The sequence below is a fragment of the Cottoperca gobio genome, chromosome 17 (assembly GCF_900634415.1).
Source record: "Cottoperca gobio chromosome 17, fCotGob3.1, whole genome shotgun sequence".
Classification (NCBI taxonomy): domain Eukaryota; kingdom Metazoa; phylum Chordata; class Actinopteri; order Perciformes; family Bovichtidae; genus Cottoperca; species Cottoperca gobio.
In genome coordinates, this window is record NC_041371.1 from 10,742,903 (window position 1) to 10,844,425 (window position 101,523).

Genomic DNA, 101,523 nt, shown 5'->3' on the forward strand with positions numbered 1-101,523 from the left:
TACATGTTGAATGTGTTTTCACGTGTTCACTTGCCGAGTGTCAGGTCAACAGTACGAAAAATGCAATCCAATTAAGGATGGCGTCATTATGGGGTGTGGTTATGGTATGGTAATATTGTATGCCTACCTCGGTAGAGTAAAAAAAAAAAGCACCACCAGGCGCGCACGCTAATCCAACACGCTCACGCGTCTGCGCCATCAACAGGTGTTGAGTCTGGCTAACATGCTAAATGCTATCATCGGGTGAGTTACACGTCCACTGAGGATCTTGTACCTGGCATCGCAGAAAACAGAGAGGCCGAGTGGACTGATTATATTATGCTTTGATACTGAACGAGCAGAGAAGTTGAATCTGGAGCAGACAGTGGAGGACTTCACTCGCACACTGACGTACAGACAGGTGAGTACGTCGAGCCCGTTTAGACTCGAGCTCGCCAGATGAGAACTTCCATAACCATTGCGTTGCCTAGCAACGTGGCGTTGAGCACGTTGTTTATACGCCCATCTCTGTGTTGACTGCCTTTGTGATGTCTTATTCTGCTGTAGCTTCTATATGAAGTTTCAAGTTATTAGTATGTGTAATTTATGTGGCTTAATAATGCTTCTTACATCCGCCGTGGTGTCCTTAGACTTTTTATTTAGAGTCGGTGATTCGTGTTTAATTGTAATTCAGTGTGGTCCTCTTCAGAGGAAGTGAGGAATAATCATATGTATGCACAGGCTGCACAATGTAAAGGAATTTACTGTTGGTTTGGGCATAGGGGCTCTCTCTGTGGTGTGATGTCGTTCCACTAGTGTTTACGTTGACATTTAATGCAATTTATTTTTGAAGCCTAGCCTAGAAAGATGTTCTTAATTTAACAGTAGTATTATATATCATCATCATTTAACCCCCCCCCCCCCCCTCCCTCCCCATCCCCATCTAAAATGTAATGCAGTAACGTAAGTACTTTTACTTTTACTTCAATAACATTTATTTAAAGTAAGAATACTTTTAGTTGAGTGCAATATTCTAGTACTTGGGACAAAGCTAGAAACAACTTTGTTGTTATTGTGTAAAGGACATTAATTCTATTTTCAAGATTACTTTTATATAGTATTGCCTGTGAAAGGTGAAAGCAAGTTAGAAAGCCAGACAGGGCGAAGTGAAGGGAATGAGAGGTGTTGGAGGAGGAGGGCAGTTCATTGAGGTCAGGTTGACAGTAAAGAACAGATTAGATTGGGTGGCTGAGGAGTGTTTTGTAGGTGGGATGTTATAGGAGGGGGGGGGGTGGTTGTGGAGGGGAGTAGAGGGGGGGAATCTAGGCCAGTGTCCAGACTCAGAGCACCATAGGCCCCGTGTCCCTGGATGCCCCGTGTCAGCCCTCTGACAGGAGAGATGGGACTTTAACACAGAGTTTTTCAGCTCCAGACGCTCCCCGTCTCCTCTGAAGAATACCCCTCCTCCTCGACTCGCTCACCAGTCAGAGTTTGAGGAGAGCAATGCACTCGTTACAATAAGGAGGGCACATGGCATGGGACCTGGGCTTTGAGCGCCGCCTCCTCCACACTCTCAGTAGAATAAGGATCTTTCTTGCAAGTACTGTGCATTTCCAAAGTTGACACGCAGTAAATATAATATTTGAAACAAGTTCACACTGCTGAGGTGTATGACCATACAATATGTCTGTGCTTGTTAGCTATATAAACATAACAACCTTATTGAGCATGAATACTTGAGTTGCTGATAGCTGAATTTCAATATTCCTCCTCCTCCCAGCAGTCTTTTCTGCTCGCTTCTACCCCACAGATAAAGCAGACTTATTGTCAGGCTTAATCAGGTGGTCTGTTACCTTGGCAATTAAAGCCTTGTTAGAGATATAAAACCTTGAGACTCAAATGGAGAGTCCCTGGCGAGTCAAACCACTGAGCAAATCCTTAAACCAAACAACCTTCCAGTGGGAACACTTCTTCTCTAAGGATAGACGTTTAATTATCTCTGCTTGTTTGGGGGGGAAAAGGAAGGAAAAACAGTTTCACTCCCTCTTGTTTGTATTAAAAGCTCATGAGTATTTATTGGAATTAATTTAAGTGGCAATCAGTGTGCTATGTTTGATTGTCACAATGTATTGACCTAAGATAGAGAATATTGTGAACCATTTGTGGGAACATTTACAAAGAGAGGGTAATTGTGCATTGTTGTGTTCACAAGGAAAACAAAATACAAATGGTAAACCATGGCTTTATTGTCTTATTTTAGGAATATTAAACTGATTTAGTGTTCTTAATTTACTTAAATGAATTAATCTTTATGATATTGCTGCTAAGTGTGATCATTTATCATTTATTCCCAATTGATGCAAAACACCTATCTCAATGTTAGCTTTCATAAACTAGGCCAACTATTTTCCCGAATGAATATTCCTTTTTTCGAAAATAATGCAGCATATTTGAGCAATATGAAGTGATAATTTATCATTATTTAATGATCTCCCACAGACAGTACATCACACATGGTGCAGTCAGCGACAACAGCTGTGCAGGAGCTTGATGGGCTAATTCTCCGAGACTCAACTTCTCTGCCTGTTCCGTCCCGCATAGCACTTTGACCCCTTCTTCGGTGTCCAACCTGAATTTTTCCTCTCTGAAACGCCATTTTGGTACCTATCCTCTTCATCCCACACTTCGTCTGTTTCTCCTTACCTCTGTGACATACTCTTCTAAATGGGCTGGCATGCATCCCACTGTCTAACGAAGGTATGTGTGTGTGTGGGTGGTGTTTAGAGAGGTGAGACCTTCTCTGGGACACACTAATCAGCTCCAAACCAAGGCCCGGGCAGGGAGGCACTGGACAGGTGAGTGGAACCACTCGCTACACCCCCTGGCTGCTCCTTAGCGTGAGGGTCAAATCAGCTCCATCCTTTATGGCCCAGTCACTCCTTCATCCTGGTGTCCCCAAACACCTGGCTTCCATCCCTGGTCGCTATTCCCTTCCTTGGGGCCTATGAGGGAGGAAACGGTGAGCAGCTGCTCTACCAAGGGAGCCTCCTGAACGCGCCTTCTGCCAGCCCCGTGTGTGTTAACCTTTTCTTTTAATTAACACCGTCCCGACTCCCAACTCCCCCCACCGTGGTCCGGAGAGAGGTTCTTGGGGCTTATGCAACTGTCAGGGAAGTGGGAGAGTCACCGGGGAGCAGGAGAGGGGGTGGGCGGGTGGTAGTGATGAAGGTGAGAGGGGTGAGAGGGGTGAGGAGGAGGAGGAGGAGGAGGAGGAGGTGGGATGAATAATGCGTGCATGGCCTGGGAGTGAGGGTTCTTCTAATCCTTCGGAGCCTTTTTTTATCCGCATGCCTTCACACAACTACAACACACCAGTCATTCTACACAGCTGCCTATTTTCCAGGGACAATCCCAAAGTAAATTGGACATGCTGATGAAAAGATGGCTGCTCTTATTTTGCACTACAGCTCATTACTCTGCAAGAGAGTCAAAAAGGTTTAACTCGAGCTCCAGTCATTGACTACGCACTTGTTCATGTTTGTTAAAACTCACCAAGGCCTAACTCACTGAGTTAAGTTATGAGTTTGTTCTCCATTGTCCATTTAGTTTAATCATCAATATAACCCAAAGCAGTTTCTACTTAGCTTAAGCCATGATGTTTAACCATGATGTATGTATACATTTGGAAGAAATATGCTTGACTGAATTTTTCAATTCAGTGTGACAGCTTTTGAACCGAGTAATCAGACACTGCTCTCAGTCCGAGGTGAGTCTGGCTGATTGTGTAAAATGTTCTGTATGATAAGGGGCACTGCAGCACACTTGCATGCCGCAGCTTAGTTAACTACCAGAATATGGAGGGGTGAGTAGTTTTGATCTCATCTTACAGTGAAGATCTCCTAATGAGAGAGTGGTAATGAGCAAGAAAAAAATCATTCTCATTTCAGTAAAAAAAAAAAAAAGGTTGAAAGGTTTGCTATCTTTTCCTTTCATCTTCTGTGGCGGTGCCAAGTGGAAAATGTCCATCTTTCACTGGGAGATTTTTTATGTTCATCTTGGCTCAATGTAATGCACCCAGGGGATCCTCTTTCTTGGCATGGCCATAGTGGTCACCATTTGCTAGAGATGGGCTGTGGAGGTCAAAGCCATTTGAGAAGGACATAAAACCCCTAGAATGATTTTTGATCACACTATGAAACCGTCCCATTGTGGTTAAATGGTATTCTTCATGCCAATAACACATCTTTGTGGAGGTTATTGTCATGACAAGCCATTTAAAGTTGGTTTAAGAGAATGCATCCACACTCCATAGGTGTGTATTCTGAACATTATAGTTATGCAGCCAACTGGTGAATTAGTGAGTGATGTATTGGTTTGCTTTTTATAACTCAACCAATCAGCTAGCCGAGGATGTGAAATTTCTCAGCGCTGGACACAGGTGATAGCATAGTCGCTAAAGTCATGATAACGCCCTACAGCTCGGGTCGTGATGTTGCAAGTCATGGCTACGTCTAACATCTTGTGACCTGAGTTTTATGATGGAGTAAGTAAGGGGAAAACTGCCAGGACCTTCTCCTCATGAAGACCCAGAGCAAGGGCACTGTCTCCCCAGCCCCATAGATCAGCCAGCCCTGAATGTCAAACCGCACAGCAGCCGCTGCAGTGCCAGGAGTCCCCCTCTTGCTCCCTCTCTGGCCCGTGATCTGCTGTCTGGTGACACCACTGCGCTAATGATCCGGTTTGGGAGTTGCTTCACGGGGCTCCTTGGCTTGGGAAGATGGAAGTTTTGGATATATCCAGCTGGAAGGTCACTGTTGACGAGCACCATTCACTCAACAATCCCTCTACTTTGTTGACATCCATCAATTTGCAAGGATGTTGAGAAATGAAGGCCGTCACTGACCTTTTAGTTGATACTGGCGTAGCTATTCACAGAGTGGCAAATCAGGAATATTCTTCTGTGATTTCCACACTCTTTTTGTAATTATATGCACTAGTTCTTGGTAGAGAAAGACACTTTTTTTTGTTTTATGTGAACTGCATACATACATGTTTTTGCTCCAGTGTTTAATTGCCCAGCAATTTGGATAACAGTGAAGTTGGAAAGCAGCACTCACCCTGGCTTGCCAAATCCGAAGCCATCTGATTGTTAGCTCTCCGTGTTGTTTTTGTTCTTTTTTTAATCAGTTTACTGCAGAAGTATGTCTCAGTGCTCAGAGAGGGCAATGTTTTCAGTCACTTGCTATCTTGACTTTTTTTTGCCAGCCTTAGGAGTTTGGCTTGTTGGAGCAGAGTTAAAGTCCCCGGGGAGCACTCCTCTGGTGATGGGGGCACTGTCTCGACCTCACTCATGCCTGGTGTGGGTGGCATCTAACTAGGGAGACGCACAATGGAGAGCAAGACTGAAGATGGTGATGCTTCTGGTGGACTCTCCCAGGACTCAGCCTTATTCTCAGGGTCATGCATTCCAGCAATCTCTGTAATTATAAGCAAGTAAGAAAAAAGTTGAATCTTCTGCCTTTCTCAAAATGAACGTGCCCCTCTACTCAAGGGAAACATTCACATCTCTGAGTTCTAGTAGCTGGATGGGTTTTAATGAGGCAAGTCAAGAGTGTGTGTGTGTGTGTGTGTGTGTGTGTGTGTGTGTGTGTGTGTCTGTGTGTGCGTGTGTGTGGTTGGTGTACATGCATGTCTGTGTATCTGCCCTGTTCTAACGAGCGTAATTGACCGACTGTGCTTTTAAGCCGCCGTTTTTCACCATTTGCGAGAGTATTCTACTAAATAGCCTTCAGTGATTATTATTTCTACGGGAGACATTTCATTGGGATTAAAACTTTCTCCGAGTTTTAAAGTTCAGTTACAACTTGTTTTTCTTTTTGGACAATGTGCAGTCAGAGCCAAATGGACAGAGGGTGAGCAGGCCACAGGTCAGGAAGAACTGCTGAAGGGTCCCACCACACAGATTCCACAGGGAACATTTCACCCCGCTGAGAGGCAGAGTGAAATCTCTAATGCTGGGGCACACACACTCACTGTGGCGTCTCGATGTCTAACTAAAAGCTATGGGTGGTGAAAAAAATCTCCACATAACTGCTCAGTTTTACTACAAATACTGTGGTAAGAAGCTTAGGTGATCTGAAAACAGACTGTGCCTTTGTGCGTTTGATAGAATTTCAAAGGCTTGGAGTCTCTATGTAGCATTTTTAGAGGACAAAACAATTAGAGTCGATTTTTAAATTGTTTATATGAACGACTGAATATGAAGATGCAACATATAGTCCCACACAAATTTATCAATTGCTTAATTTGGCAGTATCCTATAGGTACATGCCGAATAGAAGTTTCCTCGCTGGCATCGTTTTTTATGACAAACATGTCATGTTTTATTTTTTATTTATCTGCGTTTGATTCTCTTTCCCTCACGCTCAGAGGTGAGACTTGAAACAAAAACATTTTTGTTGATTTTCATTGTGCCTATTTGCTCCCAAAAATGTATATTTGATTCTCCTTTCCATATTTATAAAGTTATCCCTAAGGGAGAAGCTGTGTCAGACAGTTTTTGGAGCATCATGAGCAGCATTCCTCACATGAGGTTTCTTCTACTCGAAGAAAAAAAAAACAACAACTTCTGAGTGTACTGTAACTTAAGAGACTGAACTGTGCAAGCACCGAGTCAAGTCAAGCCTTTTCCCAGTTACTTTGTCACTAATGAAAGTAGCAAAGAGCCCTGGAGGACTGAAGAGCACTGTTTGTTTGTGTTTGAGAGAGCATTCGAGAGGTACGAAGGGGAGGCAAGGTGGTAAAACTTTGGGAGAGCCGCCTGACAGAGTGCTGAGACAGAGAGGGAGAACTTTAGAGCATTGTTAAGATTGAAGTTTTAAGGCAGCTGGGACCTGCTGACAGATTCCAAGCACCTACAAATAGATGTTTCATATGTGTGTGTTTACCAACTTTACTGTAGTTTGTGAGGGCATTGAATTTACCAAAGCACATCACGTCAATCTGTGTCATACTTGGTTTTATTGATCTTTTCCACACATTTTATGGCAGCGTGTGGGTGGGGAAATTATTTGAAAAGCAAAGGGTGCAGATAAAATTACAGCATCCAAATTGAGAAAACAGAACGGAAGCCTTGACATCATATGTAGGTCATATGTCCCCATTTATTTTGTTTAAGTCTCACATCTGCCACTGATCAGGGAACAAATGAGGCAAAAATCACAAAGCCCCTTTTAAAAGAAGAGGCTAATAATGGCTGTCAGTTAATGGATGTTTCTTCTGTAGCTCTGAATTTTCTATTACATTTATTACTTCGTGCTACTGTAGGTGATTACCTTAGATGTCTATAACACTATATGGCCTCATTATGAACTACAAAGTAAAAGGTGGGAATACCCTATAGAATAAGAGCAGCCTTATTATGTACTCGCATCATTAACTTTTATAGTTTTGGTTAACTTCTGTGGAGAATTTTCTCTAAGAAAGTTAAATTCAGCCAGAGTAAAGGCTATCAAAGGTTGTTGTTAATTTTCTTCTTCCACACCAGCCCGTGTTTGGGAGTTGCCCTATCGACTGGTTCTCTCCTTCCCTATAGGTGCGCAGCGAAAACCTCAGCCTCCTCTTACATTTGTCTCTGTGAATCAGTCAGAATAGAAATGCATTGAAAGTGGGAAAAGCTGTTGCGTGACTGTGATTTTTAGATGGGGCCCCTGGCAGAGGCTACCTCCAGGCTGCGGAGGGGCAGAGTGAGAAGTCCACTGCAGGACTCCTCTCTGGATCTCATTTTCACATAGCAGGGGTAGTATGGGGCCTGGATAGCATGTAGGTGAGGGTGTATTCCAATGCACCTGTTGTGTGAAAGAAAGAGAGAGAGAGAGAGAGAGAGAGAGAGAGAGGAAAAAAAAAAAAAGGTATTTATTTTAACACAATAATACACCTTCTAATTAAATAACTTCAAAGTTTGAAGGCAAAAATGTGTTAAAATGCTTTTTTCCCCCAAAACTATATTTGGAATCATTAGTATTGAAATGATAAACCAAGAAAATAAAAATTGAGACCTACATTAAATCAAACTGAATAAGAAGAATACAATGTTTGAACCACACATAATCAATATATTAAAATCGGAGAAAAGAGATATTTCTTTAAAAACAGTATTGCTATAATTAAGGAGATACAATATCATCTAATTCATAGTGAACAATAATAATAATAATGACAACAACAAAAAAGCCTGCATCTGTAAATAAACCGATCATCCCAAAATTGTATGCGTGCCGTTACATGTCATATATGTCAACAGTCAAACGGAAAATGTATTTCTGCTTAACCATTTCTACCAGAAGGGGGACCAGTCCGTCTGCCGTAGACGGAGAGTGGCCGACGGCGAGCTGAAGCAGAGGAGACGCCAGGGTGAGCAAGCCGACTTTGGGTTTAGAGTTCGACTCCGGATCCGGGGACCAGCAGATCCAGCATTCCGCATCTTGCCATGATCCCTAGGATTTTAATCATGCCTCTCTGTCTGTGTGTGAGTGCAGGCAGGCTGACAATGATTTCCTCAGTGATTACGTACAGAGCGAGTCCCTGCGGGGTAGGGGCCCCCTCTGGAGCCATCCTGATGGCTTTGGGGGCCTTGCTTCCATTTTCCATTATTATGTGGACTACCGGAGCGACAGCGCAGTCCAAGACCTTGCAGGTTTGTGATGAGGAGGGAGCTTCCATCTTCTCTCTGCTTCTTCATCCTCTTTTAAGAGCAATTTAGACGTAGACTTAGATCAGATTCCGAACCTAATTCATGATTAGCTGACTGGAGTGAGAAAAGGAAGAGTCTATAATAGTTTTGATGCTGTTAGGTGGATATGAAGTGAAAAGTGTAATTATCATTTTTCCTCCTTTTTTTTGGTTTTGTTGCAATTTTTTTTTTTGCACTCTCACAGGAGGCGTTTTGCTGATGTCTTTCTCACGCGGACGCATTTGAGATGAGATGCGAAAAGCAAATATTCCGCTTTTATTTCTAAACGAACATCATTCCTACACGCGTGTGTGTTTTCCCGGAGAATGGAAGCGCATGACGGGGATTACTATATTCGCACACTTTTCCCGATACCCAGCTCAACTAAATAGAGTCGTCTATACCGATCGGGGTAATTGGATTTTATAACATCCACCTACTCATCGCAAAATAACAGCAAACTCGTGTTTAGAGCGTACGGCAAGGGCTAAGTTGCATCTTTCTGTAATGGTAAAAAGGCAGCCGCGATTTTGGTCAGTGGAATTTAGAGAGACTACGTCTTTAGACTATCCCGTTTTACACAAATTATCAGACAGAAACTGAGCAACTTCAGCGTTTTCTATAGGATGTCGCGCCGCAAGCAAGCTAAACCAAGATCACTGAAAGGTAAGTGATAAGCCTATGTTTGGTGGCTCTCAGAACATTTAATTTTAAGGTTGATGACAAGTCTAGACGAGCATGAACTGAACTTCATCGCTCACTGAAATGTAACTGTCTTTTTTTTTTTTACGCATTTCGAAGTGTTCTTCCTGTTATGTTGCGCATGGGATCGACAGCATTTACGTACATGGCATCGGGGAAATGCTGGTCGGTTACAGTTCAGGCTGTATTGTAATGATATTTAAAGTGCAAGGGCAGGGCATGGATAATTTAGAGAGCAACAGTGCAGCGCAACGCTGGCAAACATCTGGATGTGTTAAAGACGCTCCTGGTCGGAACTTAAGCCGTCTGATGGAATGGGGTGCAGAGTCACGTGACCCCCCCTGTTGAGAAACTAAGGAGGAAACATTTTATATGTTGGGGTAAGGGAGGGTTGTGATATGTGTGTGCACAATAGTTAAAAGATAAATTAGTGATAGTGTTGAGTGCTAATTGGACACGTTCATTAAAAAGTTGTAAACATCTGGATTTGTCAGTGAAAGCTTGAAAACAAGTGAACTTTATGATGTTTCCCCCCCCCCCCCCAACATCAAATCTCAGTCACAACATGTCAGGACATAAACAGCAGACAATGTGTATGATTGTTGTTGCTTTTTTCCTTTTTTCTTTTGTTACTTTTTCTGTCTTTTTTGAAACAGTTAGACTGGTGGTAATTCGACTGTACATTTGTGTCTGAGTGTACATGTGCGTGAGAGGGGGGAGAGAGGGGGAGGGAGAGATAATTGAGTCAGAGCAACATGCATGAACACACGCGCGCGCACACGTATTCACACACTACTTTTCTCCGTAGCATTTGGTGGGGGAGCTGCTGGGGTTTGGAGGTTGAGCTCCAGTTCATCTGGCAGGCATTGTATTTTGCTCAGCAAATAATTGTCCACAATTTCACATTCCCAGCTTGTGGTCTGTGGACCCCTTTCTCTCTCCGCTTTCGTTCTCGGAAGTCTTCATCTCAAAGGAAGATTACATGGTCTGCGGTAGTACATTCATGCAGCCACCATTTTAAATCAATACCCAGGAGAGGGGGAAATGTGAGTGCATGCACATCTTAAAATTGTCACATTCTGTTTTCAGACAGGCACTGATCTTTTCACAATAAACAGCTCTATACATAGATCCCCTATTGTCTCAGACCAGATTGGCATTGCCTGCTTTTTTTGTTAGTTAGTGTGACAATTGCTATTCTCAAAAGACGCATCACTTAGATATAATCGTCACCTGCAAGCATGCCTACATGCTACAAGTGTGTGTGTGTGTGTACGTGTATGTGTGTGTGTGTGTGTGTGTGTGTGTGTGTGTGTGAATTCAGAAGAACATCTGTCAAGATTTGTGTACGTCTATGTGTGCGAGCGAGAGGGAAAGACGGTGAGCAAATCAGTATGCAAATGAAGTCAGAGTGATGACATTGTTTGTTTTGTTATTGTCAGTAAAATTTAAATTGGAAAAATGTGGTGCACAAAACACCCCGACTTTTATGTCCTCATACCAATTGCTGAAGCGGAGCAAAAATGCAGATACGTCATAGATATTTCCCTGTTTTGGATCAGACCCAAGGAAGGCCAAGCAGATGTTATTTATTGTTCTTTGTCTATCTCTTTCCTCAGGGACAGAGATACACTTATACAGATGTCCACAATAACTTTCCTTGTCGTTTAAAAAAAAAAAAAAATAGTTACTTGACACTGTATTCTCAACTATTGTTTGCAGAAGACAGGAATTGCTATTTTATTTGTAACTTAAAAAAAAATATATATTTTGTTGACACAAAAGTGGCGTCTCTAAATTTGTATGTGTCCTCATGTGCGTGCACGTGTGTGAGCCTGTGTCTGCATGTACTGGATGTTTTCACGAACACTTTTAGACGTTGTCGTCGGCTCACTTCAAGGCAGTGGTCAATGTGGACGGTGCTTTTTTTGCGGAGAAAGAACACTTTGTTCTGCGGGAGGGGAGAATAAAGAAAAGGTGCCAATGGAACATGGGAGGGAAGGTAGAAAACGAGCATCTTGTGCAACGTTTTAGGGTCTGGTGTGGATAGTAGAGACATGGAGTGTATGCAGAGGAGATGAGAAAATAATGCTGTGACAGTTGGCACTCTTTTTTTCCCTTGTGTACCCCAACACACCCACTTCCTCCGTATTGGCTGCTTGTGGGAGTCAGAGGTTATGTTTTTGGTCCCATCGAGGAAAAGGGCAACATTACAAGTCCCGTTTCAATTAAGTCTGAGAGACAGATCCGGCTACGTTATTGCTTGGGGGAATAAATGGCACAGGACAAGACCATACATCATTCGCTTATATGCAAACACTTCACCCTAGCCACTGACATTTACTCAATCCTGAGCCTTCTACATTTCTCAACTGTAGGCACATTGTAATTTTGTTTTGATGTGCAGAGGCTTTGGGTCAGCACATTGCCTCAGTCAGTGGTGAGCAGCAAGGAAGGAGGATCTCACTCCAAATCCTGCATGTAGTGTGTGATGACTGCCACGTTGCCTGTCCTACAGCACTTCCTGGATAATGTGAGGCTGGGTTGATATTTTCATTTGGAGCACAAATGACAGTCTCAAGCCTGATGTGTTTATTGGCTGAGGAGGAAGTTTCCAGGTCTGTCATCCGCATGTATAAATATATTTTCTGCGCCATTTACTTTAAGTATAGAGGTTGTCAAGAAATCAGCACTGTGTCATGTACACCTTAAATATTTGATGTTTTTGAGGAGCTGCAATTTGTCGCCACATGAGTGGTTGGCTATACATGAAAGGAAATATTATTTTACACTTTAAATATAAACCCTCCATGTTGATTTATGAAATCTGTGAAGGGCCTATTAAAAAATAAAGTTTACGCAAGTCTGTTTTACGTTACAATTCCTCTGCTCAGACATAAATAGATCAGACTAAAACTTTGAAATTAAAATATGACCCATCAAGAAAAATAAAAAATAAAAATGAAACCCATCCCTTTTCATAATTTCTGATTTTCTTTTTGGAGAAAAGAAACTTGACCGTGTCCGTTTTGCCAAGCGATACATAACCACTCCCCCTTTCACTCTTTATAAGCACAGGCCTGTGTAACTAAAAAGTATTTTTGTCAGAAGAACTACCCAAAAAAACCTAATTTAACTCTTAATTTTAAATACACACTATATTCAGTATGTTGATTAATAAATGTAATAAAGGCATCTTAATAATTTAGACAAATTAAAACCCAGAAACGTATTGCATCTATTTTTTCTCCCCTGTTAAAATGTCTATTAATGGTTGCGTCATTCTTAGTTTATTGGAAGCTGCAGTATTCCAGTCTGTTCACAATTAATGATCTGTGGCATAACACCCATTAACACTTTTCTAATGTGACACAAAAATATGGTTAGTATTATCATTAAGGAAATTATGATGGAGCCGTGGAAAAATCCCATTAGCACGGCTGTCAGTGCTCTTGACATGCCGCTCAGTGTGTTGGACCGGGTGTCGCGGGAGCTGGCCGATATCTCTTCTTACTCCATGGCATGTGTCTCTCTTGTTGTCATAGATTGTCTGCCACATGGAGAAACAGTTCTGATTCAGAGACGATGATTGATTTCCACCACTGCTGCAAATGAAATGATATGTTACCCGGCTTATTTGCATCCGTCTCATCTTCCTGTATGAATAGCATTCATATTTTTTGGAAGCATAATAATTGTATGATGAGATTATTGATTTGTTACTTTTTTTATATTGCCATTAGTGTAGTTAATTTATTTTTCTCTTATTTGCTTACAGTATATTGCAATATATGCAGGATTAAAAAATGTATGCAGCGTGATTAACATGCTCCTCTATTGCAAATTATTTATGACACTAATCACCAGTTCAAATAATGCTCATTAAGAAAGTTATTCATGTGCAGTGTGTGTCCTCCTCCCTCCCTTCCCAGCCCTAATTGAGGAGGGTTGACCTCTTGACCCGAGCTAAATTGAGTTGTAGTCCCTGTGGCGAGCGTCTCCTTCCCGGTCAGTCAGGGCGGATTACACAGCCATTGTGTTCGGCACTGTATCGTCCAAGCTGGCTGTAACCAAGCAGATGAGTCAAGCATATCCAGGAACACACTCAGGGCTTTTTTTTAATGTCTGAGAAGTGCTGCGAGATAGGCACACGCAAATACGTGGCGATCCACAAACAAAAGCACAAGAATGTACAGTAATTATACACACATTTGTGTGCATGTACGCACTCTTCGCTCTGTTCTCTTACACAGCAGGAATTCATTTGATGGATTACGAAAGGTCCAAGCTGCTGAGAGTTTGTCATGTTTTGCCTATTCATGTCTATTAAATCATTAGTTGTATGCAGTTGTGATGTATCATTGGCTGTGCATGTTGTGATCGATCTGTTTGTTTTTATTAGATTTGTATTATTTAGTTTTTTTACTTTGCGATTTGTTTTTTTGCTTCCCTAGCTGTAGAAAATTAATTCATCCCTAAAAAGGAAATGTTCGTCTAGGGGATTGTCACTCTCGATATAATGACAGTAACTCTGCGTTCATTTTTTTGTGTGTGGCCAGTGTGTTAATTAGTGGCCTTTAATGCTGTGCCACTTGTTGTGGGATTACGTCTTTCCTGCTCCGCGTTTTGAAAATCAAAGGAGCAGTGCTGAAATGGTCCCATGTGTGTTTGGTATTGTATCAACAAAACCTAGCAGCATGATTACAGTTTGTCACTGACTGAGTGATACACCGTACCTTGTCAAACATTAATTAACTGATAGCAGTGTTGCATTAACGACAATATGGACTGAGTTTTATTCACTTGAAGTCATTGTCATTAAGAAGTGATCATGGGCTTTAGAGCCTTTTAATTAAAACTGTCCAGCTATTTGTAATTGCGCTGTACTGTTATGATTGTTGATCAAATGTCCAGCCAGTATGAAACATCACAGGAGTCTGCCCTTACTTGGCAGCTCACCCTCCATGATCGCTCCTAGGTAGCTATTAATTATCTAGAAAACGGGTGCAAATGAGAGAAGTCTCTGCACTGTGATGGAAGTTGTTTACTTTAAATGACAAAACTTTTAATAAGTTCACAGTGGTGACAAATCATCGCAAACTGCCGTAATGTTTAAGTTCTTATGGCATTGTTAAATAGAATTTTCTGCCTGAACTCCCTCATCTCACCAACGGGGACGGTAATCAAAACAAAAACTCCAGCTCCCTCCACCAATCTCTGATAGAACCATGGGGGATTTATTAGGACCCCCGTCCCTAGCCCATTTAAATGATCCTAGATGCAAGGCGCTCAACAGTGCTGGAGAAACTCATTAAACTCTCAGGGCGTCAGTCACTAAGGCCTCCTTTAACAGGACAAGGTTTCTGTGTTGGCTGATACAGTCCTTTTTGGTGGCTCCGAGGGATGTAACTCCACGGTGTCCAACAATGTCTATTCCATCACTTTTAATTGTTTTAGCTAATTAATTGCCATAGCCATGAACGTTTGTTTAGCATATTTTCTGTGTACATCAATTCTTATAGTTACTACGGTAAATATATCCGATCGGAGACATTCTTAAATGTACGTATTGAGTGAATGGTGGCATTTCTTTATAAAGGTTTTTTTTAATATATAAAAGCTTCTCACAGGAATACCTTTTTTGGAATTCAGTTTTGGCTGGACAAGGCCTGACAGCGAAACATAGTTGCTCCGTCGTTTGCAATCTTCATAAGAAACAGCTCGACACTTTCCTTTTCACTGAGGTTTGACACCCTGCTTGACACTGACTCTTGCTCCCCTGAGGGGGCTTCTGCCACCATAGGATCCTGCCTTAATTATGCAAAGTACAGGATATTTTGTGCGATTTTAAAAGTGCGCCAGTTTCTGCTTTGGCAGTCACTGCCACACTCCCCTACTGGGAGGTCCTGTCAGACTCCCCCTTCCTCTTTGCCCAGGAAAATGAAAGGCTAGAAAGAAAAGACATAATGGAGAATGCATTTCAACTGCAGGGGTGGAACGCAGAGGCGTAAGAAGTCCTCAGTGAGACCCTCATTTTACATGGAACAGGTGGGAGACTCTTTTGTTCTCTTCCCGCTGTTAAAATCCATTTCATTTCTTGTACTTGACATGCCACAAGGAACTCTCACCAGTTCCAAAAAGGCTCCAATGTAAAAGGTTCTTACCTTTTACTAAACAGAAGCAGTGTTTTTCAAGGCCATGCTGTTTTGAAAAAAGTCCAAAAGGGTTTAGTTGCCATGCGCCTAATGAGCGGATTTCAGTTTCGATCAAGCTGTCACTATTTTGTCAGCCATCCTGTTTAAAAGAAAAAGCACTTTGCAGCCTGTTGTTATGACACGTAATGTGAATATGTATTCATTATTTGTTTTCTTTGCATTTACGTTTGAATTACAGTCAGCTTTTTTAGAAGGTCCATATTTATAAGGGAATCTACAAATTTTTCTTTTTTATACCCACCTAATTAGCCTAGCCGAGGCGGCACTATACAACCTTCTTACTAATGCAGTCATCAAGGTGTTTTTTTTACTTGGTCACTGTTGATGTTGGGAGGACGTTTCATGGGAGACGTTCATAATTCATCACGTCATTACCCAGTCCAATATGTTATTTACGTGGGTGGCTGTTTGCCTTGTTGCCAAACCTCATACATATGAAAGGCTTGTGTGGATTCCCAAACCACAGGTTGAGCTGTCGAAAGCTGTTGAAATCTCTTGGAGTTTCCATACAGAAAATCTCAATAGTAAATAATAAAAAAGAAGGAAATCTCAATGTGTCTAACTTGTTTTTCACAGTTAACTGTTTCTTTCCCTCTTTTTCTCCCCCTTCTCTTTTTCTGGCAGTAGAAGACAATGTGACAGAGGACCAGCACAGTCCTGGGCAGACTGCCATTCCAAGCGGTAATGCTCCATTTCATATTTCATCATTTTGGGTTGGAAAATGGATCATGTGTCTGTGTGCGTGTCTGTCTGTAAAATCTTTGCTGGGTTCAGAATGATACAAACTATGTATTTCCTGTTTTTTGAGGTTTTTCCCACTGTAAACGGCATGGTTGCATGTGTCTGTATACAAGAAAGGGCAGAGCGGTGCAGCTCTTCTTTTGTTTTTGTGTTTGCGTGCATGCATGCATACATGCAGGTGTGCTTATAGCTGTCCTTGTGTTTCTGTGTGTTCCTGCTGTTTTTTTAGACTCTTTGTTTCCCAACCGTCTGTATGATGTAGAATAGAGCTACCCAGATGAATGTGTCCTGTCTCCACGCGTGCCATTCACAGTGGCCCTCCAGGAATGGAGCGGTAATTCAGGTCAGGCTAGCAGAAAGCCCCCTATGAATGAAGCCTGCTCCTGATGCACCACACTGTATATTTTCATTTCATTTGTCTCTGGTAAAGGTTAAGTCTCAGGCGTGGTTATTTTAAACCTGATATGGATGGTTTTGCCCAGCAGGCTGGGGACCCTGGATACTCTTAGGCTGCCACATTAGTCCAGCATTTACCCATAGCTTTCTGAGTGCTCCTGTGCAAAATACAGGAGCATGTACCACTAAAATAAGTCTGGGCTTTTCATAGAAGCTCATGACCTCGGTAATATTGTTTCAGTTTTTTGTTTGGGATCTCTCTGCAAACCTACACTTTAGCAAGCTTTTAGAGATGGAGATTCTTCAGTTGCAGCACATTTAAATGGAAACGGGCCTCCGACATCTTGCAGTTTGGCAACTTTGGTTGCCATCCTTCCCTCTTGTGTGTTTCAGATACACCTTTTTAGTGTGCAATTGATCAGATATGCCAGTAAACATCTTCGCAACATTTTTGTTCATCTCTGGGAAAATGCCGATATCTACCTGCCGCCGAGTTAATGTGTATTGATAGGTATTGGTGGGTGGCTCTGTGGCTTCCTTTGCCCCTCTAACCCCAGCTCAAGGGATGAAGGACTGGGCATAAAAGGCAGACTTGCCTCGGAGACCTCCTGTCATCCAGAGTCAAAGTAGAGCTAATGAGTGTGCCTGATTACAACGACCCCCTCAGACACACGAATCTCCCCTCTCCCCGTCCTTCCACCGCCTCCATCTCCAGAGTGAGGGGAGACAGCCGCCACATGATCGATGTCTGCCTGTGGAGAAATCAGGAGGGCGCACAAATTAATTTCTCACTTTCCTCATTTGACTTCGTCTGAGTGATTTATTTTTTAACCCCCGCTCAGGATGCAGCTTGACAAATGGTCAATGAGAAAAGTGTTGTTTGTGGCGGTAAACTTTTAAGATACTGGGAGATTTCTTTTGCTTTTTCGCCAATTATTATTCTCCTCCAACTTTTGTCTTTATCGTAACAGCAGTAGTTCAATCTCCCGGTGAAACCACCTTTTTAAAGTCAAATTGAGAAGCGGTAGAAAAGCTTACCTGCCTTTCATGCATTTGCCACTTTGACGGACACGGCCACAATAGCCATTAGACTCCTGACAAGCCAAGGGCTTAATCAGACATGGTGTCAAGATCTGCCTCATAAGTAGACCCCCAGTTGTGCTCTTCTGTGACTCTGCAAGTGTTCTGCAGGCCCTGCATCCTATTTCTCATTCATGTTTGATATGTAGCAAAGGCAAAGGAGAAATGCTAACAAAAGAGGCCCTCTAAAAGATAGACAGTATTATGCATAGTATAGAGGGGCAGGAACAGTGTGATATCTGAGATTTAATGAGGCAGTGCGCTTTTTTTACCCAGAGAGTGTCGAGCAGGCTTAAGATCTGCAGCTTGGCTTTACCACTGCGCTGCCTGTGTGTAATTATAACCACATGCTCCGTGCTTTTTCTTCTCTCTTATATATACACATCCCTTTCTTTCTTTTTTGCTCTCGGCTATGTCAGATTGAGGCTGTTTTTTTTTTTTTTGGAAGAGGGTGTCAGCTCTGTCAAAGTGGAGTGGACTGAGGCAAATGGAAGTGTTCTAGAGATCTGAAGGGGTGTCTGGGTGGCAAGGTGCCGTAGTGTAGTGTAGAGTAGTGGTGCGGTGCCTGGCTCCGGCTGAGTCTGCCCACAGATCAATGTACTGCAGGGCTCACTACAGCAGGAAGAGGAAAGGACTCTTTCACTCCACCACTTCAGAAAATCATATTCTCTATTATTCATTTCCTTTGATGTTTTACTGCACTAATGGCATAGCAAGGCACTCCGTTCAATAGTATCACTCCCAGAGAGAGAGAGAGAGAGAGAGAGAGAGAGAGAGAGAGAGAGAGAGAGAGAGAGAGAGAGAGAGAGAGAGAGAGAGAGAGAGAGAGAGAGAGAGAGAGAGAGAGAGAGAGAGAGAGAGAGAGAGAGAGAGAGAGAGAGAGAGATTCAAATGTTGTTTCTCGATCAACGGCTTTGATTTATTTTGTTGTAGATGTTTTAATGGTGGATGATGCCGTCTGCATACCTGTGATTGCAGGTGCTGCTTCCTTCATGTGGTGCTCTCCGTGTTGTCGTCATTGTTTGTTCTCACTCACTCCTACAATAAAACCTTTTCTCTCTCTCTCTGTGCTACTCTTAATCTTTATCTCAGCATGCATCATAAAATGTTCAGAAATATACTGGGGGTTTTTTTCTCCTTCTTCTGTAACATATAACAAGGTAGGAAACATTTGTCATTGCTTTGAGCTTGTAATGGGTTTAGCTTTGTGAGAGAAAAAGCTTTCGACAAACAGCATCTAGTTTTGAATGCAACCTAATATTAAATAGCAATTAGTCCTTAATATGAATCGGAGGTACTTGAAGGAGATAACTCAACTCAAATTGCACCGCACCGACCATATGAACACAGAACCCCCCCCCCCCCCCCCCCCCCCCCCCCATGCAAATTCTTGAGGATCGTTAACAATCTGGCAAGTGTCAAGCGCACAGACACACGTTGTCGGATCATGACTATCTTTAATGATGGGGGATCAGTGGATGTGACGGTCTAAGTGGAGAGCCCCAAATCCCATCCACACAGAGGAGGATACACTCGGAGGCACATGTGGCATTAGAATGTAGTGTGACCTATATATGGCGGGTGCTCTGCAAAAGTTTTAGATTTTTAAATAATGAGGTGCCGGCAACCGTGTGAAGGTTATTCAATCTTAATGTCCTCCTATTTCTGACAGCCTCCCTCACTCTGATAAAGGAGCGCACTCACCTTTGATCAGGCCCGCCAACATGTGTCGACAGAAGCTGCTTGCTGGTTAAAATAAATTCTTAATTCGAACTTGGGGGTGGGTGGTTGTATGGCGGGTTGCTGGGGAGGGGGCATCATAGAGCCAGGATCTCTGGGAAATGACGGGGAAATGAGGAGTTGGGTGAGCTGGTAATGATGTTTTCGAAAACCGAGGTCTTTCATTGCACAACGAAAGAGTCGGGCTAAACCCTAATGGAGCTAGACATACTGTATCCACAGGCAAGTAAGAACGTAGCCCTCAGTGATTTCACGCTTTCCGTGCTCAGTGTTATGGGGCTGGATTTAAATGAATTTCAGTTCAAACATTAACATCTATCACATGTTGCATTTCAAAAATGGCTTAGTACCCAACAACAACTTTTCGATGTTTCATTTCCTTGTCCTAAGCGCTCAATATTTAATTTTTAACCTTAGTGTCGGACATAAAATCTCCAGCGAGGTCGAAATCAGAGTTCAGCTTTTAGATAATAAGTCCATTCAGTTCAGGCTCTGCAGCTCGGCCATGCTCTTCGTTTTTTTCCCCCCTTTCTTGCTTTGGGTATGCTGTTGTTCATGCCCTTCCTCCTCTCCCTGTGGTGTCTCCACCTATCTCAGTGTGTGGGCCAGACAGTGGGGTGACGAGTTGCTTCCCTGCTAGGGACCACGGGTCCCTGGTGGGGCTGAGGGAGCAGAGAAGAGAATATCAATTAAAAGGTTATAAATATTTAAGAGCAGAAATATTCAATAATATAAGGGTGGGGGGTCCAGGGGACTCTTCAACTCACAAGATGAAAGTTGTGGCATGATAAATGTCACTAGGCACCATAAGAGACAGTGTGTGTCTGATGGATGGACTCGGACTCAGACAGATATTACATGGCTATAAAGATGTCAATCACCATCATCAGATATCCACATTTTACTAATACAAAACTAATGCGGTTTTAGTTCTATAAAGATTAAAGATGTGTCCTTTCAGTCGGATCTTCATCATATTCCCCAAAGGAATAATTCCTCAGTCTGAGCTACGATCATCTTACTTCGAGCTGACCTTATCAGAATATGGATCAGCGGTCCCTCATGTCTTTACCTGCCATACCAACATTGTCAAGCTGATTAACTAAATTAACAAGGACGTCAGGCATAATGAAAAATTCTCAATATGCCACGCATCTTTCCCTCATATTCCATATGTGATTGTCAGCCATTCCAAGCATGCTGGTATTGATCTGCTGTCCAGCCTGTAGAGACTGGTAGAAGAGGATGTCCTGATCTGATGGATTACTGTATGAGGCCCAGAGGCACAGGAACCTCAGTATTGACGTGGCTCTTTAATCCCAGGGTTGGACGTGACCTTGTCGTGTCAAGCCCCCTCCCCGCTCATACTTCCCCCAAACCCCCCCCCCCCAAACGTGTAGTAGTTTACACTTCCAGCACCGCATCACAGTGGTGCACCGGAGGTCACTCGGCTCGAGCGAGAGCACTGACCCAGCTTGGATTCACTGGAAGTTGCAGCTGAAACTTGTCAGTCGGAACAAGAGAAAACAAGCAAGGGAAAAACTCAGAAATGCAATAAGGTCTTTTGGGTTTTAATCTGATAAATGTCCCTGAAAGAATGTGTGAAGAAAACCTAATATGAACAATAGCATAAAAGGCATCTGCATTCTGCGCTGGATAAATGCATTTTCTTTTATTGCAGATAAAACTTAAAATGCTTAAATGTAGCCATCAATTGTTTTTTTCTGACAGGACTGAGCTGTAATATTAGAGAAATTAATGATTCATAAAGGTCGCTGGAAAAGGAAATATCAAAGTGTTAACCTCCTTCACAGGCACCTTGTAAAAAGAAAAGTGCATATTGTGAATTCTGTGTCTGTGGATGAATCATCATTAGTCTATATTGTGTGGCTTTTGGCCTCAGTCAGAAGTGTTTCCCCCCCGGAGCAAGAAAGGCCTGCATCTGTGAGGATTGGGTTGGGATTTTCATTTTCTTGAAACACCTTCTGTTCTGTTCTGCATGGTCCCACTGGGGACCACAGTGCAGATATTTTTAGAGGGCATGTTCCGAGAGCCTCAGTCGCCAAGAGGGAAGGACAATGGAGGGTGTGATGTTACATCAATACTTGGCGCAAGTGGGGGAAAGAAAAAATCCTGGGTGGCCTTGATGAGTTCTGGAACGTCTTTCCTCAAGGAATTTCACCGTTTTAAGAGCACCCTACTAAAGGAGGACTTAAAATGGCCGCCTTCTGCGTATAGACACCCGGTTAATATACCCACACCTGCGCGCATCGTTACAACACGCGCCTTTTCCTCAAGCACTGTTATCTGTCTGTTAGGCGAAAACAAAACAAGCTTCTTCCTACCATTCCCCTCCGGAGTTTCAGGACAAGCTGAGGAACACTTGCATGAGTAGGGCTTAAAATGGCTGCCAGTGGAGTGCAAGGGCTTTTCTCCCCCCACAAAGCTTAAACCAGGGTGACATGATTGTTTGATTGTAAGTATGGCTTTTTAATCAGTCTTATTGTGAAGTGTAATGGTCACAGCAGGGGAGAAAGAGGGCTGCAGGCCATGTTGCCTATTTATAAGATGCTGTAGCAAGCCTGATTTACTATCCTTCTGAGTGAAGATGTTTATGGTGCGCTGTGAGTGAACAATGCAAGGTTTGATTTGTTTTCCGAATATTCAAGCATCATGTGAAGAACTTCAGATTATCTTGAAATATGATTCCTAGTCCTGGTTCAGTCAGTCGCCCACCCCTGGCACTGCTGCAGCACAAAGCCAACAAGAGACAAAACTGCAGATGGATTGAAGAATATTGATGTGTGCGACCCGCGGCTGCCTGCGAGCAAGGCTGAATAATTTAGGGAAGTGTGTCGTGACGACAGCCTAACACACACCAATCTCATTTTTTGTGTGTCTTACTGTGCTACGCTCCATACATCCACTGTTCTGGCCTAGATGTCTGGGTAATGTGGCAAGGTCCGTCTCCTTTGATAGACGCTGACTGATGCAATTTAGCTCTTACTGGCAGGATTTCATATTTCTTTGGTCGAGCCAAAACTGCAATCCAGGATTTATTAACTACACATATTCCCATCAGTCTAGTTTCATATACTGAAGTTTTGCTTGGGTGAAGCAGGGCAAACACAACGTAAAACCATTTCTAATAACAGAGGTGTGTGTGCATGTGTGTATTAGATTAGTGTGTGTGGAAGCATCGTGCCAGTGTGTGCCTGTATATCTCTCACCCTCACCTGCCCAACACTTCTGTTATGGCATGAGTGGTTGAGTTACAGCGGCCCAAATTGAACCTGCATTTTTATTACAGCTTTTATTATTGTTTTTATTAAATCCAGAGTCTAGAAATCCATTTTATTGTCACCCAGAGGAAGCTGTAGTACCTCACTGTGTGGGTCACCCCTCTGACTATGTGGTGCTGTCATTTCCTGTGGCTCGGCAGATCCAGAGTGCGCCCTCGAGAGGGCGGCGGAGGATGGTGAGACCGGGCGTCTGAGGAAGAGGCTGCTCTCTCCAGAGGAAGGAGAAGAGGGAGAAGAGGACGACGAGGAGCCTGCGCTGCACAGCTGCGACAGCTGCCGGCAGGTGTTCGAGTCGCTGAGCGATCTCACCGAACACAAGATTAATCAATGCCAGCTGACAGGTAAACAACGTTCAGCCCACCGAGCCTCCCCTCCACTCTGCCACTCAGCTCTTCTCCCACTCCCACTCTCGCTCTATGCCTTCACCAGAGAATATGCCACACTATGTGTGTTAGTACACTGCACCAAGGGGAGCATAACACCAGACTACCAGTTTCCTTGGTAGATATCCAGCAACACAGATAGGCCTCACACACATAGCATATTATTTATACGTGCTGTACATCAATATCTAGAGGCGTGACATACAAATAGGCCTCCATGTGTCCTTACAATACATCACTGTAGGCTACATTATGTGTATTTATAGTATGTGCATTGTGTCCTTGCCTGTTTCAGTGTAACATTGTATACAGCTCTATACTAATTCTAACATTTCACTCGAGTGTAACATGTGGCTATGAGATCCCACAGTAACCAGACCACCAACTGGAAACAGATCTTCACTCCAGGAAAGTCCCTCAGCTGGTCCCAATGCTAGCTAGCTGCAGTAGTAATACCTAGTGGGACTGAAAGAGAAGGATGCCATTGGCAGACTGTGTCATTGACCTGTTGATGGATGTAGAGGGCTATAAATACCCTGACAAGGTGGCAGACAGAACTAATGATGTGAACTGATGGTTTCCATGTGCTTCTCCTGGACTTGCTGTCCTCCTTTACACGTCCTGATGGACCCCCATTCAGAAACACCACCTGACACACATTTTCCAATGTTGCATATGGGCATAGACCTTTTGCCTATCCATGTTGTTTAGAAACAGAATACGAACAGGCTAACATGTAACAATCCTACCATTTATCATTTCAAAGCAAAGTCAAAACCCTGTTCATGAGAAAGCTAGCAAAGTCTCTTTTCTGTTTACATTCAAGTACAGTTTGGTTTCATATTTTACAACCCACAATCAGCAAGCCACAAATTATAGGGTAGATATCCCACGAGTTTTACAAAGATTTTCCATTAACTGTAAGATGGTCAAACAAACCAAGTCCAGTGTTTGTTTGTCTTTGTGTGTCTGTATATAAATGTGCATTCGTCCTATCTTGATGTTAATCTAAGCAGAGATTCACGCATGTTCTTAGTTAGAGGGACTTTGTATGTGCAGGGATGCTTGTTTACATGCATGTGTTCCTCGAGTGTGCTCATGTGTGTGCAAATTCAAAGTGACTCTCAGGCGACTCAAGGTGTGAAAATCAATGCACTGTTCACTTTCACATTACTGTCATCCAACAAAAGCATTCATTGGTTTGAACGAAACTAAGTGCAGAACCTCCTGTCACCCTTTTGTCAATGTAACACCTAATTCCATTAAGTCAGCTCAGAATTGTGGACAGTTTGTGGAAGCTACAAAATAAAAAACACACATTCTCTTTTAAATTATACTCTTTTTGTTTTTGTAATTCTGGAGATAATCTGTAATATTCTAAAAGTATTTGATTCGGGGGCAGGCCTTTTATGTTCAGCTCCGCTGTAATGTGGTCATAACTGACTCAGCCATATTTTTTCAATAATTAAGCCTGGCTTTTATAAATGTCAATCTTACGGACAAATAACTCTTAATTGCTCAATGATGAAAAAAACACAGTTTGGATAAGAGCCCCCGTGGAAACCAAACAAAAGAATCTAATTGTCATTAGGGTATTGTGATTGCGCAGAAACACTCTATTAGTATTCAAACACAGTGGGAGAAAAGAAACTTCTAGATGGCATACTAAGTACTTTGAATGTGTGTGTGTGTGTGTGTGTGTGTGTGTGTGTGTGTGTGTGTGTGTGTGTGAGTGTGTTTGTGTATTCTCTGGAATATGGGAGGAGATTTCCTATGTGGCATTATGTAGACATCCATGACCAATTAATCTGCCTTACATCAAGTCTCTACTCACAGATGGATCCTTTATTAGAACCATTTTCTAATCAACAACCAGCACCTGCTAAACTCTCCATTTTTTATAATTTCAAATGTTTTACTTTTGGTAAACAAATTGCAGAGCTTGACTGGAAGCAATCCACATATGGAGATTTGCTTGCTGTTCCCTGACAGAACTTACTTCTCTCCCCCCCCCCCCCCCCCCCCCCAGCTGATATCCCATAAGCCTATACAGTGTATTACCAGACCCTAACATACAAACGCATAAATGCACTACCTTACGTGTTTATTCTGGTTCTAACTATACTTTGCGTCCATGTTCTAATGTAAAACGCAAGTTTCGCCACCGGAGTGACACAACACAGACTGAATAAAGTCTTAACAGATACTAGCTGCATGTCGACCACGCCCGATGGACAGAGAGAAAAGAGAAAGATGTTGCATGTCACTGCGATCAATGGCGGCCATTGTCTCCCCCCCCCCCCCCTGGCAGAGGTATAACACCTTTCCATGCACTTAAGCCGTGACCACTGCAGTGCGCTAAGGGAGCGCATGGGTATGGATTGCCTCGTGTCCCTGATGCGATCGGTGCTATTGATCGCGCTAATGCTGGACTGCGGAGGAAGGCGAGAGTCTGAGAAGGGGAGCGAGGGAGAAAGAGGGAGATGGGGAGAGAGAAGGGAGAGAGAGAGAGAGAGAGTGCTGCAGGAATGCGTCCCCAGGGAGCCCGTCTTGGGCTGGGGCAGGGCTTCAGGAATGTTCCCCAGGAGATCCCAGTGAAGGCTAGGGCAGGGCTGGAAGAATGCTCCTCTAGAGAGTTGAGAGTGGAGGCTGGCTGGGGCAGGGCTAGAGGAATGTTCCCCCAGAGCACCCCTTTAACTCTGGAGCAGAAGTGGAGGGGCTCCACGGGGGGAGAGCGCTCCCCCGTCCACCCTCCGGCTCCAGGATGGCTGCGGATCAGGTTTCCGTGTGGGGATCAGCATCCTGCCGACAGGGCTTTAGGCTGCCCTGGGGAGGAGACAGGAGGCTGGAGGCACTGCTATTCCATAGGCCTTTCCAAACACACTTCACAAATGCTTTGTCTCACTGTCTCACTGTATTGTCTGTGCACCCTTGTATTGTTACTGATCCTTCATGGAGAAAGAGAAACAGTGTCTACAGTTTGACTTTTGTTCTAAGTTGGCACAAGACACGTTCATCTGCTAGATATGAGATTGCAATTGTAAGAAAGGAAACATGCCCTCAGACCTACTTGCCAACGTTGCTCCTCAGCTCATTTCAAGTTGTGTTTACTAGCTAGCCCACACTGTAAATAAAAATAACACATCTAGCTCCGAGTTTAATTCAAAAGATTGCATTTTCACAAAGCCTTCCTCTATCCGTTCTCCAATACCTTGTCTCTGAAGGTATTTGAATAGGCCAGTGCACACATGAGCTGTCAGCCTGGTGGCCATTCTTTCATTACGAGTCCAGCTCCCTTGAGCAACACCTTTTCTTGTGTCCTTCACTAGAGGAGGGGCATGGCTGCTCCCCCCAGAGAGATCCGTGCCCTGCTATTTTAACCCTCTGTGAGATGACCTTTTTAATAAGTGTCTTTCTCTGTTTTCCTGCCGGCCACTGTGCGAGCAAACAGAGCATGTCTTCTGCTTCCCTCAGATAAAGGAATCAATCAGAGAGGGTGCAACAGAGAAAGAGGGAGCGATAACTGGGCCATATATGGATTTATATTATGTAGATTTCCCCTTTCTTCTTCCCTGTAGACATAGCAAAATGCACTCAGCTTCAATAAAATACATTTCAGATTTATGAGAAAAATACAAATGAAATATTAATACTCTGAAAAACAATAAGATCCCCCCCCCCACAATGAAGAGGATGATAATATGATAGAAATACTTTAGACACATTTCTAATATGAAGTCTCCGTTTGCGACGTTGAACCAGACACTTTTTAAAACCCACTGATATATGTTTCCCCTTTCCCATGCTCAACCAAAACATGTTTGTTTGAAGTTGTTTGAATTCATTTACATCAAGTCATTGGGTCAGCAGCATGGAAACATTCAGTAATACCCTCAACTATGAACAGGCTCCTGGCAGTGCATGTTTTCTACTAACTGTTTCCAACAGTCTCCTATTGGTTGTACTGGGGTTTTTTTTCGACTAACTTTGTGTATTGATCCAACAGCTGCTTTGTGGCTGCCAAGAAGAATGTGCTAGACTGCAAAGACTTTATTTGCTTCAAAAGGGCTCACATAAGAGGAAAGCGACATGAGCAAGACCTGATTAGCTGAACTCTGAGCCACTGCCGTTCATCAGAAATTCTGCTGTGTTTTTGCCGGGGAGTCTTGCGACATCCTGGTACAAAGAGCAGCACACTGATTACAAGGCTTTGAAAGGAGGAGAGGCGGTCAGGGGAGAATAGCTACTTCTGGCACAACGCAGCCACTGAAAAGAGACCTCATGCTAGAGTGAGCTCTCAGAATTGGGCTTGAGTCTTTCCTGTGTGTATGTGTTTGTGTGGGGGGCATGTTTTACGTGAGTGTCTATGGGAGAAAGAGAACTAGGTAGAGACAGGAAGAGAGGCAGAGAAAGAAAGGGAGTATTAAAGTAGATGTTTGACTCCACGGCGTAGCTTCCCTGTGCGTTTTCTCTCTGTGCGACAGTGCCAGTAACGTTAACAGGAGTGTCATTAGGAATTCAAAGCATATGCCCTCGTGAGGACGCCCTCTTTCTCTCTCCCCAGTGCTTCACACCGCACACATTATGCACTGTATAAAGTATTTATTGGTCTTTGTCAGACGAGGACTGCATTTTATGCAGAAAAACAATCAAAATATGAATAGAGGAGCCTGCGTTATACGCTTGTGTTTGTGTGTTCATGGCAGAGATGACGATGGCCAGCACTGCAACTCCCTCATATTCATATCCCCCTCAATCGAAAACACTCCGTCTCTCATGTACTTGCTTGCTCAATCCGTCATCCGCTTAGGCATGCAAACACACACACACACACACACACACACACACACACACACACACAGACACATGCTCCCTCACAGCACCTGCGTGCTTGTACTTTGCATTTTAGACGACACATAATTCTTTGCCCAAAACGCATGCTGTGACTTCATTCAGTTGACCTCTTTCTTAAGTAGGTAGCCACAATAGCAGGGGTGACGTGGACAAAACAGAGATAATCTCATGTACTCACCTGAAACTACAAGAACTGACTATAAACACTATATCAACGACACTCTTGTTATTTCCCACTCTACTGGCATCCCTTTGAAACTACTGACTTCAAAGACCAAAGACCTGGCCAAGGAGCGGTTGTCTCGGTATCTCTTGCTCTCTTCATCTCTCCCTGGCCCTGGCTCTGCCTGCTCTTTGTTCACTCTCTTCCTCAGCCTGCAAGTCTTTTTCAGCGGCACAAGCAGAAGAATGGCACATTAAATCTTAATAGGACTGCGTCTGGCCGTGTTGAATTGCAGAGCGTGTTAAGCCGGCGCTTTCCTCCCCCTTGGCACACGCTTGTGGAAGTGGAAAACAATTGAATAAAAGAAACCGCTCCCTCCCTCTGTAACACAAGTGACTTCGGCTGCCCTGCTGAAGCTGTGAGACTGAACTGACTGCAGCTCACAAATGGCATAAGTCCTTGCTGAGAAACTGTAACATAAATGGCATTAGTCCATTTCAAAAGGCACATAGATACTCTGGAAGGTAGACATAGGATTTACCTGACCACCCACAATGTAGCGGTTTCATATTTCATTCTCTGTGACAGTTGGAAAATACCATGCCATAAAACTCAGCACTTACACTCTAATAGCCTGTTGGCTGAGACAAATGCATTAGAGTATATGAGGACAGAACTGGCCAGGAGAGACGAGTGAAATATATTGAGACATGGAAAAGGAAGAGATAGAAAGGGGGATGGGTAAAAGACAAAGAAGTGGAGAGAGACACAGTCAAGGTAGGAGAGAGCCAATCTTAGCAGCAGCAGTGAGTCCAGGCCTGCTTTGTAAGGCAGTCAGAGGTGGTAATTAGCCAGTGATGAGTTGACTGGCTGTGTGTCCAGTGCACGGCACTGCTGGGTGGGGCTGTGGGAGGTAGATAAGGCCAGCAATGGGCTTATCTCTGAGAAGGACAGGCACCAGGCCTGCCAGGCAAATCCACCCACAGACCAGCCGCATTTTATTAACAACATCATTAATGCCAGACAGGTTATGTGCGGTGGTTCGGAAGAGAGACAAGAAAAAGTAAAAAAGTAAATCTCAATTCCTGCTTGGCCGGCCAGTCTAAAGTACATAGGCACCGGTTGACGTGTTTTGAAAGCAAGGAGCTTGTGGAGATGTTTACCAGGTAGGCAGCCAACAGAAGGGCACGGAGAGCGAGCTTGGATCTTACCTCTGGGTTTTGCTCACTCTCCTCTGGGTCCCCAGAATTCAAATGATTTTCTTTTTTCTCTTTCAAACGTGGGACTGCTCACCAGAATAATGATGAAGCAAATACAGAGAAACATAACTAGGCACAAAGAAAAGGCAAAAATGTATTTTAAAAACGTTCTAGACATTCTGGGCTCAATCAGGTGTGTAGGGTTTGGTTCATTTGTACCTTTTTTAAGTTATAAAATACACTATTACGTTAAAAATGCAAATCCTTTAAGAAGGTGTTTTTCTTTTTTATACTTTGTTAGCAGTAATCCGATTTCCTTTGATCACATGGCACCTTAACAGGTGTCTGAGGTGTTATGTGGCAAATGAGCATTCAGTCACTCTGGATTGATTTGATAAACAATCGCGTGAAATGCCTAACGTGAACAAACACTTGGTTTGTAATTAATAGTCTGTATTAGCATATGAAATGCCAAAGAGCTTTTCAATGGCATGTTTTCCAACGATAATTTACACCAGGAGTTGACAGGATCTAACATGGTTATGAGACAAAGAAGAGTTCACCAATCAAGATGTACCTCATTCACAGACACCTTAAAGACTCTATGGGCCTTTGAATCATGTCAATACTCCCTAATGAAAAGGTCATAGGATTTAGCTTATGTCTGCGTGGAAATGTTCTGCACATTGATCCCCAAAGGGCTTTTTCCTTAGATGGCTTTTGCCCAACTTGCCAGTAATGGGAGGAAAGGAAGGAGGGAGATGGAGGGCGGTGGAAAGAGTGACCAGTCCGACAGGTTTATGTCTCCCAGCAGGCTGAGCTCCATGGAGCGGGCCCACAGGAAGGAGCGGAGCCAGCTGTGACGGCATCCTGCTAGCCGATGTGGTTAAGGAACTTTGGGGCTACACTGTCACCGACTCAACATTTTCCCCTCTCCTCTACCCCTCCCAAGGGTTGTTTTTGTTGGCCAGGGGGTAGTGTTTGGGTGGGGGCTGCTATAGGGCTCTGTGGAACAGCCACTCCTATACTTCAGGATATGGGGAGTTGAGCCACCCACAAGCACAGGGATTCTCAAATATCATGTGAAGTAACACATTTGTTCCTTAGTGCTAATTGCCATTTTCGGACTGGAAGGTGGGTTCATAAATTTAGTTTTATGGGCAGGATGGGTGTCGTTTAAGGTCTCCAAGGCCACCAGCTGGACTATGCTTTGGCAGAGGGAACATTATTGTGTGTCGGTACAGAATGTAATGGTTTGACAGTAAAGCCATGCTGTCAGGTAATACAGAGATGTCCTCTTAATGTTAAGAGCAGTGGACAGTGGGGGGTCCAAACACCACTGAGAATGTAAAGGTCATCTAATCTATTCCACCTCCAACCTGCCTGGCTGATCGATCATCCTGGAGGAGCCAATCGATTTGATCAGAGAGCCTCTCCTAAGAGATGGCCTCCCAACGAGTGCCTGGGATTCTGCACAATGCTGCGAGCCAGCTTGGTACGTGTCTCCGCGATAAACGAGACATTAAAATCCCTGATTAAATAGTAACTCGCCACCTGTGGTAACCATTCTCTAAATAAGCCACTGATTTAAGACTGCAAAGTACATGCAACTGTTACTATCACTTCATCATGTTCTCAGGCTCATTCTATATGCAATGCATGTACACTAAAATCAGATCAACAAAATCCTGCAGGACTGACAGACAGCCAAGAGATATTGGGCCGTAGTAAACAGAGTGGTAATCTGTATATTAGGACATTATGTGCCCCCAGTCAAAGCATGATGCATCTTTCTCATCATGAACTTGGTTTGTAGAACATACCCCACAAACAAAGTCAACAGACAAAACCATCGTGTGATTGGATTTTAATCCAATTGCATTATTATTCAGGCCTCCCATTGGCCATTCATTACTCTCACATGGAGCCTGTGTGGGTTGTTATCACCCAATCAGGCTCAGGACTGTATTCTGGAGAGCATGCTTTCGTTTGCATCCTTTAAACCCTGTGAGCCTTCCCTCTCTCCGGGCCCGCCAACGGAATACCTAATTCCAAAGTAAACTGATTGCTCTCTCCAACAAGATTACGCTGTGATGATGTTAGCCAAATGAGACCGCTATTCAGATGCAACCAGGGCAGGCAAGGATGCTTACCGCAAGATGACTGATCAGCATGTTAAGAGAAACGAGGTTGGGAAAAAAAAGGAGGCAAAAACGAGGGATAGAAATCGAAAGAGTGTGCGAGAGTTGTGAGCGTGGGGGTAAGCAGAAATGTAATTTGCTTCTCACCTCAGGCGACTGGGCTCTGAGGCCAGTAAATATGCAAACAAGCTGAGCCTGGCCATCAATATGAAGACCCTAGATGATTACTAATCTCCACCACAGAAGTAGATTGAGGTCTGTTCAGCAGCACCATGCAACATGAGGGAAAAAAAGCGAGAGGTTAGAGTCCAAACTACATCTCCATATTGGCCCCCAACATTATGCGTAACTCAGAGTTATGGGTATATTTGACCTTCAGTTTGAGATATAGTACCGGTATTTATGATGCATACAAATCAGCAACGCCGCACCATTCAAAATATAGGTGTCTGAAACCTAAGGATATATTAATCTTACATCAGATTGTAAATGTAATTCAGAAACTAATGCTATAACTTCTCAGTAACTTTGAACCTTGTTCTCACTCACCCCAGTCTTTTCATCATGAAGAACTTCTTGTCTGATATGAGCTCCTAGACGTGAGGCACAGTAGTTTACCAGCCCATTGTCATTCCCCATCCGTAATCCGGGATAAAAAAACCTATGGGACATGGTCCAGGCTGGAGTCATTAGGTGTGTGCGTGGCTTACCCAGACAGCTAGATAAACCAGATGCCTCGGGATGGCCAGGGGTCATCTCTCTGTGAGAACAAGTTGTTGATGTCCTTGTTTCTCTCTACCTCTTCTTCGCCTGCAATTCTTCTCTCGCCCCTCTTCATCATTCCTTCTCTCGCTTTTTTTCTTTCTGTCTCTCCCTTGATTGTTCTGCACAGTCATCTCAAACACAGGTCCGTGTTGGAGCTTAGCAGTCGAAGAACCTGTCAGCTAAAGGGAAGGAGGAAAGACAGACAGGGGAGCTGTCTTTGGCCCTAGGTTGAATGCCTGAGGGTGTACTACGTGTGGAGGATAGTTAGTGCAGTAGGACGCACCACAGTCTGCAGGTGAATCCTCTCATTTTGGGAGACTTAATGCATTTGAATCATCACCTCTAGGGGGGAGTGTTATGACTTTCTTTTTACACAGTGAACCTGGATGTAGAATGCAGCAAAAGTTGTCTTTTTTTATTTTTTATTTCTAAATACAGCAGGAGGGCCATGTAAGAGGAATATATATTCTAAGAATGTCTTCCCAGTCCTAAACATAATTGACTATTCCTTGTATTTTAGAGTGTGTTTCCAGCATTGAGCTTTACCCTCTGCAGTGAGTGCACAAGGCTTGAGGATGTTTACCTGGCATGGTGCCTGTTGTAGCTGGCCTCCTGTTGAGGAAAAGCAGGTCAGGCTATAGCTTTGTGTTTGTTTGTTTATTTGTGCATGTGAGCGTTTCTGTGGGTGTGTATGAGTTTGAGAATAAGTATGTGTGTGAGGGGGAGATCATTAGGACAGAAAGGGTCAGAGAGCGCATTACATTCAGCTAGGAGAAAAGCAAGATGAATCTCCAAAGTAAGCATTTATTTTTCGGGAGCGGATAGAATGGGTGGGTATTGGGTAACTGGACTCTCAATCCAACTAATCATCCATCTGCTCAGCCATCAATCTTCCCCCTTCTATCCCTCTGTTCATTTTCTCATCCAGCCATTTATCCATCCTTGCCCGTGGCCAAAGGGCCATGTCTCTTTGTGGCCCTGATAATCTGGACCAATTTCCTCTGCAATTTATTTCCCAGCCAACCACCCACCTGGTCAAGCAGCATCAGGCTTCTCAAGGTAGAGCCACTCATCCCAGCAAGCCCCTTCCCACCAATCACATCGTTTTTTTTCTCCTCCTCAAGCCTCAGATCTTTTGTATTTTTGTAGTTTCAGTTCAGTTCTGGAGTAATGCAACCTTTCCTCCTTTCTTTACTGTAAACTCTGACAAACTCAACAGCCATTGTTTACCTCTAATGTCCTTACCCTTCGCCGTCTTTGTTTTCTATTATCATCTCCCATTTCTATCAGTAGCTGTCTCTGCTGCCTCTCCTCTTTCTCTTTCTTTCTCCCTCCATCCCTCCCTCCTTCCTGTCATGGCTTCTCAGTATTCTGCTGCTGTCTTGTGTGGAGTGATTTTGCCCAGACACGTCTGGCTCTGGGTAAAGTGCGGTCCCCAGAGAGTGTGCTCCGCAGCCCCCAGGTCGCCGGCACCATGAATACATTATGATCCCCATTTCCATCCTGTTGCCACGGCAGCACTTTTGGAGCCGCAGGGCGATTAAGACGTGTGCTGTCGATACCCTGATAGGAGCAAAAGTTGGATCTGGAAGCTGGCCTTTGATCAGATTCCACAGTCCTGCCTGCTATTGGTGGCTTCATACAGGAAGACACAGAGCAGGTATTTTGGGCTTCTTATTGGTTTGACAGGCTCACCTGCTCTACATAAGCATACCATGCATCCTCAAGCTCTTTTTCCCACCTCTCTGCTTTATCTCCTTTCCTGCCTGAAACCATTTCCCTCCCTTATTCTCACTTCCGTTGCTCCTCCCCATCGCCGCAGTTCAGCTAAGGCAGCATTATACGCAGTCTCTCTCTGCTCTCTGATATTCTGCTTTCCTCACAAAGGAAGCAACTCCCTTACCTTTTATTGTTTCCTTTTTTTCTTTGGGGGATGATGTATAAAACATGGTGCCTCAGGTAGAGGATGTTGGGTAGGAAGCCATGTCCCCCTAAATGGCCAGCCGTGTGCATGCGCCTAACACTTCACTGAGCAATCTGTCAACATGTCAGCAACACATGTTTTGTAAAAAGCCTCTGGTGGGAGCCAGGGGAAAAAAGGCACTCCTGCCAGACCAGAGAGGAAATGCTTTTTTCTCCTCTATGCAGTGGATTTTCTATTGCTGGTGCTCAGTCCCACGGGCCCCCCCCCCCCCACCACCACCACACACCCCTCCCCCACACATACACCCGTTGTCTGCACTTCAGAAATTTGAACTGGGGACCCTCGAGGGGGTTTACTGGGAGGGTGGGGGTGGGCTGGGAGGGAGGGGCTGCCTCTTTTTCAGAGCGTATGAAATTGTGAAGGTATATTGTGGCAGGTCCCCAAGCGGTCTTTTCTAATACCTGAGTTTCTGGCGAAGCTGGAAATTACCAGTGGCTCCCCCGAGGGACGGCTTTATCCACACCAGGAAGGGGAGCAGAACTCAGTGGGGAGGTTACTTAATGCATGGCTGAAATAAAAGAATTTCTGAGACAGAGGCTGAAAAGCAAGCTTTTTTCTTTTCAACCCCCCTTCGCTCCCATTCCCTCTCCCTCTCTCTTTTCCTCCCCAGTAGTATAGTTTACTACTCTCTGCCTTCTCTTGAAGGGTTCTAGTTTAATAAACTTTCAGAGGATCCTGCTGGTGCAGACAGCTAGACAAATACCCTTGTGTGTTCTCTTTTGTCGGAGATACAGCTTTTTGTTATGTTCTTGCAAATTTGATTTCTCCCTCTGTCTTTCGTTTTCTGTGCCGCCCTCTGTCTCTCTCCCTTTCTACATTTGTCTTCATCTCCCTCATCCTCCTCTCCCTTTCTGTCTCCCTCCTTGATACACACACACATACACGCACACAGACGCACACACACAAAGTCAAACTCTGTCTCTTGTGGTTGAGTTTATTGTTTGGTCTGTCTCTTCGTTCTCCCCCTCTGTGCTCCCTTTTGTTTTCTGTATGTTTTGTTGTATTGTGCAGAGAGGCTGAGATGCAGATAGAATGCAGACAGTTTGCCCTGGGTGAAGAGTGCGTACGAGCACCCTTGGTTGCTATTTAACAAAACACATTCATCTATTTACACATGACCAAATGTATAAAACTCTGCCTACTTGCAGGGAATACAGTGTTTTTATCAAAGAGATTTAATGCATAATGTTTTGCGGGTAGTTTACCCATCCCTGTATGGCCTTCTTTTCTACTTATTGTATGCCAGGATACCCCTTTCCTTAGTAATCAGCACCTGTATCTATCTGTGTCCATAGATCATTAATCTTGCCTTGTTCGTAGCATAAAAAAAAACAACATAAAAATCTCATCCCATGTATGAAACGCCTCTCCCTCTGTTTCTTTCTCCCTCTCGCTTCCTCCCCCTCTACTGTTGGTAAATAATTCAACCTTTTCCCTGTAACAAGTGCTGGCCTTAATAGGGAGCAGTACCTGTAGTTGGGATAAACAAGGCAGCCGGCCTCACCAGTGAAACAGAGGGATTTGAGCTTCATGAGGGCAGAGAAATAAGTCGTTTCCTTCTGAAAGGCAGAGTAGACTGGCTGACATTAATTAAACCCTATAGGATAAAGGTTATCTGAGGCCTAGCAACGCAGAGACCGTGCATGCGGGATGTTATGTCTGCCGAATCCTAATCAAGACTTCTTATTAAAGCGACATGTGTGGGCTCAGGCATGTATAATATGTGCGTGGTGTTTGTGCTATTCTGTTACTAAATCTGTGCATCTCAGGGATCTATTGAACAACATTTCAGTTACAGAAGCAAACTGATCATACAGCTGAATAAAAATAATAATAATACAAAGAACAATCTAGCTACCACCTCCGCTACATTTTCAGTGTTCTACACATTCCTAAAAATAAAGACCGAGGCAACTTCCCAGAGAGTTCCATGTTTAGAAAACATTGTGTTGCCCACCATGCACTGTTGTGGGAGGCGTGCCTCCTCACCAGAGATTCTCCCATGGTGCACCTGTGACTGAGTCACCTGACCCGAGCATCAGCATGGCGCTCGAGTGCCATGGCTCATGTTTTACAAATTACCCAGGGGGTTGTGCACCACCTCAGTGCCCATATTTCCTCCCTGCTGTATGCATAGTGCGTGGGATTATATTCCCCAACTCCAACTCCTCCCTCAGACAATGAACAGCCGCAGAGATGACAGTCACCTCACTAACCCAAGAACGCTAAGGAAAATACAAATTAAGGAAGGGAGAAAGCACTGCTCCAACCTATTGGCTTCCTCTGTTTGTGCTGGATGTATGCTGGTTAAAGAGGGAAAAAAAGCAGCATGGATCCTGTTACCAGGCGAGTTGGGCTCTATGTGTGTGTGTGTGTGTCATTGGGACTTCAATGGTAATCTTAGAACATCTATTTCTCTCACTCCCATTCTGACTCGTCAATTTATTTGCATGCCAAATGTAATTAAAGGTCACCTTATTGGTAATATTCTCTTGATATTTAAAGTAGCCAAGTAAGATAGTCACTGGAGGAGTGACGCAGGTTTTATTACCACCTCATTGTACTCCGTTTTTATATTAGTGGCACAGCAACACCAGTTCTTTCACAGTAATAACATAATAGTAATGTCTTCTCCTTTCATATACAGATAAAGGCTGATGTCCTTTCGTCTACAAGCCCAATGAAAAGTAATTAGCTGATATGGACGTTGCTGTCAGTGATAACTGATATTGGGGGACTATTACATTCACTCTCTGGAATGATGATCCTTGAAATGGGTTCATCACAGTGAGCTGCACATTCAGATAGACTTGAGAGATTACCACATATAAGAAGCAAAACTCCTTTTTACTGCAGGGGAGTTGCATAAACCTTTTTTAAATGGTCACATTATCCACAAAAAAAGCTAAAATATTTAATATACTGCAGGCTTTTCTTTTTATTAACACCTGACTCGCTTCTAATTTAGTGAGTAATTCAGCAAAGTCCAAATGTGAAGTCATATTGAGCATCTGAAGTCTTTTCTCAAGTTTACTTTTCATACATTACAATTCATATAGGGGTGTTGGTTGGCAGTCAGACCGAGTTCCTCTCCAGAGAGAGACATAAATAGCCTCCCAGGTGGTGGTGTGTAACTAAGTAAATGGTTACTAAGCCAAGGAGTGCTGGGCATATGCAAATAGGGAGAGGAGAAGTATCCATTGAGGTTTTGGAGTGAGAGGAGGGTATTCAAGGGTAAGATGAACCTCAAAAATCTCTTTTAGGGATTTTTCTACGCTGACCCTGAAAGTTTTCCACTAAGTATGTGAGCATGCAAACTTTAAGCAAAACAATCCAGTGTAAAGCTTTTTTCAGATGATAAATATATAAACAGGAATGAATCAATGTGAAGTGATGAATGAATAAGTAAAATGCCCTGTAGTCATTTGTCTGGTTGTATTCAGGCCTCATATTCCAGCCTTGTTCTGCAAATGAAGATGAGGGTTAGGGCAACGAAGGAGCTGCTTTCTTTTTTAAAGCGAGTGCACGCTTATGTGTTTGTCAGTTTGTGAGCGCGTGTGTTTTCATAATGCTTAGTAGTATTAAGATGTGATGATGAGCTGCCTGGATACCGGCAGAAAACAATAGAAGGGGAAACAAAGCAAACCCCTAAATCTGTCTGCCATTTGCGCTCACATACTGTACACACATGTCATGAGTATTCTGGCACAGTTACTGGGCCAGGGAAATGCTGGTCTGGGGCCTGGCCCATTCTCCAGAGACAACCCCCCGCCTCCTGCCTCTCCACCCCCTTCCCCCTTCCTGTGCAGTCTGTGGACACAGTCTGAGGCGACAAGGTTGCACAACAGCTCGCAAAAACTCCACTTTACAAACATGATCATAAAAAACACAGCCTGCCATTAGAAATCTGTTAAGGAAGAAAAAATAATTAGGAGGACTGTGATAATTGTGTCAAGGGGGATATAGATCAGACGAATTATGGGAAGAACCAGAAAATCTTGCAGTGGCTTTGTTACTTTGCTGTTGGTTCATTTCGACATTGATCCACCCTTCCATCTGTCATCCTTTTCCTGCACTCCTTCTTCAACTCTCCATTTCTTTCTTTCTTGGATTCGAGACTTGAGGAGCCTTCTGGCTTTAACAGAGAGGGGATGAAGATGTTTATTCATCTGGAGGGTATTAGAGCCATGATTAAGGAGAGGAGGGAGTAGCGAGGCTGATGCGACGTCTGCATCACTCGTTCACGGGCTGCCTGCGGGATTCTGGCCAACACACCAGGAAAACAAGAAATGAAGAAGAATGAGAAAACTTGTAGTGAAATTCAATTCTCTCGGGAAAGGACAGAAGTTTAAATTTTAGCCGTCTCGCTGCCTCTTTCATTCTCAGTCTCGCTCCCTGTTCTTGCAGCTAAGCTAATTATTAATGAATGCGGTTTCTGTTGAACCTTGGAGAGGTGTCAGTGCTGCAGTCACTGAGGGTTAAGAAATCTTGACATTTAAGACAGGGATGCATGAAAATACATCGTCTTGCTTGAGTTGATGCTTGTTTTTCTTCCCCTCCCGCTCTCCTCTCCAAGATGCATGTTTTCTTCTCCCTCCCGGGCTGTCTCCAGTTGTTTTACCACTGACAAGCTGGGATGGCGTTGAGGAGATATCAAATAGAGCCACAGTGTATTAATCAGGGGAACCAAAGGGCATGGGTCAAGAGGCAGGGTCAGGCCTTTCTGATAAATGCTAATGCTAAAGCTCACACAAGCATCTCGGGTTGTTTGTTCATATGCATGTGATTTTCGTCGTCCTCTGTAGAAAGAGGAAAGAAAGGTGTTGATATATAAGAGCTTTTTTATGGGCATTTGGCAGACTAACTGCCCTTTTTTAAATATTCCCAGTGTACTAAAACATAGATCCAAGTTTCTGAAGTTATCCTTAAGAAGTGAAATAATTGTTAGTTGAAGTGTAGCCCAAGTTTTATGGGTCACTATGAAGTAGTTTGATTAAAAAGAATTAGACCCTATTTTCCGAATTCGGTGTGTGCTGTGCGTGGTTTTAAGTAATGGATAGCGCCTCTTGAAACTTGCAGAGCAAACCCTATTTTAATGAAGCAAACATACAGTAACTCAGCATATTTCTGTACGCACAACAATTTTTTCTTCTCCAAGCTGATCACATAAATCAAATTTCCGGGAGTAACTAAGAGTGGGGAAAAATGAAAGAGCATCCAAGTAAACTCTTGCGCAGTGTGGAAATATTAATAGAGCTGTAGCATATTACAGCACGGTGCTGCAGCATCACTCACTGACTGACTGACTGACTGACTGACTGACTGACTGACTGACTGACTGACTGGCTAACTGAATGTCCACTGGGTCCTGCGCCTGGTCTGACGCAGTGTTGAGGGAAGAACACACACACACACACACACACACACACACACACACACACACACACACACACACACACACACATGGAGGCTCCCCTGTCGATTGAAGCCCATCCCAGCCCAGTCCCTCCTGGCCCAGCACTCCCTTAGAGCCAGTGCAGTGAGGCAGGCGGTGAAGGGGCATGCTGGGGGACAGATTGTCATCCTCCTTTCTCCCCCTGGGAGGCTCACTGTGGCTGCTGGTCCAGCCAAGACCTGGGGAACAGCCTTCTTCCTGTTTGTGCTGTAGCCTACCTGAAGTGGTCAACTGTCCTTCCTCTCCACACCACCTGCAGGCTCAGTTCTACAGGAGATGACACCATAACCACCACCGCTCTCCCACACACAAACTGCTCCACCTACATCCTAAACACATCCTCTGACCATCTTGCAGCGCAGCACCTCAAGGTCTTATCACTCATCGCCAAAGCTCAATACGGCTGCCTGTTTTAAACCTATGAATAAATACTGTGTAACATTCTGACCATTTAATATGCCACTTTACTAAAATGTAGTTTTGCCACAGTGATAGTCAGCATGCAATTAGTATACTTTTATTTGTAATGTAGAAACACTATATCCAGCATCAGAGGTAATGACGTGCATGCTGTGAAGTGTATGCTGGTGTGGTTCACTTTTAATATTTCAAACACTTCAAATCAAGTCAAATTCAACTGAAACAATAAGACATCAGTGTTAGCCCTCGAGCCCACCCACTGCTCTCTGAATAGTAACCTATTATGAAGCGCAAATTCACCTTTCTTGAATAATGGTGTAATTTAATCTCTCCCTTTTTCTAGTCTTTCTTTTTTTGTCTTAGATTTAATTTGGAAAGTAGCGGAAATGTAGCCCTTTGACAATTTCATTTCTTGTTAACCCCGTCTCTGTGACTTTTCCCTGCCTTGATTTGACATGTTTCACTTACAAAACAATACACAGCTAACAACAAGCAGGGTCGAACTTGATGATACAACACGACCTCCATACAAGTTGTATAAATTATCATTTTTATGTTAAGCCTTTGTCCAAATTAAATGTTGATAACACTTCTAAAACAGTAAAATACTGTATATTATTAACAGCATCTTTAAAGGCCCAGTCATCCTTATTCTGTCAGTGTTTAAGTGTGTTGCTGACCTCAGTGACCTCCATGTAATAGTATGTAGTTGTTATGGAAGATAAAAAATGTGTAGCCTGGCTGTAAGTCATCTCTGGCATTCTTTCAAGTTCAAACACTGCGGTTATGGATTGTTACATGATGCAGATTTTCACAGGAAAAACTGAGGCAGATCCTGCCCAAAGCACAAACATCCTCCGTCATTTTAGAGGCCAGGCATTATCTCAAGAAACATTACTATTGATTGTCATCACAAGTATTGATTTCAGTTTGTCCATGTTGGTGGAAAGACATCAGTGTAGCAGGGACACATCTCGGGGATAAGAAATGAAATTCCACTTTTCATTGTGTCTCTCACGATCATGGAAAGAAAAAGCCTAGTAAAGGATGACTGGCCGCCCTACTTTTCCTCCTCTGGCCTTCCATTTGTCTAACTTTCCTGGGACGCCACTGGGGCACTGTGATTTCTGGGACAGTGACCAAGTGCTCCTGTCTGAGCTGGGGGACATGGGTAATGTGGACAAAGTAGTTGACAGTTTGCCGCTTCCCCATGGTTGAGAGACAGAGCCATGAGGGACCAGAATAATGGACACCCAGACCACAGAGTCAGAACAAGCGCTTGATGTTCCAGCTCTTTGTGTCAAGCCCTGTGTGAAAAAAATCCCCATTGACTGCAGTTTTTGGGGGTGTGTGCATCTCTCCTCCACGTGTGTGTGGAAATGCGTTGTGTACATGATGTTAGGCCAGAGGAACTCGCTGCTAGGGCACTGATGAAACCCCGGGATGTGAATCCTTATTTCATCTGCTGTTTTTCTTGTTCGGTAAAAGATAGCATCCTTGTTCACTGCTCCTCACAGTCGTCTCACACAACCCCTCCTTCTCATCCTGTAGCATAGTGGATTTGATTGATCTGTAGCAAAGGGGGGTGGGTGGGGGGGGGAAACCTGACATTTCTCAGTGATGTGTAAAAAACATATTGTGTTTGCTGAGAAGAAAAAAAAAAAAGGGGAAAAGAGGGAGACAGGCTGAGTACACACAACGCACACACAATACTATGACTGAGGTTGAGTAGCTAATGGTAAATAGAAGCTCCTTTAAATACCTCTACTTGTGCATATTTGTGTGTGTTAATCATGGTGCAAAAAGCCCATCTAGCCACCTGGCACTTTTGTTGACAGCTTCTGGGAATTATCAGTGTTTCATTTTGACGAGATTTGATGTCTTAAAACATGGCTATAGCAGGACTACTGTGAGTAAAGCCTAGCCCTGGGCCTCTTCCAACAGCTCTGTGTCCTCTGAGCTCTCGGTCCTGAATCAACTGAGTGATTCGTTCGTCTGACTGGAATTAGTCCCAAAAAAATCGACCACCCCTCTCTCTCTCAGTCGGGGAGATTGGAAGCTTAGCTAATGTAAAAATTTCTCTCACCACCTCCTCTATTAGATCTTAAGTGGTTGTGTCACAAACAGGGCCGTACATGATAGTGTGTTGTTCAGACACACATTGCTATTTGGGCATCAGAACAGGAAAAGCGTTGAGATGACACATGCATTGTCTCATGGGATAAGCTCACTACTTTTCCCAGTAACTGTAAAAAGATCCCCTCTCTGAATATGAAGTGGGGTCATGGTGTTACATCAGACAAGTTGTCAGCTTTTTGTTTATTCATTGAATCCCCATTCCCCAATGTGCCACAAATACACTCACACAAACACATCTCTTATGACAACCACTACGTACAGATCTCTGGTACAACACACAGGAAGATAAGGTTTGGCGGCTGAAAACATGGCCATGCTTTGCTTCACTAGAATGGCTTTTGAACAAAGTCTAGCTTGCTATAGAAGTGGCAGATGAGTGATAGCAAAAACACTTTTCTGATAAGATAAGGTCCTGGATCTGGATAAGAGTTTGGCTTCCTAAATAGAAGAGGTGTACTCTGTTGCTGTTAGGCAGTGATAAGCCATCTTGAACTGCTTCCAGGACCTCAGACACGAAGGTCCTGGCGTCAGCAGTGAGTTATTCCCAAACCGTGGTCCTTAAAAGGTTTGAGGAGGATGTATTACTGGATGAAAACAATAGAATCACAAATAGCAGTTTATTTAGCACTACTATATCTTTAAGAGTGAACCTTTGGCAAAAACCTGCAAACAAATGTCAAATCCTCTGATAAAAAAAGTAGGTAAGTAATTGGTAATAGTAAATGGCAAGACAGAGCTGTGACTGGGTTTAAGAGTAACAGCATACCTTTGCTGAGCACTGTGCACATGGATTATATGCTGTTTTGGCAAAAGGCTATTTATCTTTAAGGGATTTTATTTCTTCCACCAAATGTATAGCCAAACATCTGAGCTTTAGCCCCAATACATTTAACACGAGAATTAATTATACCTTTTTTTGTCTGTCTATGTCTCATTTCTGGCGCGTACGCATACCATTAAGGTTTTCTCTAATTACATTATCAAAGAAATTGCTCTACCCACATATGTAGCCTTGCTTCTGATTTTGCACGCAGCTCACATGACATAGTTGTATCTGTCTATAAAGATTAAATTTGTAATCATTCTTTTCAAATTGTGTGTATTATGTAGCATTTATAATTTAGAGACAATATTTTACACCAAATGTATTATAGTCCAAAGGGAAACGATGTCATCAGGAAAATGAATGACTTACTCTCTTAAACATATATTCATATATCCTGCTAATTTTCAAATACATTCTTCAGGGGGTTTGAAAGCTGTGCCGCTGTGCACAGAAATGGCCAACTTACCTGTTCCCAGCATTAAGGATCTTATTTGAACAGGAGTATTTACTCTGGAAAAGGGTGCTATAAATGAACATAGAGGAAGTGGTGCACAAAGAGCAGTTCAGACTGGCTTAGAGGAAACTGAAACCTGCGTGCAGGGGGAATTTTCTGTGGTTACTTTTGCAGTAAAAGGAAAAAAAGAAACACCGATTTGTATAGAGCTGTTTCAAATTAACCTTACATTTCCTTGATTTCTTGAATTTGACAGGCTACGCTTTTTAAAAAATTGTTAAAAAACCTTTCATGTATTGCAGCTTAAGGCTGAAAAAATATGGCCATTGCACATGTTATGCCATCCCTCTATAGGAGCTCTCCAAATGAGGTTGTTTTGTTCCATATAGGAGACATTTAAAAGAGCAAGGGGAGGGGGTAGGGACAGAACTCCCAGAGAGGGACAGGCCTTAAGATGGAGGTCTTCCTCCCAGGACGTGACAGGCTGTTGGCTGGAGGATGCTCAGGAAGGCCTTGGCAGACCAACAAAGACAGCCCTTCAGCTGCAGGGTGTAGTTTTTCAGGCCCCAGCATCCCCTTTGGCAGCAGCACAGAGAGTGCTGGCGTGCACAGGCCCCCGGCCCGAGAGACAGGGAAGTAAGGCCCGCTCTTTTATTTACTCAGGCTGCTGCTGAGGCCTGGGCATTTCTTGTCTGGGTGAAGAAGGAAAAAAACAAGTCTCACTCTCTGTTTCCTCTTGAGGTCTCCTGAGGAAGATTGCTCTTTCATCTACAGTTGTTCACACACTTGTTTCGGCCATTGCGCTTGTATCTGTGTATTCTATGTGTACATGTATGTCTACACATCTATATGTTTGTTACTGTGAGTGAGAGTGCAGTGTGTGCACTTTTGTTCTCTTGTGTCTATATCACTGAGTGTGTGTCTATGTGTGTGAGAGAGAAAAAGAGAGTGAGAGTAAAACTGTAGTAAGTCTCACTATGAGGGTCAATTGTACCTGAAATGTACAGTTTCAGCTCTAAAACAGATATGATCTTCTTTTTTTAGCAGGCATTATCATTGCCATCACAGTAAGACAAAGTAGAAACCCTGGATTTTTGATCCAGCACACAACATATTTAAGTCAGATTGGTATGATGATATCTTGAGTATTGCATTAAGTGGCAAATTAATTACATTATGACTCAATACATTATGATGTAATATATAATGGTGTTACTTAGTATACAGCAGTTTCTGTAATATTTCATTAACTGATTAGTAACAAAACTATTGTCCATCTAAACATGTTAGCTACTAGATGAACTCAAACAATGCCTTTGACTCCCACATGTCCCCCACAGATACGGCTTTATGTATGTATGTGTGTTATTGGAGCCAAGGCACTAAATAAATAATATACATCAAGTAAACAAACCAAAAAAATGCAATGGGGTTGTACTGACAGCTTAGTAATGTCTCAAGGCAAAGGCATCCTCATTTAAGACAGTAGAATTTAATTTAGCCTTGTATACAGGCCCATTTATTTGTTTGTTTTATGCTATTGTCTCCAAGCCAATATGTTTGACTGTAAGGCATTGGCTGGGGTCATTCTTCTTGCACTGTCTTCTTCTCCTATACCCTGGGAGGCAGTATGAGTGAGGGCAGATCCGCCCCCTCTGTGGAGGAGGGCATTGCACTGAGTCACCCATCCTCCCTCAAACCAGAGAAAGAGAGAAAACATTGAGACGTGTATGAGCGATAAAGCAAGTAAATCAGGCAAGGTTTGCTCCTTGAGTGAGATATGTGTGTGTGTGTGTGTGCAGAGTGGGCGCCTTGCCAGGGGTGGGAGGTTTCCGGGAGGGCCACGGTGAGGAGGTGGGCTCTCAATGTGCCGCTTTCAGCAGTTTGGAGGGGCAAGGGAATGGCCTCCGACCCCATCTGTTTCCTGAAGATAGGCCCTGATGGGGGTAAGTGCTCGGAGAGGGCATGATATCCTGACAAAGGGCAGATCTCCCTGCAAAAACAACAGAAAAGGGGAGAGAGAGAGAGACTTAGATTTGTCAGCTGAAGGAGAAGTACAGAGGTTGGATCCTGGAAAGAGCTTGTGCTTTTCCTTCGTCCCACTCGTAAATCTTTGCAGTTTCCTCTTGTTTTTCCCATTTCAAGTATTGGCCTTTTGACACAGTTTTTTTTTCTGAAGGGGTTGAGATTACGTTGTTTTATTTAGGTAAGGAAGTTCACAGCACTTAGAAATTGGCTGCAGGAAGAAGTGGTCCGTAACCTTTTGAACTTGTGGAAAATGGTGTTCTGTGTTTTCCATTCATATCACTGTACAGTTAACCAGGGAAATGGAATGTCGGCAAAGAAGCGTTTTGAAAAGGGACACTTTAAAGTAATTGTAAAAACAAATCAGGGCTGCATTGTCAGTTGACTGGTGTTCCCTGGTCATTCTCTGCACCTGCTTGTCCTTGAGTGAGATAGTTAGCCGCTCTGTTGTATTCCCCTATCCGTTTCCCTGTCCCCTCCTTGCCCCCCTTCTGTATCAGCTCATGGCACATTCATCCATTCTGTATCAGTTGCCTTACGGCTTAGCGCAGACCACACAGACAAATATGATAATAATGCATATTCCATAATCTATTGACTGATGTTCTGAAATGCCCATGTTTCATGAAAATCATCTTTTTGCAGAGGAGACTTCCTAAAGGCTTTGCATAGCTGTGGTCTAAATTGCACATTTAATCTTCTCTTTCACTCTTGAGAAATACTTTTCCCTGGTTTTTTTTCCCGTTTGTCTAAAGGTCATTTCAAGGGCTCTTGTTTTTCAAAAATATTCTAGTAATTTTTCTAGAAAAATAGAAATGTTCTAATTTACCTCATGCCGGGCTTACATCCTAAAGTACACCCATTGTCTTGTGTTGGCTTTAAATGTCAAAGAGATTGTGTTTTGACTCACAGTGGGCTAAGCCATTACATGGCCACATACAAGGTTAATTGTGGTAAAGTATTTCCACTTATTCTCTTCTCTAATTATACTTTAAATTGCATATTTAAGTGAAACTTTTTAGATAACAGCTAAGGAGAGGTATTGTTTGCACTCAAGAAAAAAAAAGTCTTAGTTGTAAAGAATTCAAAATGTATACAACACAGCCTTATAATTACTATGACAAATAACACCAAGGTGGCCCAACCTTTCTACTCAAAAAAGGCAAATGGGTTGCTAATACAGTCTTACAAAACACCTCTCTTACTCACTCTCTCCTTCTCTCTCCATCTTTTCCTTCTGACTCTACCCTCTTTTCTCTCGTGTTCCCTCTTTCTGTCTTCTTCTCCAGACGTTGCTGATGAGGATGACCCATCTTGTTCTTGGCCACCATCATCTCCCTCCAGTAAGGATCAGACTTCTCCAGGACACTGCGAGGACTATGATTTTGGCGAGGATGAAGGGGGCCCTGGCCTGCCATACCCATGCCAGTTCTGTGACAAGTCCTTCAGCCGCTTAAGCTTTCTCAAGCGTCACGAACAGAGCCACGGGGATAAACTCCCTTTCAGCTGTACCTTTTGCAGCCGCTTGTTTAAGCACAAGCGCAGTCGAGATCGACACGTGAAGCTACACACCGGTGATAAGAAGTACCACTGTGGAGAGTGTGACTCTGCCTTTTCTCGCAGTGATCACCTCAAAATCCACATGAAAACTCACGCCTCTAACAAACCCCACAAGTGCCCTGTGTGCCGCCGAGGCTTCCTTTCCTCCAGCTCTCTCCACGGCCACATGCAAGTACACGAAAGGGGCAAAGATGGAAGCAACACAAGCCTTTCTAGAGCTGATGAATGGAAGCTGAAAGAAACTCGCAAATGCAGCCGTTGTGAGGAGGGCTTTGATGTCCCAGAGGAGCTCCAGAGGCACATCGCTGAGTCCCACCCTGAATGCTCTCCATCAGAGGATGGAGGCCTGGGTGCCACCCTGCAGTGCATTTACTGCCATGAGCCTTTCAGTGATGAGGGCACCCTGCTGACCCACATTGACCAGGCCCACAGCCGAGACAGAAAGGGACACACCTGTGCTATCTGCCCTGAGCACTTTCTCTCAGTTGAGGACCTCTATTCTCACATGGACATTCACCAGCTCCCCGAATCTAGTAACCATAGCAACAGCCCTTCTTTGCTGACTGTGGGTTACACCTCTGTCTCTAGCACCACTCCTGACTCTAACCTCTCTGTCGACAGCTCCACAATGGTGGAGACAGCACCACCTGTGCCCAAGACAAGGGGGAGGAGAAAGAGGGCTGCTCAGAACACATCAGACATTGGAGGACGTTCCTCCAAGCAGCCTAAAGTCTCCTACAGTTGCATCTACTGCAACAAGCAAGTATTCTCCAGTTTGGCTGTGCTTCAGATTCACCTGCGAACCATGCATCTGGACAAGCCAGAGCAGGCTCATACTTGCCAGTTTTGTTTGGAGGTTCTGCCCTCTTTACTAAATCTAAATGAACATCTTAGGCAGGTCCACAATGCAGAAGACCATGCTGCCCTGTTAGTCAGCTTGCCCGATGCCATCCTTCACTGTAACTTCTGCCCTGAGGTATTGAATGACCTCAACGGCCTTCAGGAACACATTCGTTGCTGCCATGGCTTTCCCAGTCCTGTGGCAAAGGAGAGCAATGCCTTCTTCTGCCCTCAATGCTTCATGGGGTTCTTGACAGAGGCTACTCTGGAAGAGCATGTTCGTCAGACTCACTGTGATGGGGGAAGCCTGCGCTTTGACTCCCCCTTGGCTGTAACTCCCAAGGAGTCTATAGTAGAAGTGTACTCCTGTTCGTACTGCACGAATTCCCCCATATTCAACAGTGTTCTGAAGCTCAACAAGCACATCAAGGAGAATCACAAGAACATTCCACTGGCACTGAACTATATCAATAATGGAAAGAAATTGCGGACTCTCAGCCCTTCTTCTCCAATATCTGTGGAACAAACCATGCTGAAACAAGGCAGCTCAGTCTCGCGCACTACCAGTGAGTTCATATGTAACCAGTGTGGAGCCAAGTATACCAGTCTAGACCTTTTCCAGACTCACCTAAAAACTCATCTGGATGGCATGCAGCCCCAACTTACATGTCCACAGTGCAATAAAGAGTTCCCCAACCAAGAGTCCCTGTTGAAGCATGTGACAATTCACTTCACTATTACTTCCACTTATTACATCTGTGAGAGCTGTGACAAGCAGTTCACTTCAGTGGATGATCTGCAGAAGCACCTACTCGACATGCATACCTTTGTGTTCTTTCGTTGCACTCTGTGTCAGGAGGTGTTTGACTCAAAGGTGTCAACCCAGCTCCACCTGGCTGTAAAGCACAGCAATGAGAAAAAGGTGTATCGCTGTACCTCCTGCAACTGGGACTTTAGGCATGAGACTGACCTACAGCTACATGTCAAACACAGCCATCTGGAAAACCAGGGCCGTGCCCACCGCTGCATCTTTTGTGGGGAGTCCTTTGGCACAGAGGTGGAGCTGCAGTGCCACATCACTACCCACAGCAAGAAGTATAACTGTCGCTTCTGCAGTAAGGCCTTTCATGCCATCGTCCTTTTGGAGAAACATTTGAGGGAGAAACACTGTGTGTTTGAGGGAAAGGCACAGAACTGTGGTGCTAATGGCTCTACTGTAAGTGGTGGAGATGCCCAGCCTAAAGAAGATGCTGAGCTTCATGGTCTCCTAACTAACAGTCATGGTCCAGGGGCAGCTGTAGTGTCTGTGTTGGACACCCATAACAGCCGCGAAGTAAGTGAGGAAGAGGTGGACACTGCTGATCCCTTGTTTGGGTGTGACATCTGTGGGGCATCTTACACCATGGATTCACTCCTTACTAACCACCAGTTTAGGGACCACAATATACGTCCTGGTGAGAGTGCCATGATGAAAAGGAAAGCTGATATGATCAAGGGCAACCACAAGTGCAATGTCTGCGCCCGCACCTTCTTCTCTGAGCCTGGGCTGAGGGAGCATATGCAGACCCACCTTGGGCCTGTCAAACACTATATGTGCCCCATCTGTGGGGAGCGGTTCCCTTCCTTGCTCACCCTGACTGAGCACAAGGTCACCCATAGCAAGAGTCTGGACACAGGCAGCTGCCGCATTTGTAAGATGCCGCTGCATAGTGAGGAGGACTTCCTGGAGCATTGCCAGATGCACCCTGACCTGAGGAACTCCCTGACAGGTTTCCGCTGTGTGGTGTGCATGCAGACTGTCACCTCTACATTGGAGCTCAAAATCCATGGTACCTTCCACATGCAAAAGACGGGCACTATGTCCGGCAACCACCCACCCATGGTTCGCAACAATTTCATCTCTCATAACCAGCAGTTACACCATACCCAAAAACCTTTCAAGTGTGCTTCTTGCCTGAAAGATTTCCGGTCCAAACAAGACCTGGTAAAGCTGGACATCAACGGACTGCCTTACGGACTCTGTGCATCCTGCGTGACAGCAGCTGGTTCCAAGAGCTCCAGCCCAACAGTGAATGGAGGTAGGCAACTGCAGCAGCATGGTGGAGCCACCACTCCAGCAACAACTACAGCCGCCTGGATCCAGGGGGAGAGCCTCAGCCCTGGAGATGGAAAAGGCAAAGCTGTCTCTTCATCATCTTCAGCCTCTTCTACATCCTCATTATCCGCTGCCAAGACAAGATGCTCCAGCTGTAATGTGAAGTTTGAGTCTGAAGCAGAGTTGCAAAACCATGTCCAGACAGTGCATCGGGACCAGGCTGGGGACAGCAATGGTGGGCAGCTCAAGACCCCCCAGGTGTCACCCATGCCCAGAGCCAGTCCCTCACAAACTGAAGAGGTATTGTTAATTTGTGTTGTATTGAGTCAGGTTGCTCATGAAAACATGCCTAGGTTCACAAATGATTTTGTATTGCTATGTTACATTGGTAAAACAAAAGTGATTTCTATGATGTAATATAATTCTTTTTTTAAAGTTGATTATTAATCACTTTCCTCTTGGTCTTATTTTCAGAAGAAAACTTACCAATGCATCAAATGTCAGATGGTGTTCTACAGCGAATGGGACATCCAAGTCCATGTGGCCAACCACATGCTGGGTAGGAAATAACTCTTTTTGTTTCATTCATTATGGTCTCTGTTGCACTCCTGCAACAAAGTCATAAAAACAGTGTTTGTGTAATAGCTATGTAAATATGTTTTTCTACATTGTAACATAAATTAATCAATTTGGCTTTTAGGTGTGCTATTTTAATGTTAGAAGGAATGATTTTTGTGTGATCGATACATCATCGGTCATCAATACAATATACAAATCATTAGAGAAAATTCACCGAATTTGATCATTTTAAATACATTTCAGACAGTGTTTTCATACTTTTTTTTAAAGGTGAATCACATACTAAAGACTGATGTGATATATGTAATAAAATATTTGACCCTGTCTCATTCAGGCTCACAAGTATCTGGATCACATCACCAAATAGGTGGAATTATTTTAATATTTTGACCATCAACTGCATCCCCAGTGTTGTGCATTTATAAACCCATCATCTTCATTTCCCCATGCATGTGAATGGTATAATATAGTACGTGTGCATGCTTGTGGAGCAGAATCTTTCCACTTCAAACCACTCTGTATGGATGTAGTTTGAAGTAGTGGAAAAATACAGATTATTGAAATATTAAAATACCAAAACAGATTTTATTCAGATTGTTTAAAATTCCAAATATTATTCCACAGTTTTTGCAAAATCTCCACATTGCTACTGTACATTATTTTGTTTGTTTGTTTATTGTGCCTCCTCACTTAAGTAGTATTGTCATATGACTGAGATCTGAAAACAACATTTGGTAAAATACTTTCATGCTCTCTGCATTTAATGACGTCAAATCAACTGAAAAAATGGATATTTGATTTTATTACATTGTGTATCACAAAATTATTCCAAATTTCTCATTTTCTTTCACAAGATTCGTAAACAAAGAGTGCTGGTGTAAGACTAACCTCCTCATTTTCAAAACGTCTTTACTTTTGGTTTTCATTTGTATGCAGCCAGAATAATTTGTAGAGAACAGACAATTGGAAAACAGGTTTTCTTGCCTGCAGTAAGTAGGCGTCTGAATTCCAGTCTCACGTTCCTTTATTCATTCATTTATTCAGCTCGTTTGGCGGCTCTTTCATTACACTGCATTATCTGTTGTCTTCAGTGGGAGAGAGACTCATTGATCTGGAACCAAACCGCCTCTCTGTTTGGGACACGCTTCTAGGCGCAGGTGAATTTAAACACGGTGGGCAATTCTATCAGGACTGGTAGGCAATTCTATCAGGGACCCACTGTTTGTGCATAAACAATCAGAAGCATGTGATTTGTGATTTTGATGCTTCGGTGTATTTGCAAAAGAGAGAGACGAGCTGAGAGTGTGTAGGTGTGTATTTTGTATTCATCTTTGCGATCTGCTCACCCACTATTCTACTGGGGGTGCCTAATACAGTACCATGCCAGCATTAGTCCTTTCTCTCGCAAAGGCAGGCACGGAGCACACTGGGAGGGTAGAAAACAAACCCCCCTACTGGTTATTTTATGTCTGTCAGCCGCACAAGCACACAGTTCCCCCATAATAGTGGAATTCAGACAGCTTAAGATAACAGGAGGATAGGTGATTGGGTTATTGTCTGATGTCTTACTTCTCTGATATGCCGTTGCTTTGTATTCAACATGATCACGGGTTTCATCAGTCTCCTTAAAAGGGTTTCTGTCACTTGCATTTGTTTTGTGATCTCTAAAATATGGACAAAACAAAACTCATTGTAATGAAAATTTGTTAGAAAGAAGAAGTTGTCGAGAAGTGACTGAATTATGTGAAACCAGCGACCAAAAAGGAAACTGAATCGAATAAAGAAAATATATTTGAGTGAAGAGGTATAAGGAAAAAACTTATGCATCCGGTCATGACTATAATGTTGATCTCTTGGTTTTATATAGCTTCTGAAGAATTGGTCCCTTGTAATCACTGCAAAGCCAATTTGGGCCAAAAACACAAGAAAAAAATACTCATTTGGAAAACCTCTAAATACCTTCTCTACTGAAAAGGGGACACTTTCTCCTTTTAATGGCCATCTGCACAGGAGAGGGGAAACAGGGGGCTGGGGTCATCTCCGCTCAGCTGTCAGCGTTATTAGCGTAGGTAATGGAGCAGACGCTGGATTCATAGGGGTGTTGTTTTCATCCATGCCCCGCTCCATGGTGTCAATTCACACTGATAACTCTATATATAGTGATGTGCCGTGACATAACCATAGTGCTAAGTGTATGGAACAACAAAACCTGAGCTTGTCTCACCCAGACAAGTCCATATTAGCTGCCTTTGTAATACAATAGTCTCCCTAAACCAAGTGCACTCATTCTCCACCCTCATGTCCTCCCATCGGTTCGAAGTGCTCGTTGCTGTCACTTCTGTACGACTGCCAGCACATTTTGATGCACGGATATTACACTCAGACGATGACGGTCCTTCTTCAGACATAAAGCGCATCTCTGGTGCCCAGCTACTCAACATTTACTATGATAATAGAGGTAAATGAAAGGGAAGGAGGTGGCCATGGGTGCAGAGGGGTGTGTTGAAGACCAACCCCAGCCAAGACTGTGAACGGCCCCACGTGTTTTAAGATGGAGGCCGCAGCCTGCTAGGGCCCAGATGGATCAGTACACATTTGCTGTACAGCTGGTCGCTCTGTTTGGGGACCTGGTGTGATACTCCTATGGAGAAAAAAATGATATCGCCACCATCCAAGGAGCAATTTAATAGCAGGCCAGAAGACAGCTGGCCACTCTTTAGTTTAGAGTTTTTTTGGCATGGCTCACTTACAGAATTGAGGGTGTCCGATTTTTCTCCAGAGACACACAGATTTATACAGCTTTCAGCTGCTGCAGTCACTATCAAACATTTTATTTCTATTTTTCTTTGAGATTAGAAAACAAATCTGCCATGCAGTTCAATGTGCCACCTTGATCTGTAATAATTGCATTGGAAAAAATATTTAAAAACAGTGTGCTTTTACAAAGTCGTCTGTTTTTTGTCAGAGGATATTTGAAGGTCTTTCATTGACACAAAAGCCTGTTTGGTTTTATCAGCATGCCATCATGCCACCCCATTGCTTCACTTTGACCCCACTGTAAACTATGACATTTGGAGCCTCATGGGGGGCACGTTTGGCCCATTTATCGCACTGTTTCAAATGTCCCTGTGTGGATTTTCAGAGCCCTGACATGTTTTGAAGCACAGGCTCTGTCTTAAAGGGTTTTAAAGGTGAAAAGGGTTTTTGCTTTCAATCCAATTCTCATCTCACTTCTGTCCATTCCAAGCAGCTACTGCCAAGGTGGCAGCGTTCAGAAGGACAATTGTAAACAAACAAACCACATCCCAGAAAAGTGTTTTTGGGGTCACCTCTACAGACTTTTTTGGGTTGGTGACAGCACTGAGCTTGAAGCCAAGTAAGGGAGGAGCCTTTTCTCACAGAGAGGAGCCGGTGGCCTGGTCGGTCCAGGCAGAGGGGGGCACTGGAGGGGTGGAAAGGTTCGGGGGCGGAGAGGGAAAGGCACATTTGCTGTACAGCTGGCCGCTCTGTGTGAAGCAGGCACTGTGGGCCGTTACAAAGCTGGAGAGGAGAGCGAGTGAGAGGCATTTAGCTCTAGTTTCTCCTCCTCCTTTCTCTTTCTCCTTTACCCCTCTCTCAGTCCACTATTGCTACATATTTCCTCTTCCTCACTATCGAGCTCTCACATTTTCATATTAACCGTGCCCCAACCTGGCAAAACATACTGTGTTGGCTGTCAGTGGGGGAACAGACAGGAGGCACACTGTAACAGCATTGGAAGCTGGAAGGCTTCTTTTGTTTCTTGCTAAGGGCCACAAATTATCCTTGACACATCCTCTTGTCTTTGGCCCCTAGACCAACTTGGCCAGTGTATGTTGATTACATGGTCTCCATCACTGTCTCTACCCTGGTAGCAACACATTTTCTACTACATTAAGTGTTTTTTTTTCATCTTCTCCTGCTGCCTAAACAGAATTTGGTATTAAAATTGTCTTTGTTTCTTTTCCCATAATCCTCTTTAATTAGGTATGTCTGTTATTGTTCCCTCAGTTTCTGGGACTCATTCATAGAGGACACACACACACATGTAATCTGCTAACAAACATGGCCAAACACTCATTTGACTCCTCAGGGGCTGGATCAGAGTCAGAACTCGATAGACAACACGGCACAGGAACAGGATCAATCTTATGAAATAAATAAGAGAACAGGCTTGGACCAGCCAGTGGAAACAAAGGAATCCATGTGTGCCATATACTGAGTGTGATATCTGCCTGCTTTTATTAATTGGTGATTAATAACGCCTCTCTGTTCGTTAGCGCAGTCACCTCCCGTGCAGCCAAGTGTGTTGCTGCTAATATGCAATTATGCGCACCTTACTGCTCGTTACATTATACCTCTCCCTGACTAATGTGGCGTCCATGAGGAGAATAGAAAACAGTGAGTGAGCTGCAAAAAAAAAAAAAAAAGCTATCAATAATATTCTCGCATTCACTGTGTTACCTACCTGTCTGGATGGAAAACACAAAAAAAAGTTTTTATAAAGTTTTTTTTTACAAATTCCTCGATGTAACCAGGAGACTGCTTTAAAAGTTTTACAGCATTACAGAGACTGTTTTGCTCTTACTGGTGTTTTTGTTGTAAAGCAGAGGTAATTGACATCACCATGGGGATGCTCTGTTGCTAGGCCAGACAAGCTCAGGCTGATGTGGTCCTTATCTATTGATTTTCCTGACATTTCCCCACACTTCACAGACTAGGCCAACATGTGAGAAAATATCTGATGCTCTCAGTTCATACAGCCTGTTTGTACAAACTCCGAGTGAACACTTGCTGCCCCTTACTGCATTGCAATCGTTGGGTTGATGTCACCATGGTGACTTGGGGACAAATTCCTTTCAACGATTGGTTTGACTGTGTTCATTTGTAGAGCTTATCATTCTAAAGCATAAATTATACACTAGATACAATAATACAGATTTGTATGAATTGTACAATGTCTCTTTGAATTTAAAAAAGTCATCTAATGAAAGAATCACTGATGTGCTTTTAGAAACCTCCTATGCAAGTCTAGTTGGGCACTTGGGCGACCTGAATAAATGGTAGGCTCTTCCAGTGCTTCTGGCTATGTTTTATTGATATACAGGGGGGATGTCTCCTTTAGAGTGTTAATGCCAACCCTTGTTCTGAAGTGAGGCCCATAAATACTGAATGATCAGAATTAACCTCTGCATTTCTCCACCTCCCCATGGTCTCCGAGATGTCACCAAGGCCGTAGGTGCATGCGCACCCTTGGTCTGAAGGGGTTGCTTAGCAGTCTGACTGGAGGGGGGCTTATGGGAGAAGTGCAAACAGACAGCCCTGCCTTAGTAAAGGTCAGAGCTGCAACCTACACCTCTCAAATCCCAGCCTGGCCCTGATGGGACTGGGGTTCCAAGCATGCCTAGAGATGCTTGTGGTAAGGGGGAATTACAGTGAGAGTGAAGTGGTGGGCTACTGCTGAACTGCATTGCTTTTAGAGGTTGTCAGCACCAATTTTAGAGTGACAGATTTGATCTAACTTTGTGTAGTGGCTCGTATTTGACGCGTTTTTGGAATGACATGCATGCTGGGACACCAGTAGCTATCATATGCTACTGAATAGGAAAGAGTCTCAATGTTGTTCTCAAAATTGTTGTTAAGTAAGCTTCATAGCTGTAGAGAGGTTTGTTTTAGAATACAAATAGACTCCAAAAGAGAACCTCAAAAAGTTTTAGCTCTCTTTATGGTGCACATTGGTGGTTTTACAAAGTACCATGTAACGAATTACTATCCTCATCGAACTTTGGCTGTGTGAATGGCAGACAGGGGAGGAGAGGGGAGGGGGATAGGGTTCTGAAAGGCCCCCCAGCGTCAAAGCCTTAATAATCATGTGAGCAGCGCTGGACTTCATTACCCTCCTGTTCGACAGGCCGAGTGCCAGCCTGGATTGCTGGCTGGCTGTGGCAAGGTCAACGGCGGAGGAAAAACCAGTTACTGTGTTACTCTGGAGCGGAATGGAGAGGGGCGGCCATCTGTCAGCTCAGGCCTGCCATACCCGCAGAGCAAATGGACACGGGCGGCCAGAGGAGAGGCCACAGACACCCATAGAGCTAAACCCAGTGAGCATAACACTGAGGCATCGACACAGATCCAGCCAAAGAGATGGGCCTTGGTACCACTAAAACACATATAACGCACACACATATCGGAGAAGATAAGGCTATCTCCAAGAAATTTGGCAGCAGGTTGTGTGTGTTTATGCGTGTTTGTTTTTAGTGTCAGCGCACTATTGGGCCCCTACTGTTTTAAGTCCAGATGGCAAACCATTTGATAAAAAGTTGATAAAAGTTTAGCTTGGCTTGCCAACGGTAAATGTTTTAATCATATTGCCTTTATGAAGACAAACTACTTGCGAATCTAAGTGCAGAACATTTTATCATTTCCTTTTTAGACCATATTTTTTATTTCAGCAGGGACCACAGGCAAGTTAGAGAACTGGTGGAACCAACATGTTTTCTTCCTAACGACAATAAAAACACTGCCGTTACACATACTCTCTCTTGATATATATATATATATATATATATTTTTTTTTTATATTTATGTTTACTCAGCTGTCACACTCCTCCATATTAGACTTTAGTTTTAGTATTTCACCTTGCTGGCTGTTTGTCGGCGTCTGAGTCGCACCGACTCTCTGTGAGGACCTTTACGATGCCCTCTGGCCAAAGTGGAAGAACCCTGTGGAATGTTCCAAAGCTCTCTAATAGGTTTCAGGTGCTGCGGGCCACCGGCCAGCCCCCCACCATCACCCCACTCTGTGTGTCTTGTGTGATAGGACTCCCTGCTCAACAGTCAAAGCACCGCCATTTCTCCTCTAAAAGAGAGAGGGCAGAGCTATGAAATGGATACCCATCGTTGTTTACGGAAACATCTTTGCTCATCAATGCAACAATCAGTTGTTATTTACGCTTTCTTCAGTTGTGTGAATCTCCTCAAACTGAAATTTGTAACATTCAAACAGTTTCTCTTACACATATGGTTGAAGTTCAGGCAGATGCAATTTGCATCTCCTCCATCCCACAACTCAGCATATTTAAAGTTCCTCCTTGTTTTCCCTCCTGCACTGAGAGTACCGACCCCCTGGCTTGAACGTCAACATGCTCCGGAAAACAGGGAGATGGTCCTGGGCGATTCCCCCCACATTAATGGAAATCACACAGGAACTCCCTGGATGAAAGCTTTATTAGTTATTAAGGTTTAATGTTGATATCAGTGCTTATATGTTTACTGGAGTGCACGGTGCTGCTGATGTGGAATTGCAAGAGAAGTGCAGATTTAGTAAGGAATTAGTGTACACCCAGGATTTAATTAAGGGGATCTATTTCCATCTTGTTAGAAAGAGATAATGTGAGTGCTGCCTGCATCATAGGTTGCCATATTAAATGTTGCTTCCTGTAACAGCATTATATCTACTAGATTAATACTACTTATATATTACAGAAATGAAACAACAATCTATGTTTGGCTGGAGGAATTGTAGCTTAAAGACCGCTTTAAGCGCACTAACTCTGTCTATGAAATAATATATTTTTGTGTTCGCGTGTCTTTTCATGTGCAAACACATTGATGTGATAAAGCACACATGACATTTATTAAAGGTAAAATGGTAACACTTCCACTCTTTTCATATGCCTTGTTCCATTGCTAGCGTGACAGTGGAGTGTGAACACTGAAGCGACATGGCCTCTTTGTCTCTCCATTTGTCCCACCACTGCCTAGAGACGCAAACCTTAAGCCACTCACTCTCTGATTAATCTTTAACATTTATAATTACTAATTAAGTTAGTAAGAGACTTTTAATGTAGTCCTCCTTCAATAGGGAGCAGAGAGGACAACAGATCATTAGCTTCAATAATGAACGCGGATGAGACAGATAATGGCCTATGATAGGTGAATACTGACAGTTATATTAAATGAGGCGAGTATATGGGAAATGCTGTAGCACTTCGTGGATTCAAAGGCACAGGGACACAAGGTGATAAAGTACTTCAGTAACCTCAGAAAGGCCTCAAAGTATGAGGAAATCTTAGAGATAGTTTGTACTAATTAAAACATATATAAGTAATACGGTCATGTCTATTTTAGCATGCACTATGTATCATATAATGTATATCTGCAGTGCTAATTGTGTCAACCTCGATTTCAAGTATAGATTTTATTTATTCATTCACTCTGGTTTCATTGAGTTTTTTGGTTTCCCTAATGTCTTCTGCGTATCTCATTATCACATTATTACATTAGTGTCTGCATTATACTGGTGGCTGTAAGTTGCTGCCCATTAAAAGAGTCATTTCATCTCCGTTTTTTTTACCTTAACGACGATGCTACTCTGGCACATTCCGCGAGCCTTCCCACTTTGGGGAAGGTGCTTATGCCATAATGATTATTATCATTAAGAAGATATTAATGTGCTTAGTGTTTGCGACCCAGCTGCTCATCATGGCCTGAGCTCCCTGCGGGGGAGTGGAAGAGAGCTTCTGCCAAAACGGACAGTGCACGTAGGCCACCGCCCACCTGTCCAGAGGTTTCAGGGTCAGTAGAGGTCACACCCACCTACCTCCCTGCCCTCTGCTGAACTGGAGGAGGGATGGCTTGGAACATAAAATTGGAGGAGATGAATTGTGTTGTGTGGGATGAAGTTAAAGAGCGCTACTGAGCCAATTGAAGTAATTTCTTCTAACTCAACCCCAGTTGTAAGCGCCTTGCTCATATACAATATCAGCATACATATTAATTATAGTTATGTTTCTCTGCTGTGAGGGGAAATGTGTGTTTTCCCTGCAGAGATTCATGCCACATAATTATTCATTAAATTTCAATCTTGCTATTATTTCAGGCTATTCCGGCAGCAGAACACTACAGACCTTCTTTTTTTTGTGCATTAAATCAGAGTTTTGTAAATAAGTTGTTTAGTTTTCTTAATTGATTTAATAAGAAAGACTACAAAGTAAAGGAGGTACAGTGGCAGGATGTTGTGTGGTGATTCTTGTTTTGAAGCCTCGTATACACACACAGATAGACGGCGTGGGGCTGAAGGCAGCCTGGCTCAGCCTCCTCCAGTCTCTCAGTTTCAAATTGCTGCTTCATTAGGGCTTGGAAAAGAAACCCATGGTTACATTTAATCAAACGAATCGGTATGGCAGACCCACATAATCAATCACAATCCTTATCCAATATGCTACATTCTGTAACTACCAAGCTGGCTTGGAGAAAAGTCAATTATGGCCTCTCTCTCTCTCTCTGCTCCTCTGCCGGGCTTGCTGTGATATTATCCTGTTTCTGCAGTTGTCTTCATTATGCAAACATGGAATGTGTGCATCTCGCACATACAGCCTTATCCTATATTCATACAGTTATATCCTAGTTTTCCTTTTTATACTGCTAGTTGTATATTACACGGACTGGAGTTTTGTTGGGGAGTATGATGTGCCATATCTGGAATAATCAAATTAACTATTAATGATTTTTGCTCTCCAACCAACACTTGTGTTACACAGTGGGCTGCAGTCAGTGATGTTGTTCATATTTCATATGTTTCGTGTCCATATGGATCTGTTTTCACTGTATGAAACAGTTAACAGTTCCACTTTCTCACCCCATATCCCTGAGTGCATTTATATGAATGCAAAGATGCGCACACTACGCACCAAGCATCACGCACGCCCACACACAGACCCTGTAAACATGTTCACATGCTGTACACACACTCATCACTCAATCCATCATTCTGCTTTTCCTCTTCTGCGTGTCCTGTGTGTTTTTTCTCCCTACCTTTTCACTTCATCACTCAGACTCGCGCGCAATCAACATACTCCACATATACACACAAGCAAGTTAAATGCACACAAGTATACACACACACACACACACAAGGTAGCTAGGTTGGTGTGGGCCATGGCTGCAGCTCTTCTGCGCAGTCCCAGAGTGGCTCCCGGGGCTCGGCTGCCAGTTGTTTGCCAGCGTCTCCGGGTGGAATTCATTCAAATTAAAGCGGTGGAATGAGGCCCGAGTCCCAGAATGCCTCGTCCCTCTCCTTCATCAGCATTCCGCCGATGAGAGTAATTAAAGCAGAAATTAATTCTGCTGTAAGCAGAGGAGCCACAGAATAACTGATATTAGAGGCTGGATGATGAATGCTTGGCATCAAGGGAAGTCTCAGGGGAGGAAGGGGAAATTCACGGATCTCTTTTTCTTTCTTTCTTTCTTTCCTTTTTTCTTTCTTTCTTTCTTCCCTATTCTTTCTTTCTCTCTTTCTTTTTCTATAATACCACTTTGCCTCTGTTTTGCTCTCTTTGCCTTCCTGTGTTTTTATTCCTTTGGTTTATATTGTGTATTGTATATTGTCTCACGTCTGAGTGTTTCTTTCTATATGTCTGTTTATTTGCACCTTCTCATCTTTACATTTCCTTCATCCTCTGTATCAATGTTTGTCCTTCCGCGGCGCCTAAAGATTGCCACAGAGAGCCAAAGCCATTGGTTTTAAGCATGACTGAAGACATCGCCACTAAGCCTGCTCTGCTCAGTAACAGTATTTCACATTCTGTCAGCACTGGTGCTCTCATTTTCAGTCAACAGGCATATTGTACTGTGTACTGATGCTGCAAATGCAAGCGCTTTGTTGTTCGTCAACAGAAGCCAAAATGGAGAGTGCTTCCAGGTGAATTCTATAATACCGGGGGCCCACTATTAAGTGTCACAGAAAAAGAAAAAAATCAATGTAATTGTTAATCAGAATGTGAGCAACCATAACAATGCATAATTATTGAATTAGACCATGTATATAGAGTGGCTTGGAGCGAAACACGGTGTATTATCTTCAAGACAAACTTGTCTTTTTTTTCTCAAGCGTAGTTTGAGATTGAACCTTGAAGCTCTCCAGATGATGTGATATTCTACCCAGGATGATTCAATGATCCCCCGTGTCCCCTGACGCTTTATTTTTGGAATAGCACATCTTTAGCAAGAGCAGTCACAAGACCGAAAGACAAACAACTGAACTCATGAAACACTGAGGGTGGATGAGGCTGTCAGGGAGACTGTTTTCCTCTCTTAGAATCAAATGGAATTGAACAAAGGTTAGCTCTTTGGGGCTTTATGGTAATGTGATATACGATGCTGCCATGGAATTTGCCAATGCATGTCTTAGCACTGTCTGACTCCAAGGAGGGAGTGAATGGTAATTACGCTGACCTCTGCCCCTCCCTCTCTTATTCTGCCCTCTGGGTAAAAAGCCAGAGTAGGTAATAAACAATAGATAGATTTGTCTTGTTTGTATTGCAGCTGCTGCACTCTTAATGACACATGAGATTGGTCTCTATTTTGAAAATAATACATGCCAAGATCTGCAGGTAGTTGTATTGCATTTTTAATTGGTTGCAAGAATATCTCAATCAGATGTAAATGAATGGAAGCTCGACCTGAGAGTTACTGACTATTATTAAGAATTTAGAAGGTTGGCGTAGAGTTGAAACACAGAATGAATGATTAAAAACCATTAAGGGCCCAAATACAGAGGAGATGCAAACTGGAGACAGGAGCTAAACCAACTCCAAACCTGTTGATGAGGCCAGGTAGGGAGGCTGAAAGCAGAGGAAAGACTTCACTGGCACTGACCAATAATGCTTAGTCTTATGGGCTGCATTTTTCACCTGCAATTGTGACAGTTGAGACGCAGTAATTGCCACATGGTAAGAGACGACTCACAATGCCTCTAATGCCAAATTTGAAATTATATCTATATCATGGTTTCATTATAAAATAGGAGATATTTTTTGTATATATGAAGTTCATCAGGAAATACTTAAACATACATTAAATCCTTAAGTTACAGTAATACAAAAGGAACTCAGTGTTGCGTGATGTGCTGTACCTTAATGCCAGCATTCAATTTAGAGAAAAGTAGGTGGAATTCATTGAGAATGATGGATATCTTATATTGCAGTGAAACTCAAAAGCACAACATTATTCCATTCCCAATCTTCCATGTTATTTGGCTGTTTTCTCTTTCCACTCTCCCTTTTCTCTTTAGTCCTTCTTTTGGAAAGATGATATGAAGCATGAAGCAGAAACAGTAATCGTACAGTAAAGGCATTTCCTCTAAATTATTTAGTAATGGTGCCTTTTTATAGACACAAGGTTTACCTATGGACCTTACTAAAAGCTTGGTACACAGCAGCAATTTTCAGAGTGTATCTCTGCAGTGGATCATATTGCTGTAGCGCATGATATCTCTCTCTATCATTCAGAATGGCGATGCCGTTATGAAAAGGGAAGGCATATCTTGATGTCTGCCATCCTGGAAATGGCAGCAGCGTTGTTTGTTTGTCTACATTGTTCCGCACACCAATAAAAATACACTCAAAATGAAACCTTGGTGTAACGATGACCTTAAATGCAATGACACTCTTTCCCATAACATTGTCCTGTCCAATAGTCCAGAACTCCCCATGAGGCCTTACAGCAAGTCTAGGAGGAACCAAATGAGAGAGAAATCGATTACTTTCCTCTCTCCACTGTCTCTGCCCTGGCTGAATTACTGAAACAAGATGCTGCACTTAGAGGAGTCTTTAGAGAGGCAGAGGGAGAGAGAAAGAGATGTGGGGAAAAGGGAAACACTTTTAGGGACATGGGTGCCATTTAGACTAGGACCATCTTCTCACAGAAAGCCACTAAAAGCAGTGAATGATCCTCTTCCTGTCCCTGGCTGGGAGGCGGTTAGCCTCCTGTGGTTAAGTGAATACAGAACTTACACTCAGGTTTGAGGTCAAAGCAAGATCATTAAAAATAATATTAATAGCTGAAGTGCAAGCATAACATTCGTACACATATGGCTGTCAATTCTTTCTTAACTTGAGCTAAGCATATCACAGTTTTGGTGCGTTCAAAAGCATAAGACCAGGCCTCATGGACCCAATCTGATGTTGTTTTTCAGACTTCTTAATGTCAAATGGGTGTTGTTTAACATCCACACCAGGTTTTATTGTCTGAACTATGAAGATGAAAATGAATCCCGCTCGTTTGGTAGATAGAACGTGGTGCTTAAGGGACCCAATCCCTGTAAGTGCCATTAAGTGGAAATTGCCGTTCAAATATTCCAGTGGTTTGATTAATTACACTCTCTCATGTGCTTTCATAAAGGCCCAATGAAATATGGGGAGCAAATTGCATTGTGTTCCTGTATCCTGTTATGTAAAAGCAGTTTAATTATTGACACATGTTTTGCCACCTGGCAGGGGGAAGGATGGTTGGACATGAATAGAAATCATACAATAGATGTTATGGACGGGTGGAGCTAGCACTTGAGATGCCATGTGTTTCCGTATCCGTGACTCATTTCATGTCCCCGTCTTCACCTCGCCTCAGGTTCTGCTGCTGAATCAGAGCAGAGAGCAGACGTGATCAGCTGGATATGTCACAGTTGTTAGGGAAGCATTTTGTGAAAGTGACTGCACTTTAAAAACCTGTTTAACTTTGTGCGGCAGGACTGCTTTTTGAAAGGTCTCTTCTAATAAATATGTAGTTAAGGAAGATATTTTGTGAAGGCTACACAGTCTCTCTGGGGGATTAAAAGATCACTGCAGGCTTTGTGTGATATCTTAAGATAGCTCTTTTGATCAGAGTACAGGCTTAGACACTGCATAGTTACTGACACACTGCTACTTTGAACTCAAGGAAGAAGTGTTGGAAGACAACAATCAAGTTTGAAATTTAACATAAATGTCTTGATTCCCATTTTCTCCCTTTTTTTCTTTGTTCCTGGGCAGTGTTTTCCAAGAGCAGTGCCCTCTACTGCCACGGAGACTAAATAACATCAGAGTGTCAGGGCAGCGCTTCCCTTCTGTTGTAGCCAGCAGTACTTAGGCTTCACTCTACTCTGTATTCTGCAGTGTATGTGGAGGTATTAGCTCATAAAACCCTCCTACTGTCATATGAACCCACTGCCGTCCCTGAGCTCTATATGAACAGCAGGACTCTGATACTTAGTCCCAAGCTGTTCCTGTTTGCCCAAAACGATCAGGCCTGGTCTCGTGCTCTCTACCTGATCTAGTTGACTGGGCTGTGTAAGTTAGGTAGGCAGTCCCTGTCTCCATCCCCCTCCTCCCTCCCAATATACACTTGGACCCGGGCTCAGGCTGCACCTTTTGTGTTCCACTGGGATAGGGGGGCCAGATGGAGGAATTTGATTAACCAGCAGTGGAGGACCAAATGTTCAATTGGATACAGAACCAGTTGGAAGGCGGGAGGGAGCGAGGGATGAGGCAGGGTAGAGGGAGAAATCTAAAATGGCTGGTCATGTGCGCCGGCCAACACTTTCCAAAGGGGAGCCCAAACAGACACTGAGGTGTAGTAATGCAGAAGCCCTTTTCCAAGTACCAGCTGGGCCTTTTAGGAGCCTCTATCCCCACAGCAGACACTCGGCAGCCTCCGAGCAGCTTGACTTTACCATATGTGGAACTTTTTTATGCTCCACCTGGTTTCCCCAGGGGACCTGTGCCACTGGGACGCCGGAGGCAGGTGAATTGCTCTTAATGCAAGGCACTGAATCACTGGGCCAACAACATGAGGGAAGAGCCTAGGGAGAGGAAATGGATCTGCAGAAAGCCTGGCGCCGACTGGCGCGACCTTGGAGCTAGTGCCCTCTGCGGAGCGGAAAACGAGGCCGTGTGACGTGTCATTGTGCCTCCACTCACCACACATCTCCACTCTGATAATATTCACACTTGTTTTACTTACGCAACATTGTGTATCATTTGACAAAGTGCTTTTTCAAAAAGTGTTTGTAAACTCTCCTCAGCTTCCATTGAGAGCTTCTGTACCTTCAGTACCTGAGATTCTTCCTGTATCTCCAATTTCCCTTGTAGCTGTTTCTTACATTCATCTATTGATATAGAGTATATGGCAGTATTGGTTTATAACTGTACTCTGCTATCTAGCATTTTTATCACAATCTAATATGTGCATGCTTCCCATGCAAATAGTATTGCTCAGCAACATCAGCTGTTGTACCTCTGAGTGAAAGATCTTTCCTTTCATAGTTTGAGAGTCCAGATCATCAGGACTGGTTGGTCAGTTGAGGGAGATTTTTGCCTGGACAGTGGGGGTGTGGTCACTCTCCTGCCTGCACCTGTCTCACTGAGTCTATGGCACAAAGCCAGAGGTCAGGGGTCACCACAGGGGGCTGTCAAGGTCAAAGGTTTATCACTCTCCGAGGGGTCCTGGAGCCATCACTCAGACCCTACAGTACACAGTCTGCCCAGTTGAGTTTTTTCTTCCCCCACTTTTTCTAATCCTTCCAAATGGCTCGGGCAAAACTCCTGACAGCAGCAAGAGAAACAAACTATGGGGTGTGGAGCTCTAAGCCATCAGCTGGAGATTTCACTTTGAAAAGATTCCCTTTTACTCACTGCCCTTTCTACCAATCAGAGAGCCCGCCAGAGTCCAGGCACCCAGAGCAGCTGCCCTCTGACCCTGCCAGCGGTTGTTGGTTTATTTTGTTTGGGCATTTTAGAGAGGATGGGGCTGCTTTTGACAGGTCAGGCAGCAGGACTTGGATGAGGTCTTTAGCAAAGACAGCCAGGGAGGGAGAATTTCACAGCTCGAGAAAAGACTCAAGCTACCCCTAGCTGGTGTTGCAGTTCCAGTATTACGATCATATTGCTGGAGCCATTGTCATATTCATTGAGACATGTGGAAAATGGCCCATTTTGGGTGGAAAAGAGGGGTCATTCATGCAAAGGCAATTCCATCAAACAGACAGAAATTCCTCGATACCCCTGTTTATGCAGCTGTGCCCTCAGATCAAATTACGCCCAACCCTCTTGCAACACCCACATCTCCTTCTGCCCCTTTTGTCGCCCCCACCCACCCACCAACCTCCTCTGAATGTGCCAGGAGCCTCAGATGGGTCTCACATTCATCGGGGAGAATGGGCGAGGTGAAGAGACATGAGGGGGCACGTAACCCAGAGTTACACCTACCCGCAGTAGTAATTGAGGCAAAGCCATGGTGCTTCCATGGGTCAGAGCAGGGGCCTGTCATGTGAGGGGCACGTAGGGCCAGGCAAAGGAGGCAGATCCCCGGAGAAGTACTAACCGTCATGCTGTAGCACCAACTCTGACAGACCGCAGGGAATGGACCCGCCGCATCGAGCCTGTCAGCTGTTCCAGCAGCGCAGAGCGATCGCGGAGGCCTCCACTGGGACTGTATTACTGAAGGCTTTTCTTCTCTGCCTCTGTTTTATTTTTTTGGGTGGGGAGGGCAGGTTTGTGAGTCTGTGTGTGAGAGGGGGTGTTGAGGGGTATAATTGAGAGCACAGAGGGAGCTTCGTCTCTCCATCTTATGATTTGGAGGTGAAGACAAGCGCCCTCGGGGGCCCCCTGTCAGAGCTTTTGGGCGCGCTCAGTGCAGACTTCAATAAAAACACACAAAAAGAATTCCCCCACAAGGGCGCCTGGCTGAATTGCTGACGCCAATGTAAAAGATTCCGTTTTCTGTGAATCATTTAGTACGCGACCCTGAGCTCTCTACGCGACGTGACAATAACAGGAAACCCCCCTCTGTCCTCCTTATCGTGGAAAAATGAACATTTCAACAAACTCCAAAGAATGCCGAATTATCTTTTTCACAGATACAATTTCACACATCGATCACCTTCTGCCACTCCTCCATTTTCCTCTTCCCCTTCCACCCCACACTCCTCCTTTTCTTTTTTTTCTCCCTCTCACTGTATTCCTGTCATGACAAATGTCAAACACAGTCCGTTAGGAGAGTATTTTTTTCTTTTTGGCAACCAAGAGCTTGCCAAGTCGAATGTGCGCTGGGACAAGACTGCTGCGGAAGCATCACATTGTAGCATCAGCATCAGATATTTCTGTGAAAGTAACAGAAATGTTTGAAGGTGTTGTCACAAGCTCACAGGTTCCTGCTGTTTGTGTGCACCTGAGGGAAATAGCGCCTTCTCACCCCTTTTGTCTCCACCCTCCCCATTGTTGTTTTTAAACTTATTTCTCTGTTTAGTTGTTATCACTTTTATTGTGGTTAACAATCTCAGCATGGCAGTTTTTTTGTGGGTTTTGACAGAGGGGGTCGGTGTTGTAGTCAGAGTTAAAATTAGAGGAGTTGCTTTTTTGTGTGACTCGGAGACATGTCATCTTCTAGAAGCGGTGGGGAGTCTGTCAGTCACAGCCATGGTGTGTTTTAATCATCTCTGTCCCACTTGGAGGAGCGCTGACGGTTAGAGTGAGGGTTCCCTCCCCTGGACAATAGCAGTATGCTAGAATCTCATACACTCTGATGTCAGACGTAGCAACCAGTTAAGAAATATGAGACGTTTCCTCCTCAAGTTAATCCTACAAATTCAATGGGGGAATCAAGCGATGTCTGGTGAATTTGAAGACGTATCACAAGTGTGTTTGAAGGTTTTTGTGATCTTTCAAAAGATATGACAGCTGGAGGAAGATTGGCAACAAAATAGCAGGAGTTTGTCACTATAGTAAGAGAATGAAGCTGATAGAATAATCAAAACCCACAACATCTTAGAAGCTTAATGAGCGAGGGCTCCCCCCAAGCGAGCAATAATAATAGCGTTTTGTAATTCTATAGCCCTTTTGATAATACTCTAAGGAATTTTAAATAGACATTTCTTTGTAAAGCAAAGTAGGTTAGACTGCAAATTATATTTTCCATATCGTAGCAATGATGATAGGATGTTTGTCTTTACAGTACATCGCTGAGAGAGAAACGACACCCATTTAGATATTAAAAGATAAATTACAACTACATGTGAAATATAACTCCTAATCATAATTTTCTTTTTAGTTGCAGCTAGTGAGGAGATTTATATTCAACGTTCATCAGAGTGACGTACGCCACTAAATTGAGCTTTAAACAGAAGTACTTAGAAAAATATTCCTATTAGCCCCTAAGCAATTAGTCCAGCTGCCTGCCTTTGTCCACCTACCCATTGTGTTCTTTGTACAAACCATTCTCTTATACCTCCACTTACTCCATCCTTTGAGACACCATTGGAAATCCAGGGCTGTAAGTTGAACCCACAGTTGGTTTAAGTGTAATGAAATGTGTGTCATGTCTCCGGCTCTCTCCCTCTGGCTCCCCCTCACCCCTGGCCCCCTGAAAGCACTGCCTTTGACAGGAAGGCCTCTGTGGCTTCTTCTGCAGTGATCTTTAGCCCCTTCAGGTCCCATTGACTATTTCAGGACGTCCCTGCGATTTGAGGGTGGACTCAACCATTCACGCATGCTTCAGAGAATCGACTGCGGAGGAAAAATAGACAGATGGAGTGGAAGCCTCGGACAGCTAAACCAGCCCTCTGGGAAATCCTACCCTGATGCCTGGCCACATTAAAAATAATAATAATAAAAAAAACTGAACAGATAGCCTCTACACTGATTGTATGTATTAGTTTTACAATATGCTTATTGAAACACTAAGCTGGCCGTGCTTATTATACACACTGTGGACCGAGATACACGCTTCTCTTACTCTGCGGTTTACACCGCTTTTCTGTTGCGTGTGTGCTCTGTCTAATATTGTGCTCATAATAGAAACTATGGCAACAGAAGTCAGGTGTGGTTTCTGCAAAAAGGACCCAAGCTGAGCCATTCCAGACGATGCACATTTAAATTCGAACATATATTGACTCAGTTCCTAGTATCTGTTTATTTATCATATATTCAATATTTATGCAGATGAGGGCGAACAGATCATGCATGCAACACTTACCTTGCACGTGTGCGTGTTTATGAAGCTGTGTATGCAATTTACCTGAAGCTTGTGTGAGTGTGTTTGTTCACATTATCTGTGCGTGGACATGTGTCTGTGCATGGATATTGCAGCTTGGAGAGAGTGTGCATGTCCACTATATTAGACAGAGTGTGCAAGGGGTGCCTCAGCATGTGTGTACTGCTGTCTGTTCAGAGCTCTCGGCGCCAGCAGGGAGCGCCATTCCAATTTACCCATCAGCCGAGGAGGTAGGGGGTAAAAGCGCGGGGCATCACTGTCGGAGATTTCACATTCGAGGGACGAGATTACCAGTCAGGGGACCCCTGTGTGGAGGTGATGAGGGAGGGAGACTGCAGGGGCACAGTGTGGGGTAGTTGGGGGACGGGGAAGCAGTGAGAGGGGGGGAGGGCCACACGACTCAACGCCACCCTGGAATCCGTAGGCTCTCGGTTTTCTGGGGAGTGTAGCTGCCAAACTGCACATCTGTTTGACACCAGGCGCTGTGGTATGGCAGTCAGGGGCTGTCTGTCCTGATTCACATCTCTTCGCTCTCTAGTTTATTCTAAGGATCTGTTCTTTAGAAAGTCTGGCAAAACTGTGTCTTGTGTAGACTTTAGAAAAAAGAAAAAACAAAGGATGCAAGATTCTAACAAATGATATATCCTTACTTTAGTTTGTTTTCCTTTCTACCTACTGTAACCACATGCAAGGGAAAGAGTACAAACGCTTGAACATAATCATGGTATTATAAAATCCTGAATAGTTACCTCAGACCCAGTCTGCTGTCGGCCGTGCTCACTCAGCCTGTGTTTGAGTGCCGGCCAAGTCAGCCATGGCTGCTCCAGAGGCCCTGAAGCCTGTTGGGGAGACGGGACATTCCAAACAGCATAACTCATTCTTTACACCCTCTCTGCTGCCATTAGTTAATTATATGCAGGTGTTTTCCTTTCTCAGGTTTTTTTTTGCTGTAGATCTAATAAAAATTTAACCATAAGTACATAAAGCCAAATAGACGGAGAAAAGCAAGGGGGAAACAGTGTGGAGGAAGTGGCTGAATGTGCTGTGTGAAGCAAATTATTGCCCCCATGTAGATTCATCAGTTCTCCCTGCTGGATTAAGGAAGGGCCTTTCTAATGAAGTTCGCCCCGTCAAAATGAAGGGACTAATTCTGATTTAGCTGAGGTAATGAACTTCCCCTCTCCTAGTGAGAGCAGCACCGTGGGGCGAGGAGAGAGGGGTGGTTGTGTAGGGGCGGGGGGGGCGGGGGCAGAGGAGAGTGGCGGCAAGAGAGAAAGGGAGAGAGGGAGTGAGGCAAGACGAAAGACGAGACAAGAGAGAGACATGGAGAGAGGGCTGAAAGATGGAAGGGAAGAGAGGAAGCTAGGTGGAGAATGGGAAAAAAATTATGCAAAACGCCTGTCTCGTATTTGCTGAGATGTATTAAATTTCCAGCGCGGCTGCCTATGTTATATAAAATTATGCTAATGTCTCGTGGCCTGCTGCGAATGGCGGCTTGCTGGTCCTGAGCATGCGTGGCTGGCCGCTACACGGAGCGCACTCAGTGGGACTCAGCTTTTCTATTAAGGAAAACCTCTAGACACCTGATGATGAATTCTCTCTCACCAAATGTTCCCCCTTTTTTGTGTCGAAAATATGAGCGCTTTTCTAAATGACTTTGGAGAGCCCGGCATGGCACTCGGCGGCCTGCGTCGAGCAGGGGGGAAGGGGGTATGGGGGGGGGGGGGGGGGTCCCTCTGCAGCAGGCTAAGGGAGTCAATTAAGGCAAGCACTGATAATTATAAGCCGGCAGAACGCAGGGGCTGGCTAATTGTACAGTGTTCCATGCCGTGAGACCAGCCAAGGGGCCTCTCCGCAAAGCTCTCTTCCCTGCTCCTTTGTGTGGACCACAGACCCCATAGAGCCACATACCTCAGCCTGACAATGCTACAGTGAGGGTAGCGAAAAAAGCCGGGCATGTGCCCGTAATTAACTTTTTACATTCAGGCCACTCACTCTTTTGAGACCTGAAAGAGATTCTTCTTAGATTTACACCTCGTTTCTTCTCTCCTCTTTGCTTGCCAGAAAGTTTTTCTTTGCCCATTTTACTGTTTCTTTGCTTGTTTTTTTTTTTTTGTTTTTTCTCGTCTTAGAAAGTCGGGGCGTAGCCACTTGACCTTTATTTCCTTCTGAGAGGAAAAAAAACACCAGTTTAGAATAAGCATGTATAGAGTAAATTAGAGCATTTCAGCACAGAGTTGTGTTTGTGTGGCTGCAGGGGGTCCGGCGCTCCCATACAATCCATCTCAGTAGCCTGCACTGTTTGTCCCCAACGGACCTCCATACCTGCCTGCAGCTGCAGCGCCTACACATCATTCGTTAACAAGTATTCGGCTCTTGCCTTTGTTGTTGTGGATTTCTCCCTTCTCTTTTTTTTCTTTTCTTCTACCTCTGTGACCTACACACTGTTCATTTGACTGAGTTTTAGCCATTGTGGGTGTGAGCTGTAAGAATAGTTGCTAATGTGGTCCAGGCGAAGCACAAAATGGCAGAGTATACTTCAAAGTGTACAGTAGCGCCAAGTCCTGCTGGATCACCAGCTTCATCTGGTTTTACCAGCTAGTTTCCTGTTGGCAGGCTGATACATTACATTCAGTGCCGTTTCAAATCTAAAATTACATATGTGCACAAAATCTGAAATATACAGTCTTTTTGTCATTTTAAAAGCCGCTTTCAAAATTCCATACAGTACATATCTTGTGTAGGTCTAACGTGGGGGGGCTCTTCTTACTATTTTACTACGGGATTTAAGTGCCACTGAGTACATTTACTTGTTCTAGAATTAAAGAAATATGCTTGTAGAATGAGAAATGTAATCACATAATCTAGAAATGTTATTGAATGAGATGTAACAGTGATACAGTATGAAAGAGTCATAGAAGCTTTTAAACGCCTAATGTAAGTCGTGCATAGAGAAACACAAAGCACAGCCTGTTCTTTATAGATACCAGGCTTCTACTCCGGTCTTCTGGTGTAAAATTATTTAACATGATAATATTAATAATAGTATTACTATTAATAATGCAGCTTTAGGCTTAGCCTTTTTTTCTGTTATGTATGTACCTTTGGCTTCAGTTTCTTTATTTGTTGCTACAGGGTTAAAAGAATCTGGGTATCACTAAACACATTCACAGGGGCTCTTGGCAAATAATTCAAGTGGAAATGTCTGCTCAGTACGTTTATGTTAGGGACAAGTACAAGTGTCCTTATGTTTTTGTCCCCCATGTTTTGTGAACTCCAAAAGGTGTTCTAGTCTGCTAAACCTTTTGTAACATCCATTCAAGCGTTACGCATGTTTATCTCGACACAAAAACCTGTCAGTTTGGTATTTCTACCTCTGGCCTGGTAGCCAGGGGAGCTGTGAGGCGGTTAATGTAGGCGCATCCTGATCCTAGCAGGAGCCTAGCCCTGTTCTGATTAGCACCTCCAACGAGTTGCCATGCATCAGAGCTGACATTCTCCCTGAGACGTGTTCCCCCAGAATCCTTTGCGCTTGCTGTGCGAGGGCGTCACCACCACTGACATGTCACAGCCAACACGTCACACCTCCTTCTCCCTCTGGAGGTTGGAAAACAGCGTCAGGCATGCACTATACTTGAGACCCTGAAGTGAGGGCTTTGATACCTCGCTTAGCTCATATTTCACTGTTTTACTTTTCTCTTGCAGAACCAGGATGTGTCTTGTACATGCCTACTTCCCTACAGGCAAACTGGAGTAAATCCTCTCCTTTCATGCTGCGGTAGTTTTCCAATCTCTTGGATTTCATTAGCTATCACTCAACCACATTTCTATCACTGTTTGTGTAAATGCATTAACTCTTTGATAGAATGGGGTGAATTTTCAAGGTGTTATGATTAATTCTTGTACTTTAATTTTGACATTTTGCACATGATTCACTCTGTCCTTCTCAAACTGTGGAGGCAGGAAATAGATATTAGTAATGTTCCCCCCAGGCGCCAGTTCTCCAATCAGCTTTGGTCCAGGGGGAGTCCATCCCTTTGCGCTCCCACCTACCACCTTCCTACCCCCATCTGCAGCATTCTCCAGGCCTTAATGGGCCTTGTAGTACTTCTGAAATGAGTTTGTTCCTTATGAGCAGTGCTTCTACCTCAAGAGAGCACACCACACGGAGGTGGAGTCAATTTATATTCACCCATAATTCCCTGGGCCTTAATCACTCTGATTTTCCCCCCATTATCTGTTAATGGATAATTCCCGCGGAGAGAAGAGAGAAGTAAACCCACCTACTGTTTACAGGCCTGAAGCTGTCTACTCTGCTGCCATCCACAATCCCGTAGTGGGTTGTATATACAGCAGTGAGTCCGCTTAAAACCAAATCTTCTTGGTTTATTAACACACAACTCCAACATCAGGCGGAATATTGTGAAACAGATGGTAGAGCGGAAAGCAAACTCTCGGTGAAGGTGAAATTCCTCATAAACAATATTGTTCCAAGCAGGTAATTCTGCCTTTATGGCAAGGTTTGCCACTTTAGAAACGGTGTATTGCATTGACCAGTTTGACTGAACCAGTTTTGATTACTATGGTAGTTCTGTCTCCGGCTTTTACAAAAACAACCCATTCCTGCCTACTAAATATTCTCAATTTGTTCTCCCACTTGTTTACTCATTACTTTCAGCAAAGAAGTGCCTTGATTGATGTCCTTAATATCATTTGTTAGAGTGTGCTGCTTTGGCGACACCAGCAGCATGGGTCCCTCTAAGAGTGAGCTTCAGAGAACCATTCACTATGCCCCAGAGAGGAGTGTAAATCTAAGTATCAGATTTTTCTCTTCCAAAGCCAAATGCTAAAAGTGGTCCTGAATTCCCCTCCAATTCAAACTGCTCCTCAGCAGAATTGTTTAAATAGAGTAAGGGGCAGTCGTGGTGGGGGGTGCGGTGGTGTTGGAACGCAATAAGCGGAGGGAGAGTTTTTAATTAAGCAATGCCCTGCGTTATACTTAACTACACACTATTATCAGAGAGTTGGACTGTCTTTAGTTACTTAAGTTTCAGTCTTTTACTCACTGTCAGCTGATGGCTGTGCAGTTACACTCTAAGCAAACCAAGACATCTCTATCAAATTCACAGACACCTTTAACACTGCCTTAAACCTACAGAATTCAATATGCTGAAGCTGTGTCGTTACATAAAGAGTTCACTAAACTATGCAAGCCAGACCCGCAAGCCACAGTGTCCTAAACAACCTTCAACAGCACATGAACTTCAGCCCGGATAAAAAGTAAACAGTGTGGAAAAATAAAGACCATTCTTTTTGAGAGTAGTTTTTCCTCTCTTCCTCTCTCTCTCCTGTCCTCCACATGGGAGAGATATTAGGCGTTTGTGTTTTAAGGAGCTGCGAAATACATAAACCATGAGCCACAGGAACGCGAGGCCCTGTGGATATGCAGATGGGCTTACTTTGCTGGTGTCAGGGATGCTTAGAGGGAGCAGGCACAGGAGCAGTTCTCATCTAAAGGATTTTCTTAGGAGTGCAGAGGGACAGGGTGGTGGCAGCGTAGAACACTCTGGAGACTCGGAAACAGAGAGTCGGAGGAGGGAGAGAGACAGAGATGAGGATAGAGAGAGAGTGGTGACAGTCCCCCGTGGCCCTGTAACCATATCCAGTCTTCAGTGCCTAGATAGGGGTGGGGGCCCATGCAGGGCCATGCTGATTGGGCAGCCCTGGAGAAGGGCTGGGGGAGCGACAGGAAGTGACCTCAGCCCAATGAGGCAGCTATAGGGGCGATCGAGCTGACTTCCTCCCCTGGCTCTCACTAAGAAACAGGCTGCCAGCTTAATTCAACCCATGTTACACTGCTGAATACAAACTCAGCCCTACACAGGCTGCATTACTGGAGCTAACGGAGCTCAATTTACTCATAACAGACTCGCACTCAAACTCTATTGCAGCGCTCATCCTCTTTTCTCTTTCCATCTTTCTATATCGGTCGATATACATCACATAGCACTCTTTCAGTTTAGGGTTTATATAAACATAGGAAGAATGTAGTTGAATTATGTAGTGACAAGAACTTAAACACAAACTATCACTGAATAAATCCTCCTAACAAGTATCGCGTGTGTAGCCAGATATGCTGTAGTTCATTGCTCCTGTGCTTCCTCAATTGTTGTCCAAAAACAATTAGAACACATCACTGAGCCACACCTGTGCACGAGGTGACATGTTCCTACATTACGATGAACACGGGCACTCAAAAATACACCACCCTGCTTGCACACCAAATGTGCATTAAGCGGCAAAAGATTTGCAATTTAGTCCAGTCTAAGTAATATTTGGTAAAAGAAACTACAATACCCAGCTGTTTTAGAGAATTTAGAGAATATATATTTGTGACATTTTTAAAGGTGCACTTCTTCAGTAGGAATGAATGAGTTTGGGGCCAAGAGTCACAGTCATGGTAGGGAAGTAGAGACGACACATTGTTGTTTTTAATCTGTTAATTTGTTGGCAATAGGAAAATTATAGAATAACACCAGCCTTATTCTTCAAATTTGAAGCATACTGTATAAATATATCTTTGCCATTTTCTCTTGGTGCACCTGCTCACAGACATAAACACACACATGTGCACACACAAGGTCAGTCAGGCAGGTGCAGAGTTATCTGCATAATGAAGCAGGCCAGGTCTCCAAAGGGACAGCGTTGTGCACTAGGGTCAAATGAGGGCTGCACATATGGCAGAAGAACAGATCTATAAACCCTGAAAGCCTGACCTTAGTGTACATCCTCACACAGATAAGCAAACTGAATGGTGATCAAAGAGGGCAGTGATCCTCTTGCACGGCTGCGTGGATGCCCTCGTGCCACCCTCCTCCTCCTCCCCCTCCTTTGCTGATGCCTGCTGCTACACTCAGACGCACATGTAGGCTACAGAATATCTCATCTGTCAAATGCATGATTGCAGAACACATCATCAACTCGGTCCCTTTCAAGGCTGCTTTGATCGGCCTTTAGCTTTTACTAGACAGTCATGGGGGAACATAGCCTGTCAGCTTGTGCTGATTTAAAACTTACTTGTGTCTATGCTGTAGACACCACCTTATGCAATGTGCAATGCCATATGTTTATGTTATTGAGAAAAGATTGTAAAAGGACATGTGGTGATATGTTACAGGAGAAAGCTCAATATGCATACACTGTTTCTTTTGGCAATGCAGGAGATGTTTCCATTCCCCTCTCTTCCTGGACATATTAGGGGTCATTGGGTTGCAGTTGTCACTAATAGTCAGAAATAGGTGTAGAGACTAAGATGCTACGTTTTTTTTTTATATATATATATATATATATATATATATATATATATATATATATAGCCCCGTATCGAGTGAGCAAAAAAAACCGGTAAACAAAAGTTGATGGTAAACAAACAAAAGATACAAAGCTACCAAGAATTATAAAGCAGTTGACCTACATATAAACCTAACCGTAATCAAAAGGTTAGTTTCAGGTCAGCTTTCAGTGGTCGTTAGACAAATTACTCTACAAAAGAAAGGACATTTGTTTTTGAACAAAATGTAAAAAGCAGGAAGATCTTTGCACATTGCAGGTTAATATTTTATTGCTTGACACAATTTTTCAGTAGGCATATTTTGCCAGATTTGCCTAAAGATTCTTCTATTAAGCCTCTACTTGAATCCTCCAGGGCTCGAGCCGGGCACAGCTGGTTAGGTGGATTGTGTATTTGTGCTTCTGGTACCCAGGGCCTACGCAGTGGGCACTGGGCTGTATAGAGACCTGGGGATAAACCCTAGATGAGTCCCAGGTGTATCTAGCCCACCCCCTTGCAGAAGCTGGCCTAATGTCAGAGTTGGCAAGAGTTTGATAGAGCATTAGTCCGGCCCCATGTATAGGCCTTTTATTGACGCACTGGAGATGGGCAGTTCTCTGTAAGCCCGAGTCAGCGGATTGCTGTGCTGCAAATGAGTGTGCAGGTTCACAGTCTGAACGACATTTATTTAAGCTATCAGTAGCCTCGTGTGAGGTACTGTAATGTTTAGATAGACGTGTAGGGAATTCTAAGCCAAGCAGATAAACTGGGAATCTGGCCTGCTCTTGAAATAACTGTCGTATCACTGTATTAAAAATGTTGACATGCGAGCATGTTGTAAAGGAGAGGTGTCTTGGCAGCCTTGATAGTCAGTGTATATACACCGGAGAAGTGATGATTTGGTGACATAAACTGATGGTTTTGGAAACTATTTTTTAATATTCTTTTGTCCTTGCAGTAATAGTAATATAACTCTGCACATCTGAAATGGGATTTAAGCATTCGTTCTCTATGATTTATTTTTGATTCACCTTTCAAAGCACACCTGGCTGTTTCCTTCATTTGGACTTTTTTCAAAAGCTGTTTTAAATTGATGCTAAAAATAAATGATTTGGCATGTAAGTTAATCAAAAAGATGACGCTCACCATGTTCAAAGTGCAAGGCCCCGTCTGAGCCATTAGAACCCCGGCTGCTCAGCTAAATTATGCCTGATGGGAGCAGATCACACTTTATATTACTTCCTGTCTCATGGAAATCACAGGCAGGGGTCTTTGTTCCACAAATTTGTTGAATTAAAATTTCATGTGAAAGAAGAAAAGAAAAAAAAAAAAAACCAGTGAGAGTGAGACCTCTGCTATTCATGCTCTGCTTATTTTCCTTCTTACGATTTTCTGTATGTTTTTGTTGTTTCTCTCTGCAGAAGAAGGATTGAACCATGAATGCAAGCTCTGTAGTCAATCATTCGACTCACCAGCGAAGCTTCAATGCCACCTGATTGAGCACAGCTTTGAGGGCATGGGAGGAACCTTCAAATGTCCGGTCTGCTTTACAGGTATGTAATGTGCATGTATGCATGACAGTGTGTGTGTGTGTGTGTGTGTGTATGTGTGTGTGTATCATGGACTCGCAGCCCAATGGACTGGTAGAAAGATTTGAAAGTTGAAGTTGTTCACATTTAAATTCTCAATATGCAAAGCTTTGCATGTCCGTGTTGTCTTTTTCTTTAGTGTGAAAAGGCAAATGGGTTCTAAATGAGTTGGGAAAGGTCAAGCAAGCAGGTCTGCTAAAGCTGAGAACAGTTTGCTGCATGTGGCTTTTTATTTAGTCAAATTGTCTCCAAATCAAGGCCAAAGAAGGTTCATGAGGTGAGAGGGGGAGGGAGGGGGGGGGGGCAGTGTGAGCTGAGGGGAGATGGGGGATGGAGGAGTGGGGAAAGAAAAGGAGATGTGCTAATTGTGGATGGCAGTGGTGCTGATAGCTGTAATGATCTCATCTGTCTCTGTGCGTGGAGGTGGAAGGACCGGACTCCTCCTGAGAGGATAGCGCCCTCCTTCAGTGTCAACAGGGTTAACTATCTCTATAATGAAATCTGCAAAGTCGTTAACTTCAGCTCTTCACTCTTTCTCCTCCTCAGCTCTTTACTCTTCCTCACACTTTTTGGGTCCTCAGCTCATTTCCCTCTTTTGCGCTTCCTGCACCCCCTCCTCCTCCTAATCCCACCCCAAAAAACTAATTTGTCTCACTTCCATTTGTTACACCAATTAACATCATTAGCTCACATGTTGCATTTTGTTCCAATATCTGTTTTCACTTTTCGTACCTCTTCATCCACCTCACTACTTGGCTCCATATTAATTTTCCTCATTTCTCTTTCTCTCCTCTCTCCTCCCACTTCTCTGCTCTACTTTTATCATAGCTGTTATGGCCTTATCTCTCTTTTAGCAGAAGCCTATTGATATATCCCCACCCCGAACCCCCCTCCACCCCTCACAGGGGTCTGAGCATTTAATATACAGAGCATGCCTCCTTCATCTGAGCCTTCATTTTCCACCGCCGGCTTTGACAGACAGGTCCCCCCCTCCCTCCGCGTCCATATCGATCACGGCGCATGAGAGAGAGGGATGCTGGGAGGGAGAGGGGAGGAGGGAGAGACAGAGTACACCCTCAGGACAGTGGTCGCAGAGCAGACAGACAGATGGGCGAAGGCCTATGGTGGCGGGGCAGGCAGGCTGTGGAGAGTATGCATGGACTGAAAGGCCTCCCTCTGTTGGGGATGTAGGGGACAGGCAGACTAAAGTCCGAGCACTCAAAGGAAAAGAAGGACTTTGGCTGACAGCTGTCCTTGAATATATTTAATATAAATTGAGCCTGACATAAAGTAGAGAAAATAAACTTTTTTTTTACACACTAACATTCATGTTGTTACATAAATGTATGTAGTTTTAATAGCCTTGTTTTTTCATTATGTGTTCAAGTTCACATATACAATCGTGCAGCAGCAGAATCAAGTTATTTTACTGCAGTAAAAGTAGCAATAAAGTAAGTTAAGTTACAGTAAGTTAAAACACTAACTTTTAGTTAACTTTTAAGTTTTATATACCACTATTTTGCAAAAGCAAATACATTTGAAAGGAAAATATAAATAATATTGAACGCTTTCAGATAAATGTTTACTGACGCAGTATTTAACTTGTTTTCTTACAATATCTGCAGGATTAACTTTGTATGCTTATGTTTAGGTCCTTACAGCACTTAGTTAAGGTTACGTAAAGATTCTGGTCTCGGATAAAGTAAAAAAGTAAACTGTGCTCAAGACAGGACGTGTGTATTTTATTCACGTTCATCCGTAACCATGATCTTAATTAACCTTAGTGGTTCTGTTCTGTAAACCTAACCACACATGGGACTCAGGAGGTGAACCCTTAAAAAGTAACAGACAAAACAAATTAGTAGTATATTAACTTAATATCTAGGAGACAGGGATGGAGTTGGAGTATATAGTACTAGTAAGTATTGGCAGCACAATATATATCAATATAAAATAAAAAATACTCTTTTCACAGAATGATTCCCCCATATATATATATATATATATATATATATATATATATATATATATATATATATATATATATATATATACTGGATTGTTGGGCATTGAGACATAAGCAGCACTTTTATGTTGTGGCTTAAAGCTGTGCTAATTTAAGTACTTTATATACAGTTGGGAATAATTGAATCTATAATAATGTATTATTGTCTATTTTGTATTTTTAGTCATAAATTTCAAAGTAGAAGTGCAATATTTACAATATTTCTCTCTGAAATGTAGCGGAGTAGAGGTATTAAGTAATGTAAAATACAAGTACTTTGAAATTGTTACTACTACTGTAATAGTTACTTGGGCTTTTTCAGCCAGTTTTATGTCAGTGGGATGAGATGCTGTTGATGAATCTCTGAAAACTTTATTTAGAGATTAAAAGGATCCCTATTACAAACATAATGAGTCTGAACATAAAAGCAACACTTTGATCAAACTAGGTGGTGCAAGTAATAGTGGCTGGGTCATTGAGTTTACTCGATTTACAAGGTTACTCTTTGTTCAAAAGATCATCCCTTCGCGATGCCCATATTTTAGTTTGATCTACCCCCCTGCGACCCAAAAAACTTGGTGGGAGGCAGGGAGTGATTGTCAGTCTTTGACATATCTGATTATCCTCAATCTGCACCGAAAGGAACGGAGAGGACAAACCACACCACAAAAGCAGACCGGAGGAAAAAATGTGGAAAAGTGAGTTGCAGACGGTAGATGAGGGGAGACAAAATAGAGGAGAAAAGGAGACAAAACTTGGAGGAAGCTGAGAAGGTTGCAACTGGCAAGTTTGGATGTGAGATGAAAGCAGGGAAGAGAAGGAGGAAAAGAGAACTGTGTAGGGGAGGGAGGGTAAATGGAGAGAGGTCCATAAGCCCCTGGATGATGAGAGGGAGGCTGACTCTCCCAGGACAGATTTGACAGGTTTCAGAAGTGGGGGAGCCTGCAGCTAGAAGTGTCTGCCTGCACCCTTAGGAACAGTAGTGAGGGCTGGTGTGGAAATTGTGATTGGGAATATGCGCTTAAGACAAACAAAACAGAAGAAAGTGTTCCTGATGAAAGTCGTAAGTGTGTGTGTGTGTGTGTGTGTGTGTGTGTGTGTGTGTGTGTGTGTGTGTGTGTACGATATTCTTTTACTTATGTCACAGCGTGGAGCACAAACTTGAGAAACTACAGGATCCAAATCAGCAAGAGTCTGACAAATACAGTAGTTTAATTGGCTTTTTGTTTAGTTGCTGCCCGCGTCCTGCTGGTGTGTGATGTTAGAATTATGACATCTTACATCCAAAAACAACGACGTAAGCTTAGCTTTGACTCATAATTAGTAGTTATCAGCTTATAGCTCCAAATCAACTTACACAGCCGACTTGTTTGTGTTGCCTCAGAACACTTGGATCAGCCTCTGCATTGTGAACTCTTGGATTAAGCAGAAACGAACACATGTAGGCTAGACGAATAAATAAATGAAAAGGAGAAAGGGGGGGGAAAAAGGATAAACTTTTTTTTCCTCCCTGCACAAACAGCTTAGTATTGGTGCAGTGCAGCCTGCAGAGAGCACCACCCTGCCAAAATAAAGATGAGCTGGGGCCTGTAGTAAAGGAGACGTCTGCCATGGGCGGCCCCTGAGATCTAATCAGAGGGCTTAATATCCCCCACAGCGAGGAGACCTTGGCCCCTCAGCCCCCTCAGCCCTTACACCCCTGACGCCCAACCCGGCTCAGCGCTCTGTTCAGCTCCGCTCTGCTCTGACTCCACAGCCAACAAACTCCACAAAGTTCTCTCTCTCTCTCTCTCTCTCTCTCTCTCTCTCTCTCTCTCTCTCTCTCTCTCTCTCTCTCTCTCTCTCCCTCTCCCTCTCCCTCTCCCTCTCCCTCTCTCTCATTCTCAGCAGGGAGAGACACAATACCCAGCCACTGATCCTGTTTGGATGTGGTTTTGGATTATTTTTTTCTCATTTCTCTATGTCCTCATTTTAACCCTCTTGGAAGAAATGCCTCTGTTCCTCCTCTAAATGGGCATCGCAATGACATATTTCATATGTGACTCACGCTGCCAAATACCAATACAATGTCCCCTCATTGCCCGTTTCAGCTTATCCCTTCATTACACGTTGCATAAAGACAAAGAAAGAGTCTTCATTCGAACTCTTACCTATCACCTTTAGCAATCATAAATATGACCAAGCCTGTGAAGATGTCAACATTGAACTATATGATTTATTTAAAAAGTTGTTGAGCTTCCATTTACATCTTTGTATTAAATGTCATAAGTCCATTTAGAATGTATTATTCTTAAAAGAGCCATCAGTGTGTTTTAGACACTGTCCGCTTGCATTCAAATGAATGCAGAGCAATAAATTGATAAATGCATCGCTGATTAAATGTGTCTCTTGCTGGAACTGGACCAGATGTGCATGTAAACAGCGAGCATCAGCTAACTTGACATCTCAGTTGTGTTTGGCCCTATTGTACAGTATTTGAAGGCCCCCCCAAGTCTCAAATCCATTTTTATTTTTGCTGTATTGACTTTTTCCTCTGCTAGCCAAAGACATAATGAAGGCTTCCTGCAGCTGCTGTGACCTGCTTCTGTGTACAGTATATGCAGACAAAACGCAGCTAAAGAAAAAAGCTATTGTTTATCAGCGTATTTTGTCTTTCAGAGCATGTCCCACAAAGAAAATTGTCATAGTTTTTGGGGCATAACAGAGGCACAAATGTGCATGATCGCACAGGCCTTAACCTTGAGTGGCAATGTTTTGTAGCAGATTTTAAAAGCAGCCATCTATCTGCAATTACGTTTGCCTTCATATTGTTATGGTCATTAGTTTCAGAAATGGACCATGGAGTTGTTGTTTGTTCATTAGAGAAGGTTTGTTCATTTCTGGTTAACATGCTGCCATGTTCCAGAGACAGCTGTCACCCAGGCATTAGCAGTCTGAAAGCATCTCCGCAGTGTGTCTGCTTTGAATCTAAACTTTTATTTCCCAGGTCAGGAGTGTGACATTCAATGAAGCCGAGTGCGTCTCAAGTGTACGCAGCTCAATAATTAATAACCGCTCTCCCAGGTGAGCTCAAATTGGGACACGTTAATGTTGCAGAGCCCCGCCACGGGGCTGCAGCGACCCCAAAGCCATCTCCGACAGACACCTCACCTTTTGTGGCTGTATATTTTTTCCTCCCTCTCCTTGTGGCCCCACGGTGCATGCATTAGAAGAAAAGTTATTTTGAGCTGTAAGAAATTCAAATGAAGCCCCCACATGCTAACTTTTCCAGAGCATACAGACCTTTGAGATTAGACAGCCATCCTTAAAGCACAAGGGTCTGGGATAACAAACGGCATGTTTGAAGTGCTCCTTGGAGATTGCACACACACACACGCACGCACGCACACACACACACACACACGCAAGACACATTCACTCAAGACGCACACAGTTGCCTCCCCCTTAGCTTTCCAGTGTGGACTATGGCTTAATTAAAGCACAAATGTATGGTATATGTTTTAAGTGCCAGCGAGTTGTGTGTTTATATGATGGTGAATGTAGTCTGAGTCTGCATGAATAAGTAGCGCAACACCATGAATATTTATATTGTCAATATAATTAGCAATGTAGACTAATGGAGGCCATGTTTTGCACTTGAAGCCATGCCAGTGTTTTGTGGTTGTTTATTTTCTGGCTTGTTGTCCCCACAGTTGTGCTAAATAAAGAGCATCATTATTCCCAAAACATTATGCGTTCGCTAGCTCTAGCGCCATGAATACGACCACTTCACTGTTAACATCTAAATTGTTCTCTGTTTTCTTTTTCCAATTATGTAGCTCATAACAATGTTTTTTATTGTTGATAGTGCGTTCATTTGTTTGTAATTAAGCCATTTTCCTTGCCATTTGACATGTCTGTTTTTAAAAAAAGTAGTCAGGCAGATGCAATTATGATTGTGCCTTTGTTCCCTTAATGCAGGCAACAAGGTTCTACTTGTTTACTCGTCTAATTTGTCAACATTAGGAAGAAAATAGTTTTTTGAAATGCAGTATATACAGGATTTTGAAAGTCTTGCACTCATGTTCATGAATTGCTTCTCCTCTGTGTCTCCTTCCCTTGTAGTATTCGTCCAGGCCAATAAGCTCCAGCAGCACATCTTCTCTGCACACGGCCAGGAGGATAAGATCTACGACTGCTCGCAGTGCCCACAGAAGTTCTTCTTCCAGACAGAGTTACAGGTGAGCCTTGGGCTGGTGGAGCAAAAGGGCCACCAGCAGAAGCTGCGACCGCTAATCACACACGACAGCTTAACAAACACTAAACACCACTCGCTGCACTCCGTCTATCCCCTCCATCCCGGCTGGGATGAGAGACTCAGAAGGAATTATTTCAGTCCGTTTCCAAAGCTCATTTGTGATGTGCAGATATGATATGATTTGCTTATTAGACCAGCAGAGCACTAAAATATCTGGAATTAGAGGATTAGTGGAATGTTCGTTTTTGAAGAGGTAATTACATACAGTGCAGAGGCAAAAACACAGTTGAGTCAATATGCCTGCATCTCCCCTCCTAATCACTGAGGATGCCTCATGGCTAAATATGAGCTTTGTCCTCTGGGAGACCGTATCTGCCCTTCAACAAAGTTAGTAGTTGGACTTATGAACTTGCAACGTTAGAGAGATAATCCATTTTCTAGCAATCTTTTTCTCTGGTCCTTGGAGAACCTGAAAAAATGAAACAGACCTTATTATATTATTTCACTGCGGTGGTGTTTTCAAGCAGCTCTGTTTTGTTTGGGGGATTCTCTACCATACACATGGTGCACTTCTCATATCCAGATCTTTTTCTATTACCTTTTAGAAACTGAATCATTAAAAATGTGAGTAATCTATAAACATCGTGTTCAATCCAATCACTGAAATTAATCTTAATTTGCCCTAAAGCTCAGAGAGAAACCAAAAGCTCCTGACCACATCCTCCAAGTCCACCTTTTCTTAAACTTGGATTAGCAGCACTATGTATTAGCGGGTAGCCAGAGGAAGTATCGAGGGCTTGGCAGCTCATTGATTGGCAACAATTTTCATATTGAGATTCAGCTGTAAACACAGAGGCGTGTGTCTGCCAGGAGGAAGGTGAACCTGATCATTATCTGCTGGTCATTTGAGCACCGCAACCATGAATAAAACAAGTCCTGATCCACCTACATGCAACTCCACCACTGAGAAGGTTATTTAACAAGCCTCGTGCTCCACCAAACTGCCAACACAGAGTCTTTTCATTCATGACAAGGCCTCCTGTTTATCACATGTTCATCTCTCATTGGTACGAATGTTCTCTATAAAGCAAGGGTTGTTGCAGGTGCCTGGAAACAATCTCAAATAACCTGGGGATGTTTTCCTACTTTTTTTGTTTGACATTTTTTGGAATGAAGTGATCTCCACCTCCCGGAGGTGTTGTTTCATGCATGATTATATTGTTTTACACTCTGTGTGAACAGACAAGGGTAGAACATGAAAGACCTATGGCTTGTTGTGAAACAGGGGGTTATGAAAAGAGAGCAGGAATGAGCTTGGGGGATAAAGACGATCATTACGCTCAACCCGTGCCATCCTCTAAAGGCAGTCCCATGTGAGTGCATGCTCACACTCTCTTAAACACATATGTAGCTCATATAAATCTGTGCATACGTACTCTTTCTTATCACATTCATACAGAAAAATACACGTCCAGAGTTTATTTATACTCTGACCAAATCAAAGCTTTCTTAAGTTTTGAAAAAATCTTTATCTTAAGATGCAACTCCTGAACTTTGTAACGGTAGATGTTATATTTTCCTTTTTGACTGTCTATAGTTAAAGCCTTCAACTAAGCGTGCAGCTTGGAGTCTTGTTTTTAGTTGCTGTTTGTTTGCGGTTGCCATTTCCCATGCATCACACTTCAAAATGTCTCTCTGACACGGGGCAGTCGTTTGTCAGTCTGTCTGAAGTGGAGCTGTCTTCCAGCAGCGAGAGAAGTAGAAGCTCTGTCTCTTTGCCAGGTCTTGAGTTTGGAGTTTCTCCCTGTTTCTCCCTGACACTCTGGCCCACTCACAGGCTGCCTGGGCTCCTCATCTCTCACAGTAGTCGGAGGGGTCAAAGGGCCAGTGCAAGCTGGGAGAAGGAGCGGCGAGAGGGAGAGCTGCCACGGCAGGTAAAGGGAAGCAGGAACGATATTTTATTAATTTGCTGCTGAGATCCTGAAACAGACCAAAGGCTGTGACAGGTATCCAGTACACCGCTCCACATCCTCCCCCACCGCCTCCCCCTGTGAACTCTACCCTGCGAGGGGCTAGCCAATTTTCGCCAGCCTGTCGAGATGGATGATGGGAGAGCATCCGTCTAATCAGCCCTCCTAGGACCCCCCGCCCAGCCGCCCCCCTCAGACTGGCCAGATTGACTGACTCCTGGGCCTGTGTGCCCCAGAATCCAGATTCCAAAGGAGAATAATCTCTCTTGCTCTCTATCTCTCGCCCTCTTTCCTCTTTCTTTCACAGACAAAAAAATAAGCACTGAGATGCATAGACCACCATTCTCCTCAAAACTCTCCAGAGGACTCTCCTCCACCATCACACACACTCACACAGCCTCCACCCTGCACATCCCTCTCCCTCACCCCATTAAAATATGGAGCAAAGTCTAGATATTTCATGAGGTGCTGATAGGGAGGGCAAGCGGGCTGGCTGTGCAGCTCTTTTTCTGACCCTCATCTACTGCCCACCCCTTGAGTAGCTAGGAGACATGGCTTCACTACATCCTCTCTCCCAAATAAGACCCACTGTCCTGTCATTTCAGAGGAGCTGCCCCCTCATGAGGAAAAAAAAAGTCCCTGGGTTCTAGCCAAGGCCACATTGCAATGTGAAACTTGATAATAAACTTCCTTCTCCCTTTGCGTTGGCTTCAGATAGCTTTGCACAATGCAAAAGAAACCGACCCACTGACAATGCTGCTAGGCTGGATTAATTAGCCAGATTCATTAACTGATGGATGCGCAGTATATTAGCCACGGCTTAAATCTGACATTTCTCTGAGTGCAGTTCGTTTGAGAAGAAACACGCAATTGCAGCTCCTCCAGTGATGCGGCGTACTGGAGGGCTGCAATCAGAGGCTTCTCTCCCAGTGATCCCAATTCCTCCAAAGACAAGACCATGAGATTGAAGTTACACAACAGTGAAGATGACATTTTCTGCACGAGATTCCCTTGGTCCTTTTAAGCTGGGCTGTCTCTTTCCCCCTCCATCTTCCAATTTCATTATCATTCCTTGGAAGTGACACGAGATTGTAAGTCATGTGTTAAGTTGTGCCGAGATCGACGGAGGAGAGGAAGGACCGGGGTACTGTATGACTTCTCCCTCTCCTCAGACGCCCGCAGGACACGTACCTTAATTGGAGTGTCTTTTAAAAGGATTCTTTCAAAGACAATCCAAAGCTCCCTGGCCTTAATGAGTGCTGAAAGTGACGAACACATCTGCATCATGTTCTACTTCCCCACACAAATGAGATTCTCCTCTCCCCGTGTGATAGCCATTATTGCCAAGCTGTGACCAATTCCACTGTTTTAATTAAGCATATTTATAGGCTTCACGGTCACCAGGTGTAAACAGCTATGCATGTCATAACGTCCGTCTAAGACAGAAAATAGGGAGGTGGGAGTAGGGGGGAGAGAAAGTATGAAATGGGTTAAATGTATCCAAAGTGTGTATCCAGTGTGCTGCATTTTTATGATATTATAATGCATGGAATAACTAAAGTAGACTTTATAAATGATGGCTCTTCAAAACAATTTTTTATGGCCTGTCATTTTCCCCTTCCCTTTTCATGGAATCTTAAGAACGACACTCGTCAGTATCAAGCGCAGAGACTTAATTCCCCAGAAGTTTTTCTTTCTTTTTTTTTTATTTTATGAATTTTAAAATATGCCCCCAAAAACGCCCCAACTGCCCCGCGTCCCAAAAGTGTCTCACAAAAGCAAAGCTTCATGTGTTTGTCCCTAAGCGGCTCTCAAACACCCCATTTTCTCTGAATATCTTGATCTGCCAAGTATGACAGCTCTTCACGCTTTTGAAAGTTGTATATATATTTTTCTTCCTTTTATATGACAACTTGTTTTCTTCTTCATCACCCCAGGTGCTCAAAATTCTGTCACTATTTCAAAAAGTTGCACTACAAAATAAAAGAACAATGAATTAGGAAAAAAAAAACATCTGCTTGTGAGGCGCCATCATTAATATTTAAGCTTATTTATAATTATGTACAACACTGTACACACACTGTAAATGGGGACATAAACAGCCTTAGAAGACTAGTGATGTATCACAATAGTTGTGTTCTAGTTTTGTAGGTGGATCAGAATTAGACAGCATGACAAACCTAATGATCCTGGGAGGATATTCTCTATTTCTCAGTGCATGTGTGTGTATACATCTGTGAGTGTGCGCTGTATGTATTTGTCTTTGTGTCTGTCTCTCCCAGGGTCTGATATGTGCATGCAAACACATTGTCTAGAGGGAGACATGACAAAAACTCCCAGAAGCCTTTGAGCTGTTCTTTTTTTCTTTTTCCTGTGTTGCACCACTGGGGAAAGTTAAATCCAAACAAAGAGGAGACGCTTTGTGTGCTGTGCTGGAATCCATCACTAGATCTCTCCCTCAAACATGTCTCTTTTACTTTTCTTAGTTGACTTTTTCAACAACTTTGATAAATGCCATTTTAAGCGCTTCTCAGGAAATTCACTACAGGTTTAATTTACTGCCTGTAGTGATTTGATTTTCAAGTGTCTATTATGCTGTTGATGTTAACAAAATGCAGCAGAGGCCAAAACAAACGGCATTAGAACAATTAGTCCCTCTCGAATTTCAAATTCACACATCGCACCACCAAAGTAATTCAGTTTTAGAAAAGGATGTAAATGACACCGGTCAATTAAAAGCAAATTTTCTGATTCGCTTCTCAATTTCGGTGGGAAAACATTCCCATAGAAGCATGGAAATGCAGGAGAAAATTTAGTCCTCAAAAATCTCCGCATTTGTGAAGTGGCATATCTAGCAGCACAGGAGAGGGAGGGAGGTGGGGGCAGACGCTCTGTAGCATCCCTAGTCAAAGTCTGTCCCTGACTGAAGTGGTTAAATGTGAGAGTAATTGTGTTTTGTTTCTGGGACTGACATGTGGAACCCCATGGACCCCATCTCCCTCCCAGTGACAGGCAGAGATCCTCCCCCCTCGCTCTGTCTAATTAGAGGATGTAGCCCAGGGCTCATGTCCCAGGAAGACCCATCCCCCTCCCAAGATGGCTCCCCTAAGAAAGCCCTTAATTGGGTTCTTTAGTCATAGTCTTCATTTTGGCTGGAAAGGCATCTGTGTGTTGCTATCACCTCAGAATACAGTTTGTATCGCTCTCTTGTGTTTTTTTTTTCTACCTCCTCTTTTTTTTCTCCTCTCTCTCACCGGCCCTTTCTCTATTGCTTTCCCTCTCCCCCTCTCCCCGTCTCCCACTCTCTCCTCACTTAATGAGGCCCCATAATAACACAGCAGTTGTGCAGTTGTTTTGCTACCTCAGTCAAACAGCGGGACCACTGCATAGTGTGTTTCTAGTACCATTCACTTGTCTACTTAGACAGGGTAATGAGTATCATTTGGAGCTACAAAGCACCAGCACACAAAAAGGGTGGTCCGTCATCTCCGGTTACACCTCAGAAGCATTTGCTTGGGGTAGTTAGACATCTAATCAAAGCATTTCAAGCATTATGGATTTATTATACATTTTTTACAAGCGTTCAGTGCGAATATCACCGGACGCAGAGCGACACACATGGAAGACATTGAAATCCATTGCTGTTGTCAACTCCACCCTAGTGCTGGTACTGTATGACCATGACTCCCCGGACACCTCACTTCAAGGAAGACAGTCTGTTACCATGGACACCAGGCCGGTCGTGGCACAACAGTGTTTGGGGTCAACCCTCCCCGCGGCCTGATAAGTGATGACTATGGAGAATGCCAACTGCGGTATTATTTATTTATTTGATTGTGTTCTTCATTGGCTAAACTAGCCAGCAGTAAGCCTGGCCTCAGGTCAAAGCAGGGAAGGATTACTCCCTCAGTGGACTGGTCAACAGTAGGGAATGCACAAAGGGAGAACTGAGTCAATACTGGGCTGAGTTCAACACACCATTAAAGATCAAGGCAGAATGCAGCGCTCTTGTCTTTCTCCACGGCAGTTTTAAGCGATAAACAATATATTTCTCACGGTGGCAGAACTTTTACAAAATTACCCAATAAATGGGGTCATTACTGCCCATTGTTTATCTTTCAATCATTACACACTCAAATATCCAAGTTTCATTACTTAAAGTCACCTTGCATTTTGGAGCCTCAAAGAAAGACCATAGGTTCTTTGTTTTAGTATCATTTGATGACGTTCTCTTATGCGTTAATTAAATTCCTGAGTGATGACTACGGGTATGCACAGGTCTCAGTGGTTTTGTGCACACTCCCCGTGCTCCAGATGCAACTATGCAGACGTACCTTATGTCAGCCATGCAGGGTAAGAGACAGAGAAACTCGGCACACACTGATAACACTTTTAATCATAGCTTAGAGGGGGATGTTTACAGTTTAGACTGTTCCTTCAAATATTTGATTATAGATCAACTAAATAAGACACTTTAGCTGCAGGGGTTAAAATAAATGTGCTTAACTATTCTAATTAGTTTATTTAATGAATAATCTTTACTGTAACTAAGACTTACTTGACTTGCATAGCATGTCTATGCTTTACTGTTGCACTAGCAAATAAATGCCTCGATTCTTTAAATAATCAATAACTAATGTAAATATTCACATTTACATATTACATTTTGTAATAAGTTTTATTTTTGTCAGAAATGTAACAATTACAGTACTCTTAGGAAATATCACCTCACTGTGTAATAATCTGTTCTGTAGTTGTTATTACTTTGCTTTTTATACCTTTTTATACCCTGTAGTCATAAAGAAAAGCGTTTGATTGTTTTTTACGACTTAACATTAGACTGACATGCTGACATACAAATAACTGTTAATAAAACATTGTCATTACAATTAGTTAACAGCCTTGTAAACATTATTGCATTTATTTATGCTTTTATTAAGTTTTAGTTCATACACTCATTTCTATAAAATATATATGATATATAATTGTTATTATTTAAAGAAACAGCACTTTGAATTTTAGGGCTACATACGTATATGTAATGCGACAAATTCAGTTCAATTCCGTGGTCAGCTCTACACTTGTGTTGGGCGCATACTGCTTTGTTTGTTACAGGAGCCTTGAAAAAGGCCATAGCTTAAAAAGTCGTTACTGCTCACTCAGCTCTCTAACAACTCGATAAAGCCTGGGTTTAATATTACATGCTGGATAACACCAGGTAAAAGAGCAGACACAATGTAGCCTACTTAACATGTGCTCTGCAGGTATTAACATAATGGTAATCAAACATTGTTAGCGTTGCGATTGAGCTTTACATCTTCCCCCTGTGATGTTAGACAATGTGAAGATCGTCTTTAATACAGCGAGATCAGATGAAAGAGAGAATGTGTCTGCTAGTCCGCTGGACTTTCTTCGCAGAGCTGATGTAAGAGATGCACCTCTGTTGCCTCACTGGAGACCGGGTGCTATCGATGGAGACCAGAGCAATGGGGAACGACATAAAGAATGATTAGTTAATAAATCAACTCCCCAGCCTACTGGCTCTTTCTCGCTTTCTGTTCATCCCCAATCGTTCCCCATTTCTTCTCACCCTCTCCCTCTCTGCAGCAGTGTTAAATTCCTCAGACATGTTGCACCTGTTTGCATGGGTACACAAAACCCCTGCCGGATGTTCCCCCTCCTCTCCCATTACCCCTGAGGGCGTTGCAGTAGGGTGATGTAATCAGATGAAAGTGGTGGTTTTAACGGTGGCATGAAGCCGGTGAGAGAATAGGAGAGGAGGAAGAGGCTCGCTCCGAGCCAATGCAGCCAGTCTTCATAAGGGAGAAGCGGATGCGCATTATTGATCAGAGCAAAATTTAATTTAGTGGAGAATTGACTGTGTGCTATGGTTTACCTGAACACTGCTGGTAGCTGGGCCCTGCAGCAGGCCTGTGTGGCCAGCAGGTGGTTGAAAGGATCGAGAAGGAGATTAAGGGTTGGATAGAAGGGAAGGAAATAGATGATAAGAGGAATGGCAGAGTTTCAGGGGGAATAGGATGGCATTGAAGGAGGGAGTTAGGATGAGAGCTAAAAGGCTTAATGGAGGGCATCTAATCCTAAATTGCAGAGATTCTGGTGTGACACCATTAGTGACATCCTCCTTACCAGGGCACTGGACATTTCGGTCATTCTCTTGCATCTTGCATGTGAATTATGTGTTTCACATCTAATTTGACATTTGTGGTTGGGTAAGTATTTAACTTATACAGCGCGGCTGCAGAGGTACTTGAATAACTTGACAAGGATAAAGATTGGAAAGTGAATTCCCACATTCCTTTCCTTCCATACTCACACATAGAACAGTTTATAGCTACTCTGTGGAGTTCAGTATCCACAGAGATAAAGGTATCAGTTTCATTTTCTTTCAACGTTTTTTTTACCCCCCCCCCCCCTCTTTTCCTCTATTTCCCTTTCGTCTGCATGGCTGCCACAGCCACTGAAGTCGTTTAACACCGTCCTTGAGAAAGCCCTCAGTGAGAAAACTCCTGGCATGTTTAAGGAAAAGGTAGAATGCAGTGTGTGTCAGACAGAGCTGGGACATGCAGAGGGGGGAGCCATTCCCCAGAGGGGTTATTTTCCCCTCTAATAGCTGTTACGAGCCCTACATTATATCCAAGGAGCTACGTTCCTTTGGGGTCCACAGACACATATACACACACACACACCTAGACGCACTGGCACACTCACACAAAGGCATGCACATTCAGTTGAGCACAATTTTTCTCTCTCTGTTTCTCTCTCTTACACATACACACACACACACACACACACATGGGCACACGCACTCAGTCCTAGCCGCTTTGCTCTCCTCGTGTCAATATCCTGCCATTTGAAGTCACGTACTGCAGGGGCTTCTGGGAGTCGCCGAGGAGCCAGGCTGACGGGTAATGGGCCGCATTCATTAATAAGGTTGCCGTGCTCCTGTCCCTCCTCAGCAACACCAAGGATGTCTTCACCGGGGGGTAGGGGGTTGGTGGAGTGTGAGGAGGGGGATGAAGTGAGGTGGGGCGAGAGAGAGAAAGAGAGAGAGAGAGAAAGAGAGAGCGTCCCGTGGGGAGTCTCCTCCCAGACTCACTTAAAGGAGCTTTATTTCAGCAAGAGAGGAGAGAGGGAAGCAGAGGAGCTGTCCGGGGCCGCCTCTTTAAAAAAAGGAGCGCAGGGCCCAGGCGAGCCACTCTAACCCTTACAGGGGTCACACTCCTGCTCCCCGTCAAACAGCTTATTACCCCACCTGTCGGGAAGTAATCGCCCTAGCTGAAAGGAAAGCTGTCGAGGTGTTTAAATGCTTTATATGGAAGCAGCTGAAAGGGTAAAGAGGGAAGGAATGAATGCAAGGGGGGGCTAATAGTCGTCTCCCAGCACTGCCTGAGGGATTCTGCACCAACAGAACTGAAGGTGACTGCTTTGGTAAACCTTCTCACTGAGGTTGCAGTAATCATACTAGTCTCCTCCTCACCATTTTATTTAAAAACTAGTTGAGCAGTAAAAATGGCATTTCACTTGTTTCTGTGCCTATGTGAAGAACAAAATGTATGTGTGTGTGCACTGAGGTGTGTGTGTTTGTGCATGCATGTGTGCTGATGACTCTGTGACAGGTGTGTCTAGTCCATGCCAGTTTAGAGAGTCCAAGTCCGTGTTTTAAACAGAGCGCAGCAAGTGGGGCATGTAGTTTGCATTAAAGGGATTAGCAGTCACTTCAAAAGATGACCTGGATTCAGCCCACCAGGGACACCAGTTACACACCCCCTGGTCCACACTCCCTTTAAAGAACCTGGCACAGCTGCCCCACTACAACCACTCTCAAAGGCCTGTGTGTGTGCCTGCATAAATTTGGGAGATACAGCAAAATAGAGTGATATTGTCAGCTTGTTATCCTGTCATACTGAATTGTGCACCGTTACATATTTACAGAAGTGTGGAGGATCAAATCGTCAACAGCCTAAAAAACAAGACTCAAAAATGATATTTCATCATGTGTGCCAGTGCCTTTTTTATGGATTTGTTTCCATGGACACATACTTTGATCAGGAAGCAGGATTTCTGAGTAATGGGATGTTATCTGTCAGTAGTGTTGTGCGTTTGTGTTCGACCACGACTTAACTGTCCTTATTCCTAACACCAACTGCTTTTGACGCTCACAGGTTTGACTCCTGTGCAAGTTAATTGGATCGGGATAATGAACGCCGAAATAAATGATGTTCAGATGTCATAATAATCAAAAGTGCTTGTCAATCATAATATTTCAAATACTTTTCAAGGTGTAGAGCATTAGCGTCATTGGTATGGAAGATGAATAATGTCCCTTTAATGAAAGGGAAGGAAAATGATAGATGATCATAATATTTCCCCTGTTTCTTTTTGTGTCCTTGCAGAACCACTCGTTGACTCAGCACAGCAGCTAACATGGCAAAGATCAGCGGCATGGCCAAGAACAAGGATCCCATGACGCAGAGAATAATGTCTGACCGCCAATTACCGTCGCAGTTTCCCACTGACTGTCTTGCACTGAACTTTTGATTCAGTTTCACCACAAGGAACCATGCCACAGCAAGAAAAAAGAAAAGCAAAGCAAAGAAAATAAAAGAAAGAGGGGGAAAGAACATAAAAGAACCCTCTCTGTTCTTTACTAACCATTATTTCAAAAATAAAGAAAAAGCCAACTTGTTTGTACATAGAATTCTTCATGTGTTGCTTAACTACAGCTATATTGCAATCTTATACAGTATTTGCCAATGTACAGTTCAAAATGTTTGTCCAAAAAAAGAGAAGGGTAAAAAAAAAAAATATCAATGACCTTGTCAATCAGACCAGATGGGACTCAACCAGTTGTGTAAAGGAGAAACAGGGTGCCACTGAGAGCGTAGCAAGCTGTAGGAACCGGCAAGTATTGTCAGGAGGACTCTTTTCATCAGCGGCCCTCCTACTGCGCAGTATGTCAATCTGTATCCAAACATGGTCAATCATTATGGGGTAGAAAAGCTTGATTCACCAGCATAGGCTGAGATATTGTCTGTGTGTCCGTCGTTACATGGCTGCCAGAGGACCAGCTGAGAACGGCGGTGCGACTAATCTGCACTGCCTGCGCTGGAGTTCAGACGAAAGGGGGGGGAAAAAAACAAAAACAAGAAAGAGAAAAAACAACACAGAGAACAGAAAAACAGGACAGGATGCTGATATATGCAAACGCAGTGACACAGATTTTGAAAAGGCTAGTTCCTCTGGTTGGCTCGCGAACAGAGGCGTAAAGCTCCCATGTGGCTCTCAGAGCATGGGGAAAATCTCCAGCCCACTGACTCAACCTGTACATTTCTGTTGTCAATGTTTACTGCTCGTTGAAGCCTGGAGATTACTGGAAAAATTATTTCTTTATGTTTTGTTATCTATACATATTTTTTCGCAGTGAGGGAGTAAATCCATTTGGATTTGGGGTCATGAAGACTGAACATAATTTCAGTCTGTTCTGGGGACATACAGTAGTTAAAAAACTTTGTCCCCGGCTCTCCTGGAGAGTGCCCATGTACTCCTCTTGTTTCTTTGCAGTGTCCCATTGCGCTCTGCTCAAGCTGGAAGCCACTGTGGCATCATACAAAACTTTAAACCATTATGTTATGTAAATGTTTTGCATTCATTGAACCTGAGATGCACTTTTGTATAAAACTTTAATGTTTTGACATTTTGATTGAGAATTGTTCGTATACAGTTTACAGGAAATCACCATCTCCTGCAGCAAAAGGACAGTTATCTCCAATGTTATTAAAATGTATTGTACAAATATGGAGTTCTGTATTTGGCAGACCTCGTTTTTTGTGTTGCACATGTGATGGAAATATTAAAAACTGTATGAGGAACTGGCTTCACTGTCCCTTCATTATCTATCTAACATACTTGTGTGTTAATGTGTGTGGCCAAAGACCTAAGACATATGACAGCCTAAACACAATCCTCATCAAAAGCTTACATTGCTTTTTTTCATTGTATCAAATTGGATCCTATTTTTCTTCGCTCCCTCGTGGCTCTCGCTAACAAACATCTGAGCATCTTAAGGGAGGTCTGTGTTATTAATGACTCCATTACCCATCACCCTGTGCGGTCCCATTCTACACACCCTTGCGCTAGGTCTATTTAGGGAGCCTCCAGCACTCCGGGAGACCGAGAAAAAGATTCTTCTGCCTTTGCGGGATGGGATGAAACCCATGCAACAACATCTGTCTGTCTCAGCAAATGATTCATCAATGGTGACACGCGAGCAGCATAACATTTGTTGAAGCTTTCAGTTTTGTTTTGAAAAGGCTCATCGCTGCAGCTCATTGTAACTAGGTTATACTGTGAGTAGTTAAACTACCTTTCAATTTATATCAAATTCAGCAATATACCATATTTGGATGAATATTCAAAAATGAATACAAACACTAAGAGAAGCATATTCCAATACTGTTTTAATTTATAATGTGAAGAACATAAATAAATAAAAACATAAACGTGACCTCATTGGATGTTAATATAGTTTCTGAAGCGTGTCTTATTTAGTTTTCTCATTTCAAACATAACATCAAATGTGCATGTTGTCTGTCATCTATTAGCTTCTATTACATTAATCATGAGGATCAGGTGAGGAATGGACAGTGCCTCTTAGAGTGACAGACTTCCACAGTGGAGACACAACCCCCTCGTCCAGAGCAGAGATGGTACGGCCCAACATTAACTGTCATAGTGAATGCAAGCTGGGCATCCATTAAACAACTTTGCTAGCATCTCCCCGTGCCAGGCACTTTTAATAAGCTTCAAGGGCATTTGAACGGGTCCAGAACTTTGCTTTGCCAAAGATGGACTGGCCCACATCATCCATTACATTAAATTGGGTGGCGGCCTCCAGCTCATATTTATGATTTAATTAAATTCACTTGTGAGGCGTATCAGAACCACTGCGGCCTCCCTTTTAACGCCAGCCTAAGCAGCAAAACACACACACACACACACACACACACAGCTACACACATGAGTGTATACACAAGCGATGTGTTTCTGACACTCGCCCAAGTGTGAGACTTTGTGGGCGCTTTGGCAGGGGCGTTCTCAGGGGTTCATTTAAAGCAATATAATTACGCAGCCCCCAAGTATTCTTCCATCAGAAAGCAGCAGAATGGATGGCTTGCTCAGAGATAACTTAGCTTGGCTGATCCTCTGCGGTGTCGTCGCCTGAACATAACCTCAATGCAAGTGGTACTCAATGCTGCTAAGAGCCTGGCCAGTCCTTGGTGAAACTAGGCAGTCGGGCCAGATGTTAGGGAGTAACTGAAATGCCATTGTTCTTGTCCAGGATGTGTGTGAAATGGCATTTTTTTTTTTCATTTGACAGCATAATACCCATAGTCTCCCAGAGGAAAAGTGGCAGCCTGTGTTAAGACTTTATTAAAGAATTATGAGATCCAACCTGTGCAATATGTTGCTATCCACATGGCTGAAAATGTGCCAGTTTATCCGGTATATGAGCAACCTGCACAAATGTGGGTACGCATTTGGTGTTTGTCCCTTGTGATCCAGTGTCCTTGCTATCACTTTTCTTTGGTGCAAAATTTAGTTTGGTGAAAACTCCACATTGTTAGGCTGCGCATTCCTCCCACTGAAGGAGACCTCAGAGACCTCTTATGGCATTCAATATGTGCGCCCAAGCGTGAGATCCAGATCCATTTGGCCGGGAGATCCGCTGGGAGTGTCTGGGGTAACCCAATCTCTCACACCGGCACTCCACATCCAGAGAGCCATCTTTTCACTTCAGAACTGTGTCAGCAAAATGGACGCCTCCATCTCAGTATGTAGCCCTGCCACAGTGTTTATGGATCAAGCACAATAAGGGTACTGCTATTGTCTTTCCTGTATATCCTGTGTAATTTTGTATGCACCCTGTTTCTGTGTCTTTAAAATGTAATTGTAGTAATGAGAATAAGAAAACAAAACTGTTGTGAAAGCCGTATCTCAAATAGTCGTCCTCAGAGTAAAGTTACTTTACTGACTTTTCTTCTACAAATGTATGGATGGCACAGAAAGTCCTCTGGTAATAATTATGAAAAGTGCCTGGAGCTGTAAATATCACCTTTAGAGGATATCCACCTTCATCCAACACTTCAAGCTACAAAACTTGAAAATGTAAATAAATGTATTTAAAAATAAAACATTTATTCTGAGTTTATTTATGTAGGGAAAACGCGTCTTTCATCCCTCCATACATTTTCTAAACCGATTATCCTGTTCAGGGTCACATGGGACTTGAGCCTATCCTAGCACACATTGGGCAAGAAGTAGGATACAGCCTGGACGAGTCCTCAGTCCATCATCAAGCTAACACACATATAGACAAACAAACTCACTCACACTCTTCCCTCCTCTGTAGCCCCTCATAATGATCCCCCCTGTCTCCTGAACTGGGATAGCTGAAGGTGAGTATCCCCCTCCAGTCATCTCCCTCTGCCTCACCAAGGCAAACACTTGAAATAGACAAGGCACTAGATTTTTATTTATTTTTTTCTACGGATGGGACGGGGGAGGATTTTCAAAAATGTATTAAACACCAAGCAATAAAATATAGACCAGGTGGGGTCAAATTCCCTGCAACTCTCCAGGCTCCACAGGCAATGTGGCCGGTGTGATGATATGAGGACAAGCGAAGAGTCTAACAAGAGCAGAGAAAAGGGAAAGAAAGTATCAATAATGCAGCGTACACCGTACACAGCTGACAGTAAAAATGGAAAATACACTGAGAGAGAGAGGAGGGCACGCTGAAATTCTGGGCTAAGTCCCTTGTATCTACGTGGCAGAACATGAATTCATTGGTTAAATGATTTTACTTCATTGTGGCCGCTGAAACCAGTTCAAGTGTTTCAGGGCTGTTGGTGCGAGCGACCACATATGCAGAAATATCAGCGTTTTTCCAAAATGTTGTCCTTAGAAATCTCTGTATATATAAGCATACATATTAACACTGGTGTGAAAGAATCTCTGCGCACTGACATCTGCCACATGTTTACTTAATGAACACGTGACACTGGTATGTGTTGCACAAAATGTGTGGAAAGATGCCAAATTAGAATACAAACAAGGTTTTGTTTTCTTATTTTATTTTTTTTATGTTTATTCTATTTATTTGAGGTGAATCTGGAATGTCAGCTAAACACATACTGTCAGTTTCACATTTATTTCCCTCTTATTGGTGATGAACTAAAACATGCTCCATAATGGAGCCCCCTGGGAGAACAAGTGCCTCGTTCTCCCAGTGTTCCCTGCTCTCTCGTCTCTTCTTCTTCTTCTTCTTCTTCCTCTTCTTCTTCTTCTTCTTCTTCTTCTTCTTCTTCTTCTTCTTCTTCTTCTTCTTCTTCTTCTTCTTCTTCTTCTCCTTTTTTAAAATGTTATCCCTCTCTCTTTTATTAAATCCGGGGCTTCCTGTTCCTTCTTGTCCTGTCTTCCTCATCCTTCGCTTCCATCCTCTCTCACCCATGTCAGTCTTCCTCCCTCTCGCTCTTCCACCCCCCCTTCCGCCTCCCTTTGCATCGCTTGTATTGTAAACAGCTCACAAAAGCATGACAAGGTCTCTGCTCATGTTCCCCCAGTCTCCCTCTCTGTTCTCCCAGCTATTTGTTATTGTCTCCTCGCTATCGTGTGTGTTTGTCTCTATCACGCGTTCTTTATTCTGTTTTTCCTCTGCGTCAGAAAAGCAAAAGTTAATTAAATATGGAACGAGATGGAGCAACATCTCTTTAAACCATCATGTCATTAAAATGGCATCCCTGGGAGATCAGCTTAAAAGGAGTCAGAGAACAATGTCTTCTCCGTCAGATATTTATGGGCCTGGTTATGTAAACATGCTCCCTTTATTCTCTATGTATATTTCATGTAATTATCACTTTTTGTAGCGCTTCCCCCGTGAGATTCGTAGAAGCAAGAAGTTACTTGGGGAATGTCATTAGAAGAGACGATTGTTCCCGCTGCTGTGATACTGCACTGGGTAAAAGGCTACATTCCAGTCCTGGTGAAACCTTTTATCTATATTTGACTTCAACATATAACAATCATCATGTCTTGTCACAGTGTCTCTGCAGACTCAAACGCATGGCCTAGGCTCTGCAGTTGCCCATCTTCATTAAAACCAAGAAACACACCGACTGAAACATTTAACGGCATTTTCTCCTCCTTCCATGCACGCTTCTAATGTAGATACCAGGACATTCACAGATGATTTACAAATTTGCAAAAACCTTGATGCCTCGCACTAAGCCCGCCCATGTATATCCATCTGTTAGAAAAGCTGAAGATCTGGAGTGAACTGGATTCCTTCAGCAGCAGAGGCCAGTGACTGGTGCTTGAAGGCCTGGGTGCCAGCTGACGGAAGCCGCTAATTAAGAGGGCTGGGGAGCCAGTGGGGTGCCTTATGAAACAGGGGCACCTGGGTTTCACAAGAGGGGTCCAGGTATCCATCACAACTCATCTGTGTTGCACTGGGGAAGACTGAAGTCCGCTCCAGCCCTATGCCACGTAGCACTCTTTCACTCAAGTATAAATGTCAAATGCGGCTCACACAAAAGCCTTCCTCCCCCTGTACCCTCTTGCAGCTTGTTTGCCATCACAGAGGGAGATGTTATTGCATGGCATGATGAAATTGTATATGTCAAGGTGCATTTCATTCACTGCCGATGCACCTAAATGTAGATGCAGAAAAAAAACAGCTGTGTATGGACACAGTCAAATGCACATGAAAAGAAATGTGCGCAC

The 101,523-nt window shown here is 43.5% G+C and overlaps 1 protein-coding gene across 5 annotated transcripts; it reads left to right on the top strand.

Annotated features, from left to right (window-relative positions):
• The first annotated feature begins 8,996 nt into the window (after positions 1–8,996).
• znf521 (zinc finger protein 521) lies at positions 8,997–96,611 on the top strand. 5 transcript variants are annotated; one of them, XM_029452717.1, is made up of 9 exons: positions 8,997–9,376; positions 16,252–16,308; positions 23,027–23,227; positions 46,984–50,489; positions 50,667–50,748; positions 51,103–51,135; positions 78,342–78,473; positions 84,619–84,734; positions 95,136–96,611. In XM_029452717.1, the coding sequence occupies exons 1-9, from the start codon at positions 9,337–9,339 to the stop codon at positions 95,163–95,165; spliced, it is 4,197 nt and encodes a 1,398-aa protein (XP_029308577.1). In that variant the 5' UTR covers positions 8,997–9,336; the 3' UTR covers positions 95,166–96,611. The 5 variants fall into 5 exon arrangements, with proteins under 5 accessions (XP_029308577.1, XP_029308573.1, XP_029308576.1 ...); XM_029452713.1 differs by having other exon boundaries at positions 8,999–9,376; positions 50,664–50,748; XM_029452716.1 differs by having other exon boundaries at positions 8,999–9,376; positions 16,255–16,308; positions 50,664–50,748.
• Positions 96,612–101,523: the final 4,912 nt, after the last annotated feature.

Bases quoted from the DNA above. Each gene is read 5' to 3' on its own strand.
- znf521 (XM_029452713.1), top strand. From the start codon at position 9,337: ATGTCGCGCCGCAAGCAAGCTAAACCAAGATCACTGAAAG. The intron at 23,228-46,983 runs GTAAACAACGTT...CTTCTTCTCCAG, and splicing joins TAATCAATGCCAGCTGACAG to ACGTTGCTGATGAGGATGAC. The intron at 84,735-95,135 runs GTGAGCCTTGGG...GTGTCCTTGCAG, and splicing joins TCTTCCAGACAGAGTTACAG to AACCACTCGTTGACTCAGCA.